General features: G+C 36.9%; 1 protein-coding gene and 1 non-coding gene across 3 annotated transcripts; one reads left to right on the top strand and one right to left on the bottom strand.

Moving 5' to 3' along the window:
* Positions 1-29,868: 29,868 nt before the first annotated feature.
* On the top strand, positions 29,869-29,976 carry LOC144579108 (U6 spliceosomal RNA). Its single transcript, XR_013525993.1, has one exon. It is a non-coding gene; the product is annotated as a U6 spliceosomal RNA (small nuclear RNA).
* Positions 29,977-43,303: 13,327 nt separating this feature from the next.
* Positions 43,304-93,580, bottom strand: DSC3 (desmocollin 3). 2 transcript variants are annotated; one of them, XM_008979651.5, is made up of 17 exons: positions 93,358-93,580; positions 83,406-83,490; positions 82,174-82,382; positions 79,763-79,882; positions 75,805-75,960; positions 74,399-74,543; positions 72,425-72,591; positions 69,016-69,150; positions 68,434-68,619; positions 59,020-59,276; positions 58,765-58,907; positions 57,637-57,861; positions 54,895-55,119; positions 52,660-52,781; positions 48,923-49,180; positions 46,627-46,669; positions 43,304-46,544 (listed from the first exon to the last, which is right to left on the bottom strand). In XM_008979651.5, exons 1-16 carry the CDS (start codon positions 93,424-93,426, stop codon positions 46,643-46,645), a joined length of 2,529 nt encoding a protein of 842 aa, XP_008977899.1. In that variant the 5' UTR covers positions 93,427-93,580; the 3' UTR covers positions 43,304-46,544; positions 46,627-46,642. The 2 variants fall into 2 exon arrangements, with proteins under 2 accessions (XP_008977899.1, XP_008977898.1); XM_008979650.5 differs by lacking the exon at positions 46,627-46,669 and having other exon boundaries at positions 46,217-46,544.
* Positions 93,581-112,847: the final 19,267 nt, after the last annotated feature.

A 112,847-nucleotide genomic window follows, 5' to 3' on the forward strand; every position in this document is an offset into this window, starting at 1 on the left:
ATATGTATTATTTTTAAAGATAGCAATAGATTGGGTATATTATGTTTATTTTTAGGTAACACGAACAAAATCCTTAAGTTAATATTTTTTCAATTCTGTAAGTGTCTTCTAATACTCGAAATGTCTTCACAACATTCTAAATACCTTCTAATTCTAAGAAGCATAAAAAATAGATATAAATCCAATTCTCTCTTGTCTTCTTACCTTAAATGACATTTTTTTCAGAATGACTATAATTTGATAATAAAGTACATGGTCTTTACACTTGGGGTGTTTTGTACAGCAAATTTTAAATGTGTGAGAGAACTCTAACATATGATTATAAAACAAGTTCTCCCAGTGAATGCAAACTGATAGAGAGTTGCCCCACACAGATGGTGCTTGGATGAAGGCATTTTTCTCCTAGCAGGAGCCTTGCATAGTAAAGCTCTAAATTCCTGCTGGACAAAATATGCAAACCACAGAACCAAAGAGTATAGTGATCATATTGACTCAGGTTTTCCTCATTAAAAATACCAGTTGAATTGTCTCACTCCAAATAGGATACTGTAGTGCCACACATGGAGTCAGCAGCCATTCTTCCAAAACTAAAATGCATTTTTATTTCAATGTGAGTGTGGTAGACAAAATAGTGTCCCCCCCACCCAACAGATGTCAATCCACAGAACCTGTGGATATGTTACTTTATATGGCAAAAGGGACTTTGCAGTTTCAATTAAATGAAAGAATTTGAGATAAGGAGATTTTACTGGATTATGTGTGGACATAATGTAATCTCAAGAGTCCTTTTATGAAGGAGGCGAGAGGGTTGGGTCAGAGAAGAAGTAACACAGAAGCAGAGGAATTTGGTTACTTCTAGAGGATAGAAAGGGCAAAGAACGGATGCTCTCTGCACCCTCTAGGAGGAACTCAGCCTCTGATTTCAACCTCATAGGACCAATTTTAGATTTCTGACCTGCAGACTCTAAGATAATAAATTTGTGTTGTTTTAATCCACTAAACCTGCAGGGGTTTGTTATAGCAGCATTAATGCAGTGGGTCATATTACTTGGTAGAAGATAATCAATAAAGCACAATATTGAAGAGCTTAGGCTCTGAGTGCAGACAGACCTGTTAGACTATGCTGCTCCAACTCTTGTGTAATACTGGGCTGTGTAAATGAATGCCTCATGAATACTAAATGTTTCTTATTTGTAGGACAGATATTAAAAATAGAGTTTTCTTAATAATCAAAGGTGGTATTTGCAAAGCACTTTAAAAGGTGTCTATAAAATGATTTGGGAAGGATTGTCTCTTTTTGTATTGTTTGGAATAGTTTCAGAAGGAGTGGTACCGGCTCCTCTTTGTACATCTGATAGAATTCAGCTGTGAACCCATTTGGACCTGGATTTTTTGGTTGGTCGGCTATTAATTGTGGCCTCAACTTCAGCTCTTATTATTGGTCTGTTCAAGGGTTCAACTTCTTCCTGGTTTAGGCTTGGAAGGGTGCAAGTGTCCAGGAATTTATCCATTTCTTCCAGATTTACTGTTTTATGTGTATAGAGTTGTTTGTAGTAATCTCTGATTATAATTTGTATTTCTGTGGAGTCAGGCAGAAACTGGACCCCTCCCTGACACCTTACACTAAAATTAACTCCAGATGGATTAAAGACTTAAACATAAGACCTAACACCATAAAAACCCTAGAAGAAAACCTAGGCAAAACCATTCAGGACATAGACATAGGCAAGGAATTCATGACTAAAACACCAAAAGCATTGGCAACAAAAGCCAAAATAGACAAATGGGACCTAATTAAACTCCAGAGCTTCTGTACAGCAAAAGAAACAATCATTAGAGTGAACCAGCAATTAACAGAATAGGAAAAAATTTTTGCAACCTACCCATCTGACAAAGGACTAATATCCAGAATCTACAGAAAACTGAAACAGATTTACAAGATAAAAACAAACAAACCCATGCAAAAGTGGGCAAAGGATATAAACAGACACTTTTCAAAAGAAGACATATATGAGGCCAACAAACATATGAAAAAATGCTTATTACAGATTATTACAGAAATGAAAATCGAAACCACATTGAGACACCACCAGTTAGAATGGCAGTTAGAATGGCAATCATTAAAAAATCTGTAGACAACAGATGCTGGAGTGGATGTGGAGAAACAGGAACACTTTCACACTTTTGGTGGGAGTGTAAACTAGTGCAAACATTGTGGAAGACAGTGTGGCGATTCCTCAAGGACCTAGAAATAGAAATTCCATTTGACCCAGCAATCCTATTGCTATATATGTATCCAAAGGATTATAAATCATTCTATTGTAAAGACATATGCACATGTATATTCATATCGGCACTGTTTACAATATCAAAGACCTTAAACTAACCCAAATGTCCATTGACGATAGACTGGACAAAGAATATGTGGTACATATACCATGGAATACTATGCAGCCATAAAAAGTGATTAGTTTGTGTCCTTTGTAGGGACATTGATGAATCTGGAAACCATCATTCTCAGCAAACTGACACAAGAACAGATAATCAAACACCACATGTTCTCATTCATAGGCAGGTGTTGAACAATGAGAGCACATGGACATAAGGAGGGGACACTGGGGTCTGTTGGGGGGTGCCAAGGGAGGGACAGTTGGGGAGTGGGGAAGTCGGGGAGGGATAACATGGGGAGAAATGCCAGATGTAGGTGATGGGGGGATGGAGGCAGCAAACCATATTGCCATGTGTGTACCTATTCAACAATCCTGCATGACCTGCACATGTACCCCAGAACCTAAAGTACAATTAAAAAGAAAAAGGTGTCTATTTCTTGTTACAAATATTAGCTACTATTATCACATATTAGCACATATCTTTACTGAAAATTCAAAAGTTTTTTTTATTATAATGTTATGAGAGGAACACTGGAACCACCCTGTCTTAGGTAGATATTATCCCCTCATTTCTGCCAGGAAAATGAAACTTGGACAGTTGAATTGAGCAAAGTTATCTGGAGCCACGCTCAGAATTTTATTGTTGAATATGAAGCTGAATATAGAAGTGCTGAATCTGGGAAATATGATCTATCTATAACTTCACAAAATGGAAGAAAGAACAGAAGATTAGATTGTAACTTGGATCACATTTTTAAAAAATATTCTCTTTTGGAAACAAAAGCATAATCAGGCAATTTGCAGTCAGCTTTCTAATATAGATACCAAATCATACTCTTGGAAAACTTGAAAGTAATTGACTTTTTATTTATTTTTAAATACCTGGGGGCCATAACTTTAACCTACCTTATAAAACAAATGTTGCTTTTTATTTTCACATCAGGATATTTTTAAAAGGTTAGTGTGAAGTGGCTATAAATATATGAAGATTTCAACGGCTAAGACAAACATCTCAGTAAATAACTTAATTGAGCTGTGAATATTTAGTGATTGAAATCCGATTACTTTGTGGCTTAATTTGTGTACTGCTTGACTGTTCTGCAGTTTCAGGCAATTTAACAATGTAGGCAGCACATGAAGATGGAATGTTAAATAGTGACTGAGGCTCTCGAAGTAAAAACGTCTGAGTTGTGTTCATTTTTCTAAGTATGCCATTGGGTGAGATGCAGCCTGGATTCAAAGACTCCAAATGGGAAGAATATATAAAAGTCACTGAAAGCACAGATTATTTCCCCCCACATCTTTGGATAATTAGTTTTACTCTCTTGTTGAATTTTGATGCTCATTTGGCTCATAAAGATTAATAGCATAACATGAAAAATCGCCTTCACCTCTGTAAAATATAGTTCTCTCTAAGATAGTAATTGACTAAGGCCAATGAGTTCTTGCGATGGACTTTTGCTTTTAGGAGACACTTAGGTAGAGGCTATTCTGATGGATGATTTTGATATTCTGAAATCCAACTAATGAATTTCTGATATTTTACAAAGCTGCATACTTAGAGACACTGAGCTTTAAGAGATTCGTAATAAGCTAGGTCAATAGAGAGAGCAAATTTGGACATTGCATGCTGAACAAACTGTTTTCATTGGTATATCTTTTTATAAGCATGTTTCAGATATGTGCTTATACAAGGATTCTCCAGAGAAACAGAAGCAATAGGATGTTTATATGTGTTTGTGTGTGTATAAAATGTATTTTATGTAAGGAATTGGCTCACATGACTAGGGAAGCCAGAAAGTCCCAAGGTCTGCAGTGTGAATTGGCAAGCTGGAGACCCAGAAAATCAATGGGTTAGTTTCAATCCACAGGTTAGCAGGCCCAAGGCCCAGGGAGAATTGATGTTAAGTCTAAATGCAGGAAAAAGCTGGTGTCCTAGTTCAAAGGTTGTCCAGCAGGAAGAATTCTCTCCTACCTGGGAAAGGTCAGCCTTCTGGTTCTATTCAAGCCTTCAGCTTATTGGATAAAGCCTACCCAACATTAAGGAAGGCAATCTGTGTTACTCAGTCCTCCAATTCAAATATAAATCTTATCCAAAACACCCTCACAGACACACCCAAAATCATGTGTGACCACTTATCTGGGAACTCCGTGGACCAGTCAAGCTGACACATAAAATTCACCAGCATATTGCTTCTGTCATTAGTTCCTTTTATCCCACCTCCAAAATAAAGCTGTAAGTTCTATTCATGTCCATCCCTAGCACTCAGCCCCGGACTAACATAGCAGTCTCAATTTTCTACATTGATATCACCCCTCCCCGCCTCCATTCTTCTCACAGAAATCAGATGCCTTCCTTAGAAACTGGTCCTGTTACTATCTTCTCAAAACCTGTCAATGTCTTCTTAGTTAAGAAAACATTTACCTGCCATGGTGTCTCATGCCTGTAATCCCAGAATTTAGGGAGGCCAAAGTGGGAGAATCACTTGGACTCAGAAGTTGGAGACTAGTCTTGGGTAATACACAGTGAGATCTCACCTCTACCAAAAATCAAAGAAAGTAGCTGGGTGTGGTTATATACGCCTGTAGTCCCAGCTACTTGGAGGCTGAGGCAGGAGGACCACTTGAGTCCGTGAAGTCCAGACTGCAGTGAGCTGTGATGGTGCCACTGCACTCCAACCTTGACAAAAGGGTAAGACCTTATCTCAAAATATAAAAAACTTGAAAATCCTCCCTGTGGATCTCAGGTTCTGGTTCTGACTGCTGCCCACCTCTGCAGGTTTTTTTCATCTTTATTTACATAAATATATCAACATATTATTATTTCAACATATAATCAACGTAGTGATAAGAATAAGATACTTTACCTCCCTTTTGCCATACTGTCTTCAAAACAACCTGGATCAGCATTTCTTGATTTGGACCGGCCACATGCTGAGCACTCAAATCCACATGTGGCATTAGTGGTGGTCAGGGCAGTTGTAGAGAATTGATTAGTTACTGTTAATGGGAATATCATATCAAGAGAAACACAGGTCATTTAACACAGGCGTCCCCAAACCCCAGCAAGTGGTCCATGGCCTGTTAAGAACCTGGTTACACAGCAGGAGGTAAGACAAAGGTGAGCAAGCAAAGCTTCATCTGTATTTACAGCCACCCCTCATTGCTCACATTATCACCTGAGCTCTGCCTCCTGTCAGAACAGTGGAAGCATTAGATTCTCATAGGAGCACAAACCCTAGTGTGAACCATGTATGTGCAAGATCTAGTTTGCATGCTCCTTATAAGAATCTAATTCCTGATGATCTGTCACTGTATCCCATCACCCATAGATGGGACCCTCTAGTTGCAAGAAACAAGCTCAGGGCTCCCACTGATTCTACACTATGATGAGTTGTATAATTATTTCATTATAGATTACCATGTAATAATAGAAATAAAGTGCACAATAAATGTAATGCACTCGAATCATCCTGAAACCATTCTCCCTCACTGGTCGGTGGAAAAATTGTCTTTCATAAAACTGGTCCCTGGTACCAAAAATGTTGGGGACTGCTGATATAATACATTATTTCCTCACAAACAAAAAAGCATTTTTTCTCAAGTAAAAAAACAATACTGGAGAAGTAAAATATTTTCTCCAAATGAATAAGTAGCCATTTCTAACCTAACTTATTTTATGTCAATATAAATTATAATTATCCATCTAATAAATTCTAATAACTTAGATTTAACTGTTGTTCATTTTCTTAGTATTAACATTTCACTTTTATAGTGATTATATATTAATGTTGTGACATATTATGATGTTTCAATATACTCGTAATAAATATTTCCTTGCCAACAATGAAGTATTTCATAAAACCATTTTTGACATTTATAATTAAATTAATACAACAGTAAACCCAATAGCATGTTCATTATTACTGTGATAAATGTGATGTAATTGTTAGAGCTACTAACATCTATCCTTGATACATTGTAATATTATTAAGGAAACAAAATATATTTTAAATACTTTCTAATTTTTAATTTCAATAGTGTTAAAAGACTGAAAACTACTAAAATTGATTGTAATGTGAGCAAAACTGCACTCCATTAGTTCTGCCCTGAATTAACTTTTTTTCAGTTGATTATACTTTTTCAGATTATATGTCACTGAGAACTAAGCAATTGTTCAGTCATGAAAGACCATTTAGGTTTGGCGGTTTCAAATAGTCATTTGTACCTACTAAATACAATTCTGAGTGTCTGTGTTTAAATTGCAGTGATCATTTAGCAGCTGATTGGTGGGTCATCTTTGCCCATAGTACAAAAACTCTTCAAATTCATCAATGCTTACAAACACAGCCAGAAATAGAAGTTTAAACATAACTTCACTTAAACCATCTACATCTTAAACATAAAATTAATATGAATCATTACATCCTGAAGTAAGAAGCTGTCATTCATATCCAAGAACCTTAAAGGTTGTCTATAAAATAAAAAAATTGGATATTCCAAAATCTTCGAAACAATGGTTCTTCCTAGTCTGTAGATGATGCCATGATTATCCAAAGAAATATAGCAACTCTATTTAGTTTCACCCTGGAATTAAGCTTAGTATTTCAACATTTCCCATTACTCTTTCATTAGGAACAACCAACCACGAGGAGTGGAAGAGTTACCTTTGTCAGTGAAGTAGGCATTCAGGGTATAAATGAGATACACATTGGTAAATTGTTAGAAAAGAACCAGGTGATAAGGGTTTGAAAAACCTTGCTTTCTCCTTCCTAACATGGTTTAGCTCCAGCCTGAATAGGTTATTTCCTGAGTTCTTGATGAAAGCAAGATTATATCAATCTGTGATTCAGATATAATTTTATGTTTGAAGGAGAGACTTGTTTTCTAACAGCCACCTGAAACTCTAAGCTAACCTGTTTCTCCCTATGATAAATATGGAATTCTACAAAATCATCTGTCTCTCCTGGACCATATCCTAGGTACAGTTTCATTGTCACTCTCCCAGCTCCTTCTGGTTTGATACTAGTATCTTTCCAAGCTTCTGTTTAGTCTATTCAATCTTCAGACATTGTTTCCAGACGTTTCCCTCATTTCTGCCTCCTGTCTTAATTCACACTTCCTTCCCAGGAATTATCTTAGCCATACACTTTCTGCTTATAATCATTCTGTCTTCCTTCAATAAGTTTTTGTGACATTATAAAAATAACATTCCTAAGATCAATATGTTCATCTAGATATAGATGAAGAAATCTGTTAACTTGTTAAAATGGGTATTTTGGTTTTCTTCAAATTGTGCAGCAGAAACAACATTCCACTGCCTATAAAGCAGCGCTTCTCAAACATGACTGTGTAGAGAACAGATTTCTTTCTCACTCATCATAAGGCTCATGGCTGACTCCTTATGACAAAAGGCAGTTGTTCATGTCATGGGAGCCTTCAAAAATGAAGACAGAAAGACCCAGGGGAAACCATGTATTGTTATGGACAGTCATGCAGAAGTATGACTGGAGGACAAAAGGGTATGATCTCATGGTAAGAAATTGAAGGGAACTTGACAAGGTTTGTTTGTCCAGATTCTTCTTGGTGTTTCTGTATGACATGCCTTTCCCTGGGTTTTAGGACAGGACATCTTTCAAATGAGGGTATTCAGAGGAGAAGCAGGAAAATAGATGGGAGAGGATCTCTAGGTCTTATGACCTGCTTCAGGGGATAACAGGAGGAACAGTGAGAGTGGCCTTCCTGCTTCTGCTGGTTCCTCAAATGCCAAAGAGCCCATTTAGGGGTAGCATTTTCTGCACCACATCAGACACACATATAAATTACATGCTGGGGCCCAAAGCCCACCTCAAAGGCTCTGATTTAAATGACTTGTAGGGGAGGGACAGTGGGGGGTGGGGAGTTGGAGAGAGATATGCCAGATACAGGTGATGGGGAGGAAGGCAGCAAATCACACTGCCATGTGTGTACCTATACAACAATCTTGCGTGTTCTTCACATGTACCCCAAAACCTAAAATGCAATTAAAAAAATAAAATAAATAAATAAACAAATAAATGACTTGAAGCCCAGTCATCTGTATTTTTAACAGTGATTCTGATGTATAATCAAGTATAAAAATCTGTTCTAATGTATTAGATTATAGAACTCTGGGTAAAAAGAGCAGTCCTGATTAAGGAAATTAATACCAGCTCAGGTTCAGCAGAGACGAAGAAAATACTGAGAACAGAGGTTGTGAGGTGGACACGTGTGAGAAGAGGAAGCAAAAAGTCAGGGAAGCTGGGAAGCAGGGAATGAGGTAGACTGTCAATGTTAAAAGAATTTAAAGGCCACTTGTGAACATCTTATACTTGGCACCAAGGACAGAATTAGTAACAGATGTTAAGGATTTACCTAATGACTTAAACTAGGATAATGAGTCAAGCCAAAATCAAATAAAAATGTATTTTTTCATATGTTAAGAAGAGATAATAAACCTACTCTTAGAGAGATGATCAAAATTAATGCCAAATCTAGTTAATAAAAGAAGAAAACAAGGAAACAAAAAGAAACCTTTCCTAGCCCCCTCTACCACCTATCTCTTCCTCTTCCCTCCACAGCCCAGGCAGCATGGCTAAGAAGTATTGTTCCATTTTTGATACTTTTTTGCCTCCAGGTGCTCATCCACTTGTCCACTCACTGCGGTCGGCTTTCCATTACAAGACTCCAAAGCCACTCTCACCAGGTTTGTCTGTGACCTCTTTATTGAGATATGGCATGGGCCTCTTTCAGTAATCTTATGGGGACTGTCAAGCAGATTTTGACAGAGTTGATTGCTCTCTTGAATTTTTCTCTTTCCTAGGCTTCTAGGACATATTACCCCTACTGGTTATCCTCCTATATCCCAGAAAAATCTTACCTTTTTTTTAATCTTAGTGTTCTCTTGCTTTTCTCAGGATCTGTCTTAAGCCCACTTCACATTCCACACTATACCCAGGTGTTTTTATCAACTCCTGTGATTCAACTATTCTAAGAAGGCTGATGATGCACATGTCTTTCTCCTGTACAGACACCTCCTCCAAGCTCTAGAACTTGCATGTTCTCTCATATTTTTCATGGACATATTTACACTCAATATGTTCAACACTGAATTCATGATCTTTCACCAAATTCTTCCCTTAGTCATGAAAGTCATAATTAATAAATCATTCTTAATGTTATTTCTCCCTCTCTCCCCTATTCAAAATGCATAATCTTCCTCCACAAGGTATGGCCTAAGGACCAGAAGCTTTGACATCACCTGGGAGCTTGTTAGAAATGCAGAATCTCAGGCCTGACTCCAGACCTACTGACTCAGAAACAGCAGTTTTCAACATCTTCTGGGCATTCATATATGCAGTAAAGTATAAACACTGCTCTGAAATTCACACTTTAAAAATGCCTCAAATTCAACTCCCACTCTTTATCTCTACTGTAACTATCATAAGCCGAGCCGTGGGTTCTCAAAACTTGCTGCATATTACAATCCCTTGAATTTTTTTCATAAATACCAATGCCCCTATAGATTCTGATTTAATTCATCCAGAGGGGAGCCTAGGAATCAGTAATTTTAAAAAGATCCCTGAGATGTTTCACTATGTCGCCACAACCAAGAACCATTCCTCTACACCAAAATCACCCTTTCACTACATTATTACAATAGTCCTTAAACTAGTTTCTCTGTCTTCAGTCATTCCAATCCTTCTTATTTCCAATAGAGTGATCATTCTTAAAATCTGTATGTAAGAACTTTCATTGGCTAATGTTGGCTCCCACACTGAGTCCACACAGCTTAACATCTGTCCCCTGCCAATTTATCCAAGGCCATTTCTTGCCATAGTCTCTCTTCCACTTGTACTCTTCTGTGTCACAGTCAACTAGGTTATTGTAGTTCATCAAATAGACAGTGGGGTTTTGTGCCTTTGTCTTTGCTTTTAATGCTCCATCTCAATGCAATGGCCTTCTTGGTTCTGATACTGAAGATCTACTCTTTGCATATTCAATTCAAGCATCACCTGCTCTGTTATGCCTGTCCAGACCTTCCCCTTACCTCCCCCTATGGTAGACCTGATCACTCCATCTCTTTGCTGTTTTTATACTTAGTGAATATCTACAATACCACATTACAATTATATTCTAATTATTTGTTTTTATGCCTGCCTCTTTCTGTCAGTCTGCAAATCAGCAGCAAGAAGTATGTAATTTCTATCTACAGCTCCAGAGCTTCAGAGACCATAAGAACATATGGAATGCATACATAAAGGAATAAAGTAAAATTCATACACATTTTTCTTAAACTTGATTAAAAAGATATATTCTATATTGTAAAAGATGTGCCTTTACCATATAATGTGATAATATCTAAATATCCAAATTTTCATCAGACTGGCCAAAGTTTTACCTCAAGATAATTAGTTTCCTGCCTGACTGTAAGATTGAAGAATTATTATCCAATTAATCATGTGTCACTAGGATGACATTTCACCATCACTTCTTGATTGTGGGGTATTAATAGAGGACAGGAGCTAAAGTAGACCCCTTGGGAGTTAGGCAATACCTAGTTCACATCCCACTCCTATTTGTTATGTTGGCAACTTTCAGCAAATTTCTAAACTTTCCATCGATAGTGGAAAGACTTTTAACCACAGAAACAGAAAGTAAAATGAACTATTTTCACATTGTTTTTAATTTTGATAGTAAAAAATTTTGAGCTTTTTCAACTAATTTTCTAAGCAATGTTTCTGCTGTGACTTTCTTACCTAAAGAAGACACCACTAATTAGTTTATGGAAGCTCTCAAAGATGGCGCTTAGAGGGCTTAAAAACCTAATCTATATTAAAAGGAGTAACTGATGTAACGTAGCATTTTGTTATACTTATTTATCAAATATTTACTGAGTACTTTCTGCATATTAGACACTGTGGAAGATAGTAAATTAGTACCTGCCATTAAAAACATTAATATATGTGGATACTAAAGCATGCATTCACTCTTGGGTGCAACGTACACTATTTCAGTGACGGATATGCTAAAAAACCAAACATCGCCACTATGAAATCTATCCGTGTAACAGCTACACTCATACCCATAAGTCTATAAAAATTAAAAAGTCAATGCATACAATAGTTATACATCCTACTTAACACTTTATGCCAGATGATGCCTATATTGTATTACTCTCATATCCATTCTAGAAAGTATCCATGATTAAATTCTTTGTCCTGTAGATTTTTCATAATTTGAAGAGTGAAGTTTCATAATAACAGGTGAGAGGAACAGGATTCAAGCCAGGTGTTGCCTGTCTCCCAAAGCCCCACTCTTAGTGGCTCTCTGCTAACTCTTTACAATCAAGGGATGATGGCTAAAAGTCATCTGAGAGATGCACACCATTGACAGTGTAATAATCCTCCAGTCTAACAGGCGAGAAGCTAATTAGCTTCAGATAAAAACTGTCACTCTTTTGATGCTGCAAATTCAGATATTTGGACACAGCTGGTTAATTCACAGAACTTCTACTTTTCATCCAGATGGCTTGTCATTATAAATGTCATAATATAAACACAACCAAACTTGAACTGCTCAAGCTTTCCTAAATGAACCTCAAAGCACTCATTGCTCTTTCAGAAGAGTATAATGTTGATTTTGACACACTATCAACTTTTGTGTGGTGCCCCATAATTAAAAACTTTTGATGCTTCATTTCAGGACTACAAAACTGGAAAATAAAAAGTTGTATGGATGAGAAATGTGGAAGTTTCTTTCTAAAAAATGTAGACAGGTGAGAAATATCACTGGTGTCGTAGTCACCTCTGTAGAATAAGGAGCTTCTGTTGATTTAAAGAATGCTGGTCTGCTCTAAGGAGAGTAAGATGGAAAGACAGTCAGACCGCAGTGATGGCAAAGTGTAACCTTCATAGGAGTAGTAGCAATGAACACCGTCCAGTAGGTAAATCACAAGACAGGGAAGCTACAAGATATTTCTAGCTGTTTTAGTGCCTGTGCCTTTCCATAAAAATCTTAGTATTAATATAAGTTTGTCTATGTCAACACACACACACACACACACACACACACACACACACCATTCATACATATGCATATGTGAGAGCTGGAATTTTGATAAGAATTGCATTACATCTATTGATTTTATTTGAAAACAACCAAGTAAAGCGACTTCAGTTATCAGTAAATACTGGTACTTAAGCAGCACCTACCCACAAACAAATACAGGCATCTGGAGAATGGGTTCCTGTTCAGATATTGCACAGATTATATAAGGGTGTGTTCACGCTTTGTGTCAGGAGTGAGAGTACAGATCATAATGTCATGTGTCAAGTAAACCAGTATTTTTTGTTTCCAGGTAGACAGCAATGATATGTAAACAAAATGTGTTTTGTCACTTTTTCTCAGATACCTATTTTTTTTCTATATGGAGTCTCACTCTGTTGCCCAGGCTGGAGTACAGTGGCATGATCTCAGTTCACTGCAATCTCTGCTTTCCAGGTTCAAGCAATTCTCCTGCCTCAGCCTCCCAAGTAGAGTAGCTGGAACTACAGATGTGTATCACCACACCTGGCTATTTTTTTTTTATTTTTGGTAGAGACAGGGTTTCACTACGTTGACCAGGCTGGTCTCAAACTCCCAACATCAGTGATCTTCCTGCCTTGGCCTCCCAAAATGCTGGAATTACAGGCATGAGCCACTGCAGGTGGCCTCAGACACCCTTTTAAAATTTGTCAGCCGTACATCTCTTGGAAATTAATGGTAATACCTGCCTATGTTCATACTCTTGTAAAACTAAGACTAGCATGACATTTTCTGTCCTCTTCTTTGGAGAGGAAACTGACATCTCAGCTAATAGTCATTTATTTTACACTGATGAATTTTAAGCTTTTATCCAAATTCATCATTATTAGAATCAGATAATAGAGTTCTGTGTGAGGCACGAGTAGCATCCTTTAGAAAATCAAACGGATTGTAATTAAGAATTGATGGGATACTTGGCAGAACCACAGAGTCTTCTGGGTCACTTTCCGCATGTTCTCTGTGAAGAGCCATTCACAGGAAGCAGCTGGAGTTCCAAAAGGACATTTGACTGGTAAATTGACTTGATTGATTTAAATTTGATTACATACTGGAAACACATTTAGTTCAAGTTAAGCACATTAATATATATCAGTTAGAATAAAGACCCAATTCCTTCTTTGTTATTCATTAATAAAACTTAATTACTTCAACAAAACACTAATGAAGAAAAAATATTGGCTTGCATACTTCATTTGGAAAAATTAATTAATTGTTTTATTAAGGGCAGCCGGTGCCACAGAGTAATTACTGGGGCTTTGATGGAGAACTGCTTTATGCTATTTACTTAGCAAGTAGTTGTTTACCTCTTTCATTTGTTATGTATATAACTTTTACCTCCTAGAGAAGAAAATTAAATATAACTTGAAGTCATGATTGTAACCATGTACTTATAATTGATAAGGTGACTGCATTTTAATATGATGTTTACTAAATTCAGCCTGTATTCCAAAGATAGAAGGCTTACTTAGAGGCAATATTCTTCCCAGTTAGATTTTTCAACATAATAGTATTTGACAAATAATGTCCTCATTTAGTAAGTAACTAGAAGGCATAAATGAGGGAAAATAAACTTTAGCAAGTTTGTATGACAGCTTTGCTTTCAATCAGGCAAAGCCATGGTTTGTTAGTGTTTTATCATGAAAGTGCCAGGAATAAATACTTAATATGAAAATTGCAATAATTAATGTTTTCTGAAATGTAATATCCAGAGCCGTATGAATGAGTAATTAAATACAAAACTGAATCAATAGTTCAGGATCCTACCTTTCTTTCAACTTATTTCCTTTGTGACTTTGAGCTACATACTAAACCTTATCATAGCTATGTAAAATTGAACTAGAGACAGAAAAATTCCTGGTATGTACTAATGACTTTAATTGGTTGAACAATTAATACAATAGCAAATATTAAGATTTTTAAGTTAATTCTTAACATAGTGTTTCAAAATTACTTTTTCATTAAATGCAGCTGTGAAAGAGTGAGTCATTTATTTTAAATTATAAATAGATGATGAGAAGCTATCCTTCTTTTAGAAGATAATTCATTGTCTGCTGTGAATAAGTGAAAGTATTTCTACACTGAATTGCCTAAAAGAGACTTTCATTCCATTACAGGGTAGATTATTCTGCAGGTAATAGCAAGAACTCTTGCATAATAGCAACATGTTTCATTAGGATTAAAAAAAGATAAAACCTGCAGTAGTGGTATTCCAAAATAAATCAGCCCAGCTCTGTGCCGATCAGCTTTCGCTTTTTCATTACTATGTGGATATGATGGATATTTTTCAAAGCTTAGTTTAGACAAACTGTTCAGAAAGGAATGAATTCTCCTGATCAAATGAAAATTAAGGTGAAAATAAATGTCCTTCCTCCCTCCCCCCATGGAAATATTTAAGAATAAGAGACAATTATTTCTCAGAACTGTTAAGTCCTCTCAGAATTTTTCTCCTTCATACATTATGCAGCAACTATTTCAAACTAAGCCTATCTCTGAGGGGCGGAAGATAGAGAAAAATAAATGAAGGAATGCCACTGAATATCATTCTTTCTAGAGACAGAAGGCACGTGTCTGCTTGGGTCTCCTTTTTCCATTACGCTGCAGAAGCAGATGGCTCCAACCATTTTTTTTAAAACATTGGATTCCTCCACTTTATTCATTTCTCAGGTAACCACAGGATGGCAGCATAGGACGATAAATCAAAACTGATTGCTTAATTCAAGAACATCCACCAGTGGTTATTAATCAGACTTCAGTCCTTTCCTGCCTAACACATGGAAGTGGTAGCAAATTCATTCATGGGGAAAGTGTGTGTGATATTTAGTTCTACCAATGTGTGTGGTTGCAGTGACATCTCACCAAGAAATTTCTCAATTTAGTCCAGTAAAACGGGCATCACAAAATCTGTCTTTCATGCTGGAGTATCCTGTAGCGTCACAGTTTTATCAATCTGAACATGATTTGTAGTGAGAAATATTATAGCTTTAGAGAAGATGTAAAAGAACTATCCATGACAGCCTTAGAGCTTCTTTTTTTAGAAAGCAATACCTAGTTTCTCGTCTCTGCTCTCATTTCCCTCATTCATAAGGATAAAATTTAAATGTGCAAAAACCAATTCTGATTATATCAAGTTATTTTGGCTCATTAATGGAGGATTTTTTATTACCCATTATTCACTGCAGTACAGAATATAATTTATTTCAAAGTTGGATGAACTATCCAATTAATTGTAGGTACTCTTCAAAGTTTAAAAATTACCATCTTTTCAAAAATTACTTTGGATTTGAAATATCCATATTCTATATACTTTAACTTTATATGTATTTCCTGTTTTCAGGAACCTACTCATGTGCCTACGAACACTTCAAATGATATTATTTGTCACGCTTAGAAATCCTCACTTAGAGCAGCACTTGTCATAAGAAATGTTCCATACGGAAATGTTTTATAGAGTTCCATCTGGGAAGTTCTATACACTCTTCCTTTTGAAGAGAAGGGATATAGACATTAACGTTAGCCTTTTAAACCCTGCTATTGATATACACTAATAAATGCTAATTTAGAACATATAAGCTAAAACATTACTATTATTTTTCAACATCTGTAATATCTCACATACAAGAGACATGTTGACATCACAAATACTGAATTTTCAATCTACTTTGTTGTCAACTCAGAATATTTGTTAACCAAAAACCCATCAAATTCCAAAATTCCTGAGAGAATTTTTAACTCTATTTTTAAAGCTTCTCATATGTTTTAACTGACTTGAGTCATTCTACTTTTAAACAATTTTTGTGAAAATTGTGCACCATGCAACTTTGACCTAACCATGAAAATGATTGAATTTATCAATATATATTGCCATCTAGTGGCCATTTCTTAAATCATATTTTGGATCTGAAAATGGAATGGACATTTGCCTCAAAAGTGCCACACGGCAGTGATTACATCCAGAAAGATAATTTTGGAGTAATCTCTGAACTCAGACTAACTTATTATAATTCCATTATGATAACAGTTCAATTTGCAAGAACCACTTTATTTAGAAAATCTATTTGATATTCATTTCCCTTATCCGTCTTTTCAAAATTTACTGCATACATCTTAAGGGTAAATAATTAACCACTACTTCTAAAAAGTCTAATGTTAGACGACTTTTGAACAACGCACCCATACATATTTCCACTTGGTTGTTTACATGCAACTTAATTTATAAATTTCCTAGTCATATCAAGTTGATGGTAGTCATACTCCCTTTTACAAGAAATAATAGTTGTAGTATCAGCTAATTGCAACTAACTAGAATTAAGCTTGTGGTCAGTTCCAAAAGTGATAAAACATTCCTACTTTAAGCCTTAAATGTAGTTACTATTTCATTAATTTAAAGATTTTTGAGACAGAATCTCGCTCTGTGGCCAGCTGGAATGCAGTGGCACAATCTCGGCTCACTGCAACCTCCGCCTCCCAGGTTCAAGTGATTCTCCTGCTTCAGCTTCCCAAGTAGCTGGGATAAACAGGCATGTACCATAGGCCCAGCTAGTTTTTGTATTTTTAGTAGAGACGGGGTTTCACCATGTTGGCCAGGATGATCTCAATACCTTGAGCTCGTGGTCCGCCCACCTCAAACTCCCAAAGTGCTAGGATTACAGGCATGAGCCACAGCGCCCAGCAGAACAAATATTTAAGAAAAAAAAAAACAGCTATTTGATGTCTTGTATGCTAGTAAGTAGAAATATATAATAAACTAGATACGTCTAGCTTCTGCTTCATGGAGCATTATGGGAAAAAATAAATGGTAAACACATAATTGTACGCAAAAAATACTTCACTGGAGTATGAAAATCAGTTCTATTCATTCAAAAACTACCCTCCTTTAACATACTGGGGAAGAGAGGCTTTCACGTGTCTACCCACTTGTTCACCAGCAGCTGCTTCTCCAACTCTATTCCCTGCTGGTCACTGCATGAATCACCCACCACCACCCAATATGCCCAATATGGCATTGCTGCTCCTTGAAGAACTCAGTAAATGTGAGATGACCCACTTTACCAGCTTCCACCTTTGTGTCTCAAAATTCCAAACCAAAAGACTATTAGGGCATGTAGGATAGTACTAAGTATTTGGGGATAAAGAAAAAGGAGTTACTAACTAGAGGAGAAAACTGTGTATTAAGCATGATCATTACCATACTAATAAAAAAATTGCCAAGAGTTACATCCTTCAGAGCACACACCTCTGGATGCACCCTGATTCCTAGCAGTGCCTCCCTGTCCTGGGTTCATGTTTCTCTAAGGAAACTCTTGACTTTTCAAACCTTCCCATAGCAGTCAAGACTGTCTGCCTGGGAGGTATTCAAAGATGCTTCCTTCTTTCTAGTCATCCAGCTGGTAACTATTGAACCCAACAAGCAGGCACATCACACACATATACACAGACACGCACACTATTTTCAAGGGCATAAAGTTTAAATTCACAATAAAGACATATTTTCCTAAAACATGCCCTTCTGTTGCTCATAGAGGCAGTATCCTTTGTCTCCCAAAGAACAGTGGTCATTCTCATTTGTTAGTTTTCCTTTTTCTTTCTTTCTTTTTTTTTTTTTTTTTTTTTTTTTGAGATGTAGTCTCACCCTGTCTCCCAGGCTGGAGTGCAATGATATGATCTCAGCTCACTGCAACCTCTGCCTCCCGGGTTCAAATTATTCTCCTGCCTTAAAGTCCCAAGTAGCTGGGATTACAGGCACCCACCGCCATGCCCAGATACTTTTTATATTTTTAGTAGAGATGGAGTTTTGCCATGTTGGCCAGGCTGGTCTCAAACTCCTGACCTCATGATCTGCATGCCTCAGCCTTCCAAAGTGCTAAAATTACAGGCATGAGCCACCGCACCAGCCTCTTTTTCTTTACTTTTTAAAACAGGGTCTTGCTCTGTTGCCCAGGCCGAAGTGAAGTGGCATGATCACAGGTCACTCAGCTTGTACCTTCTGGGCTCAAGTGATCCTCCCATGTCAACCTCCCAAGTAGCTGGGACTACAGGTGCTCACCACTACACCCAACTGGTTTCTATTTTTTATTTTTATTTTTGTAGAAACAGGGACCTGCTATGTTGTCCAAGCTACTCTCAAACCCCAGGCCTCAAGAAATCCTCCTGTCACAGCCTCCCAAAGTGTTGGGATTACAGGTATGAGCTTCCATGCCGGGCCACCTTTTCCTTTCTCTAAGCCTGTGTTCCAAGGCTTCCTGATACATGTAAAACAAATAATGAACTGGGCACATTACAGGACCGTACACCCTTTGACGACTCTCTCAGCTACATAAAGACACAGCAGACATTCTGAAATTAAAATTACTGGGAGGTCTTCCCTTTGGATATGAAGTTAGGATTATGAACAAGGAATTTTTTTTCTTATGTAAAAGGGAGACAGAGTAAGTCTTTTATTCTTCTACTTATTCTTCTAATCAACAACATACTTGTTAGTAAGCGATGAGTAGTGATGGTGATGGTGTTGAAGGAAACAGTGGTGAATTTTCTCCAGCTACACAGTTTGAGTCACTGCTCACAGGAAAATAAAATCCAGTATTAAAGGTTTGGAAGACCATAAAGTTAAGATGATTCTTCAATAATTAATATAAATTAGCTTGAATAAAAGGCTGGTAAAGAGAATGGGAAGAAATCCAAGTAGAAGAAAAAGCATATGCAAAGCCCTCTGTGCAGAAAGGAGCTTGATCTCATAGGGCTCGGTTAGCAGAACACCAATATCATCATTCCTTAGCAGTCCTCTGGGACTATTTCAATGAGAACACTTTGGGATAGGTATTTCCTTTCCATGAACTGTGTTAACTATGTTATAGCTTATCATGGAATTCAGGCATGGTTAAGTGGTATCTACTTTCCTTTTTCCCTAGGCTGAGGATGTTAAACTACCCAGTTCAACTGCAAAAGTACAGCTGAGAGTCTATTTTCAACCACATACCCACTTCACCAGGTGTCCAGGAATCTTCTAAGAGATTCAGATGTTGGGACCATTATGGAGCAGAAATCCTCATAAAAAAACCACTGTCATGAAAACTGAAGATATCTATAGCTCCCACTTACAGTTGGAACTGAGTGTGGGTGCTCTTGGGGCAAGCAATGTGACATTTCCTCTTAAATGGAAACTAGACAGCAGACAGCTGGGGACTCTGGTTATCATTATATGACCTCCACATGCTGACACTATGCACAGCTGGCACCCGGATATCTCTCCTCTTAAATCCCCAAACACCTGAGGTCAGCTCTTGAATCTGACAATGGTGCCACTCAAATTGATGCTGGCCTGCTACAGATGCTTTTATCCTGGCTTAGAGTGACTCTCCCTTCAAAGACTAAGATATCTTCTTTCCTTGCATCCAGAGATAGGGGAGAAATAGGTACAGAGTACAAAAGCCAGAAAGAATGAGGCAGAAAGAAGGGGTGTGGGGGTAGAAAAGTAGAGTTATATCTTGTGGCCTTGGAAAGAAATTCAAAAAGCAACCGAGGAAATAGAAGATCAGTTATCATTTGAAAGCAGAAAAGATGTTTCAGAAAATGATGATAAAAAATAATGCTAACATCCCATTGACAACTTTGAGATCATTGGCCGGGGAGACCAGTGGAAATGAGAAAGAGAATGATCTTTTTCAAAGTGAATATTCTTAACCGATCCCTAACCAACAGAGCTTCCAATTTTCAAATGCTTTGCTAAAATGACAGCAGTGTCTCCGTCTTGTTTCAGATACTTTTAATCTTTGCAATTTTAAAGTAAGATAGTTGGAGCAGAGACATCAGGTGCTTCTTCAATGAACAAACTACCAATTTAGTACCACTAAATAAAACTAAGCAACAAGTATCTGTTACTGGGTAACAAATTATGACAAAGCTTAAAAGAACACGTATTTATTATCTCACAGTTCCTTTCGGTTGGAAATCTGTTCGGTTTCAGGGTCTCTCGCAGGCTATCATCATTGTGCCAGTGGCCTATAATCATTGCAAGGGTCAACCAGGTAAGGATCTGCTCCCAAGTTAGCATGGTTGTGGTCAGGACTCAGTTCTTCATGGGCTCCTGGGGTGATGGCCTCAGTTCCTCTCTAACTTGTTGGCTGGAGGGGCCCTCAGATTTTTTATGTACAGGCATACTCAACATGGAAACTTGCTTCATCAATAGTAGAAGCTGAAACAGCAATAGAGTCAACAAACAAGATGGACATTGCAATATTTTGTAACTAAATTACAGAAGTGATACCTCCTTAATTTTGCATGCTCCGTTGGTTGGAATAGAGTCCCAATCTCCAGCCTGCATTCAAAGGGAGATTACATAAGACTATGAATCACTGAAGACCATCTGAGCGGTCTTCCTGCCACAAAAGGAATAGGCTTCTTGATGAGACTTGTAGCCATCCTAAACACCTGTTTTAAGTGCTTACTGCATGCATTCACACACACAAGAGAGCTTGCAATCTACCATCTGAACTGCAATGACACATCAACCATGTCTTTGAGACCTGGGAAATTGTCCTATGTCTCAGTCCAAAGCAATAGCAGGGAAGTGGTTTAGCACTGGGTACTATTACCTCGCTGCCAGACGCGCACACTAGTAATATCTATCAAGGTACACATTTCAGCATCCAGCTTTTCAGTGCCATGAACATTTTAGCCAATATTTAATATCATCAATATTAACTGCACTGTTTGGACCAGTATTAGATAATTGAACTCACTAATGAATTGGAGACAGTATGGGTTGAGGTTCAAGGAGAACAGACCACATTTCAGGTAGTTTTAGAAAAAATATTGGTTAAGAGTATTAATTGCTTACAGACTTGTTGAGAAGCCTGAGGAAACACATTCTAAGTTGAATATGTAGGAATTAATATAGAGCCACACTGCAGAACAATGTCACCAAGGGAGCTACTTCTACAGCAAGTGGCTCCAGGAGTAAACCACCACTACCACACTTACAAAGCTACCACCATCAGGACAAAGCTACAACCAAGAAGCATCAATGATCAGGACATGATGGCAGAAAAATAAGGCACCTCCAAAACATTTCTTTTCAGAAGAAAAGCACATGACAAACACAAGCCAGGCCTCTACCTCACTTCTGATTTCTAGGGCATGTACAAAGGTACCTGATGGATGGAACCGAAAATGTGGACAAATTTGTAAATGCAAGTCAGGCTGAAAAATTTAGCTATTACATTTCTGGCTTATAAACTACAGGGAGATATATGAGAAGGAATAGGAAATTGATGTTTTGAGTGCTGGATCAATTTGAGTGATAGTTTTTCAGGCCTGTGAGTTTGTCTCAAAGTAACTCTTGGCATGACCAGATGAAAAACTGTGTGGCCACATGCCCGTCCACCATCACTGTACCAGCTTCTCACTTCATTTTTCTAATTGCTTTCCTAGAGCAGATGCTGGATCATTAATTTCCGTATAGCAAATAGCAAGACAGAGGAGTATAATACGGGACTGTGATGCCACACAGATCCATTCATGCTAACTTTAGGTTAAGAGTTGGTTTTTGTTTTTTAAATGTCACATTTTGATTAAATTACAGGTGGTTGCAATTGTTACTTTTGCCTTCAGCAGACTTATAAGAAAAGAAAATCAATATGACCTGGAGAAGAGGTAATTGGTCAAATATAAAGATACATATCTTGTCCTTCAGCAGCTGAGACACAAATGGAAGAAGAATTTGCAATCAGTATCACAGATAGGATGCAGCATCCTCATGTGATTTGTCAACTGGATTAATTTGTTTCCTTTTCTTATTCAGGACTGAATAAGGTCTTGCCACTGCATTCCATATTTTTTCCATACTTTGATTTTATGAGAGCTGCACCTGTTCCTCCTTACCTTGTTTGCTGGTTCAAGTAGACAACCACATCAACACATGAGCACAACACTTATTGTTTCAAGTTTCCAGACTGTCATCCTATTTTAAATTACAATCTGGTATTTACCTCTTGTTTTCTCATATTTGTGTCTTTTTGTCTCTCTTGATAAAAATTTTTTCCATGGTATCTCAGTAAAACCTTCCTTTTCTCCAATAAATTCCACCATGATATAAAATAATCTGAATCCTCAGTTTGAATGCTGTTCCCTTGAATGCTTTTGCTTCCAGAGTTCTGGTTTCTCTTTACTTTCTCCAAACTCTGACATAGAGTCTTTTCTTTCTAGATGAGAATTTTGCCTAGTCTATTTGTATTTCCATCTGTATTCTGTTATTTAATACCTTTCTGACTACAGTTTGGCTTTACATGGTTGTTTTTCAGGATCTCTGTCTACCATTCCCCTTGCCTTCAGGTATGATGCTTTTTTTTCTGAAGATCTTGGCCACATTCTCTCATCAAAAAAAAAAATCCAAGTCTTACTATGATTCACTACTCCTTAATATGAAGTTCTCTTCACTATTGTCACACAGAAATTAAAAATCCACACTTTGTAGAAAAGAAAACTTCTGCATTACACAAAGAATCTTAAGTACAGTTTTAAAATATTTATAATTATTTATATGAATGTACCATTTTCTTAGTACTCTCTAATGGAAACAAACCATGTCTAAAATCTCAATTATTTTTGGAAGAAAATATTTATTATACAGAAATGTTGTAACATCAAGATTTTTGTCATTATTTTCTTTAGCTGGAACATCTGTATATAAATTGAAGAGACAATAAGTAAGAAGAAAAATAAAAAAAGACTGAGTAGGTGCTGATGTATTCAAATAAGCATAGAATTCATCCTTGATATATTTTTAAAACTGACTGTGGTAATATTATTTCAACACTACCATTGTTTTCATGAACTGAAGACAGATAATCCTTAATGTCCAGTATTGAAAACATCTGGATTCTTGGCATGATATGAATACAATGTATGTGGTTAAGGTAAGAAGTAAGAGGTAGCTTTTACTTTTATCACCCAGATTTTTGATGTTGATACACAAAGCCGGACTATGACAGCCTAATATGTTTGCATCTAGATAAATCTATAATGGTTTTATCTCAAGCTGAATTCATCATAAGGTAGAATAAAACCAGTTAAAATAAATTTACCAGTTGTAATCAAGCAAGAAATGTAGCTTAATCATATGCACCCCACCAAACTCTGAAAAGAAACAAACACCAAAATATATAAACAAAAGTCTTGCGGTTTTATATGTAGCACAGCTTCTGACCTCCATCCTACCTCAAAGAGAGAGTACTGAGAAGAGAATAGAAATTATTTTTTAAATCCTGAATATTTCTACCAAGAGCCTTCAATTCTGAGATAAGCTGACAGCTGCTGTGAGGAAAATTACAAAGATAAAACCACTGAGAGTAGAAAACTGCTGGGAGCAGACGTTTTCGAGGTTCACCTTGAGACTTCAGCTGAGGCAGGAAGATCACACACAGCTTTTCATCTTTCAGGGCACTAGGCAGAGTGGAGGAGGAAGCTCTGCTACCACAAGAATGGAAGAGATCCCCAACTGGGATAGTTCAGATGGGTGGAACTTAGAGATGACATGTATTTTGTTATTTATATTTGTTTTCAGTGTTTACATTTTTAAAAATAAGCATAGATCATTTTTATTATAATAATATCATTTTTAAAAGAAAACAGGAACATAATGATTATCTCATACCTTTTTCATTATACCTTTTAAAAAATAGGAACATTTTGACTATCTCATCATACCTTTTTATGTTCCTGTTTTTTAAAAAAGATACATGCAAGAAGATGTATCATGATTTTAAGTGGTTATTGACTCAGTTGGGCATTGGTATTCTACCATACTCTTATGGGCAGTCAACACCACCGAGCAGCTCACCGATCTCTAATGTTAACCCTTGCATCATTATTAAAATAATACTTTAAAAGTACTTGGTTGACATTCTCTAAAATGCCCCCTTTATTCTCAAAGGTCTTATTTGGACAAAATTTTATCCATAAGGCACTTCTTAGTTAATTGAAAAGGCAATTGGAAGCAAAAACCAACTTTAAAGCCTACTCGTGAGGATATTTCATAATTACAGCATTAATTGGGTTAAGTCAACATGATTTTGAAAATTACCTTCACAAAGACAGCTCCTATGTCCACACATTGTAGTTTCTCAGAAAAAGAGTGTCATTTCTTCTAAAAGAAAAAAATACAAGAAATCCTTAAAAACATGAAAAACCTTTTTAAACATAAAGTCAACACTACTAGGTATTTTAAAATGTATTTTTAAAAGAGCCAACAGGTATATATATTCGTAAATGAGAGCAAATAATCTTATGACTTGAAATAAATGTAAGCGATACTTGAAGTATATATGAAGTATTTGAAGTATATTTACCAGCTCTGCAGGGAAATTAAGCACAGCATCATAAACTATTTTACATAAATATTACCAAAATCAGGATATATTTCATAAATAATTTCTATGGACAAATGCTATCATTGAGCCTGAGTCATTAGGATTTAACATTTCACTCATGGCTCAGTGGGGAATAAAGCTAAACTTCTAGACATTGAGCAATGCATTCTTTGATCATTTTATTTCCAGCACATCTTTGCACACATAAAATATCAGAAGAAGCAATGTAAACATAAAAACAAATGGAATCATTTGGAAAGTTAAGAATTCTGTAGAATCCAACATCAGCAGAATGGCAGACTAAAAAGGACCAAACTCTTTTCCTCCAAAGAAACATCAAAAAAGAACAATAACAACCACACAACACCCTGAAACAGTCTAAACCAACTTTGAACTCTGAAAACGAAGGTTTATAGCAACCAAGCAAACGCCAAATTAAGAAGAAGACATCTCCAAAATAGTAGGAAACTTTTTGTGATGTTTTCACTTTCCCCACTCCCTCCCTGGCCAGGTGGCAGTCTTGGTATTAAAAAAACAACTCAGTTTCAAGTTCCTCTCATCTTCAAATTGAACGGAACAGAATATACCTTATTTTCAAATTATTGTGTATATCTGTTCTAGACTGGTTGGAGGTTATTTTAAGAACCGATGTGCTAGTCTCTGTCTGGCATAATTTGAACCACAGGCAAATAAAGAGATCCTCATAAAAGCTGTAAGGAACTGCAAACCCAAATACACTTGGGATAAGAGACCACTCACAATAGACCATCTAAGGCCCAGAGGAGAAGCTGAGGTAAGACTCTGGGAAATTCAGACATTAAAAAGCAACTGCTTACATACATAGGGGATTGTAGAAAAGTCACAAGTGCATGTCCACCAAGATTCATGCTCAGAAATGTCCTGAGAAGATCTTAAGCTTTGATTTCAGGGTAAGGCCTAGGCTCAGAGCAAGCCTAGCTAACAGGTGAATGGCGGCTCCTGCATGAAGCAAGTTTGCGCAGACTGGGAGAGGTAGTTGTTCCTTCTTTTCAGTCTTTTTTTTTCTGGAGGGGCGGGGTGTTATTATTCATGTCTCAGCTCCTGGCATTCAAGGAAATCTCTTCCAAAGCATTTGCTTAACATGAGCTAAAGGAACAGAGACTTCAATGGGTACTCATAACTGTCTTGCATGCTCTGCTCATGTACCCCAAAACCTAAAATCCAATAAAAAAGTTAAAAAAAAAAAAAAAAGAATAATTGCTGCCTAGTTTAAAAATGTCTCAAAACAGATGGACTACTGAAGCTTTTAACAATTAAAAAAATAGAAAATCTTGAAGAACGGGGAAAATCTGATTTTTAGAATTACTGCATTATAATAATGAAATGCCCAATTAGTAACAACAACAAAATAATCACAAGGTATATAAGGATAAGGAAAACATGATTCATTCAAAGAAACGAAATAAATTGACAACAACTGCCTGGGAGGAACCTAGACGTCACACTAACCAGACAAAAAAATTTAAAACAACTGCCTTAAATGTGCTTAAAGAGCTAAGGGAAGATTACAAATCTGTTTTAAAAACTGGAAGTGAAAAGGAGAAATAGGAGAAAATAAAACATGCATTCCAATTCCCTTACCTATAGTTGCTGACACTCAAAAATATTTATCATGTAAACAGGGCAATTCAAGTAGCAGAAGTGTCAGCATACTTAAAAGTACGGAGGTAAACACTATGAAAGACAGTAATATTGACTAAAATTATGTAGTGAAGAGATATAAAACGAGAGAGAGAAAAGGTAATAGGCTAATTTTACCGCCACCTAACATTACTTTAATATCCACAAGTGAAAAATATACTTAATATTAATAAAGCATTAATACATCTATCTTTTAAAAAAAATCCTCCGGATTAGAAAAGCAAGATAAAATTATCTATTTTAAGAGCATACAAGCATACAAGAAGAGAAACCTCAAACAAATTGATACAAAGAATACAAGACCAGTATATACAAAACGATTGTATTTTTATATACCTGCAATAAATAATCTGACCATGACTTGCATCTTTAAAAAATACTTAGAGGCCAGGAGCAGTGGCTCACACCTGTAATGCCAGCACTTTGGGAAGCTAAAGCGGGTGGATCACCTGAGGTTAGGAGTTCGAGACCAACCTGGCGAACATGGAGAAACCTCGTCTCTACTAAAAATACAAAACTAACCTGGCATAGTGATGCGTGCCTGTAATCACAGCTACTTGGGAGACTGAGGCAAGGAGAATGCTTGAACTCGGGAGGCAGAGGTTGTGGTGAGCCAAGATCGCACCATTGTACTCCAGCCTGGACAACAAGAGGGAACTCCATCTAAAAAAACAAAACACAAAAAACAAAAAACTTAGGAATAAATTTAACAAAATAATTGCAAATTTATATTCTGAAAACTAAAACTTTTTTGAAAGAGATCAAAGTTAATAATGAATGGAAAAATATCCCATATTCGTGAAACAGAAGACTTAATATTGTTAAAATGGCAAGAAGCCTTAGATTGATTGCAGATTCAACACAATTCCTATCAGAATCCTAGCTGGCCTCTGTGTAAAATAGTCTTTCCAGCAAATGGTTTTTAAACAACCGGATCCAGCAAAAGAAAAGAAAAATGAATCCACACCTTGTATCCTAAACAAAAATTAACTCAAAATGAATAAAACACTTAAATGTAGTGTTGAAACTAAGGCTATTAGTGGAAACTATAGGTGTAAATCTTTGTGAGCTCAGATTTGGCACTGGTGTCTTAGATATGACATCAAAGCACAATCAACAACAACAACAAAATTCGATAAAACAGACTTCACCAAAATTTAAAAAAAAAATGTGGGCCTCAAAAACACTATGAAGGAGTGAAAAAACAATCCACAAAATGGGAGAAAATACTTGCAAATCACATCTCATGAAGGATGTATACCCTAAGCATATGAGGAACGCTTATGACTCGGTATTTATTTTTTAAATCCCACTTTAAAATGGGAAAAGACGTCTCCACAAAAGATGTACCAATAGCCAATAAGCACATGAATAAATGTTTAACAGTATTAGTCATCAGCTAATTGCAAATTAAAAACACAGTGAGATACCACTTCACACCCACTAAAATGGCTGTAGCCAAAAAAGAGAGAAAATAAACACTAGCAAGGGTGTGACAAAATCAGAACCCTCATTACTGTGGGAATATAAAATGGTACATTTGCTTTGGAAAACATTTTAACAGGTGCTCAAAAATTAAACGTGATCTAGCAATTATAGTCTCAGGTCTTCTCACCAAAAGAAATATCAATACTCTTGCTATTACCACATTGTCTTTACTACCTTGCTTTATAATAAGTCTTGCAATCAGAGTGTATGATGTTCCAACTTTGTTTTTCTTTTTTGTTTGGTTTGGCTATTGTAGGTCACTTGAGTTTCCTTAACAATTTTAGTATCAGTTTGTCGAATTCTACAAAGAAATGAGCTAGAATCCTGATACGAATTGTGTGGAATCTGAAATCAATCTAGCGTTTATTGCCATTTTAACATCATTATGTATTTTCCAAAAAGTCACTTAGACCCCTCTGTATTCTGAAGTCTTCATCAATTTTACAGAATTGATGATGAAAACCTCACCAATTTTACAGAATTTTTAACAGAATTTAAAAGAAACTATGCCATAATCCCAAACTGGGGTTTTTCACCTAATGTTGACAAGGTATGGAAAATAAATAAATTTTATCATGGAAATTATCTCAAGTACATTTATTTATTTATTTAAAGATGGTGTCTTGCTCTGTCGCCCAGGCAGTAGTGCCATGGCATAATCTTGGCTCACTGCAACCTCCACCTCCCAGATTCAAGCCATTCTCCTACATCAGCCTCCCAGGTAGCTGGGACTACAGGCATGCATCACTACGCCCAGCTAATGTTTATGTATTTTTAGTAGAGACGGGAGTTCCACCATGCTGGTCAGGTTGGTCTTGAACTCCTGACTTCAAGTGATCCACCCACCTTGGCCTTCCAAAGTGCTGGGATTACAGATGTGAGCCATCATGCCTGACCAAGTACATTGATTTAATTTGTGTAGAAACAGCAGGAAGAAAGCACTTAGAAATATCTGCCCACCACACCTGAATTGCATTGAGCTTTTATGGTATGTAAAATAAAGCTTCTGGTTTTAAACAGAGAAGGGAAACGCAAAGCAAATAAACAGCCTATTAACCGTTAATTAACGTACAGCGGAAGTAATTAACAATAAAGCAAATGGATCAATCATTACCATATCATACATTACTCATGTTTGACACCTCCAAAAAGTATCTAAAACATGTTATTTGGATACATGCATTAACCCAGGGGTAGAATTAACTCCATAGTTAATTAATAATTAACTCCATAGTTAAACAATTTGATGAGTGTCCTTACCTGTATTTATAGTAAATCTCATCTTTTATCTTTCTTACCAGCATGTAAATTGTAGAACTGTTGATGCAAAAATGAAAAGATAACCTAGACTGAGAAATATAAACAGACCAATACATAGCATAAGGTTCGTAAGGACATGCAGACTCTGTGTGAAGGGGATGTTTTCCAAGCATTGTAACAAGAGTGGACTGACTTGAGGTGGAGACAAAACAAAGGTGATGTAAGCTGGCTAAAGGGGAAACATCAGATCTGAAATGAGATCAGGCTCATTACTGTGAAGATGTTAGAAGGCAAGTTAGAGTCTCATTGTTAGAAGAACAAGATGCCAAATGTTGATCCTGGCAGCTTAGGTTCTCAAGAACACTTGCCGGTTCATGCCTTTTTATATATTTCCTGTGATATGCCAGAGTCATTCACATGGGGCCACCACTATGACATGCAAATAAGGCATCTGGCAAGTGACAAACCAGGATGCAAACTCACTTCTAACTCTGGGTTAGAGCAAATAAGTAGAAAAAAATAACACTAAAGGAGGAAGGAGGAGAAGGGGGAGGCGGAAGACTGGGGAGAAAAAAATAAAACGAGTGTTTGCTTCTGCAACACATTTACTAAAATTGTACATTAATGTACAGAGATTAGCCTGACCCCAGCACAAGGATAGCACATAAATTTGTGCAGTGTTTCTTATAAATTTAAGAGTGGGCTGAGCATGGTGGCTCGGCCTGTAATCTTAACACTTTAGGAGGCCGAGGAGGCTGGATCACTTGAGGTCAGAAGTTTTAGACCATCGTGGCCAACATGGTGAAACTCTATCTCTACTAAAAATACAAAAATTAGCTGGCCATGGTAGTGTGCATCTGTAATCTCACCTGCTTGGGAAGCTGCGGCAAGAGAATCACCTGAACCTGGGAGGCAGAGGTTGCAATGAGCTGAGATCACACCATTGCACTCCAGTCTGGGAGACAGAGAGAGACTCGGTCTCAAAAAAAAAAAAAAAGTTTTAAAAAGAAGACAAGTCAAAGAAAGAAGATGAAAAGGAACAGAAAGAAGAAAATACATGTACTAACATTTAACCTATGGTGCAGAAGCTATTATATCTCATGTCTCTCTGCTCAAAATCATTCAGTTGATCTTATTCGAAGTGAGATTCCATATCATTATTACTTTTTAAATTGTATTTGTGTGTTTGTATTGAGACAAGATCTCACTCTGTCACCCAGGCTGGAGTGCAGTGGCACAATCATAGCTCACTGTAGCCTCCAACTACTGGGCTCAAGTGATCCTCCTGCCTCAACCTTCCAAATAACTGGACCTGCAGGCATGTGCCACCACACCAGCTAATTTATTTTTTGTTGACATGAGGTCTTGCTATGTTTTGCAGACTGGTCTTGAACTCCTGGTCTCAAGCAATCCTCTCACCTCAGTCTTCCAAAGTGGTAGAATTACAGACATGAGCCACCATGCCTGGCCTCCTATTTGCTATCACAGTCAATGACCCTACGGACCCTGCTTCCCACTGTTGCCTCCTCTTCATCTCCTCCTATTCTTCCTCGCTCTCAATCAAGTTCAGCTGCATGACTTTATTAAACATATCAAATAAAATACCACCTCAGAGCCTTTGAGTTAGCTGTTTCCTTTCCCCAGAAGTTCTCTCCCCATTTTTACCCCATGCCCACATGGCTTTCTCCCTCACTTCCGTTCACTTCCTTCACGTCTCTACTCAAATACTGTCCTTTCGTAAAGTCCTCCTTCGACCACTCTAAATGAAATAAACACCTGCCATCATTCTCTATGCTCCTTACTCTGCTTTATTTTTCTTCGTATTATTTATTGCCACATGAAGTATTTCACATGTATTTGTACATTTGTTTATTACCTGTCTCCCCTCCGTTTCTGGAATGTAATTGACAGGAGAACACAGATTTTGACTATTTTATTCACTGCTGCATCTTTAGCGTCTGGAACTGTGTGTGCTTGGCATGTGGTAGTTCACCAGGAAATATTTGTCAAAGTTTGAATGACTGAATAAGCGAACAATTGAATGAGGAGCCCTGTTTTAGACAATGAACTGAAACACAGAGAAACTAAGTAGCTTACCCAGGTCCCTTGGAAAGTTAAACATTTTTCCCATGGTGAGTTAAACAAGTATTGTACCTGTTTAGAACACAAGTTGCATTCAAACTTAAAAATTATATTTTGTCTTTGTGTGTATGTATGTGTGTGTATGTCTGTGCCTGTGTGTGTGTGCGCATGTCTGTGTGCCTGTGTGTACATATGTGTGCCTGTGTATGCGTGTGTGCATGTGTGTGAATATGTACTGTGTGTGTGTCTGTATCTGTGTGTCTGTGTGTACATGTCTGTCAGTGTGTGTCATGCATGTGTGTCTGTGTGTGTGTGCGTGTGTGTGTGTATGTGTGTGTGTTTATGTGCTGTCCTTCTCTTTGGATCATTGTTCATTGCCTAATCCTCAGCTATCAAGACATAATCTGATTCTATTGTTACAAGTTTGGTATGCATGTTGATGTATAGATTGGAGATAGGAAATTAGCTTGCTGACATCATTTGTTTAATTGGATTACCAAGAAAATCTGATTAGAAAGACTGGTTAGATTCAATAATTACAACCTTTTGAAGTACTACTATAAAATACTGTATTTAAAAAAAAATTTGAGAGGTTCCCGATCTGAAGATCTGAAGAGCAGAAATCCTTCACTCTGATTTCCAATTAATTGAAGGGGCATATAATCCTTGAAATTCAGACACAATCTAGGAATAGAAGAATGAGGACTCTAGTTTTAATCTAATAAAATTATGTTTTTACTTCACTCTTGCTACCTGCCTAAATGGGGAGGATGTTAAGATAAAGGAAAAAGTTATGAAAAAAATTAAAGCATATTGTCTACATCTGAATTTGTGAATGATGATGCAATTTGTAACCTAAGTTAACACATAAATAAAATCTAATTCCTTCTAAATGATATGTGATCTTTCTGGATCAAAAGGATAAGGTGACTGGCATTCTTTTGAAGAATTTTAAGTTTAGACTGAGAAAGGTATTCATGTTACACTCCTCGAGACATCACTCTCTTTGTGGATCAGCAATACCGCGCTTCACCAAGGTAGAACCACAGAACGAAAATGTGACTAAACCAAAATTCTAAGAAAATTTCTGTCACTTCTTTCTTCTCTTTTTCTCTTCCTATGCCTTAGATGCTTGACCTTTTTTTATATTTCCCCAAATAAAATTGTATTATTTTATATCTGCTTTAAAGTGTCTGTGATGATTCACATTAAGAAAAAGAAACTGAGAAACCTCAGTGTATTAGAAATTTCTGTGAAATTGCTCTTTAGCTTGGAACCCATCATATCATGTCACAGAAACCTGAAAAGTCTGTGAGCCATAATTTTAATGTCACGGCACGATTTTATAACCAATAATGCAGTGTAGGCAGAATCAGATTACATATGTACAGGAATTGAATCTATTAAGGTTAAAACTAAAATCTATCTTTTAATAAAATAAATTATACATTTGCATTGCACAGCACATATTTACCTTAAGGCATTTGGAAAATAACACAATAGAATCAATATAAATTACATGAGAATTCAGTAGCAAAATATTCAGATTCCTTGTGGAATCATATTGCATCTATTAGTTTGAACCAATAAAAACACTGGTTTATAGTGTTCATAGTGCGCATTTTCCTCCCACTGTGGTTGCATTGTCCATGGCAGGTAGAGAAATATTCTTGAATGGGTAAGTTGCAACTGTGGGACCCCTTCCTGACACCTTACACTAAAATTAACTCCAGATGGATTAAAGACTTACACGTAAGACCTGGCACGATAAAAACCCTAGAAGGAAATCTAGGCAAAACTATCCAGGACATAGGAGTAGGCAAGGACTTCATGAACAAAACACCAAAAGCATTGGCAACAAAAGCCAAAATAGACAAATGGGACCTAATGAAACTCCACAGCTTCTGCACGGCAAAAGAAACAGTCACTAGAGTGAATTGGCAACCAACAGAATGGGAAAAAATTTTTGCAGTTTACCCATCTGACAAAGGGCTGATATCCAGAATTTACAAAGAACTCAAACAGATTTACAGGAAAAAAACAAACAAGCCCATTCAAAAGTGGGCAAAGGATATGAACAGACACTTTACGAAAGAAGACATATATGAGGCCAACAATCATATGAAAAAATGCTTATCGTCACTGGTCATCAGAGAGATGCAAATCAAAACCACATTGAGATACCATCTCACGCCTGTTAGAATGGCGATCATTAAAAATCTGGAGACAACAGATGCTGGAGAGGATGTGGAGAAAAAGGAACACTTTTACACTGTTGGTGGGAGTGTAAATTAGTTCAACCATTGTGGAAGACAGTGTGGCGATTCCTCAAGGCCTTAGAAATAGAAATTCCATTTGACCCAGCAATCCCATTACTGGGTATATATCCAAAGGACTATAAATCGTTCTACTATAAGGACACATGCACACGAATGTTCATTGCAGCACTGCTTTCTTCAAATTGGTTTCTGAAGATCCTTTTCTCTTTGAAGTTGCATGTAGTAACAACAGTCCTGACACTGTCAACGTGTCTGTCCATCCCCACGTGTCTATTCCTGTTTGTTCATGGGCATGGGAGAGGTCTGAGTCACTGAAGGGTGTGTTCCCCACTTTCTTGTAGATACTTGAAAGGGAACCATGAACACTGGTGCCCAGAGGCACAGGCAGAACACCAAGGTTCTCCCACCTTGAGGACTCACTTGGAACTTACATAAGCTACCCCCCTCAAAAAAAAAAAAAAAAAAAAAAAAACGAAAAAGGCAAACCAGTTTATCTCAAAAGGAAATGTCTCTTGCTTCTCTTTCATTAATTTCCAGTTGTTCCTTTGTTTGACTAGTAGGTAAGAATCTCAGTTCACTTCTCTTATGTTCCAGAAATTTAACTTCTTTCACTTTTCTATCAGTCAATTTCTATTTCAAGTCCTAATTGAGCAAAAATAGTAGAAGACAAATTTCAGTCTTTTGGGATTTTATCTTCAGCCTGAGGTTTCTGAGGTTGAGTGTAGATTTTGCCTACTTCTATAGGGTAATAAGAGTTCTGGGTAAGGACAGCATCTGGCATTTGGATATAAACTTACACAGGTGGTCACTGAGGCAGCTCTTACTCTGGTCATGGTCACCTGGGAGCTTCAGACCAGGAATTTCCATGTTAATTTTATGATTTACCTAGATAGCATCTAACAAACAAAGACACATAGTTGCTTGAATGGGATGGGAGTTGGGTAATAAGAACAAGTTGAACTACCAGAAAAGAAGAAAAAGTGTTACAGAATTTCTATGTGTATTATAATCTCATACTTTTGCAGAAAAATAGCTAATTTCTTCCCCATCTTCCCAGGTCTCCCCCATTGCCCAAACTAAATCCTGTTGTCTCTCTGTTCTCTGGAAGGTAAAATGTTGGGCAGCCAACAGACAGGGGCAGAAGCTCCTGGGGGATCTCTTGAAACTCAATAAACAAAGTCTGGGAGAAAGAGAATCTTATATAGAGGCAAATGTGATAATTTTTAAATAGATTTGATGCTGCTATGTTTTTGGTGAATTAATTTTAGAGCAGAGGCTAGTATTTCACTGAAAGCCACTCTCAATATGAATGTATAAAGTCTAGGCAAGGACTCCCTAAAGATGTTCAATGGTGTTACACAGAACGTGTTCTGGCATAGCAATGTAGCATGTTGTTCTCAGCAGACATTACCCTCCAGAATTGATTCTATTTTAGACAACGTGCTGACTAATGTACAGAGCAGCTTGACAGAAAGATGGATCCATTTGGATAGTTCAGATCTGAACAACAGCAGATTTTCAAGCAAGTTTCAACTTTTTAGAAGGTTTTACAGTTTTAAGTATAGATACTATAATTAGAATTATGTCTGGATTGAGAAATGTTTATCCAGAAGATATTTTTCAGCTTAAATAAAATTAAACAATTTTAATTTGTCCAAAGCAAAGTTAAACTAATTGTTTTAATTATTTCATTAAAATTATTGTAATAAGAATAAATTTCTGCTTATATTTCACAATACAAAATTGAATCATTTGGTTAATTGGTTGCTTATTTAAAGTTAAATCATTGACAGTATTTGCATTGTCAGTTTTCTTTGTGACTGCTTACATTAGCCAATTTTTATAGCTGTAAATTTTTGCCAAAAAGATATGATGCTTCCACAAATAACAAGTATTTATATATACTGTTATACTCTTTATCAGATTGATTTTTGCTTTATCTCATTTGATTTTCCTTTTAAAAATACTCATTTTGAATTTGATGGAAGACCAATAGTCATATTTGTTTCTGAGAAAAGTCTGAACAAGTCCTTTCAGATATCCTAGGATTTCATTCCAACTAAAGGGATGCATGAAACTTCCTCATTTCAGTGAAAGAAGCCAGACACAGAAGGCTACATATGTGTGATTTCATTTACATGAATGTTCAGAGTAGGAAAATCCATAGAGACAGAAAAGATACTAGTGGTGGCCAGAAGACAATGCAGTGAGGGAAGAGGGGGATGATTGCTTAAAAGCTTTCCTCTTGGAGTGATGAAAATATTCAAGAACTAGATACTGGTAACAGCGCACAACATCTTGAATGTACTAATGTCACTGAAAATATACACTTTACAATGGTGGAAATGATGAATTTTAACCACTCATAATCATGTTTTATGAATTTTACTACTTTTTTAAGAAAAGGGAAAAGAAGGTTCTGAGATGCAAACCTGTGCAATCAAAATAAACTGTCAAATAGAGAAGCCTGTAAACATATTATGAATATGATTTAATTTTTCTGCCTGTGAAACCAAGTCTAACTCTAAATAATGTAAGAGCCAAAAGAAACTGTCTAGGCTGGAGAAGATGGCACTATAGGAGCAACTCAGGATTGCAGCTCCCAGTGAAAGTGCAAAGGGTGAGTGGATGCTGCATTTCCAGACGGATCTTTATTGCCCACAGACCAAGACATTCCCAGATGTAGGAGCCACACGGGCCACCAGCACGGCTGTTTGGACCGGTGCAGCTGTTTTGGGCGGCGCTGCAGCACAGCAGCACTCCGTACAAAATGCACTCGTCTGGTTGCCCTGTTAAACCAGCAATTTGAGATTTGGGAAGGCAGATTAGCACATTCATCTGATTAAATGGGACTTAAACAGTAAGCCAGGCCAGGAGATTCCCAGGCAGCGACATTGTTTCAGCTGGCACAGTGGGTCACCGCACGGGAAATCACACAGATCCCTGTGCCCTTTCAGCAGGCGACTGGAACACCTGGGAGAGAGTCAACCATTCAACTTAAAAAAAAAAGGGCTCTGAGGCAGGGAGCCAGGTGATCAGGCTCAGCGGGTCCCACCCTCACAAAAACAAACAAAACAGCAACTGGAAACGCTCAGGATTGAGAGATTCAAGGCAAGCACAGCTGAACCCAGGATGGTGCAGCTCAGTGGGGGAGGGGCGTCCACCATTACCGAGGCACTCCACCCCTATGGAGATACTCTGCCATTGCTGACACAGCCTGGGATTGCCAAGGCAACCCACCACTGCCAAGGCAACCCATCATAACAGAAAGAGTCCACCATTACAGAGGTGGGCCACCATCGCCACAGCAGTTCTAACCACACCCATATAAACAGGAATACAGGGAATTACACAATGCAGCAGGGCTGATGCTACGGCAGCAGGGCGGAGCCCAGAGCAGCTCAGCATAGCCTCTGCAGCAGGCAGTGACTAGACTGCCTCCTTGCTGGGCAGGACAGTGCAACGGATACTCATAAATAAAGCCCTAACTCCCCTGGACAGAGCACCTGAGGAAAAAAGGGGGCTTTATGAGTTCTGCTGCAGCAGACTTAAACATACCTGCCTAGCAGCCCTGAATGAACAACAGAGCTCACAGCTCAGCACTTGAGCTCCTATAAAGTAGACTGTCTCCTCAAGCAGCTCCCTGATCCCTCTATATCCAAAAGACTGAGAAACTTCTGTGAGCTAAAAGAACATGTTCTAAATCAATGCAAAAAAACTAAGAACATTGAAAAAAGATTTGAGGAAATGATAACAAGAATGGACAACTTAGTGAGGAATATGAGTGATTTGAAGGAGCTGAAAAACACAACATGAGAACTTCATGAAGCATGCATAAGTTTCAACAGCCAAATTGACCAAGCAGAAGAAAGGATATCAGAAGTTGAAGATCAACTCAATGAAAAAAAACGAGAAGCTAAGATTAGAGAAAAAAAGTGCAAAAAGGAATGAACAAAGTCTCCAAGAAATGTGGGACTATGTGGAGAGATCTAATCTACATTTGATAGGTGTACCTGAATGTGACAAAGAGAATGAATCCAAGCTGGAAAATACTCCTCAGGATATTATCCAGGAAAATTTCCCCAACCTAGCAAGGCAGGCCAATATTCAAGTCCAGGAAATACAGAGAACACCACAAAGATATTCCACAAGAAGAGCAACTCCAAGGCACATAATCAACAGATTCACCAGCGTTGAAGTGGAGAAAATGCTAAGGGCAGCCAGAGAGAAAGGTTGGGTTACCCACAAAGGGAAGCCCATCAGCAGATCTCTCGGCAGAAACCTTACAAGCCAGAAGAGAGTGGGGGCAAATATTCAACATCCTAAAGAAAAGAACTCTCAACCCAGAAATTCATATCCAGCCAAACTGAGCTTCATAAGTGAAGGAAAAATAAAATCCTTTGCAAACAAGCAAGTACTCAGAGATTTTGTCACCACCAGTCCTGCTTTACAAGAGCTCCTGAAACAGGCACTACATATAGAAAGGAACAACCAGTACCAGCCATTCCAAAAACACACCAAATGCTAAAGAGCATCAACAAAATGAAAAACCTGCATCAACTAACTGGCAAAACAGCCAGCTAGCATCAAAATGGCAGTATCAAATTCACACATAACAATACTAATCCTAAATGTAAATGGGCTAAATGCACCAATCAAAAGAAACAGACTGGCAAATTGGATAAAAAGCCAAAACCCATCTGTGTGCTGTATCCAGGAAACCCATCTCACATGCAAGGATACACAAAGGCTCAAAATAAAGGGATGGAGGAAGATTTACCAAGCAAATGGAGAGCAAAAAAAAAAAAAAAGCAGGAGTTGCAATTCTCGTCTCTGATAAAATAGACTTTAAAGCAACAAAGATCAATAGAGACAAAGAAGGACATTACATAATGGTAAAAGGATCAATACAACAAGAAGAGCTAACGATCCTAAATATATATGGACCCAATACAGGAGCACCCAGATATATAAGGCAAGTTCTTAATGACTTACAAAGAGACATAGACTCCCACACAATAATAGTGGGAGACTGACACTCCACTGTCAATATTAGACAGATCAACTAGACAGAAAATTAACAAGGATATCCAGGACTTGAACTCAGACCTGGAGCAAGCAAACCTGGTAGACATTTACAGAACTCTCCACCCCAAATCCACAGAATATATATTTTTCTCAGCACCACATCACACGTACTTGAAAACTGACCACATAATTGGAAGTAAATCACTGCTCAACAAACGCAAAACAACTGAAATCATAACAAACAGTCTCTCAGACCATAGTGCAATCAAGTTAGAACTCAGAATTCAGAAACTACCTCAGAACTGCACAGCTTCATGGAAACTGAACAACTGGCTCTTGAATGTTGACTGGATAAACAATGAAATGAAGGCAGAAATAAAGAAGTTCTTTGAAACCAACAAGAACGAAGATACAACATACCAGAATATCTGGGACACATTTAAAGCAGTCTCTAGAGGAAAATACATAGCAATAAGTGCCCACATGAGAAGAGTGGAGAGATCCAAATTTGAGAGAGCTAGAGGAGCAAGATCAAAAAACTCAAAACCTAGCAGAAGACAAGAAATAACTAAGATCAGAGAAGAACTGAAGGAGATAGAGGCACAAAAAACCCTTCAAAAAATTAATAAATCCAAGAGCTGTTTTTTTTAAAAGATCAACAAAATAGACCACTAGCCTGACTGATAAAAAAGAAAAGAGAGAATAACCAAATAGATGCAATAAAAAATGATGAAGGGGAAATCACCACAGATTCCACAGAAATTCAAACCATCATCAGAGAACATTACAAACAACTCTATGCACATAAACTAGTAAACCTGGAAGAAATGAATAAATTCCTGGACACTTGTGTCCTCCCAAGCCTAAACCAGGAGGAAGCCAAAACTATGAATAGACCAATAACAAGGTCTGAAGCTGAGGCAGCAATTAAGAGCCTACCACACAAAAAAAGCCCAGGTCCACAGGGTTTCACAGCTGAATTCTACCAGTGACACAAAGAGGAACTGTTACCATTCCTTCTGAAACTATTCCAAATAATCCAAAAAGAGGGAATCCTTCCCAAATTATTTTATGAGACCAACATCATCCTGATACCAAAACCCGGCAGAGACTCAACAAGAAAAGAAAACTTCAGGCCAATATCCATGATGAACATAGATGCAAAAATCTTCAATAAAATATTGGCAAGCCGATTGCAACAGGACATCAAAAAGCTTATCCACCATGATCAAGTAGGATTCATCCCGGGGATGCAAGGCTGGTTCAACATACGCAAGTCTATCAATGTAATTCACCACATAAACAGAACCAAAAACAAAAACCACATGATTATCTCAATTGACACAGAGAAGGCCTTTGACAAAATTCAACAGCCCTTTATGCTAAAAACCCTCAATAAACTCGGTATAGATGGAAAATATCTCAAAATAATAAAAGCTATTTATGACAAACCAACAGCCAATATCATACTTAATGGGCAAAAACTGGAAGCATTCCCTTTGAAATCTGGTACTAGACAAGGATGCCCTCTCTCACCACTCCTACTCAATACAGTACTGGAAGTTCTAGCCAGAGCAATCAGGCAAGAAAAAGAAATAAAGGGTATTCAAATAGGAAAGGTGGAAGCCAAATTGTCTCTATTTGCAGACGACATGATAGTATATCTAGAAGACCCCATCATCTCAGCCCAAAAACTCCTGAAACTGATAAGCAACTTCAGCAAAGTCTCAAGATACAAAATCAATGTGCAAAAATCACAAGCATTCCTATACACCAATAACAGACTTAAAGAGAGCCAAATCAAGAACAAACTGCCATTCACAATTGCTACAAAGAGAATAAAATACCCAGGAATACAACTAACAAGAAATGTAAGGGACCTCTTCAAGGAGAACTACAAACCACTGCTCAACGAAATCAGAGAGGACACAAACAGATGGAGAAACATTCCATGTTCATGGTTAGGAAGAATCAATATAGTGAAAATGGTCATACTGCCCAAAGTAATTTACAGACTCAATGCTATCCCCATCAAGCTACCAATGACCTTCTTCACAGAACTGGAAAAAACCACCTTAAACTTCATATGGAACCAAAAGAGAGCCCGCATAGCCAAGTCAATTCTAAGCAAAAAAGAACACAGTAAGAGGTATCACACTACCAGATCTCAAACCATACTACAAGGCTAAAGTAAACAAAACAGCATGGTACTGGTACCAAAACAGAGATATAGACCAATGGAACAGAACAGAGGCATCACAGGCAACACAACATATCTACTACCATACAATCTTTGATAAACCTGACCAAAAATATAAAAAATAAGCAATGGGGAAAGGATTCCCTGTTTAATAATTGTTGTTGGGAAAACTGGCTAGCCATGTGCAGAAAGCAGAAACTGGACCCCTTCCTGACACCTTACACTAAAATTAACTCCAGATGGATTAAAGATTTAAACATAAGACCTGGCACCAGAAAAACCCTAGAGGAAAATCTAGACAAAACCATTCAGGACATAGGAGTAGGCAAGGACTTCATGAACAAAACACCAAAAGTATTGGCAACAAAAGCCAAAATAGACAAATGGGACCTAATCAATCTCCACAGCTTCTGCACGGCAAAAGAAACAGGCACTAGAGTGAATCAGCAACCAACAGAATGGGGAAAAAATTTTGCAGTTTACCTATCTGACAAAGGGTTGATATCCAAAATTTACAAAGAACTCAAAAAGATTTAAGAGAAAAAAACAAGCCCATTCAAAAATGGGCAAAGGATATGAACAGACACTTTACAAAAGAAGACATACATGAGGCCAAAAAACATATGAAAAAATGCTCATTATCACTGGTCATTAGAGAAATGCAAATCAAAACCACATTGAGATATCATCTCACGCCAGTTAGAATGACGATCATTAAAAAATCTGGAGACAACAGATGCTGGAGAGGATGTGGAGAAATAGGAACACTTTTACACTGCCGGTGGTAGTGTAAATTAGTTCAACCATTGTGGAAGACAGTGTGGCGATTCCTCAAGGACCTAGAAATAGAAATTCCATTTGACCCAGCAATCCCATTATTGGGTATATATCCAAAGGACTATAAATCGTTTTACTATAAGGACACATGCACACAAATGTTCATTGCAGCACTGTTTCCATAGCAAAGACCTGGAACCAACCCAAATGCTCATTGATGATAGACTGGACAGGGGAAAATGTGGCACATACACACCATGGAATATTATGCAGCAATCAAAAACGTTGAGTTCATGTCCTTTGTAGGGACATGGATGAATCTGGAGACCATCATTCTCAGCAAACTGACACAATAACAGAAAATGGAATACCGCATGTCCTCACTCATAGGTGGGTGATGAACAATGAGAACACATGGACACAGGGAAAAGAGCACTACACACTGGGGTCTAGTGGGGGGAATAGGGGAGGGACAGCAGGGGGGAGCTGGGGAGGGATAGCATGGGGAGAAATGCCAGATGTGGGTAAAGGGGAGGAAGGCAGCAAATCACACTGCCACATGTGTACCTGTGCAACTATCTTGCATGTTCTGCACATGTACCCCAAAACATAAAATGCAATTAAAAAAAAAAAGAAAGAAGCTGTCTAGGCTGGTATTAACCTTTTTCTTAAATTAAAAATGTTAATTATAAATTTAAGAAAATTGGGTTGATAGGTGCAGCAAACCACCATGGCACACATTTACCTATGCATCAAACTTGCACATCCTGCACATGTATTCTGAAACTTAAAATAAAATTAATGTTATCAATGTTCATTGTGAAAAATCACTATAGAAAGCATAAATTATCAATTCCATTATCTGGAAGTTATGTTTTTGTATTTTATATGTATATGCACAAATTTCATTCCCCTAAAAAGAGATTAGATATTGTTTGATAATATATCCACCTACATAATTTTACCACCTACCTCACGCTTACAATTCTTTCACTATGTGGAGGCAGAGTTCTATGTACTTTAAGTATATTAACTAACTTAATCATCAAACAACCCCATGAGGTTGGCATTGTTCATTGATTTCAGCAATGAGAAAGCTAAGAGAGGGAAGCAGCAGCCTTTCAAAGGTCACACAGAAAGTAATGACAGATCTAGGATTCATATCCAAGCATTCTGGCTCTAGGGTCCATGCTTCCCAACCATTATGACCCAATATTCAGCCAAATCAATACTGAGGGGCACGTGAAATTTATCCAGTACTTTTCTATTACAAACAAAAATCCAATGAACATTCTTGAAGCCATACACAAAAATAATGGTTACAATAGAAGTTACTGGAATTGAACATTTTGGTTCAACTTACACTAAAATTTAAGGCTTTTGATATAATGAATACATTTTTGAAATGATGAGTCTTACGTTTGTAGGGGAGCACACTCATGCGGGGGGAAAAGATTCATTGTGAAGCACACAGCACCTTATTTGGTTGGATCATCTCGTGATTAAAGTTCAGGCGTTATCTGCCCTGTAAGTGGCAGAATCAAGACGGCAATGTTGCCTGCTTTTCTTTTTAACTGATGCTTTCCCTTGACTACACTGCTCCTCAAAGCAAAACTCCTGTGTCAGTGTACTATTCATGGAACCACCTTCTAATATGTTTAATAATCAATCAAAATTTATTATACATATGTATACATAGATACTCATTTGCAAAGTTGTGCTTCAAAATAGTGATCTCTTCCCAACATTATATGTTAATGATATTGACAATTTGATAATGACCCATTGTACAAAATATTCCCCATTAATACAACAAAGACATAACTGAGCATTTCTATTTCCAGGCCAGCCATAAGCACAATTTTGCAATGTGATCATCTTAGAATTAATCTCTCAATACAGCAAAAACAAGAAACCAAGTTGATCTTCTTCCATTACATCCCCCATATCTGTAAATATTACTTTACACATCCAATTTCTGCTTATTTTAACCAGCCAAGTTTCTTTAAAAACAAAGTAAATTCTTTTAATAGCAATATTAAAGCTCTGTTTAAAACATCGTATAACAAACCCCACTGCATTTTAGATGGCTGTACATTTACATTAAAAATTCAAAAGCATTCACTGGGGGGAAAAAAGAAAGCTTTAAAAATATACTTTCTTGCACATTCAAATACCACCAATTTCCCCTTACACATATAAGGAAATAATACTACATATGTGAAAGTCAAATAAAATATAAAAATGAATCCCTAAAATTAAATTTTTATTTGGGAGAAAAGTATGGCAAATTAGGGCATACATGCAGACCAGGTGGTTTTCAGCATGTCCAAAGAACAAAGAGATGGTTAGAGGTTTTACAAAAAGGGAAGTCATACTGGTTGCTCCTTGAGAAAGTTTATCGGCACTAGTGAGGTCTTGGGGAAGTGGTAGGTTTTGAGTGGCGAGTGAGGGAGTGTGCAAAACACAGGGGTTGTTTCAATAGCCATTAGATAAAACTGGCTTCTGATTACAGCAGGCAATTTCAGCAACTAGGCTTGCAGAGAATTCCGTTCTCAGAGCAATATTTTGTGCCTTGAGCTCTTTCTCCCCCTGGCTTCTTGACTGTCTTTTAGTTGAGTATTTCAAGATTGATCCAGTTTGTATAATCAACTTTCACACAAGCTCAAAATGGTGACATTAAAATAAGAAGACTTAAAAGGAAAATAAATAGTCTAAGTCTAAAACACACAGATTTTAAGGTCAAATTAGAAAACAGAAAATGTAGAAATTATCCAATTTTTAGATACACATTTAATGGACAGAGTTTCTTAGCATCCAGAGGGCTACAGAAGGAATACAGCATTTCCCATGAATGCCTTGTGCATTTTACAGATCCAATTCAGGCTCATCCTGCAAATGCCTTCAGATTCATCATGCAGTCAGCTCTGTCTCCTTGATTTCTCACTCCAAATAAGGTGAGCCAAAAAGAGGTTGACTCATCCCTCACCAGACTCAAATGGCAGTTGCCATTGGCCTGAGAAAAAAAGGAAAAGGCAGTGTGCCAAGCCTAGGAAAAAGTATGAAGCAGACAATGTCGCCTTTCCTACCACCCACATTGCCTATGGCCTCCCCTTGCTCCTGAAGGCCTGTGTCTGCATGTTGCCCTCTGACTGTCCAAACACCCTACTTGGGCTGCCTTCTCCCAACGTTCCCTCTGTTCTAAAATGACAACTTGATCTTTTTCTTTCATACATTCGAAATTTCTGTTTCTTCTATTATTTCAAAATTTCTCTGGAGAAAGCAAACTGATTAAAAATTAATTAATTAATTAATTAATTAATTAAAGGATGATGGAAAGCCTGGAGTACTTGTTACTTAAGAGGGTCTCCACTGGAAGTGTTGCTGACAATGTTAGCCGAAACCTGAAAGAAGGGGGCTCACAAGGCCTAGCTTTTCTTGATTCCTGCCAACGCCACTCAGAAGAAGGGCAGTGAGGAGGGTAATGACATTTTGTAGCTCCCAGGCCTTGATCAGGTGTCAAGTCTGTGGGGTTTAGGTCTAAGGACAGTCAATCTCCCCTGGGTGAGTAAGATCCACCCGCTCAGCTCCATCTAACCTCTAAATTCTAGGAAGACATGTTATTTGGTTCTAAATTAAAAAGATGTTGGTCAGTATAAGTGAGAACAGAAACAGCAATAAAGGATTTAACTTCAGTAAAGGTAAGTTTTAAAATGTTTTTGTTATTAGCGCCCCCCCCGAAAAAACACTCCATCTCTGGACTCTTGCTACCAAAAAGCAGGGAACTCTAGCTACAGTGAATATTCCCCAGTTTGCTAGATTGTGGATACAGAAATCTTTGCACAGACTGCAAGCAAACCTCCTGTTCCATCGGGTTCCCTCTTTTCTTCCCACAGAAACCAGAAAAGTTTAATTCATTTACAATTTTAAACAAATTACACAAATGGACAGGAACTATATCCTGATAGATTCAGTTATAATGCAGCATTTGAGAGCTAGACCGAGCTCTCTCTTTTTTCTATTATAAGACAAACTATACCCATCTCATTTCAAATTATTACCATTTTCCTTTTTGTTTTCATTTCATTTTAAATGTTGCATTGATTAATAATAATATACATACACACATTTATTTCCAATTATATTTCTATAGAAAATTGCTACTTCATGGGTCACTTTAACAAATTTTGCCTCCAAAGTCAAATGAATTTGGTAGTGCAGTAGGGGTGAGTCCCAACCCTTGGTGAGCTGCAAAATTTTTAATTTAATTCAGTCTTCATCCCATTGTTTCTTTTTTAAAACTTTCTTCACATAGTGATACCTGATATTTCTTGTTTATTTTTTAAACTATCACTCTAAGTGAATATATCATGTGATATTAGCATGATTTAGCTATTGTTGGACTAATTTTTATCCAACATATTTATTAGGAAAACATCTGTAACAAAGAGCAGATGCTTTAGAGACCTGAAATCCAATGCTGCAGCCTGAGATTTACCAGTGGTCTGTTTTAACATTTTTCACTTCTTGAAAAAGATAATCAACAACTTGCTTTAAAAATAAAAATTGGTGAGTAGCATAATTGAAAACTGAGAAAAAAATTATCATAGTCATGCATGCTGAAATTGAACTTTACAATATTATTTCTGGAAACCTCCAGAATGTCTGGCAAAGACCTAATTGTAGCACTGTGACATTATCTCTTTGTGCATGCTTCTGCTAATGTAATAAATTTGGGTTCCAAATTGTTTAAAAAGTCAAGGCCGTCTTCTTCCTGTTTTTCACTGCAACAGCCCACAGAACCAGCTGGAGATCCTCTTCCTTCATAGTTATACGCGAGGACATAATCTTGAGATGGCATTTGGTCTTCATTCTGATTACATCGATGCAATTTCTGTGAATTTTTTAAAAAAAACAAATTGTACTATAGTTTTAAACAACTTAAATATATGAACTTAAAATGTATTTTTATTTACCTTTTATGTTTAATTTTTAACCAGTGTGTCCTCTAATGGATTCCTACACACAAAAAATGCACATGATTGGTCTATATCATAACCATACCATAAAGTCAGTATATTTTACATTTCTATTAATCCATATAAATAAAAAAGTACATTTAAGTACATTCAAGTTAGCATTAATGCTTATCCCTAATTTTATATACAAAGGTCAGGCTAGTCCAAAAACAGAGACAACAGGCATACTGGTTCGGAGTTTGAGATTGGTGGTCAAACAGTCTTGGTTGTGAGTCAAAACTCTGGCTTTATCATCTAGCTCTATGGCTTTGGGCAAGTGGCCAAGTATCTTTCATTTCAGTAACCCACCTAACAAGATTATTTTAGAAATTAATGACAAAACAATAATGCATAATACATGTATTATGTCCAGCATATATTAAATGTACAATAAATGTTAACTAGAATACTATTATATGCAGTTATAAGGTAGGTAGGATTTACTGCATTAACTTCAAAATCAAGTTTCCAAGATAGCCAAAATATGGCAAAATATGTAGATGCACCAAAAAGTTCAATGGAATTCAAAATAATGAACATAATCACATTGCAAAAACTGGGCTTTTATAATGAAAAGGCCGTGCATTCATCCACATCTTCCCTGTCTGCCACACCACTGGCCTGTCTGCCAACTTGTCAACTGCTGTGCCTCCTCCCTTTCCCCACCCATGTGCCCACTCCTTGCCTGTGTGGAGCTCACTGGCATGGCTTATGTTGTGTCTTTCCTCATGACGTTGTTAGCCATTACCCATTACCTCGTGTGCAATAGAGGAACCCTCCTAAGACTGTATCTTAAGCTTCACTCCATCTCAACCTGATCTTACATGAATACTGACTGTCTAGAAGTAGAAAAAGAATTAACACTTGAATTTGACCCTCCAACATGCTATGGATACATAACATACAACCCTATACCAGAATATCACCCATTTGTATTCCATCCAAGGATTAAAGGCCCAGTGTTTGTGCTGCAATGGCACAGATATCCTCTGATAAAAGAGGTGAAAATTTAGTACCAGAAGAATCAAGCAGCTTTCTACCTAGCAGCACATTTGAATCATCTCAGAAACGTAAAACAAAAACAAAGCAAACAAAAAAGCCCAAATTCATTGAATTAGAATCTTTTAGACATTAGTATGTTTTAAACTTCATAGGTGATTTTGCCAGGCCCAGTGGCTCACGCCTATAATCCTAGGACTTTAGGAGGCCAAGGTGGTGGATCCCTTGAGCCTAGGAATTGGAGACCAACCTCGGCAACATGGCAAAACCCCCTCTCCACAAAAAACATAAAATTAGCCAAGCATGGTGGTGCACACCTGTAGTCCAAGCTACTCAGGAGGCTGACGTAGGAAGATCACCTGAGCCCCTGAGGTCAAGGCTGCAGTGAGCAGAGATTGCAGCACTGCACTCCAGCCTCAGCAACAAAGCAAGACCCTGTCTTAAAAAAAGAAAAAAGAAAAAAAGAAAAAAGCTTCAAATTCATAGGGGATTTTGATGTGACCAGATAATGCCTTATTTTAATTCCTTCTTTTATATTATTGCTTTCCTTAGAGTAAAATCACTTATATTTGCATGGTGCTTTGTATGTTTAAATCATGCAGTGGTAACTATAGTTAATAATACTATATTGTACATTTCAAAATTGCAAAGAAAGTACATTTCAAATGTTCTCACCATAAAAAAATTATTTGAGGTGATGCATATGTTAAGTGTGATTTAATCATCCTAGCTTGCAGACATAAATAATAATTTCACTTTGTGCCCCATAAACATATACAATTATAATTTGTCAATTTGCAATAAGATGCAATAGATAAAAAATATATAAATCATGCTATTTAATCTTTATCCTAAAACTGCATACGAATGTTTGTGTTTTCACAGAGAAATACAGATTTAATTTGAAAAGTTTTTAATTGTGAGGAACTAGAATTGCTTTCACATTCTTCTATATCAAAAAGGTTCACAAGGTAAATGCACCACTAAAAATGAGACATTAGTGAAGAATAATAAAAACTTCCAATATTTATGGGATTTATAAATTAAGGGAAATACGACAAACTAAATAAAATTTCTTTTAAATTAAATAACGTAACAAAATCAAAGAGCACAGGAAAATGAACAAAGCGAGCAAAAGAGGGCCCACAGAATAGTGTGGAAAAGCAGTTTCTGAAAATTTATGTTAATTTGGATTTTCTATTTTTCTGCATTTGGAGATTTAAATTTTAGAGTCAAAACACCTAAGGAAACTCACTTCACCAAGACGGGGTTGAGTAAAACTGTGCCACTCCGAGTAAGTGTATCTGCAGTTGTCCACCTCCGTGTGTCCTCCCCTGCAGGAATCCAGGGTGTGATGGTGCCCAGCCCCCTGGCAGGATTCCAAGGTCTGGTTTCCTCCTTTCATCATTTCAATGGTTTCTTGCCCTCCGTTTTTCATTCCTGATCCCACAGTACCACAAAAACCTTGGCTAGAGTTGTTGACAGTCTGCGTCATAAATCCATTGGCAGAACACTGAAATAATAAAATAAAATAAAAAATTAATGTCTAGAGGAAATGGGTTCTAAGTTGTCATGAGAATGCAAAAAAGAGAGAACATTTATCCAACCTTTTATTCATTCATTCATTCATTCATTCATTCAACAGACATTTATCAGTTTCTAATTATGTGCACAGATGCCGTCTTTATTCAGCCTGACCAACATGAAGAAACCCTGTCTCTACTAAAAATACAAAAAATTAGCCAGGCGTGGTGGCACATGCCTGTAATTCCAGCTAATCAGGAGGCTGAGGCCGGAGAGTTGCTTGAACCTGGGAGGCAGAGGTTGCAGTGAGCGGAGATCACGCCATTGCACCCGAGCTGGGCAACAAGAACAAAACTCAGTCTCAAAAAAGAAAGAAAAAGAAAAAACAAAAACACGTGGGATGCCCAAGATGAATATATGAATATGCAGACTTGGAGCTCTGATGAGAGATCTGAGCTGAAGATATAATTCTGGGAGTCACTCCCAATAGGTGATAGTTGAAGCCATGGGAAGAGATGACCTATCCAGAGAAAATTGTCAACTGAAAGAGAAAGGGCTAAGTCTAGAACAACAAGAAAAATCACATTTTAAGGGATGGATAAGAGAAGCATGGCTGTGACAGGAGAGATGTGAGTAGCCACTGAGATAACAGAAAACCAAAGAGGCAGGACTCAAGCCACGAAGAGAGAATATGGTAAAGAGTGGGAGCAGTCAGTGATGTTAACAGCAGAAATATCAGAGCAAGGTAAGAATGGGTCCAATTAAAGTATAAATGCCCATTGGATTTAAGTGAAAGAGTGGCCATTAATAACCTTGGTCAAAATGATATCCAAGGAGTACTGAGTAAGCAGGAAGTAGTATTATAGAGAAATCATATATAATGTTGTCTTCACAAAAGTTCAGTTTGAAAGAAAAAGACAGATGTGGAGAAAACTAGAGGATGACAAAGAGTCAAAGAAATACTTCAAAATGAAAAAGGCTTGATGAAACATTAACTTAATACTGGAACTTCACCCAACCCTCTGAGCCATAGGACACACATTTGGTTACAGTGGCACCTCAACATGTCAGTTTTCATTACAAACAGTTACATTCCTTTCAGGACGAGAACCCCCATTGCCTTCAGGTTCTATTGTGCCACCTTTCTATCAATTTAAATTTTTTCCTACTTAAAATGAAGACTTTCACTAAACTGGAAGAGTCTCAAGTCCGGAAGATTCTCAAGTACGGATGATTTGCTGAACCTGAAATATACCTACAAAATCATACTATCTTGTTGCCTTAGAAAAAAAAATGCCAGAAAAGAAGAACTGAAAAATAGCCATGTGGTGGCAGTGCTACCCTACATTGTTTTACTTAGGTTGCTGTTACAATAAAATTGAATTACAAGAAAAAAAAACAACTCCTGACTATTAAATCTTTTTATGGTATAATTTTGTTGCAATAAACACAAATTCAAAGATCATATTTCCAAGTGAATAAAAGAGGAATTTAAAATAAACTGAAAGCAATTTTGAGCCTACAGGGCTAGCTTTCATACTTTCTATTCTCTGCTCCTTCCCGTCCTCCATCTGTGTTTCCCAGAGTTCCTTCTCACAGGGTATCAATAACTCCTTATCCATGTCAATAATTTCCAGGTGTGCTTTTCCAGTACTGATTGTTCACCCTACTAGTAACCCATATGCATGCCTTCAAATGAAATTCAGATCCAAAGCTAAAATTATAACTTTTCCTCATTGTATTAAGCTAAGTTTATAGATTCAATATAAACTTTTATGTTCTTATATAAATTAATAATTCCAGGCCTTTTACAGAAGTGTTTCTAACACAGAACAGGTAAGTATTGTGAAGTGGCCACTCGATATCATCACCTTGGCATTAAATGGCAAAGGACAAATATTAAGTAGAAGCCATCCATGCCAGTCTTAAATATAAAATAAGAACTTATTATTATGAGTCAAGGACTATTAAGGGATTAAATCTACTTTCTCACTGGAGAGATAATCACAGGGTTCTACATGAAGGCATGTCAAGCATAGATGGGCTATGATTTTGTATGGTGGTGGGAAGGATTGAAAGAGAGAAATAGTGAATAAGAAAGGCATCTTCACCCTGAGACATAGAAAAGGCCAGATATGTAGCTGTGGTCCCTGGCTATAGCCTCTGCCACTTTGACTCTGATCTTTACTTTGTTCCTTAAGTTCAGTCAGTCAACAACCTTATCACTTATACCTTTGAAATATATCTTATTCATCCCTGTCTTAAGACAACAATTACCATCATCCTGGTAGAATTATCTCATGCTTAAACTAAGCTTTCCTCTTCCCCGACCCTGATATCTTCCCAGTCTCACTGATCCCCCTACTGACTCAGCCTCACGCCACTTGCATTATAATTTTCATATAGAAAAGCCTTGGCAGGCTTTCCCTTACCAAGAGTATAAATCCAAAATCCTTAGTGCAGCATTTAAAAGTCCTATCTCCCACTTCTCTCTTAATATTCTCTTCCCTAACACCTCACTTGTTTCGAGCCACTATTCCAACACATGATTTCTTCTATTCTAAATCAATTTATTTATTATTTGCTGAATAGTCCCTAAACTTTATCATCTCCTGTCTTATAGGCAACGCTGTTTTCCTCTTCTTTAGCTATTCTTACCATCTCTTCATTTTCAAACCTTCTTATTCTTTAAGCTACCAAGTAAGCTGTACCTCTTGTCACCAGACTTTCTGGTTGATCCAAACCAAATGAGTACATTTAGGTATCATAGGTATTTTTGAACCTCAACAGTGCTTTATCACATTGGTTTATTGTCATGTTTCTATTTTGCTTTTCCATCAAAGTAGGATCTATTTCTCATAAATAAGTGGACATCTTTTTTGAGGCGAGAACATGCATTGTAAGTACTTTTGTGTGTGTGTGTGTGTGTGTATGTGCGTGTGTGTGCATGTGTGTATGCATATATTTTACACAAAACAAGAAGCATAAAAGCACCTCAGAAGTTCCAAAATATATATAAGGAAAGAGAGTGGTAGTAATCTTCTAGACCCCTCTTCCTTTCTTTTAGATATCTCATTGATATTTTCCTAGTTATCTTGAGAACTTTCAGCAAGCTTTTCCCCCCTATTGTAAGTGGTCAAAAAGTTAGATAAACAAATTATATCTGGAAATATACATTGTAGAGTGCAGCCAAAACAAATTATTGTTATAATAAATTCTCAACATCAAAGAACAAGTTTATAACACTAGAGTGAAAAAAAGATAACTAAAACAATACATCTGGATTAAGAAGTTTAATAAATTATCACTATATAAACATTAGAATATTGACAGACAAAATAATTATGCCTACTAAATGTGATTCAATTAAAAATAAAAATTAACTCCTACATTTTGAAATGAGTTTATAAGGATGAATTAAAGAAATTATGGGAGATACAAACACATATTCATTTAAAAAATACTTACCACTCTGTCATCTCCAGGTGCTTCTGTGTTTGATATAATTAAGTTTTGCTGTGCTAAATCTTCAGGAAAGCGTTTCCCTTTAGTTACACCAAAAACTCCACATACTAAAGTTAGCAATACAGCTGAATTTAAAAATAAAAAGAACTTACTTCAGCATACATAGAATAAAATATTCATAATTCACTTCTTATGACCTAATGATCAAAGTGGAAAATGAAGACACTAAACATGGTTTCCCATGAATTATCTTGGCTGTTCTAAATTAACATGTTACCATGTAGCTTAGATTTTAGAATCTGAAGCAATCATCTGTATTTTTTCATTATATCTCTCTAATTGTTTGAATTCTGCCCATCAAGATAAAGTACTTAGAATCATGAGTTAAGCAGTATATTAAAAAATCACTGACATTTAAGACAAAGACTTTGAAAAAAATTTAGTTATTCCCCCCCAAAAAAATTTTCCTACATGAAAATGTGAAAAGAGAATGGTTTGTATATATAAAAACATGAAAATACAGACTGTTTTCCTAGAAAATATTTATCTTAATTGAACCTACTTTGTATTCTGCCTATTCAGAATTCTTATTCTAAACTGTAATTCTGGGAGACTGAAAATATATGATAATTAAACTAAGAATAATAACAACAACAATTCTTCCTGTCTAAAAGACCAGATACTGCACTGGCAAAATCCCCAAACCCAGACCACTACATATTTTTGTATGGCCTGTGAACTAAGACCTCTTATTTTCAAATGGTTGAAAATTTTCAGAAGAATAAGAGTTTATAATGTGAAAATGACATGAAATTGGATACAATGGAGAACACAGGATCTGCAAAGCTTGAAATATATACTATCTGGTTCTTTACAGAAAAAGTGTGCCAACTGTTGTCTACTCTATGTGGTCCCACCCTACCTTTCTGGCTCCACTACTCTCTCACCACAGTGGTTTCCCTACCACTCCTTGGTTTCTCCAGACATAATCACAAATTAGGGCCTTGGCATTTGACTTCCCTCTCTGACTGAAAGTTCTTCCCCCAGGCATTCCACCTAGCTAACTCACCTCTTCCAGAAATGATTAAAAAATAATCTTCTCAGGGAGGCTGAGGTGGGTGGATCACCTGAGGTCAGGAGTTCAAGATCAGCCTGGCCGCTGTGGTGAAACCCCATCTCATTAAAATAATAATAATAATCTTCTCAGGCCTGATCTAACTCTTTATTGAAAATTGCAACCACTGGGACCAACACCCTCACAAATGCATTCCATGGCACTACAGATCCTATTTGGGTCTCTTTTTTTTTTCTTTCATAGCATTTAATTTATTCATTAACTATCACAAGGCAGACTGATTATTTTTGTTTGTTTGTTTGCCTTTTCCTATTTTTCACAAGCACCTAGAACAGTTTCTTGCCTACAGTAGGAGTTTGATATATGCTTATTTTTTGGCTTGATGAAAAATAATGAACACATGAGAAATTTACTATGTACTGTTCTAAGCACTTCACATGCATTATCTCATTTAATCCTCAGTACTACACCGTACGGTAGGCTACTACAATTTCCCCTTTTACACACGAGGAAACTGAAGCACAGCTAAGTAATTTCCCTAGGTCACATGGCTTACAAGTGATGAAGCTGGAGTACAAACTCAGGCAGTCTGATTCCTGAGTCCTTGCACTTCACTTCTACTCCTATCACAAAACAAAGCTAATCTAGACTGGAGGACTGAATGGAACTAAAAAGAGAAGAAAAAGTATAGCACCATCAGGAGATACCTCTGGTAAGAAAGAGGTTAACAAAATTTAAAATTGTCAAGATATACCCAAGAAGAGACATTGCTGAGAACAGAACATCTCCTGTAACTCTGTGGCTAAATGGTAAGAAGACATGGAATGAAAGTGGCTTGTAGTGGACATTCATAAGGCAGAAATTTTAGGTTGTTCTATTTAGCCCTAAAAGGACTCTCACTGAAAACAAGAAACAAAGGCTGTTTGTCAGATTCAGTGAAATCTACGGAATTTCAAAACCTCTGTCTAAGCATAAAATCTTATCTCAAGAAGGATCATGTCCCCTTCACAAAAAATATTCAAACAAAACTCAGGTAATAACACAAAAAGAACTTGGAAAGAGCTTCACACCTGGTGGATGTTTGGACAAGATTATTTTTTAAAGATCTTTTCCAGTACCTGCATTTTTTATTACATGTTTTAACTTGAAGTGAAAATACTTACAAAAGAGCAGTGCTATACCCAGTAATATCGCAAGGATTGCCCATTTTCCAAGTATTACTCCTGCACTCCTTGAAGTCTCATGACACTGACTTGGATGAGGACAATCACACAGATTAACTCTCAACATTTTTGTTGCAGATTGGCCTGCCCTGTCTTTTACAGTAATAGGAATGATATATTCTTGAAATCCAGCATTTTTCCGATATGAAAGACGGGCAGCTGTATCTGAAAGAAAATAAAAGAAGTTAATTTTTTAATGATCATTTAGTCTTCCCTTAGCATTTGTTTCATCATGCTTGTTTTTGAAGGCAACATTCTCAAGGAACTGCCTGCCACATGAAAATAAATAAAAATGGAGGACTATCTTCAATCTTTTCAAACTCTAGTATTACCTTGTATGTGTTGTCCCTTGTAATTCCATAGAAGGGAGTCTTAAAGAAATGATTTGGCATTGGAGTGGCCTATTAGCATTCTAGTATTATTTATCTATACAAACTAGTAATGTTATGTTGACTGTTAACATACACTTCAAGCATTTTTCTTTAGTACCAGTGTATCTATTCATAAAGAATTAGTAACTACACGTACACACAAATAGTGTCTGAAGTTCACATTCTCTTATCCGTTGACCTTCTAGTATTTGCCCATTATTCATATGGATAAGGGAATTTTTCAAAGCACAATAGATTGTTTATGATTAATGCCTTGCATCTATAAGTAATCTTAGTACCAGAAGCTAATTAATGCACTCAGGCTACTTATAAGACTTACACAAACAGAAATATCTATATAACAATTTGTTTTTATCAACTGTGATAGTCTATTTTCCCCAATAGTCTTGGTCTCTTATTTTGATGACCATATTTCCAACTAACTAAAAGCTCCACAGAATTTCAGTGCAATTACAACCTCCCTGAGTTTTTATAATAGACTAAGTAAAATGACAAAGTAGCACAATACATACCCTGGAAGTCATCTGGAATTCCTAAGCCTTGATTAAATGCTCTGCTGTGGCTGTAAGAATTTCAGAGATTTTGGCTGCACCTCATACCTGAAGGCTCCCCAGAGGAATATGAATTACCACTTGGGTTTATGTAGGACCCTTCAACACCACACCATGTCTAAGGGAAGATCCCTGAAATCTCTCCCCGCCCTCAAGACAACATGTGGAGCCATATTCGTATCTTAGTTATTCACAGTAGTGCATTGGCCTCTGATTTTCCTTTACTCAACTCTGCCCCCTTCATTTTGTCCTCCTGTTACCAGTGTCACCTTTAAAAGACATAAATCTGGGAATGGTATTGCCTTACTTGCACATTTCCAATGCATAACTGCTGTCACCTACTGTACCAAGGGCAGTCCCCTCAGCCTGGCACACATGCCTTTCACCACCAGATTCCATCCTTCCTTCCACCCAACCTCTTGGCATTCTAAGTAAAACCTTCTAAATTCTAATGACATGATGCACTTATTCTCCTAGTATGTTTCTTCTTTTATCCACACAAGTAATTATTGAATAAGCAAACATTTATTAAGCAGTTAGTATCTACTAAGTATTAGGCTAGGTGCTGGAAGCACAAAGATGGATTGTAAATGTTCTAGGAAACTCATGTATTGGAAGGGAGAGGTAATCAGATGTAAATGCAACAGGAAACGTATTGCAATGCAGGTAGCAAAGGGTCATGGTGCCATTCCTTCCAATTGAAGCGTCTCAGCTGGGATTGTGCCTGTCTTGTTCATCTCTATATAAATCCTCAGGACCTGGACTAGCACCTAATAGATAGTAGGTGCTCATAAATTTCATGGAAAGAAATCATGCTCATAAATATCAAGCTAAGAAATGGAAAAAGAGGTATTCTAAGTAGATGGGGCCATACACACAAAAGCCCAGTTGCATGAAAGAACATGGCAGTAACAACAGAGTGATGAAGTACAGAACATGACACCCCCAGAAACTGCTACAATAGACGGCAACCCCTGAACACTCCTTTCCATATCCCTTCCCATAACCCACCAAGTTCACTTCCAAGATACCCCAGAGTGCTTGGTCTATAAACCCGGGTTTCTCACTTCCAGAGTCAGCTTACAATACACTTTAAACTACACATCTGCTCTCTCCTCACCTCACTGGTATCATTGTTATTATTATTATTACTATTTGGAGACGGAGGCTCACTCTGTCTCCCAGGCTGGGGTGCAGTGGTGCGATCTCGGCTTACTGCAACTTCTGCCTCCTGGGTTTAAGTGATTCTCCTGCCTCAGCCTCCCAAGTAGCTGGGATTACAGGCATGTGCCACTATGCCGGGCTAATTTTTGTATTTTTAGTAGAGATGGAGTTTCACCATGTTGGCCAGGCTGGTCTTGAACTCCTGATCTCAAGTGATCCACCTGCCTCAGCCTCAATGAGTGCTGGGATTACAGGCATGAGCCACCATGCCCAGCCACTGGCTTTATTTTTTAAAACATACACACACAAAAAATGTTTGTCTTAATGATAAGCTGCTTAACAAAGGTTTTCTTTGTTGTAAATGTAAATTTTGCCTTCCTGAAAATTATAATTTCCTTTACTTTATCTATAATATTGCCCCCATACAATATTTAAAAAACGTTAGTTTAGCCTTCTAAAATATATTAATGAGAATCAGTTTTACTTCATGCATTGTGTAAGTAAATAAGTAAATCCACCCTCCAGTTAGTCTCAGTTATTTCAGAGTTTATAAAACATTATTTTTGATTAAATACCATTAACTTTGGTGAGGGTCCACAGTCTATTGACTTCTGGAGAAGTGTTTGGCAAACTGAAATAAAATGGAGCTCCATGGACAGCTTCATCGGGATCAATAGCTGAAATGTCAGTGTACTCCATTTTTGGTTTGCAGATTACTACATAGTCTTGAAGTATATCTGGCGGATTATCATTTACATCTTCAATATCCACAGCAAGTGTTCCAGTACATGATCTGTTATCTAAGAAGAGAAGAATAACGTTTAGTGTTATTTTAAAATTCTTTTATAATTTCTTAAAGAATAAAAAGTCCATTATATTCTATATATGATGTGTTTTAAGTAAACTAATTATTAAAGGAAATGGTAAATAAATAATAATAGATGAATAAATAGAATTTGCAGATTATCTGAAATGACCATTGCTAGTGATAGTATCAGATGCCACTGCCAATAAATCTTTTACCAGAATTACAACCAAATAAAAATAAAAGTCTGAATTCCAATCTCTATTTCTGGGGATTCCAAGTGCAGATGTTAATAAGTAGTAAAGTAGTTACAGACAAGATTTCTAATCCCAGTAGATATTCATACCACTAGGAAGATTTTTTTCTTAAATATAAGTTTCCCAGGCTCCACAACCAGAGATTCTGATTCAGTTAGTCTAACAAAGTATCTACAGATTAATATTCTTATTTTAATATGAAGACAGGGTTGAAAAATTCTGGGTTATTTTAAGGAACAGAATTTAAGAAAAGGATTATTTTGACCTAATATTCAGCGGAACTACATAAAAGCTCAATTTGAAGTGATGCAAACTAATGTGGAAGAGTCTGGTGAGGCCATTTTATTTAGTTTTAGATGTAAGCTTTACCTTTGTCCTCTAGCACAGAAATATATAAGAATTTAAGGTCTTACCCTACTGGGAATATAGAGATAAATAAAACATGGCCTCTTGTCACCAAACAGTTTCACCTTGTTAGGTAATTAAGAGAGACACAAAGAGTCTTTAAAGTAACTTCAAAGAATTCCATATGCTTACCACCAAAACAAAAAACAACAACAAAAATCTGCATAAGAATAGCTGCATTTTATTCTCTAATTCCTTCATAAAATACCAGATTAAAATCTTTTTTTTTTTTTTACCTTGGTCTATTGCCAGGACTGTAATATTATACAACTCATTTTTGGGAGTTTCGACCTCCCTGTCCAGGGTTTTGGAAGTTATGATTGACCCTGAAATTTCATCAATGGTGATCCAACCTTTAGGGTCATGCAGTTTTTTGTATCTGTTAATAAAAAATAAAAATAGTCTTTAGCATTAGAAAATGTTTTCAAATAAGCTACTATCTCAATGATTACAAATACATTATTAGTATGTGATTATAGATTTCTTTTTACCTTAAACCATTGCTACTTCTAGAGTCAGGGTCATATGCCTTATAGCCATTGATCTTTGACCCCACTGCTAAGTTTTCTTTAATCCGCACAAATTGGGCTGCAGGGCTGCATTCAGGCCCCTCATCCACATCCCTCACATGAACTGTAACCAAGGCTCTGTTCAAGGCTGTCATTCTGGGTATATCTCTCATAAATGGCACTTCATTGCTTACTCCAATTTCCAGGTTCACTTGACGGTTTTCTTCATAATTCAGTGGCTTTAAAGTAAAGTCCATGTATATTAGTATCAGTGTAAAATACATTTGGTATTTCAAATAGCAAATGGAAATTTGTCATTCTGACCAGTGCTGCATAAATTCTATGTTCACATTTTGTTAATACTGACTCTTATCCCTTGCTAAAAAGAGAGTGGATCGGGGGCTAAACCTTTAGCAAGAATGGTCCCAAAGCTTCCGCAGGTGGTTTTATAGAGTTGGACAAAAGAAATTCCTGAAATATTTTTATATTTTGCTCTTATTAAGGAAAATTATTCTGATTCAAAAAATAATGCAAACAGATGACAGTATTCTCATGGCCCTACTTGGAGCGTTGTCTAAAAGGCTGGGCTAAGGGTCATCTGAGTCAGGGAAGGTGCCTTCCTTTGGCTTATTAGTTACTACTGACTATGGTCCAGGCATTTTATCACTCTTGTAAAGTTAGATGTTGACTTTCAGAAAATCAAAAAAGGTGCAATGATTTTATTTTCTGTCTGATAGAAAAGATATTCCAAATGTCTTGGTGTTTTATTTATTTATTGAGATGGAGTCTCACCTTGCTCTGTCACCTAGGCTGGAGTGCAGTGGCGTGATCTTGGCTCACCGCAACCTTTGCCTCTCAGGTTCAAACGATTCTCCTGCCTCACTCAGCCTCCCATGTAGCTGGGACTACAGTCACATGCTACCACCCCCAGCTGATTTTTGTACTTTTTTCTTTAGTAGAGATGGGGTTCTGCTATCTTGGCTAGGCTGTTCTCGAACTCCTGAACTCAGATGATCCACCTGCCTCAGCATCCCAAAAATGTTGAGATTATAGGCATGAGCCACCACTCCTAGCCCCAAATGTCTGTTTTAATTGCCCTCTAAGGTATCTAACTGAGCCATCTAATTTCTGATTTTACTTTTTTCAAAATCCATCCGGAGGCTAATTTCTTCTTAGGAATCAACTTGTCTTTTTGCTGGTTCCTTCATGAGTGAGTTAAAACCTTTATCCATCCATGCCCACTATCTATTTTCATGAAAATTACATTTTTGAAAAGTTGAGAATTATACTTTGTCTTTATCTATAATTCATCCAATGAAACGTTCACAGTGGATACACAGAGGAGTAAGGGAAATACAATGTGCTTCATTTAATTATTATTGCATAGAAGGCATTACTCGAAGCAGTGAAAATAAACTCACTAAATCCTCATGTCATTATTGAACAAGTTTTATTAGCCTCATCCTCATTTTACACAGCAGAAAACAGGTAAAGGAGATAAACTGATTTTGTGTAAGGCCGAAAGATTATCATTTGTGCTTGACTTTGAAGCTAAGTAGTCCAACCTGAGTCCCTTTCCTTAGCCACGCTATAATCCCTCTGCTACACTGTGCTGCTTGATTGGCTTACCAGCTTCTAAAACATTTTCAAATCAGTCTTTGACTAAAATTCAGTTTTAGATAATAAATCAAGTAAAACCCATAAAACATTATTTTACACTGTACCACAAAGTTGAAGCACTTTTTCTTCAATTTCTCGTCCTGCTTATCAAAACAGTCACTGACTAAATATTGAACAAAATCAAAATTGGTGAGTAAAGTTATTTTAAATCTTTCTCCACACCTAGGTATTAATGGAGTAAAACACTAGCATCACAAGTCCACTAAAAAGTCAAGAAAATTTCTGAATCTTAGAATCTACAAAATGTATGGAAAACCTTTTTTATTTTGTATGAATATTCCAGAACTGGAGAGCCAAGGAAAAGCAATATTAATATCTGTTCATTTGATGCTGATGAACACTGCTTCACAAATTTCATGTGTTGGTGTGATCACATGGAGAGTAAGAGCAGCTGTTGGCAATGAGAAATGGATGGAAATTTAGAGAACAGCTGCTGCACTGGAGGAGGCACAACTATTCAATCCAGAACCACTTGCTAAAGCCTTAGAGTTTCTTTGCCCAATTTTTCAAGGCTTATGATGGATATTGCCCTAGTAGCTTAAACTCTTCGACATTAAAAATCTGGTGAGATGAAATCCCAAAGATTAATGGGATTAACTAATTAAAAGGAAAGCATGTAAATTCTCTTCCACTCAGGGTACATTTTTGTTTCACCACTTAAAAAAGTATTCATATATATCCCATATTGCACTGAGATGTTAACGACTCCCTAGAAAATGTATAGTTATGGAAATGGATGTTGAGAAAGATCAAGAATAATATCCTCACTCAAGCCCATATGCACCACTGCTGCTGCTCAAATGAACAGAAGACACTGAGATGGAATAAGTTTACCCAGGACTCAGCGAAAGGCAGTGTCACTCATGCTTTGTGGTTATAGAAACGTTATCTATCACATAACACTAGTCTCAAGAACATAATATAACTTTTAAAATAAAATAATAATATCCTACAGTTTACCAAGTGCTTTTATGTTCAATATTATATTTGAAGAGCTATTAGGGAGGCAGAGAGAAATAATTGTTCCCATTTTCAGATAATACAGAGGATAGCTTTCCAAGGTCACACAGCTGTGGAAAACAATTTAACATAGTGCTTGACAGCATATACTTAGAATCAAAGAGCCAGGTTCAAATTCTATCTATACTACATCCCATCTGTGTGGCTTTGGGAATGTTTTTTAGTCTCTTTAACTTTTCTCTTCTGTGAAATTGTTGTAAGAATGACATTAAACACTACAGCATAAAATAAGTGCTTTCTACTAAATTCTGAGTAATCACTTAAGCTGCCACAGAGGCAAATGAAGGGAATAAATGATGTATTTTTTGTTAACAGCCAATATAATGCAACAATAAGAGAAGTTAACAAGACAATGTTTACAAGCTTTTTTCAGCTAAAGGAAGTATACCAGAGCAATTCTTGATTTGGCCTACTGATTACTTAATTCTTTGAGGTATAAAGGAAGGACTAACATGGACTCTTTTCCTGAATATAATTCTGACTATCATGAGTTAACAACAATGATGTAATTCTTTAATCAGTATGCAAAAGGTTAGTCATCATTAGGTACATAGTCTGTGACAGAAAGATAGATTTTGAACACCCTGATTTTACAGTGTTTGATTTTGAAATAAAAGATAACTCACTAACATTAAAAAGTACTTAAAGATATGATTTAACCACAAAATCATAACTCTTTCTTAAGAAAACGAATAAGATACTTTCAAAGACTAGCGTGGCTATCAAAGGAGCCCTGTGATAAATTCAGGTTTTCTAAGGGTTTGTATAAAATATGAAAAGGAAAACATAACATGGCAGAAGCAAATTTTATTAATCAAAATGTTAGCAAATAGTATGAATGACTCAAAGGAAAAGAGAAGGCATGATTAGCAAAGGAACTAGTAATATCAGAAGAAGATATCATTTAAAAAGTAAACTCCCAAATGTAGAAATAAATTAAGGTTCCAAAAAGAGAAGATCCTCTTGTGCAAATGAAGTAATGGCTTTGTCAAGTTAAGTTACCCAAGTACGGAAAACATAAGGACACATAAGGGAAGCAAGGATACCAAGCCAGAAGGAGAACAGCCCAGAGATTATGAGTAAGAGCTCCACATCAGACAGATCTGGGTTTGTATCTCCGCTGTAAGAACAGTTATCGCTCCTAAATAGTCTGGACATTCAACACCTGACTGTGGGGTACAAATCACCTACCCAAGCTGTATGGACTGCTGCATGTTACTTCTCTTTGTTCAATCTACTCATTTGGAAATGAGAAGAATGAGAGTAACAACCACATAGAGTTGTTTTGAAAGGATGAATAAATTATTTAATTCAATGTGGTTTGGTTTTATCTTTTTTTTTTTTTGGACACTGTTTCAGAATGTGGAAAAAAAGAAGGAAAATAAATTATTTTTGTGAAGCAAGCATAAAATTAATAGTAAAAACAATAGCGATTATACAAAAGGAAAAATTATGGATAAATCCCTTTTGTGAATATGGATGTAAATCCTATTCAGAAATTAGACACAATAGCTGAAAAAATTGAAATTACTATCTCAGGTATAACTTATGAGAAAAACGCTAATTCTCCCCAACTTTTTCTACAAAATTAACATAATTGTAAAGACATCAAAAGAGATATTTTTAAACTTAGGAGACAATTTGAAAGTTCACTTGGAAGAAGAAGCAAGATATTCATAAGAAAAAAATCCACAAAGGAGAGCACTATGTAAGAGTGGCATGGAACACTGCAAATATATTCTTACATAGCTAGCAATAATACAGCAGCATATATATACAAATTAATAAACAATAAATTAATGGTACAAAAGAGGATGTCAAAAACAAACTCAAATGTGCATCTATCTTATTTTATGACAAAGAAAATATATCAAAACCTGGAGGGTGAATGTATTATTCAAAGAATTGTGTTGGAACAGATAGGAAAACTAAAAATGGATTCATATTACATTTTGTTCTGGGATAAATTCCATGCAGATAAAAAGTTTAAATGGATAGATAGATAATTAAACAATAAGAAGAATTTCAGATAAAATACTTTCATAATGTTAACATTGTGATAATGACACAAATCTCACAACCATCTGATAAATTGTGACCTAGAATAAATTGTGATAAATTATGAGCCTCTGATCAATTGCAAGCCCTGCCAACAAAACAAATCCTGGAGGTCAAAAACCAACAAAAGCAAACTTATGAAACAATAAAAATAGGTAAAAATATTTGCAAAACTATTTTCTACTATAAAACCCTTACAAATAAATAGTTAATAGATGAGAAGAGCAAAACATAGAAAGTTGCTAAAAGGACTAGTGAGCTTGAAGATATAAAATATATTCAATAGTTTCTTCATATAAGGGGAATGTTCAGCCACACTGAAACACCATTTTCTTGCCATTCAACTGATAAATATCAAAACTTGATAATATCATTAGCAATTATTTTACAACAGACACGTGTGTACATTTCTAGTGAGCAAGTCAGCATGCACCACCTTTCTGGGCGTATTTATTTATCAGGCAATAAATCCACCACAGAAAAAAATAGCCATGTTTTTGGCTAAGGATTTCCATTTCTAGAAATTTATTCTACATTTAAATTATAGTTTATTCACTGTCATATATTTCGAAATAATGAAAAAATTAGAAAATCCATTGATATGATTTAAATTTCCATTTATAATGAACAAGTTAAATAATAATTTACATTCATATGATGGATATTTTACTGTAATTACTAAGATAGGTAGCTGTAAAAAATGACAAAACTATTTACCTACTGACATGTAATGATTTCAGAGAAAAGTTGCTGAATGAAGAATAGCACAGAATAAGGAATACAGAATATCCATGAGTGTGGTCTAAACTTCCACAGATATGGAACCGGTTAAAAACATATGGTATGCCTGTACTGTGAAATATTACTGATGTATATGTAATGAACTCAAGAGATATGTTAATTGAAGTAAATGCATTTGTTTTTAAAACAGAAATATGATAAGATTACTGAAACATGTTTGTGTATTTATAAAATACCTTTTGAATAATATACAGAAAACAGGTGACATGTATTAATTCTTCCAAGCAGAACTGAGTGGCTGACTTTTTAAGTGAGATGTTTTACACCATGGTTTTTCTTTCTTTTGAACTTTGTACTTTTGTTTCTTTTGAACTTTAAACTAATGAACTGCTTACTGAAAAATTTAAAATTACTGGTTTTATTACTAAATAAATGTAATAATTTGTTGACATTTAAAACAATTAAATGAGATACTATAGGCTAAGCACTTGGCATAATGTCTGGCATTCAGAAAATAATAAATATCAGCCATTGATGTTAATTTGCATTTAATATTAAGTATGAATTTGAGAATATAATTGAATTTCATTATAAGGGCTGCAGATAGAATAGATTCTGTGACATTGAATACAAACTGCCATGTGGGCTTAATGAAGCATGGCACACAGTAATGGAAAGATAATTAATTTTGGAACAAAACAGACCAGGTTTGTATTCCAGGGTGGACAGTTAATATATGCTTGACTTTGAGGAAGTTATTTACCTTCATCAGCCTTAGATAGTGGTTGTGTTTTGGGAGTTTGCTTTTTTTTTTAATCAATGTAAAATAGGGATAATAACATCTTATTATGCAGGGATATGACAACTATGTAACTTAAATATGCAACTTAAAAGTGCCCAGCATTTTCTGTGACATAAAAGGAATTTGATTCATGGTAACTACTTTTAAAATTCTAAAAATATTAAAAGTATTTCCTTGATGTAGAAACTAGGATATAATATCAAACATAAGGGCAACTATCTTATGTTTTAAAATATGAAAATAAATGTATACAAAATATATTGGGGAAATTTTTGATATCCTCCAGATGTGAAAGTAGGTTAGTCTGAACCAAAAACAAACCAGTAAAGTATTATTATGTAACTGTTCCCCATTCTGGAGAATCCTGGAGTGCTATGCAGAAATGAAGCAAATGTGTATCAGCCACATGGAATGAGAAATATTCCAGGATATAGCTTATAACTTCCAATCACCTTTGGACATTTTTACCTTACTATATCTATGGTCAGAACTCCTTGGTCAAAAAAACATACAAAAGAACCCTCAGTACAAATACTCATTGATTAGATCTTTTTAAAAATTGGAGGATGTTCTTTTGAAGAAGTTTACTAGAGATCATTTTGTATTGGTCAAAAAAACTTGCGAATAGAAATTTAATTCCTAGTGCTATTTAAATTTTATCTCCTCTAAGTGAGTCAAAACCATTGATATTAAATAATAATGATAATGATAGAGTTTCCCCATACAGATCTTGAGTAAAGGTCTTGAAAGAGACTGGAGGAGATGCCGTCTGACCAAGGAGCAGATAGACAGCACACCAAAAGGTCTGAGCTTGGGTCTCTGACAGAACCTAATGGAGTTAGTTAGCATTGTCTACCCTCCCCAAATCTTAAACTATTCTTTCACTTATTTATAGGAGAAGCCAAGGTTTGGTGAAGGAGAGATAGGAGATCATCAAGATTTGTTTTCTAAGCATCAATCATGACCCTGCTGATTAGAACAGGATGCAGTCAAAAACCAGCCACAATTAGTTAAAACCACGAAGCTGATGAGAGAGACCTCTAGTTGGCCTCAATCCTCATTATATGCTAATTGTAATGCATTAGCATGCTAAAATACATTCCCACAAGCTCTGTGATGGTTTACAAACGCCATGGTAATGCCCAGTTTATCTTATATGATCTAAAAGGGGAGAAACCTTCAGTTCCAGAAACTCCTTCCCCTTTTCTAGAAAATTCATGAATAACCCAGCCCTTATTTAGCATGTAATTAAGGAGTAGCTATAAATACAGCTAGCCAGCAATCCACAATTGCTACTCTGCCTAGGGAGTAACACTTCTCTGTCTGTAGAGGAACCATTTCCCTGTGCTATGTTGCTCTAATAAACTTGCTTTGTTTTCACTTTACTCTGTTGTCTTGCTCTTGAATTCTTATCTGGGTGAAGCCAGGAACCCTCTGGGTTGAGCCCCAATTTTGGGATTCTCCTACATCAGGAGGAAGAGGGGTGAAGGGTGTCCAGGAGAACCTTCAACAAAACATCTGTTATAATCACATCAATTTGAAAAAAATGCCAGTAGTAGGTAAGTGTTCAGCCTTGGAAACTGCATAAGATAATACAGTAGCCCTTTTCAGAACAATTATACACCACAGACCCTCAGCCAGTTCCCATGCGTGCTGAGAGATTCACATCTCAAGCACTCAAAGATTTGGCTCTTCAGATTTGGGGTTCCCACCTAAAACCAGAGGCCTCCCTCAGCAGGCAGCAGGCACAGCCCAGTCCAGAAGTGAGGTGAATTTAAGGCTCTCTGGGGGAAACCTTCAACATGTGGGGTCTGGTTACCGAGAAGGGATGTGAAGGGTAAATGCCCCAGGTATCCATCTTTGAGGAGATAAATATGAGGTAAGTTATACATGGTTTCTTGAATGGATGGACACCAAAGATGACCAGCTCAATAACGCAGAATGGATTGGCTTTTCCTCCTTCCCTGTCTTATTTCCCTATCTTAACATTGGCTTCCTGGGACCCACTTCCTAAATATCTACCCATGTTCAGGTCTTTGTCTTGCATTCTGCTTTCTGGAGAGTCCAGATAAAGACTAGATCGATTTGTACTAACAAAAAATAAAAGCAATCAGTATCATTTCCTTATTTCCTTTCCTATTATTCTCAACTATAAAGCATAGTGTGTTTTTTAAGTACTTGGTTTTTAGTATTCAATTTGAGCAGATCACATAGAAAAATAAAATAAGGAGGCTTGATGTCAAGAGTCTATACTTGACTCTTCACATATGGACAGAAGTTGCCAAGTCTTAATATATGATCCTTGGAAATTTTTACTGAGGTAATAACTCCAAATAGAGGTTTTTATGTACCAAAGCTGCCACTGTACTATTTTTGGTGGATAAGCCTCTTTCACTCAATGAATGACCCCTATTCTTGTCCACAAGACAATATTTTATTGTTATTGTTCTGAGCTAGAAGTATAAAACCAATGATCCTTTTCAAACATATCCCTTCCTATCCTCATAACCTGGAGCCTAGAATGTACCAGGACAATCAAATATACAACATATTGAATAAAAAGTAAGTTTGTTCAGTGCTGTCTGAGGTAACACTAAATTTCATTGTCAATGTTACCTTTACAAGGATGAGATACAACCAGGCATATATTAAACAGAAAATGAGAAGAATATGAGCTTCTATGTCACATCATGTAAGAATTAAGAAATTGAGAATATTTATCCTACAAAAGGTAAGTCTCAAATGAACATAGCAGACTTTTCAAAAGAATTATACCTGTTCTGAATAGCATTAGAGAAAGAATCAGAACCAAACACCTGAGTTATAAGGAGAATAAATTTCTGAGAACCAAAGCGTTTTATAAGTGGAATAAATGGCCAGTGGAGCCATGGAGATCGTTAAAAATGTTCAAGCAGAAGCTGGGTGACTAGCAACTGGCGATAAAATTAGATTGGCATGAGATTGGAATACTGGTTTAAACAGATTTTAAATTCTCTTCCAACTTGTAGAGTCTATGATCTGAAACTATTTAGTTGATTAAATTATTAGTTAACTAAAACCAGTTAATTTGGAAGTTATCAGTTACACTACTGTACCTTTACAACACAAAGAACACCTTCGTTAGTTCCTTTGTCTGTGCTGATTTTGAAATGTTCGTTTTCATTTCCCTTTAAAATGGTGAAATTGGCTCTCCAATTGGCAGTATTAATTAAATCCTTATCTTCAACAGATATTCGTAAGATTTCCACGTTAAATACATTCTCCTCTACAAATGCCTCATACTGAAACAGAAAGAAGTCATTGATAATTAATATGTTACTTTATAGACAACTTTTACCAAGACAAAGTGATTCCAAAAATACTTACCATTATAATTTCACATAGATTATTTTAAAACTGTCAATCAAAAACATTATTGTTTCATTAAGGGTTATCCTTTAAATAAAAGAAGAGTTTCATTACGAATGAAGACTAGTTACTGGTCTTTAACAAAAGGGACATAATAGAAGCACTAATATGAATAAATAAAATAGATTCACTTATTTGTTTAAACTTTAATTTTATTCATAAAATATGCCTCAAAGTATGATATTTTATGAAATATTAATTTTATTAATTCAATTTAAATAAAAAATGACATTAGATAAGACAGGCATATTTTGATATTCCATACTTACAGATTTTTGTCTGAAAGTAGGTGCATTATCATTTGAATCTGTTACTGTTATGATACAAGTTGATGTGCCTATCAATCCAAAAAACTGGCCATCCATGTCTTGTGCTTTCATTATCAATGAGTACTTGTCTACAACCTGAAGACAAAGCAAATATTTAACTAGCCTTGAAAAATTGTTGTTAGATTTATGAATGAAACTTCAATTGCACACTCACTCACTCACTCACTCATATACACACAATCTGTGAGTGTCTGTGCTTTTACATGATTTCTATATTTGCACAGACTCTAGGAATTTGGTAGACAAGGATAAAGCTGAAAAGGTAGGGAGAGATGAAATTACCAAGACCCATCTCAAAAATTATACTTAAGCTCTAAGTAACAGGTAGTAGCAAAAAGGTTTTTAGAAGTCATAAAGGCAGCACAAAATAAGAATCTTGGAGTTTTAGAAAAAAATATTCTTAAAAAAGTTTTGGCTTAATTTGAAGTAAACTGAGGAATCAAAGCAATTCATTAAAAAAAAACCTGCAGCGATCATCTAAAACAGGTGGCCCAGGCCATTGCAGTGACTCACGCCTGTAGTCCCAGCACTTTGGGAGGCCAAGGTGGAAGGATCACTGGAGGCCAAGAGTTTGAGACTAGCAATATAGCAATACCTCATCTCTCTAAAAAAATAAAAATTTAGCTGGGCATGTTGATGTGTGTCTGTACTCCCAAGCTACTTGAGAGGATGAGGCAGGGAGACCCTAAAGTGGGAGTTCGAGGTAACAGTGAGCTATGATCATGCCACTGCCCTCCAGCCTGAGCCACAGAGCAAAATCTCTTCTCTAAAAAACAAATTAATAAATGGGGCAAGGTGTCCCAAATCTGAGGCAGTCGCAATCACGACAAAGAGAAAAGACAACAGGAAAGTTCCTTGGGAGTTAGAATGCAGTAGGACTTAATAATAAATTCTATATTAAAATTAGGAAGAAGGGGTTGAGAATGATGTACAGGTGTCTCACTTGGAGAGATAGGAAGATAGGGACATCACCAAACAATACAGGAATGTAGGAGAACAGTTCTTGGAGGAAGTAAATACTACTGAGGTTGACAAAGGAGTAGAAATACTGAGTATTGTTTTGCATATGTTGAATCTTATGTGCCTGAAGTAAATCTAAGGAGTAAAGTCCAAAAGGCACCTGGATATATGGCCTCATATATGTGGAAGAGATCATGCCCAGAAATGTCTGTCCAGAAGTCATCAGTATGTAGATGGGGGTTGAGATTACAGCAGGAAGCAGATTATTAAATTGAGGAGAGGCTGCAGGATGAGAAAAGCCTAGGATACAAGGAACTACAGCATTTCTAGCATGAGGGAATAAGAAGACTATGCAAAGCCCACTAAAAAGGAAAGATCGGAGAAGCAGGAGGAAGACCAGAAATCTAAGGGGAAAGAGAGTTTTAAGAAGTGTCAGCAGTAGACAGGGACTTAAGGTTGCTGCTGGATTTGGCAATGAAATTTGGCAGTTGGTGTGATGATGGCGAATTGAAGTCATTAATTTGTTGTCCAATCGTCTTTGTGGCCTTTCTCTTTTATCTTACTATTCTTTCGTCACACTTTTCTTATTTTGGTTTTTTTTTTTTTTTCATTGTTTGCTTCCCTCTATCTCTTCCCTCAGACTTTATTTTACTTGATCTCCCTTCAACACTGAAACCCAATACTCTGGCCAGGCGCCATGTGGCTCACGCCTGTAAATTCCAACACTTTGGGAGGCTGAGGCAGGCTTATTGCTTGAGCGCAGGAGTTGAGACCAGACTGGGCAGCGTGACAAAATCCTGTCTCTACAAACAATAAAAAAATCAGCCAGGCATGGCGGTGTGTCCTGTAATCTCAGCTACTCAGGAGGCTGAGGTGAGAAGATTGTTTGAGCCCAGGAGGTAGAGGATGGAGTGCACCATGATTGTGCCATCACACTTCAGCCTGGGCAACAGAGCTAGACTCCATCCCAAACAAAAAGAAAGAAAGAAAGAGAAAGAAAAAAAAAAATACAAAGAAAGTAACCAATATTCCCACCTTAAAATGCTCTTCCCATATGTTTTAAGAATCCCTGATATTCTGTTTTTCTTCCTCCAAATTCATTGCTTTTTATCTCCCACGATTTTTACTTCTTATGTTTTTCCCCTCAACACTCCATGGTTGTTGCCCACAAAATCCTGGTAGATTTTTTCTTCTTCAGGAAAGTAGCAGACCTGGGCTTGACCCTAAAACTGTATCTTACAAGTTGTGAGCCTCTAAATTTAATTTTTCCAAACCTCATTTTGAAAAATGTGATAACTAAAACCTGTTAACTTGCAGTTTTAATTATTCACTTGATTACCATATCATCTCTACAAACTCCACAGATATGAAACCACATTCAGATTGTCTCCTTAAAACTTTCCCACTTATGATTATCCTCATGTATTTTATCTATAACACAAAATGCCCTGGCCCCACAAAAAATAAAAATAGCGATAATTAAAACATTTGTACTACTTCTGAGTCTTTTTTTTTTTAGATTCCCACCATCCCTCTTTGTTTCTTTGGCATCAAATCCCATTGATTGCTTATTTATAATGTATTTTCTATTCTTATATACTCTTCTGTATATGGTATTCTAGTTGTAGTGGGAAACACTGAACTAATCCAAAAAAGCTATTTTGTGCATATAAAATTGATTCATCTGTTTTAGTCAATAATGCATGATTCTGAGTTAAATGGAGGCTGACAAAATAAAACAATAAAAACTAAATATAAGAAGATTCAGTGCAATAATTTGACTTGAGCAAGTCAATCAATTATTCTGTCACATTTCTCCTTTACAGATTGAATATAACACCTATCTAGTCAAACAAAAATATTCTAAATGGCAAATACAGTTATGCATAAAGAAGGTCAATATAAAGTACCATATACATGACAATATGCTGTTACTATCATCCAAAAAGTGTTACATATTTTTAATAATCCATCAATTTTATTTCAATTAATATTTTACCCACTAAAAGTACATCTATAATAATTAAAATAGAAAGCAGGGCATGATCTGCACCCATAGAACAAGTGAAACTTATTTTCCTACACGGAAATTTAAACCTTTGCTGAACTGGAACCAAATAGGCACATGTAAGAAAAAAACATTTTATAACAATTTTTTCCTTTCCACATCCTTTCTAAATCCCAGTTGATCTGTATTTCTTATTCCTTATAGCTACTCTAAAATAAGGAAATGCAAATAATATTAAAAGCAGAAAAAAATTAGGAATTCTTATTGTGTTATGCCTAAAACAAAATTAAACTCTTAATCCACAGGATAGCAAGTTACAACAAATGGGAGAGGGAAGCTTAATCCTCAGAGAAATGATATTCTATGGAGTGTGTGAGATACCTCTCTGTCCAAATAATGAGAGACTATGGTGATTACACCTGTGCTGGGATGCACAGAAAAGAGCCCAGGAGATCTTGGTGTCTGCTCCAAAATGCTGTATTTCAGACGCGTGTGCATTGTGTCCGGCTCATCTCTGTCTGTGGCACTAACCACCCCCACTGTAGTACCTGCACATTAAAAAATAAAAGAGCCTTTAATTGCCAGCATTGCTAAATATATTAAAAAGTATATACATTCTTAAATTGTTAACAATGATGGTGAAAACCTAATTTAAAATGTATTTATTGCCAGCACTATTATTTCAGTGTTAGATAGGACTGGTGAAGATAACTTCAAATTTATCACACAAAACACTCTGATGCTGAAAATTAAGATATACTTTTGTTCTGCTCACAGTTTAAAATATTTGTTCATAAATTACTAAAGAAATTATTTAAATGGCAATCAAAAATAATTTGAATTCATATTTGCACGTATTTCAATAACAAACCTAGTTGGAGGAATAAACCATGTCTCCTTAATAATCACATTCTTATGGGTATGCAGTAATAATATAGATGATCAAGTTGACCTTTAGTAGTCCAGCCTCTCCTTTCTACGATCTTTTTGCTGCTTCCTGATTTGATCTGTTCTATTAAACTAGTTTAGTATCACAGCCTTAACTTGTCTGAACCTTCTGATAAAATGTGCTTAAAGCACCTTGGGTTAAGCTGGGCATTGAAGTGTTTGTCCTTTATCTTTCTCTGTTACTACAGAAGAGAAGAGAATCCTTAACAAAGCCTGAAACCAATTACCTCTTTTTGAAAAAGGAAAAGCATACCCCATTGCTAATTATTAAAGACAATGTAATGTCAGAATTGTGAAGCTAAAAGTATTACAGGTCATCTAATGGAACGAACTCCTTTTACAAGTAAGAAAACTCAAAGAGACTTCCATGAGTTTCCACAATGAATTAGTAACATGCCCCACATCAAAAACTATGTTTCCTATGCTATAGTGGCTATTTTATCATCTATGTGTGTTTCATAACATCATGTTGTAAACCTCCACTATACACAATACAATTTATTTTAAAAAAACCAAACTAGGTTTCTTATACTGCAAACCAATAATTTCTTAAATTTTTTAACTGTGTCATGTGAGTAATAAAGAGGTTAACATCTATGACATCAAATTAACAAAGGAAAACATAAAGGGAAAATGCAGATATAATATTGCAGTGAAGATCTAAGCAACTACTGGAAACTTGAATAAGCAAATTAGCAAAGTCATCCTTTATGACTGAGTCCTCCTTCTTTTAACTTTATCGTGAGTAGTTATTCTCCACATTGCAAATCTCAGAAGTTCTCAGAAGCCATCATGAGTGCTACATTTTAAGGGCCAGATAAACTAAAATACTCTGGTTTTCCACACGTAAGAGCAAGTGTTTAGAATGGAGAACATTTGTGGTAAGTTTCTCTGAAGTTATTCCAGTATTCATTCTAAATTGGAAGTAGCAATATAGTAGTTTTAAGAAAAGAGAATATAAATAGGAGCATAAAAAAATGGAACCCTCAGTGGAAGCCATTTAACACCTTCCTAAATAAAACCTCAAAAAAAAAAAAAAAACTATACTGATTTCAGTTTTGTTGTTCATTCCACCCTGCATGTCCTCTCCTGGAGTTGAGGATAATGAAACACCCACATAATGAGAAAATGAAATAAAATATATAAACAAAATATTATACAAAGCTTGACTAACTGTTAGCTGCCTTCAGTTAATTTGTATTGTATTGGCAACAACAAAAACTTCTGTACTGTATGCATAAGGCACATATGATTGAAACTGATGGGATTAAGTGTTTTGTAGTAAGTAGACACTAGTTCAACGTTATCTCAGGCTGATCTGGCCTTGAGTATAAAAAGCTCAATGTCTTTTAAAATGTACACAGACATGTTGAAAATGATTCTTTTTATTATTCAAAACAGACTTACCAAGTCTACTACTTTCTGAAACTTCAAAATTATAAATTGCCTCTGTGAAAACAGGGTGGTTGTCATTTTCATCCTCTACTCTGATGGGCAGTGGGAGAGGCTGATCTGCTAAATATCCGTCTGCAGTTGACGCATAAGCAATCAACTGCAAAACAGCAAAAAGACAGTTCCGTTAATATCAGATTCTGGCAAGACAGAATAAGATGGTTTATTTACTACCTGCTTTGCAGATCTTTTCAATAATAAACAATTTTGACGTTTTTTTCTATTCACTGTGTTTTTAATTATCAAAGCACCAAATGTAGAAACCTTTACTGCAAAGAGCATCCAGTATGTGAAGGAAATCACTACTGCAAATAAAACCTAGGTCAGAGTACAGTGAAGTCAGGGCTGACTCTGTCCATTAGACTGAGGAATTAAATGTGAATATAAATTTTCTCTATAATCAGAAAATTATGTTGGGGAGAACAATTAAATTCACTGCAATGGAAAAAATTCCTACTACATCATCTAAATAAAGCAGCAATTCCCAATTTGTCACTACCAAGCCCTGTTATTATTTTATCTAGTAGACCACATATTTGTAAGAATTTTTCTGACAAAATGTACTAATATTCCCATTGTTGATTAAAGGTAATGCAATGTAAATTGAATATATTTCTATTCAGCATGTGATTACAATACTGAATTGAACATTTTCTAACCAAATGCAACGCATGTCACATGGGGGACAGCAGTCATGTTTGCTTACATGGCCTCTTTTCCCTCGTTTTCTAGGAACAGAAGCTCTCTTTCCAGTAATTATTCCATCAGAATCACAGGAATGACACATGGCCTCACAGCATTTACCATATTATACTAAAAATTATCTGAATTCTTTCCCATTGACTATATGCTCATCCATATCAGAATACTGGCTTATTAACCCTTATTTGAGTTTTGTCTCCCACTTTCACTTTCTTATGTAGTTCTCAGATGTGATCCAATAATCATCTGTGAGGAAGAAAGACAGAAATGGAAGTAACAGCAGTATAGAAAGAGGACTCTTCCAGTCAACTACAGACGTGTCTTGAAGTGAAGAAAAGGTACCAGTAACCAGTGAGAAAGGGAGTGAGATTATCTCATAAGCAAAACTAACTGTTTGGAAATTACTGACATTTACATTGAAATACATTGAAATTTACGTTCATATATTAAACCTCTTTGCTTCACTTCAGGCTTACCTAACAGCAGTTGAGACAAAGAGCTGACCAAGTATTCCAAAACATTTCACATTCTGTTTTCCATTGACTCTAAGATACCCTCTAAGGAGAGAGTGCAAGAAGACAGGAAAGAGTAGATGGAGTAAGCATCAGAAGGAACATAGTTTAATAATTTAAAGCCAGGCATATCAATAAAGCTCCTACATCAAAAACATCATATTCTTCACGATCCACACGCTGAGTGCAAAACAGATTTCCAGTGTCTCTTTCTATATAAAACAAATTTAAAGGTTCTTGATCAACTCCACGTCCGGTTATTGAGTAGAAGACAGTATAGTTCTGTGCTGCATCAGATTCAACCTAAAAGTGGAAAAAAGTATGAATAAAATTAAATTCAGTTAAAATATCATTTTTTAAATGCAGCTGATGTATCTTTTTATTTTAAAGAGATGATTTCAATAGAAAAGGTAGAAAATAACAATAATAGCTATTGTTGGCAAGGGTCAGGCAAACTGGGACTCTCATATGAAGAAGAGAATGCCAATTGGAATGTACCTTAGAAAGAAAACTGACAAAAAATTAAAAGAATAAGCCATGAAAATAAACAGGAAAGGATCTTTCTGGCAGAGGAAGTAGAAAGTGCAAGAGAACAGGCCGGGGTTTTGCCTAGAATATTCAAGAAGTAGCAAGAAGGCCACTGCGATTGGAGTAGAAAGAGCATAGAAGTGAAACCCCGTCTCTACTAAAAATACAAAAAATTAGCTGGGCATGGTGGCGCGTGCCTGTAATCCCAGCTACTCAGGAGGCTGAGGCAGGAGAATTGCCTGAACCCAGGAGGCAGAGGTTGCGCTGAGCCAAGATCGTGCCATTGCACTCCAGCCTGGGTAACAAAAGCGAAACTCCGTCTCAAAAAAAAGCACGGAAAAGAAGTAGGGGATGAGGAGGTAATGAGGTAGTAGGGCCACATCACACTGGAGAATTTGAGGATGCTGGCTTTTCCTTGGAGTTAAATGGAAAACCACTGGAGAATTTAGACGAAAGCAATATCATCTGATTTCTATCCTTAAAGGTAATACTTGCTGTTTTGTGAAGCACAACTAGATGTGTTTGGATGGGTAAAAGAAAAAGTAGGTAGACTACTGAGGAAGTTACTGCAAAAACCCAGAGAAGAGACTGTAGTTAGTTAGACTAACATGGTAGCCACCGAGGTGGTGAGAAGTGGTTAGATTCTGGATATAATTTAAAGGTACAGCCATCAGAATTTGCTGATGGGTTGGAGGTGTGGTATAAAGATGAAAGTCAAGGATGCTATGTCAGAGGGTGCTAGTATCTCCTAATATCTATTCTGCCCATCTTCCTTAGTATTAGAATTTGTAGTGATCACAAGGTTGCCCAGAAGAAAGGCTTTGTCAGTCACTCTTGCAATTTGGTAGAGCCACATGAAAAGGTCAGGTCAAGGGAATATGAACAAAAATGATATGTGCAAATCCCAGCTGTGCTGTAGAAAGTGAGCAAGTATCTTCTCCCTGTTGGACACAGAGATGAGCCATCTGGAACTTGCAGGGACAGCCAAGCTAAAAATAGAAAGAAACCTGGGTCCCTGATATTTTCTCAGATTAGAACCTTTTTACCAGATCAAACTTTTACAAGAAAGGAATAAACCTCCATCTTGCTTAAGCCACTGTTATTTGGGATCTCAGTAAAATGCCACTCTGCCAATAATATATAATAAATTCAGAAATCAAAAGTTTAGCTATGAGAAGAATAGGCAGATAGGCTAAATTGAAGCTCAATATCTATTTTATTTTCCTTCTACAGTGTCCTCTCATAGTGTAGATTCTAGAAACATTCAAACAAAAAAACCCAAAACCCCCAAATTTTGCAGAACCTCTTAAAACCAGAGTTCTGGATTTAAACATGGATGATTACATGTGCTTGAACAAGACTGGAAAGCCAAAAGTGAGGTAGGCAGATGTCTTATTTTTGCTGTGTCTGCTACTTTCGCTGGCATCATAGTTTATCTTTCTTTCTTTCTTTCTTTTTTTCTAGTGGGCATGTGTCCCATTTTTGCTACTTCTGCTATTTTTGCTGACATCACAGTTCAGATTATTTGTTTTCCTTCCTTCCTTCCTTTTTTCCTTCTTTCTTTCCTTCCTTCCTTCCTTCCTTTGTTCCTTCCTTCTTTCCTTACTTCCTTCTTTGCTGAAACAGCATATGTACTACTACATATTTGACAATTTTGTAAGCATTACAAAATAAGATACAGATCAATCTTTTTACAGATGCTGGTTGGCACAGTTCAGAGACTGTTTTGAAGTTGCATGAGGAAAAACATGGCTCTGATGTTTTCCTGACTCTGTCAGTGGCACTTGGGTTCTAGAAATAATGTCTTCTCTATCATGGAGAAAGCAATATGTCCCTTGGTTGTAGAGTCTGTGGTGTAGCTAGCTTGGGGATTTGTTTCTGAAAGTGTAACCTAAAGTTTGTTTCTTCAGCTCTCCATGCAATTCTGCAAACTCTTTAATAAATGGTAATAAATCCCTATCTGTTAAGTACTTAAAGGAAACTATGTTTTCTTCAGCTTAAACCTTATGAGACAGATTCCAATGCCCAGAGAGTTAGAAGGATTGAACTTTGCTAATTGAGATGGGAGGCTGCTTTTAGGAGAAATAACAAGCATTTTATTTCTAAGTTTAGTTTGAAACCCTATTAAACTTCTAAGTTTAATATCAATTAGATAGTTTGGGCTGGAAATACAAAGTTTTAAGTATTCAGTGTATAAATCATACTTAGAATTGTGAGATCTGATGAGATCACTGAGAGAGTAAATATCAAGAAACAAGAGACAAGATTAATTGACTGAGCCCTGGAGCTCTCCAAAGTTTAGAGACCAGGACCGCAGGCTGGGGGGATGGATGAGGAAGCTCCAGCCAAACATACTAAGGAGTGATCAACCAGTAAGTGGAAAATTAGATGAATGGTGTCCTAGGAGCCAAATGAAGAAATATTTCAAAAAGGAGGGGAAGGTCATCTATGTCAAATGTAAATATGTCAAGGAAATGAGTACTAAGATGGTGACTGGTTTTGCAATGCAAGGGCTAAAACTAGCTATAATTGGTACAACTTTGGCAATTAGAAATCTTTTCTTAATAAGCCTCATCAGTGTTCAAGTTCCAATATTCACAGAAAACAAACAAATGTCTAGCACTAGGGTAGAATAAAAAATAAGTGTGAGAGACTGTGGAAGGATAGTTAGAAAGCAAAACAACTAGTACACAGGTTACACCATTAGTATTAAATAGCAAGCACACTATTTTAGAAATTTAAGGGGAAAAGGCAAGCAAAAGCCCATAGCCCTACTTCAGTAATGGTTTCAATTGTACATGTTCCATTTAGATCTTAATGAGAAAAGTAAACCTGATTATGTCAGTAATCTGCTTAAGAATTTCTCCTTGTTATTAAGATAAATTCACACTGACTAGCAGAATGCACATAGCCCATAGTGGTTTGACCCCTACCTCCCTCTTCAGCCTCATCTCCCTGCTCCATTCCATCACACCTTGAAAGACTAAGCCACCCAAAGCTCCTCTAAGGAGCTCTCACTTCTGCACTTCCCTCTTCTTCCACAGTAATTCACCTGCAGAAAAATTTTCCATTTTTCGAGACTCGACTCACTTGTCTCCTTCTCTAAGCCTTCTCTTGTTTTTTACCACCTTATCTCAGGGCTTAATGTTCATCTCATGTGTTAATAAATCACCCAACAACATCTCTATACTAGAATCGCAGCATTCATCACTAAGAATTATAACCATTATCCAACTTCTGTCTCCTTCACAAGGCCAATAAACCACACGAAAACAAGTGCCGTGCTAAATTTAGTTGTCTTTAGGACCTAGAGTGGTACTTCCCACAAGAACTGAGGAAGTTCTCAGTAACTTCCTGCTAAATGAATGAATAAACAAAGATCATTGAATGGCTTTAGAGCCTTTTTCATACTATTAGGTTTTTAGTGATTTTTCTTTCTCTTTTTACTTTTGTTACATACACCTCATGAACATCTTTAATCAGATCTGTCTAATTTTATGTTTAAAGAGGTATTAAATCTGAATGAAACAGACTCTTCGAATTGAAGCAATCCCCACCAGAAAAGAAGTAAACTTACTTGTTGAAGGAACAAAGGGAAAGGGCCCAAGGAATTCTCTTGCATAGAGCAGGGGATAGGTGCCCATCTCCTCTTGGCACGCCTGAGAACAGTTTCTCTAGTGTGTCTTTTCTTCAATACCTGAATTTAGAGAAAAGTAAATACATAAATAAACAAAGGCATTACAGTCTACTTCGTGTAAAACAGTGGACAGCCCATAAACCTAAGGGTTCTTTGGATGCTCAGTGTCAGACATTTCCATGCTGAAGCTAAACCAGTTAATAAAGTGTTTCTGCATTAGAAGGGTAAGAAAGAATATATCCAGATTTTAAAGATTTCAGGAAACAGAGAATTTCTTTTTGTATACCATTCTAACACTGACTATACTTTCATGTCAGGAAAATCATCACTATATTCTTAGTTCTTCTTGCTTTGTCCCACATAGAGAAGGAGAACACATTCCCTCTACAACCATTTCCGGATGGCACTTACCTGTTCTTTTAGTTAAAAGCTCATGCCCTCAGATCAATCAAAGGAAAAAAAATGCATGTTCTTCACTGTCACACTGTTCGATCTGCACTGTCCAATATGGCAGCCCCTGGCCACCGTAAGTCATGTATTTAAATTTAAATTAACTGGAATTTAATAACACAAGAAGCTCTATCCTTCAGTTGCACTAGCCACATGCCAAGTGCAGAGCAGCCATTAATATTGAGCTACGATATCAGACAGTGCAGATAGTGCATGTGTCTGTCATGAGAGAAAGTTGTATTGGACTTTTTAGTGATGTCCATCTCATTTCATGATGCAGCCAGGGAGATGTTTTATTTCATGAGAATTAATAAATAATTGCATTAAACATTTAGCAAAGTGCAAAGCTGTAACTTAAATTAGCTTTATTATTAATACAGTTAACCCAGATTAACTCTAATCCAGTCTCACCCTTTCATCACTTTGTGACTACTTTCATAGCCGCATTCCTTACTGTAAAGGTTTTGCATTAAAAAAATTATGAATGCTATAATAGAGGGATAACCAAACTGACATCAGTGCACAGAAGACATGATTAGAAATTATTTCTCCTCTCACTGAGGAGAAATAATTAAGTGTTAAGAAAGAGAGGGAGAGACAAAAAGAGCAAGAATAAGAGCAGAGGATAGAAGAAAGGGAGAGAGGGAAAGTAACAGAGGGAAAAAAGAGAAGGGGAAAAAGAAGGGGAGGGAAAGGAGAAAGAAAAGGGAAGGAATACAAAGGATGGTAGGCTGGGTGCGGTGGCTCCTGCCTGTAATCCCAGCACTTTGCGAGACCGAGGTGGGTGGATCACGAAGTCAAGAGTTTGAGACCAGCCTGACCAACGTGGTGAAACCCCGTCTCTACTAAAAATACAAAAATTAGCCGGGCGTGGCGGTGCGTGCCTGTAATCCCAGCTTCTCAGGAGGCTGACGCAGGAGAATGGTTTGAACCCTGTAGGCGAGAGGTTGCAGTGAGATGAGATAGCGCCACTGCTCTCCAGCCTGGGGGACAGAGCGACACAGCGAGACTCCGGTAAGAAAATGGAAGGGGAAGCTTTCAGAACCTGACAGGCCACTCCTCTCCCCTGCGCCTGAGAGTAAATTAGTTCAACCATTGTGGAAGACAGTGTGGTGATTCCTCAAGGCCTTAGAAATAGAAATTCCATTTGACCCAGCAATCCCATTACTGGGTATATATCCAAAAGACTATAAATCGTTCTACTATAAGGACACATGTACACGAATGTTCATTGCAGCACTGTTTACAATAGCAAAGACCTGGAATCAACCCAAATGCCCACTGATAATAGACTGGATTGGGAAAATGTGGCACATATACACCATGGAATATTATGCAGCAATCAGAAATGATAAGTTCATGTCGTTTGTAGGGACATGGATGAATCTGGAGAACATCATCCTCAGCAAACTGACACAAGAACAGAAATTGAAACACCGCATATTCTCACTCATAGGCGGGTGATGAACAATGAGAACACATGGACACAGAAAGGGGAGTACTAAACACTGGGGTCTATAGGGAAGAAAAGGGGAGGGCCAGTGGGAGGGGGAGGTGAGGAGGGATGGCCTGGGGAGAAATGCCAAACGTGGGTGAAGGGGAAAAGGAAAGCAAAGCACACTGCCATGTTTGTACCTACGCAACTGTCTTGCATGCTCTGCTCATGTACTCCAAAACCTAAAATCCAATAAAAAATTAAAAAAAAAAAAAAAAAGAAAATGGAAGGGGAAAGGTAAGAAAATGGAAGGGAAGGAAAAGGGTAAGAAAATAGAAGCGAAGTGAAAGGAAAGGAAACAAAATGAAAACAAAAGGGGAAAATGCCCTATTTATACTTTGTCTCGCTTTGCAATTTTTAATGAGAGTATTTTAATGAAAAAAATGCCTGAAAATATTTAACGTACTTTAAATACCGTCTTCTGATGTTCTAGCAGCACAGTAACCTCTTTCTGTGTCCGTTTCCTTCTGTCAGAAAGCAGTATGGTGAATGATCTTTTCTCATCAGACAACACAACAGCCCTGGCTGTGTACACTGACCCATCATTTAGAACCCTGAAATCAGGATCACTTGACTGGATGTGGTCTGCGGAGCTTAAGCACTCTTCCAAATTAACTGCAAGTAAAAATTTCCAAGTTGTAGGGTAGAAACACATAGAAGAAAAAATGTGTTAAAATAATTTATATAATCTTCTTACAGACCATGAAGTGGAATGAAATAAGCCAATCACTTTGCATAACAGATACCTCAACCTGTTTTTTTTACATTACTTAAAGAAAGATCATTTTCTTTCCTTTAAAAAATAATTATTGAGTGTATATTTCTATTGAATAAGGTGTTTTAAACCTTTATATCCTTCTAATAGATTTATGAAAACGACCTTCCAATTAAAGATGTGGGATGTTATAACCATGACAAAACTGAGCTACAAGCCTAGCCCCCCAACACACCTGAATAAACACATAGAATAATTTCCTTAATAATACAGTCTGAGTGTTTAAGATACACCTATGTTCAGTGAGAAGTCATGAGCCCAAGAGTGATGGAGTGTATGAGTTTGGAAAAGAGTCACGAAAGAAAACTCTGATCTTTGAATTGTTCTTCTCACTGGCACTCTTCTGTACACATTTCCCCTGCAGGCCCACAATATTCTGTGTGTTCCAAGCTTTCCAGGGTCCCACACTGAAAGTCTACATGGAGTCTGTCTTCCCTGGGATTTCTGGCCTCCAGTAACAGGTAATAAAATACATATAAATATCAAAATGTACCTGTCATCCATCCCATTCTTCAACTATTTGTCTTAACAGAAAGTAAACTAATAAATTACTACTCAATTAAGTAACAACTTCTCAAAGGATTCATGTGTTGTCCATGTGTTGTGTTTTCACTTTAATTTAAATTTGTCACAGGTGGAAATATTTAGCAAAAAAAAAATGAAAATAAACATCTTTAGATCTGATGACATATTTATCTCATCTTCACATTTTTATCATAATGATAACTTCTGGTCTACTCCCTGGAGGAACATCCCTTATTAGTAGATTTGGGCTAACTCCAAAAGGCAAAGATATTATATAATTCTCTTCCCAGCCTATGTAAACTAAATTTCTGTTTTAAAAGACTTTTAAAATTTCTCACCTCTGCCAATTATTTTGTCTGCCTCTAGTTTAGAAGGTACATTAAGTATCACCTCTTTACAGGCTTCAGCGGCAAGACTGAAGATCTGGAATTTAAAAGGTCACATTAATATAGTAGAAAATAAAGGTTTAAAAAACTGTGTTCATCTCCATAGATGTAAAACAAGCAACTGACAAAATCCAACACCCATTTATAATAAACCCTCAGCAAACCAGGAATAGAAAGAAATTTGCTCAATGATAAAGCTCATTTATGAAAAACAACTAACTTCATATTTAAAGGGGAAAGACAATTATATCATCTAACATCAGGAACAAGACAATGATGTCTGCTCTAACTGCTTCTTCTTTTTTTTGAGACTGAGTCTTGCTATATTGCCCCAGTTGGAGTGCAATGCTGTGATCTTGACTCACTGCACCATCCACAGCCCAGCTTCAAGCAATTCTGGAGTCTCATCCTCCCAAGTAGCTGGGATTACAGGTGCCCACCACCATGCTCAGCTAATTTTTCTATTTTTGGTAGAGACGGGGTTTTACCATGCTTCTATTTAACATTATACTGGAACTTCTAGCTAGAAAAATTACACAAGATAATAAAATCAAAGGCATCCAAATTGGGGGAAAAAAAGTAAATTTTTTTCTATTCACAGATGACATAAATTTGTAGATAGAAAATTCCAGGAATCCACTAAAAAACTCAGAATGAATAAATGAGTTCAACAAGGCTACAGGATACAAGATGAACATGTGACTGCATTCCTATACACTAGCAATGAAAAATCTGAAAACTAAGCGAACAAAAATGATTTGTAGAGTATCAAGAAGAATAAAATACTTAGGAATAAATGTCATCAAAGAAGTATAATAGTAATCACTGAAAACCATAAAACATTGCTGAAGGAAATTTTTAAAGACATAGATAAATGAAGTGATGACCCATCTTCATGGATCAGAGTACATATTCCCAAAATTCATCTACAGATTTAATACAATCTCTATAAAAATCTCAGATAACTTTTTCGAAGAAATTGAAAATTAATATTTCTAGAAATACAAGGTGCCCAAATAAAATTCAAAAAGGAAATAAATTGGAAGACATATTTACCAGTTTCAAAACTTACAACAAAGCTACAGTAATCAAAACAGGGTGGTAGTGGCAATAGGATAAATATTAGATGAATGGAATATAACTTAAATCCCAGAAATCAGGCCTTACATTTATGGGTACAGAAATTCAAGAGAAATAAATAGTCATCTCAACAAATGGTGTTGGGATGATTTGATATCTTCATGAAAAAAGGTAAATTTCAACTCCTACCTCACAACATACACAAAAAATTAACTCAAAATGAACCACAGACACAAATGTTTTAACTAAATTATTTAGAGGAAAACTTGAGAACAAATCTATATGATATTGGATTAGGCAGTGATTTCTTATATATAACACCAAAAATGCAGTGATAAAGAAAAATTGTTAAATAAGACATAATCAAAATAAAAACTTCTGCTCTCCAGAAAATACCACTTAATTTATGAAAGTGAAAACACAACTCATAAAATAGAAGAAAATAGTTTCAAACTAATAAAGGACTTGTATCAAAAATAAATGCAGAATTTCTGAAGCTCAATAGGCAAAAAGTGAAAACAATCTACATGTCCATCAATTGGTGACTAGATCAACAAAATGTCGTATATCCATACAATGAAATGTTATTCAGCTCTAAAACGTACTTTCTTAAGTACTATGCATGCTACAACATGGATAAACCTACTAAACATACTCAGTGAAAGAACTAAATAGAAAACAACACATACTATGTGATTTCATTTACATAAAACATCCAAAATAAGTAAATATATAGGAACAAAGTAAATTTCCATGGGAAGTGGTTGTAAATGGGAATGAGGCTTATTTTTAAGGTAATGAAAAAGTTCTAAAATTAGATTGTAGTGATGATTGCACATTCTTCAAATTTACTAAAATTCATGGAAATGTACACTTAAGAGTGAATTTTAAGAGATGTAAATTATATCTCAATAATGCAGTTTAAAAACAAAAAGGACACACTGTCATTGATAGAAAAATGACTCCATAGTCACGTCTACAAATTGGCAGTGAAAGGCCTTGTCAAATTTATAAATTTACAGAAGTAATTTCAGCACAATAAAATGGCATAGTAACCACAAAGAAGTATTTCATTTCTGATATAAACAAATATAAAACAGATTCCTGCACAAAGTTAAAAGATTTTCACTTATGGTAACATAAATATAAATATGTGTATATACAAATATATACATTATCAAAATTCATCTAATCTGTGATCTAAAATTATTGTACTTCTCAAAGATTCACCTTACCTTCGCTTGTTAGAATAAATGAAAATATCTCAAAAATATGGACAAATACAGCCAACATGTAACAGGGTTGTTTAATTTAGATACAGTAAGCCAAGAAGTCATTTTCAGAAAATTATAAGCAGATTGTAAACAGGGGCAATGAAGTAATAAGTTGTCTGCCCTTTTAAAAAACCATATCATACATATGCTCAAGTTAATATTTTCCTTAAACATATAGTTGTAACCTTGGAATGAAAAATGCTTTCCTTCAGCAAACCACTCATTGGTAGAAATATATTGTAACTCTGTGGTCAGTATTTTAAATCCCTAATAAAAGCCATGCCCATATATTTAGTCACATCTCTTTTCAAAATATTCAAGTTAACTATGAAATATTTAAATTAATTCAAACATAATAAATGCTCAGTGCCCATCTAGGTCTTTTAAAAAAGAGCATTTTGCTATTTTTGCTCCATTTTTAAATTAAAATTTACAGATGTGACTAAAGTCTTATGCTCTATTGTATTTCCAACTCTTCTCCAGGGAACAGTTTCTTCTGAAGTTAGAATTTATACTTCCTCAATAGGATTTTACACTTTTATTATATAGTGTATGCTTGTGCTTATAAAATATAAGCTGGTATTGGGTAGTATGTGTTTTTATGCAACCTTTTGCAATTTGCTTTTTTCACTCATCAGTATGTTTGAGAGTTTTCCAGAAATATACCACAGTTTATTTTTAGTCATTCTCCTCTTGATGGTTATTTATACTGTTTTTCATTTCTTCTATTACAAATGATACTCTGTGAGTAGCTCTGCCTGGAATGGAAATTACTGTGCCATATACGAACACCTTCAATTTCATTAGCTATTGTCAAGTTGCTCTCCAAAGTACTAATATCAATTTCTATTAATGCCCCCAGAATATTAAATCTCTCTATTTCCCATATCCTCCCTTACAAATAATTTTATGACTTTTTCTATTTTGCCAACCTAATGGCTGTTTGAATTTGCATTTTATTAATTTTTAGTGCAATTGACCGAATTTTCTTGTGTCTATTTGCCATTTATCTTCTGTAAGTTGTCTATTCTTCTTTAATCACCAATCTATTGTTTGTACCTTTAAATTTTCTTTTCTTGTAGGTTTATGTAGTTCGCTTTTTAACTTTCATTATGAAATCTTTTAATAAACAGAGTGCTTCAATTTTATTTTTTTCATTTGACACATTTTTATTACAAATTTAATATATACCAGATACTCAAAAACTTCAAATTGCTTTTGTTCTTTTAAAGTAGTTACATTTATTCATAATTCTATTTGGCTTCTGAGTCAGTTTTGTTAATCATTTCTGCTGGCTGTGCTTCTGTGTATTATTTAAGAACTCCTACCCTATCCTATCTTAAACATCGATATTTTCCTCTAAAAACTATAAAGTTACCTCTAACTTTTCAGTCTTTTACCCATCTGGAATGTATTTGTGCATGATTCACGTTAGTCATATAATCTTACCTTTTGCCATTTGAACAGCCATTTGACCCAGAATCAACTTTTTTTTTTTTTTTTTTTTTTTTTTTTTTTTTTTTTGAGATAGAGTCTTGCTCTGTCGCCCAGGCAGGAGTGTAATGGCACAATCTTGGCTCATTGCAACCTCTGCCTCCTGGGTTCAAGCAATTCTCCTGCCTCAGCCTCCTGAGTAGCTGGGATTACAGGCATGTGCCACCACACCCAGATAATTTTTGTGTTTTCAGTAGAGCCGAAGTTTCACCATGTTGGACAGGCTGGTCTAAAACTCCTGATTTCAGGTGATCTGCTTGCCTCTGCCTCCCAAAGTGCTGAGATTACAGGCATGAGCCACCAAGCCCTGCCAGAATCACCTTTCTTAACTCTTAGCTCTTCCTTTCTTAGCTCTTCCTTTCCTTCTTAACTGGCACCTTTCTTAGCTCTTCCTTTCTTTCTTAACTGATGCCTTCTTTAGCTATTTCTTTCTTAACTGACAATGCCACACCCCAAAATACACATGGTGCTGCAAATACAGAATCTATTTCTGAGCTTCCTGCACTATTTCATCAGAATATGAGTGTATCTCTACATGAATACTATATACTTTTGGTTAATACAGCTTTAAGATAAATATTGGTATTTATTAGAGTGACTCCAATCCCTATCATCTTTTTTTTAAGTAGTATATCTTTGCTCTTTTTAGACTTTGACTCTCAAAACAATTGTTTGATCAGGTGACCAAGTTCTGTAAAAATTTATCTTAGGATTTGATGAAATTCCATTTCCTTTAAATATTAATTTAAAGAGGATTTGGCATTTAGGGCTCTTGAGTCCATCCATGAACATGATTCATTCTCAATTACTTATGAGTTAGATTTGCTTTTCAATACAGCTTTGTAATTTTTGCTAGAAAAGTCTTTCACACTTTTTGTTACATTTATCTTAGATGCATTGATTTGTTGCTGTCGTGAATGGGATTATTCTTAACATATTTTTGAGTTGTCTCTTGATAATATATAGAAATCATTTAAAAATATTAAGCTTATATCCATGAAACTTGCTTACTTTTATTAGTTCTAGTGTCTGTCAATACATAGTGTTGGATTTTCTATGTAGCAAGTCCTGTAGCTGGCAAAATGACAATTAGGTTTCTTTTCTTTTAATCCTGCAAGTCTTTCATTATTGCTAATTTTTGTCTGATGTGCCCGTTAGGACCTCTTGTGAAATGCTGAATAGAAACAGCAATATTGACCATTGTGGATTTGTTTCTAACTTAAAGGGAATGTTTTTACCATTTTGCCATTAATTATGAGTCTTTTTCTTTTTTCCTTATAACGTTCATTCATTCATTCATTTTTGTTAGATATGTTTCATTACATTAATAAAGTTAATTCTCTATATTCTATATTCTTAGTGTGCTATGAATTTTTTTAAAACAAAATTTTTCCACTTATTTTGAAATCATTAGTTTTTCTTTGTTAATACATTACTACGTTAAAATACAATAATAGATGTCCTAATGTGAAACCATGTTTCCTTTCCTGAGATAACCCTTACATGAACATGATATATTTATATCTTATATTTATGTCTTAGAAATGTATTGCTTGATTTTCCATTTATCTCAATATTTCACATATATGTCTGTAAGTGAGATCATGCTACTATTTTTCAACTTCCTACAATCCTCATAAAATGAGTTAAGAAGATTTCCATATTTTTCTGTTCTTAGAAACAACTTATATAAAGCAGAGACTATTCCACATAATTTCGAAAGAATTAACTTGCCATAAACCTGGGTCTGGTGGATCTAAAGAAGTGTGTGTGGAGCTATCTGGTTTCTAATTCGATTTCTTTAATGGTTAGAAGTCTATTTAGATTTTGTATACCTCCTCAAATCAATGTTGGTTTTGTGTATTTTGTAAGAAGTTGTCTGTTTTGATTGTATTTTCTAATTAATTGGAATTATGTATTAATACTATCTTACTTTTTAACATCTGTTCTCTCCAAAACTGTACTTCCTTTCATCGCTGATAGTGTTTTATCTATGCCTTTTCTCTTTTATACTTGCTCAATTACAGCCAGGTTTGTCCCTACTCAAGAGATTTGGTTTAGTGGATACCCTCCATTCTTTATTTCTTTCCTTTTTAAAAATATGTTCTTCATAAAATATATTATAAATACCGAAGATTACATATAGCATATGTGTATGCTTTAATAAATAATAAAATGAACACCAGAGTACTCACGTTCAAGGTTAAGAAATGAAGCATTACTAATATTTTCAATGTTCCTAACTACAGTTCATTCATTTTCATTGCTGCATAGGATATTATTAGAAAGAATGTACAGTTAATTCATTATACAATTTTTGAAGGGGATAATATTCAATATAGATTTCAGTTATTTTATGTATCTTGAAACTATGAAATCATTTGATACTATATTCTTGTGAGATTTGGATGCAGTATTAAAAATAAAATAAAGTAAACAAATGTAAAGACACTAGTGTATTAATGATGATGATGAAATAATGACCTTTAAAGATATTTTGTAATGAAAATAACTTCTGTATACAAGACTGCCCATATTTCAAATTAAAATATAATTAAGTTTAAAAATGATAATATAAAGTATTACCTACTGCAGCCTAAGCAAAATAAACTGCTTCGTGGCATTTTATAGTACTAAGCAAATTGTATTAATTGCATGATAGAAAGCTTATTAGACAAATGATTCAATCCTGATTGAAAAATCTAATGCCAAAGAGAGAGCTAAGATTAAAGGTTTTATCTGCAGTTATTTCACTTTTATGCTATTATTTAGTTTTATAGTGAGCACACAAAGTAAGCTTTCTAAAATGGCACCTTACTTCAATACAGAAAGAAGAAACAGAATGAAAATTTATGGAATGTCTTAAATGTGAAGGGGATCTTCTAGATTGAGCACAATCATTATAGAATTTTAAACTCTTCATCTCTCCTGTAGCCATAAGTCTTCTGTAAATGGAAATATTATCTTTCAAATTCTCACCACTTCAAAGGTAAATTGCAAGATTTACTGCTCTGTGTTCTCAGTACTTAGATGTAGATGAGTCTAATAAATTTGTTTCTACCCAAACTCATCGTAAGATGGAAATTCTGGCTCTCATACTTTCAATGGAAAGTATGACTAACTAACAGGCCACCACAGATACCATATATGGAATCGGACTGCCATGGGAATTACAACAGGACCAAAAAATGTATATGAGCTTACATTTATTTATTCAGTACGTGCTTCAGTATCTAGCTGTGTCTTAACAGGAACATAAATAATCTCCTTTTAATACGGTGACTGATAATGCATAAACCTAAATGTATTTATACTAAAACTTCGACTTCTTTAAGCTTGCAGTTTTAAAATAAACTAATTTTTATCTACTTCCTTTATTTGCCTTAATCTTCTTTTCAAGAATGTAAAAGTCTTTAGAAATTACTATACTCCCTTTTATTTTAAAATGAATACGTCAAATATTATCAAGAGCAAAAAAAAAAAAAAAAACCACACAAGTCTTTCTGGTAAGGACTCACATTATTCACATTACCCCTATAAAATATGAAAATATAGGATGCCTATTTATCAACATAGGTTGCAGGCAGAGTTCATATACTCCAAGGAGGAAAGTACAGATTAGAGGGGAGTTATTTCAAATGTTTCAGCTATTTTAGTTCCTTTAAAAGAGGAGCCCTTTTAACAAAATGACTGATTAGCTGTGTCCAAGTACGTGCCATTTGTAATGTATAATAGGTAACATAATTCTTAAAGTGGCTTTGATAAAAAGAACAGTATTAACATGTATTTTTTAAAAGAATCTTATTATTTGCAATAGGCAGAAGACAACTGATCTCATGTAAATTAGTGCTCAGCATCCCTAACAATTCTGGTTACATTAAGAGGAAAAAACACTTTCTGAGGCATTCAAAAGCTTACGATAGTGAGATTCCCTGATTTACCTCTTTTTTAGTATCCCGCTCTTATTTTTTTCTTTGTACGTGTGATTATTAGAAGCTGTATTTACACTTCAGAGTGTGGTGGGGCACAGTGTGGGAAGGAGATAAGGAAAACTGAAGAATGGGAAGATCCCTCAACCTGTTGGGCTGTTACTGGGAAGACTAAAACTTAACAAGTCTCAGATTCTTGTTAAAAGACTTGCTTTGAAAAGCTCTCCCCTTAGAACAAGTAATGTTTTAAAGATATTCATAAAGTCTATATAAAATGAAAAGTGTTTCTAAACTGCTATGTTATTAATATTATACTGAAAAGTAAAGAGTGGTATGAGTCAAAAGGAAGGAAATACAGGCATGAGATGGGCAAGAGAATGTTAATTTATCCATCTGGTCCGAAATAGCAAGTGGTTTGTAAACTGACAACTCCAGATGAAAGAAATTATCATTCGATGTACACTTTCCTTTTACTTAAGTCTCCAGATAGAGCATTTAATCTGAACTCAATGGAATCATTTTTAAAAATAATCTTAAGCAAGTATGTCCTAGATCAGAGCTGTAGCTTCCTCCATTTAGATTTGCGCTCACCTTCTTCCCTGCCACAGCCCGACACCCAACCCAGGCCACGCCGGGACAACTCCTGGTCTCCGTGTCCTCCAGGAGCCTCCAGCGAATGCGAGAAATTCTCAGAGCAGCACCCACAGTTTCGTTCCCCTATCCCCAATCCCTTGGTAAAGGAAACACAAAACCCCAAATGCATGCTAGTAAATTCACCAAAAGCTGAAAACGCTTTTAAATATATTACAAAAGAACACATTTTGCAAGCACTTCCCATTTGTAGTCATTTCATAAGCTCAGATACTTTGTTGGAACAGTTCCTGGGAAAATTAATGCGCTTATTTGCCCAATTCCTTCTCTATAAACATAATGTACATCATAACTACCAATCTCATATTCATACCTCTCTGATTTAAAGGGAGGACAACTTTTGGACCCATTCACCAGGGTGGAAGACCAGGAAGCAGTAAGAATCCGCGAGGCCAGTTTTGACTCACTGCCGACGCGGTTATTAGACCTCGCTCCCATCGGACCCCATGCTCATCCACAGGTGCTGGGAAGTCGCGGGTCCGAGGCTCCTTTCTGGGCGTGTGGAATGAATCTCTGCTGGAAGTCTGAAGCTTCGCGAGTAACCGCTTCGCCAGAGTTCCGAAAACCTCAAGTCTCCCGCGTTCTCAGAGCATTATTCCTCTCCAGGAAGATTTCGTCCTGGTTGGCAGGTTTTCGGAGACTCGAAACCCCAGGCTGTCTTGGTCGTGCATTCCTCCCCGGAGCCAGAATAAGTAGGACCCAACCCCGTTGTATCCCTCGTCTCCGCCCCACCCCAACCCGCCACTGTCACCCTCTATCCTCCTCCCCACCTTGGCCGCATCCCCCAAGCACACCACGACCCCAACCACCATTCTTGCCCGACCTTCCCACACCTTCGCGCCCGGTGCACGTCCCGCCCCCACTGGGTGGCTGGCGGGGTGGATCACTTGGGTGAGTTCCTGACCACCCCTTGGAGGAGATACCGAGAAACCCGCTTCTCAGAGGCAGCCCCCACCAAGGAACCGAGGGACACGGCCCCGCTCCACTCACTAACGAACCCATCCGCGCCAACTGGGACCCGGAGCGGGGGAGGAGGCAGCCCCTAAATCCCATTTCAAGTTTGTGCTTTGCGCTCTCAGGGATCCTAAAAAACTGACCAACAAGCACTTTTCCTCCCTCTCCACCTAAAGGCGCCCTAAAACCACCATAACCACCAGCTCTACCACTTGGGGAGGGGCGCGAATCCCAGCCCCCTGCCTAACACGCCAGAGCGCAGCGAAGCCTGAGCGCGACTCAGAATTCCACCGGTCGAACGCGGTGTCTCAAAACAGAAAGCTGAGTCCAGAGTCGACCCGCAAGCACACATTTTCTCTCCTCACCCCTGCAGGCCCGAACTTGGGGCTGGTACCAGCCTTGCTCATTGATCGGAGCCGCAGTTATCACATTTCGGCTTACTTTGTACCCCGCCCCGCGCAGCGTCCAGGGCGGATCCACCCTCGTTCCCATCCCGGCCCTATCCAGTGGGGTCAAGCTCACCACGAGGGTCAGCAGCAGCTGCCTGCAGACCGCTCCACGCAGGGAGCGCCGGGGCCCAGCGGCGGCCATCGGGACGCGGGGCAGGACCAGGAGAACGCGGTGACCAGGAGGGTGCCTAGAGCCAGAGCTGCGACGGTGCGGGGCGCCGGAGGTGCTTTTCTCGCCGCTGCTTGTCTTTAAGTGGCTTTGGCCTCTCTCAGGCTTGCCTGCCCGGGAGCATTTCACTCCTGAAACCGGATTGGACCCAGAGGACGCGGAGAGGCCACTCCTTGTTATTTCTCAAGTTTTATCATCGCCGGCGCCGCAGAGGAGCTGCCTGAGCCTGCCCCTCTGCTCCCCAGCAGCCGCCGGGGCGTTCGCGCTCAGGAAAGCGGTCCCAGGCGCACCCTTTGCCAGCTCTCCCACGCCCCTCGTCTGCCCCGGGGCGCTGCCGCCCCGCCCGGCCCGCAGAGAGGCCCTGGCAGCCCAGAACGTCCCAGGGCCTTCCCAACGCCGGAGCTGCGCGGTGCATCTCAATGCAGAACCCAAAGCCGCCCGCAGGGATCCCTGCCTCAACACGGGCCCTTCTGGATACCAGGAACACCCTTGTCATTGGATCAGCGGATCTGCCCTTCGACGTCTGAACAAATTCTGCCAATGTTTTCAGATTCAAACAAAATACATGTACTGTATTCTCTCCGGAGTTGACTAACGACAAAGTACAAGACAGAAGGAATTTATCCCAAATGGCATGAATGAATGGGTAACTGGCATGTCAGAAATTAAAATTAAATATAAGAAATTCTGTTGTGACCATTTTTGCGCACCCAAAATACGAATGATTACACTCACGGTTCTTTTTTTTTTTTTTTTTTTTTTGAGGCGGAATCTCACTCTGCAGCCCAGGCTGGAGTGCAATGGCGCGATCTCAGCTCACAGCATGTGCCATCCGCTCGGCTAATTTTTTGTGTGCTTAGTAGAAACGGGGTTTCTCCCTGCTAGTCAGGCTGGTCTCGAATTTCCTACCTCAGGTGATTTGCCTGCCTCGGCCTCCCAAAGTGCTGGCATTACAGCCATGAGTCACCGCCCCCAGCCTCAAAGCTCTATTAATTGACAGTTTGGGGGACTTATATGAGCCTTCTAAAAACGATTTTGTTCTTTGATGTAAATTATTGGTTTACTACTTACTGGTACCAAAATGAATTTTTTCAGGTGATCACAGGAATATCTACCACACAAAACCTTCTAAAACGAGGCTTACAGATTCTAAATTATGCAACTACTATTTATCAGGCCCCAAAGTCTACCAAGCTTTATGTGAGGGGATGTAAGAAAGGAAATGCATAAAATCCAGTTGTTCTCAGAAACAATTCAAAGTCAGGAGGGGACGAAAGGCAATCATTCCTAGCCCACTAGGCTAAACTTTTTAATAGAGATGTAGTTTATAACACCAGGGACACATTCTCTTATTTCTCTAGAAACTGAATTTTATGTTCCCTAAGACCCCACCTACTGGATTCAGGAGGAAATGCCTCTCAGACATGTGTTGCTACTCCTTGAAGTCCATTCAAAAGTTTCAAGGTCAGGACTTTCAGACAGTCAATTAATCATGAAAGGGTGTTATGACTTTCATTTGTCTCACTCTGGCTCACGTCTAATAAACTCCTTGTCATATAAGACCTGTGTTTCCTGAAGTCTGGGGCTTCCCTGAAATTCATGAGGCTCAGCTTCAAGGGCTCAGACATTCTAAGTTGAGCTTCCTAGTGCAAATCTCCCAGGCACCCATCAGGGGAGGTCTCTGTTTCGAGGAGCACTTCTAGTCTCAGAGGAAGTTCTCCAAATTTTTCTCCACTTCGGCGTTTTCACCTCCCTTCCTCCAAACCATTGTCTCCACCATGACCTCAGAGAAGACTTCTCAAAGTCTCTTCCAGCCCCAGCCAGCCTTCAGAAACCCAAGTAGAATGGCTGTCTTGAAACTTACGTGAGTGAAGGAGATTCCTTCCCACTTTGCATTCACTGTTAGAGTGAAGGGTTGAGGTGTTAAGGCATTTTAAAGGAGAGGATCTAACTCAGATGAAGAAGCTTTGAAGAAGCAAGTATAAAAGAATGCTCTGGGACCAAAGAAGCTCTGGGGAGACTTGTGAGAGTGCCAAGCAGAAAGGGGGTGTTTCAGAATGGTTGGATGGAAGAACTTCTGGTTGGGAATTAGGTTAGAAAGATGGCTCATGACAAACCATGCTGAGGAATTGAATTTCATCCTGACAGAAATGGAGAACCAGCCCTTAAATGTGTGAAAAGGGTTAACAATGTGTGAACGACTGTTACAGAATTGTCACTTTTGGTGAGTTCATGTGAAACCATTTGTGCTGTAATATGGCTTTCTTTAATACCTAGGGAATAAAAGACTTTCAAGCGTTTTTCTTTATTCTAACTATTCTTAGTTTTTCTATGATTTCAAATTTACTTTCAGATTTACAAGAGTCTGGCCTGATTATGACTGTCCTCTGAAAGACTCAAACTCTAAAATTGCTATCCTCTGGTTGTTTTGACTGTGCTGTGTAATAGAGGATATTGCTACGCTTACTGACTATGTGACAATTGCTGTGAGCTTCCATTTTTAGCTTCTACAAAATAAAAGTTGTAAGAATCTACTTTAGAAATACTGTAAGAAAACATATTATGGATATTTTTAACTTGTATTGCAAATTCTAGGTGCAATATGAACAGTAATAACTGAATGTAGGATTAGTAATGATTTTGGAATTTCCTGTTTTGTTATAAAAGGTACTTGTCCATCATGAGTATATTAATCTAAGTCCTAATAAAAACCAATGCATTTTTATAATTAAATGAAGAATCTTTACCAATCACAACATAAATATGACTTGAGGATAAATTAAATTGCTTATATTTTTCCCACATAAATTATGATATAAAGTGGTTTGTTGAGGCTTTTTAAAATATGAGCTTCAGTTCAGATATAGTTAGAAGTGAATACTTTTCTATTGTAAAATTAATTTTAAATCATTATGAGATATCACAAAGCATGAAGAGTTTTTGAACTGTCTTTATCTTAATACCCTATCCCTCAAACTTCAAAGTCAGTTGGAAGTCACTGCTAAAAGGGTAATGACCCAAAATGGAATTTTCCCTTGTTGTATTCTTAGTTTGAAGGGTAAGAGCAGCGATAACAAAGGATCAAAAATGGGAAGTGAGTTTAGACTAAAGAACAAAACTTTAGGAATTCAGGTGAATTGCAACATGTTCAGGAGAAAGCGAAAAAGATAATTAAGAAGAGTACTCTTATTCTGTACCTATGAGAAGTCTCTGGCCTGGAACAGCTAACTAATCTTGAGAGGTGGGACCTGACCTCTGGCTCACAAACCAGGCTGCCTTGTGCAACGCAGCACCAACAGGTGTTAGTCTAACAAACCTGCTCATCTCAGTGGCTTACCTGGACAGTGACATGGCAAGTGTAGGTTTCCTCAAACACTCCTAGAAAATACAGACAGGACAACTGTATGATGTTTGAGACACATTTATGAGAAAAAGTAGAGTAATTTATGAAAGTTTGGAGTGAAAACAAGTAAAAGATTTGTTTAAATGGACCTTGTGGCACAAAAATAAATTCTGCCATGAGACATGAACTCAGAAGCATGTTTAAAATATTATCTAGGATAAATAGCCACAGTGTGACTAGAGGCTCTGCAGCACTACTGAGAAAGCCATGACTTGTCATTTCAAAAGACTGCTGGGTCTTTGAGGATAATAGAAAGTTTAAGTCAAGAGTCAATTATAAACATTGCATTGCCGTCCACTACAAAAGCCATCCTCAAATCTCCATGTGCCTCCTTCTCTCCTATCTACCTGTGGCAAGCACCTAATTAGCATTCAGTGCTAACTCCTCCACACAGCAATGAGAACCTTAACTCTAGACCAAAATGACCCTTGGCCTCCAAGGAAGGAGACATTTGCCCTCCCCGCTATTATCCGGTGGATGTCCTCATGTCCTCGCTTCTCATCCTAGAATTCATATCTCCCCAGAATGATTGACAGGAGGACTCTCTCTTTCTCTCAGGAGAAAGCTCACTCCCATCCACAGAAGTGTGACCTTTCACTATAACCTTGGCAAATATCATTCAAAAGTCGAACATTTGTACATTTCTCAAATTCAGCATTATCCAGTCTAAATAACACTATTACAACAGTTCAATCTGGATAGGGGGTGCCAAGCTCAGAAAGATTTCCTTCCAGTCTCTCCTTGTTAATTAATGAGTCAAGATCTATTACAGTGGACTTACTCTTCGTCCACTAAAATCTTCAGACTCCTTTACAAATATCCTCTTCTTCAACCAGTCCTTTTAAGGAGGGAGGAGCAATCTTCCAGTAACTTTGCACTGGCTGGAAGGAATGGTAGTTTCCACACAAAAAAACAAAACCCTATTGTGTGAGTGATAACTTCTTATAGCAACTAAACTACTAAAGCCATATTATAAAACTCTGATACAGGGTGAATTTTTGTCCACCTCATCTCAGAATCATCACATAATTCTTCACTTTGATTTCCTCTAGAGTGAAAAATCTCCCAATAGGGAGAGACTGCAGTTTCTCCTGCCTGTTCACATGTCTCCAGGAGCTCACTGTATGCATCTGTCTGTTCAAACGGCATTGCTCAAGAGTGAAGCTTACAGGTGTGAGTGGGCTGACTTTCAGGCTTCATGTGGCATTGATCCCAGGGTCATTCCCTGGTTCATGCCCCATCAGTCTTCTTTTTTCCCAGAAGTTCAGGATGACCATTCCTCAACATCAGCCTGGAAAAATGGTGTATTCCCCAGCTTAGACGTCTATTAACCAGCTCAGGAGCAGAGAGGCAGCTTTTGCCACCAGCTTCCCATGGGCTAGCAAATTATTTAATTCAACAGTTATTTATTATTTTAATAGTTCATAATTGCATATGAATTAATGCTATTTACCTCCAGATTTTTTCATCTTGATTAGTCTTTTCAACTTGCCCAGCTTCCCAAGCCTTTTTGTCACTAGATGAGGGGTAGCTGTCTACCAATTAGCTATTTAGTGTTCACTGAGCAGGCTTAATCCCACAACAATAACCAGTTCTTTCCCTGCATTGCTTTCAAGGTTCATACCTGCATCTGCCTTTCAGTGTTTAAGCTGCACCCCTCCCTGACTGAAGCACTAGTCTTGACTTGCGCACATCTATGACGGGTTTTACAAGATCTCTGTTTCTCTAAATAACTCAGATACAGAGGTCCTGCCTGAACATTTAAAAAGTGAGGAACTAGTAATATTCCTAGTAGGGGAATAGGCATGTATCAAAAAGACTATTTTGTACCCGCTCCTAGTAAGATTGCAGTGCTCTTGACAAGTTCGTAAAATTGGTTATTTCTCTCTGCTTCCAAGATCTGTTTAGACAATGGCCAAGGAAAGCCCTGAACTTACTATAATCCTTCACTTTTTAAATGAGACTCTCTGACAAAAATTGTCCTGCAAGGTCCCTGAAGTAATAATTTTTTGTGAGCCTCAGAATACATATATTGGAGAAAAGACATCTGCCAGAAGAACTTCTTTATTTTCTGTTCAAGACAATATTAAGTAGTGATCAGATTACTATCTAGACCCTCTAATAATGATTTGTCTGCTCAATTGATGTACTGCCCCAAAGATCTAAGCATAAATTAGAGACCTTCATCTCCCCCAACTCCTCATATCCTAGGATGGGTGGAAGAAAAGAAGTTACAAACAAACAGGCACTGTGAATATGATCGTGACATTTTTTCCTTGTTATGATGAACTGCCTTCCTGTGATATTCCCCAGAAGATTGACACCAATTTTGGCCAGTCTTAACGCCTCCTTGCTCTACACTGAGAGTTGGGCTTTTATTCTGTAGAGAGAGAGATTGGAAAGTGATTAGCACTCACATGTTCTCAAGACATAAGATAAATAATATCTTATTTTCTACCACATTGCTTATTACAACATATAAAGTATTCTTACAGTAAGGTGGTCTGAGCCTTGCTCTGCCAGGATCTCCCAGTGACAGTTTTCCAGACTCATCAATTCACAGAAGTGAGCACTGTACTATGGCCATTGGCCAGAAATAGGCCAGATTTTTTTCTCCTAAGATTGTCTAAGGGCCTCTAGCCTATTCCTCCCTTGGACTCCTTGTTTAAATTTTGACCAAATGAGGATAATGATCTTTAATTCATAATAAATATTTGTATTGGCTATTATCAAGTCAAAAAAATGAAATTATTTCAGCAGCAACATAATACTATTAAAATGGTGAGATTTGTTCCAAAAATCACAAGGACCCAAGCTGGCCCAATCTAGGAACTCTAACCCCTCCTTCTTAGAGACCGACTGAAGTTTTGGATTATTTGTTGACTTGTTTGATGTAGTTGCCTTGTTTGAAAGGTCCATGTATCTTTCAAATCTCTGGCCTCTTAATCTTGTAAAACTGGGTAATTTTGAAAATTATTTTTCCTTCTCCATTTGATCCAATTATGGTGATCCATACACCTATTCTTAGCCGGTTGACCAAAGAATAGTATTCTTCACTTTTCTTTCTTTCTTGCATTATAATTTATATATAGAAAAATTCATAGGCCATAAATGTACAGTTCAATGAGTTTTGACAGACATATCATCTGTCAAATTAAAAGTTATCATCATTCAAATTAAAATATACTACATTTCTTTCACCCCCAGTTCATGTTCATCCCTACCCTGGGGCAACTGGTGTTCTGCTTCCTATCACTAAAGAATAGTTTTGGCTTCTCTAGAATTTCACATTATTTCACATTGCATTAGTCATCTATTGCTGTTTCAGTTTTAATCTCCGAGACTACACTTGTGCATTACTACAGAATTTAGTGGCTCAGAGAAATGACTTATCTCACAGTTTCTGTGGAATCCAGGCATGGCTTAGCTAACCATATCTGGCTCAAAGACTATCATACAGGCTGCAATTAATGTGGCTAGCTGTGACTGCACTCAACTCAAGGCTGGATCTGTTTCTAAGCTCACTATTGGGGCAGTTGGAAGACCTCCAGTTCTTGATGATCACTGACCAGAGACATCAATTGCTTGTCACAAGGGCCTCTCGAGGGGTTCAAACAACATGGATACCTGGCTTCCCTCAGAACATGTGAGAAAAATAGAGTTCCGAAAATGGAAGTCATAGTCTTTTTGTAACTAAGAATCAGAAGTGACACCCTGTCACCTCTGCTGAATTCTATTGGTAGAAGTAAGTCACCAGGAAGAGTCCATAGTCAAGGAAAGGGCATTACACAGGGTGTGACAACCAGGAGGCAGAGATCACTGGACATAATCTTCAAGGCTGACTGCCACATGGTCGATGCTTTTGTGGCTGGTTTCTTTCATTCAACATGTTTTAAATGCATACAATATGTTTGAACATATCAGTAAGATATCAGTTTTCATTTATTTTGTATTTATATCTACTTGTAGAGTTACCTGGTCATAGGTTAGATGTATACTCAACTTTATTAGAAACTAGCAGACCAATTGCTTACTTCTTCCTTAGTGATACATGTGAATTTCAGTTGTACATACTTGCCAACACATTTTTGTCAGTCTCATAGTTTTAGCCATTGTGGGTATCTCATTGTGGTTTAAATTTACATTTCCCTGATGATGTTATCTTCATTGTGTTTTGAATTTTCTCTGTTGGTTCTTGACGTTGAGTAATTTTTTCTATGCTTATTTGCCATAATAAGTAGTACAATTGGGTTGTTTGTTCTTTATTGTTTTGTAACAATAATATTTGTTAAATGTTAATGAAAATTTACTTATTATGCATAATATACACATTATTTAAATGTTCATTAAAAGAAATTTCAGTCTGGCCAACATGATGAAACCCCATCTCTACTAAAAGTACAAAAAATTAGCAGGGCATGGTGGTGGGTGCCTATAATCCCAGCTACTTTGAAGGCTGAGGCAGGAGAATCGCACATTGGGGGCAGGCAGTGGAGGTTACATTGAGCCCATTGCACTCCAGCCTGGGCAAAAAGAGCAAAACTCCATCTCAACAAAAAATAAAATAAAATACAATCAAATAAAATATAATAAAGAAATTTAAATTTTGTGCATTTTGAATGGAATTATCTTTTATTTGTTAAAAACATAACTTGAATTCTTCATTCTATTCTTCCTTTTCATAAGAGCTATGAAAGTCTTTGTTTCACAGACCGAATATATAGGTAAAAACAAGGTGGTAAAATTATCTTCTCTAGAGCATTAATATCTAAACTTTTAAACCAAAGGATGCTTTAAAGTTTTGTTGTGGATGCCAAGGTAAAATTTATTGTCATAAAAGACAAAGGGCCAGCTCTGCAAATGACTCAAAGGTGTGGGAAGTTTCGGCTGCACCTGAGCCACAACTGACTAAGGTCTGTTACCTCCACAAATGAAGCTACACATCTCGAAGCATTATCATCAAGAGGAATAGTTTTGAACTCTGGCTGCATGTTGGTGTCTCTTGGGGAGCTTTTAATAAACACCAGCCACCAAGCCCCATCTCAGAATCCACCTCAAACCAATTACATCAGAATCTTTGGGGATGGGGGTTCTATATTGTATGTTTTATGTTATTTAAAAGCTTCCCTGGATACTCTAATATGCAGGTCAGGGAGAAAATTCTTGCTCTAGATAAATGATTCTCAAAATATGTTTCCATAACCATTAGCATGTGCTCCACTGGAAACTTGAAGGCTCTTTACTCCTCTGAAATATGATGACAGAGATACAAAACCAATGAAATGATAAAACCTATTTTGGAAGAATTCCGGTCTCTGGGTTTTTGCAAGAAGGAAGTTCTTAAATAACCCTTCTAAAAAAATGTTTTCTTTCAATTTAGAAGTAACATCTCCATTCACCATTTCTTAGCCTTTTTTGTAACAAGTAACCTGTCTAATCTGTGTAACAAGAAAGGCATAGATCTACTTTTGTATATTTCATGAGGTCCTTGCATAGTGGGCATGACAAAATGTACTGTATTTCTACCCCTTGTATTGCCGGGACTGTTGTTATCTGTACTCCATTATTCTTATTTGCAACATTTCTCCCTTGATTCAGGCAAGTTTCAGTAGAAACCTACATTAAGAAAGTATTGCCAGGCACGGTGGCTCAAGCCTGTAATCCCAGCACTTTGGGAGTTCCGAGGCGGGTGGATCACAAAGTCCAGAGATCGAGACCATCCTGGTCAACATGGTGAAACCCCGTCTCTACTAAAAATACAAAAAATTAGCTGGGCATGGTGCCATGTGCCTGTAATCCCAGTTACTCAAGAGGCTGAGGCAGGAGAATTGCCTGAACCCAGGAGACAGAGGTTGAGGTGAGCCGAGATCGCGCCAGTGCACTCCAGCCTGGGTAACAAGAGCGAAACTCTGTCTCAAAAAAAAAAAAAAAAAAGAAAGTATTTCTCCCACATATGCATTCATGTCCAGATGTTTCTTATTTTTGGTGAAATGGTTATGGCTAGCAAGCATCTAGTGGTTCTCTTTCCCATGTGAAGGCAGAGTATTTATTCTAACCCCTGGATCTTAATGTTTTATTTGGCTTCCAGATAGACTATACTTGCCATTAAGATTTTCCCCTGCTTGCAATAGACAAAGCTCTCACAATTTACTTTGACATCCATAGTCATTGGCAACAACAAAAAATCCCCACATTATGTTGGTATTCTTTTCTTACTCGGAAAGCCAAAATGGTCGTGTAAGGCTTGAGTAAACATGGCACAAAGATAGGTGTTTTGACTGTCTTCATACTAAATGGGACAACACAGTACCTTATTAGTCAAGGATTTCTGCCAGTCTTGAAATCAAACCCTACTTCTCTTTGAAATAGTTATATTCATCTCTGCTTAGAGGTTATGGGGTTTTGTTTTGTCCTAATCTGTTTCTTTAGCTCACACTTTGCTTACTTTTTTGCCTTTCTATACCGCACTCCCAACTGGAACATTAACAATGTTCTCAGGCCACACGTAATTAGCAAGGATGACTGCATAATGCCTGAAACCACAATTTCCTAACACACCTCTTTTAGGAAGACCAAGCAGCCCTGTCAACTGAGCTACTTTAAATAACCTGAGAAATGGGAATTTTAGAAAGGTTTCCAGAGAAAGATTGACTGAGATGTGAACTTTCGCTGGAGACTTGAATGATAGAAGAGATTGAGGATCTGCAGTTAAAAGCATTCTAGCCTGAAAGAGGTGCAAGTGAAAGCCCTGTCCAAATAACTGGGTGTGTTCAGATAACATAGAGAAGCCTACGGGTGCTGGAGCAGAGTGAGGGAAGGAGGGGTACCAGAACAAGAAGTCATTAAAAAAAAAAGATAAAAAACAACTCAATGGCCTAGTTAAAGAGGTTAGGTTTTGTTTTCATCTCATCTGTTCTTAAGAAGCCACTAAAGGATTTTGAGGGTGGCATGATCTGATTTATACATTTTAAAAAATCATTTCTGGTTGTTGCAAGGAAACAGGTTGTAGAGGGAAACAAATGGCAGATGAAGTAGAACTTGGATTTGTAATAAAATGTGAAGTTATACCCCACAGCACTGGGTTATAGATTGGAGATGGATTGTGAAAAAAAGAGAAGACTAAGACTAAGTGCCTACCGAGGGTTTGGGACTAATAGTGTGAATAGAATGAATAAATGGGGAATGTTGGGGGGGGATGATTTGGGCTGAGAATCAAGGGGTTTTATTTGAACATGTGAAATTTAAGATGCCAGTTATAGATTCCAGTTGGGATGTGTTATTTAAAACTTTGGGAGTGAAAGAGAAAAGTTAGGGAGTGAATGCAGATAGAGGCCTTGGGTACTCCAACTCCTAGAGTCGGGAGGAAAAGAGAAACCAGCTTCCCCCAGACTAAGAAGGAGCAGCCAATAATTGAGGAGGAGCATCCTGTGAACGTGTTGTCCCATAAGCCAGAGGACTGTGGTTCAACAAGAAGGAAGTAATTAACTCTGGCACAGTGTTTTGAGAAGTCAAGTGAGATTAGGGTTAAACACTGACCATTCGATTTGACATGAATAAAGTCATTGGCAGTAATAAGTAATTAAGTTTTACTGGAGTGATGATGAGGAAAACATGATTGCAGAGAGCCAAAGATAGAGTAGGTGAAAGAATGAGGAAACGAGATGGAGGCAGATGTTTCTCAGATCCTCGTTCCCTCACGCCTGTCACATCTTGGTTCTCCTGAAAGCAGAACCTGAAACACAGATGTGAGTGATACTAGTCTATTGGAGATAAACCCAAAGGCAGAGGCAAAGAATGGGAAAATACAAAAATCAATAAAAGATGTGTTATTGAACTGATTTATACAGCAGGTACAATCCTGCTGGTTATACCCTCTAAGATATGATGTAGAATGTACCTGAGAGTTGTATTCTGAAATAAAAATGTATTACTAAGTAACACTAAGCTGCCACAAACTTACTGGTTTCAAACAGCACATATTTACTGGTCACAGTTTTTTTTGTAGCAGAGTCTAGTCATGGTGGAGCTAGGTCTCCTGTTTGAGAATATCACCAGTCATTGGCTGGGGTGTGTTTTCATCAAGAGGCTCAACTGGGGAAGGACTCACTTTCAAGCTCAGTCATATTCTTAGTCGCTTTCCTCATGCTGTACAACCAAGGGCCTGCTTTTTGCTGGCTGTTGACTGGAAGCTACTGTCAGGCCCTGTAGGCCACCTGGAGTTTCTAGAGGATTTTGCCACATGAACTTCCTTAACACGGCTGTTAATTCCAAGCTGGCAAGGAAAACTTCTTTCTCCAGTCTTCTAAAACAGAGTCTTATAAAACATAGTCACAGGAATGACATCCCATTACCATTGCCATAGTCTATTGATTAGAAGCAACTCGTAAGTTCTACTCATGTTCCAGAGAAAGAAAATTACACAAAAGCATGGATACTAGAAAACAGAAAATCTCTGAGGGGTCTGCTCAACAAATGGGCACCTAGGACATATAGTCATTGACTCCTGTTCCCTTTTGTTTGAGAGTGGGCCCTGAGGAACCATAACTATTCTGACCTCCTGGGCCATACACACACACAGACTGAGAGACACTTCACAGGTGCTACGGGTGGGTATTGGCAGCATAAAAGGAACCATCAGCCTCAGCTATGCCATAACCCAGTGAAGAGGGGTTGTGGTGTGCAACATAAAAGGCATTTGCTACAGTGTCATTAAGGGGACTGGAGAACATGAAAATACAGCTGAAGGACAACTTAGTCAAGAAGTTTGACTCACAGAAAGAAAGCAATTGCATAGTGGTTAAGAATTCAGACTCAGGAGCCAAACTTCCTAGTTCAAATATTGATTCTGTCACATCAGAGTACTATCACTCTGAGCTAGTTATCTAACCCTCTATGCCTCAGTCCATAAAATAGTAAGAAAAAGAAATCCTAATTCGAGTAAGAATAAGAATAATGTGAAATTTTACAACAGGATATGGCACATAATAATTACTATGTACATGATAGCTATTATTTTTATTAGGCATTTCTGTTATCAACAAGAATCATCCTGGCAAAAGTGAATAACGATGTAGGAGACTGAGGTTTCATTTCAGGAACAGAGGTCTTGAGGAGGTAAAAGTCTGTAGGAACCCATGTGGTAAGAGAGTGGATGCCTAAAATAGGAACAAGGAAAGTTCATCCAGTAAGGATATAAATTAGTGCATATGGTACAGATGTTAGCAGTCTAGTACTGGTGCTGGAAAGTTAAGTTGGTGGAGTTTTCTTCTGCTTCATTTTGTATGTGTAATCAGGAGTGAAGTGAGGAGGGCAGGTTAGAGATTTGAAAAAAGGGTAGGTATAACATAGAAAACTGACTAGGTCAGTGTTTTGAATTATTGACTCTAATCCACTATAAGAAATATTTCCAGTGTTGTGAACTGTTGTGCAATTCATATATACAATGTGGAACAAATGTTTTGTGTACAGTACTTACTATTCATATATCTACTATACTCTGACAATTTCTGTTCTTGTCTTCTAATTCATTGATAATGCATGTTGTCACCTCTGAAATTAATCTTATGCCCCTCCTCTGGGTTGTCCCATTGTTTGCAAAATCCCAGAACTTAGGTTAACAGGGCACAATGGTGAGTCGGGACTGAGAGTTCCAGGGCCCCATGTTCCAGGGCTCAAGTAAAAAATCACGAAGTAGGTAGAAAATGGTGTTTATTGAGTAATGGAGTCTTGTCAAGTGATCACAAGGGAAGGGAAAGGGGGAAGGGAATTGAGAGTTATAGGACATTGGATGAAAGCAACGAATAACTAAATTTCAGCTGAGAAAGGAAGAAAATGAAATCAATGAGTCTATGAGGTGGTAGAGCTTTCTAGTTTTACTAAATATATGGAATAGGAGTGCTAGAGTAAGGCAACTAGAAAGCTAATAGGAAGTTTCTAGAAATTATGATGTTTGAAATTTAAATTTGGGATGTGCTACAGTTGGAGGTTATTGGAAAATCAAAAATACAGCCATGAGAACAGATAAATGAAGGAATATGGTACAAAAAAGTCTTTGCAGTTGAACTATCAGAGGATTTGGATGGTTACATTTTGAAGAAAAACAGAGTGAATTGGTGAGTTAAATAAAAAATAGTGTACTACATGCTGAAATATTTAATGAATGAGGAGGATTGTCTAAATGTCTGTTAATTTCTAGATACCAGTAGGTTCCTGCAAGAAGGATGATGGTGTTGGGGTCTAGCAGCACTCACACCAAAGAATATGAGACTTTTTTTTTTGGAGAGAAGGGAGGAGAAATTGTCCTCATTGCCAGTGACAATGATGAGGGAGAAAGACATCTAGCTTTCCCAGGAGTGTGAGAGAAAAAAATTGGCCACCACTTGATAGGTCTCTAGGGAGAAGAATACCCAGAGGGTGGCCTGAGGGATTTTTCACTCAAGAGTAAGAGTAACAAGGTGAAGAAAATGGTCAGAAAAGAGATTAAGGGTCTAGGATGATTTTTTTGGGTTCAGACTATGAATTTCAGAAGGCAGAAAGAAGTGTATGAGGGCAGAGAAATGGATGAAAGATTAGATCATAAATCTCAGCATAGTCGTGGCTTACTGATGTCATTCCAAGGTATCTGTTTCTTTTTCTTTCCTTTTTTTTTTTTGAGATCGAATCTCCCTCTATTAGCCAGGCTGGAGTGCAGTGGCACAATGTTGGCTCACTGCAACCTCTGCCTCTTGGGTTCAAGCAACTGTCCTGCCTCAGCCTCCTATCTAGGACTACAGCCACGCATCACCACGCCTGGCTGGTTCTTTGTATTTGTAGTAGAGATGGGTTTCACCATATTGGCCGGCTTGCTCTCAAACTCCTGACCTCGTAATCCACCCACCTCCAACTCCCAAAGTGCTGGGACTACTTACATGAGCCACTGTGCCCAGCCCAAGATATCTGTTTCTTAGTAGCACCTTGTTTCATTCTAAAAAGTGTTCTACCTTGGAAGATAAATTGTGTAATCACCCTACCTGAAAGACTAAGAATTTCAGAGACAATGAATAACCTGAGTTTAGATTTTTGGTGGTACAAGTCATGACATGAGTAATTCTGAAAAGCTCTTAGGAAGTGTGAGGGTAATGTGTTCTAATCCCAGCCCTTTTCCTGGGATTGGTCTCTTAGGCAGCTGTAAAATGATGATGGGAGATATGTGCTCCCTGATCCTGGTCTTTGCTCGTTGACATTAACATAATAAAAGAAAGTAGATAGCATTTTGTGTATTTAATCAATGTTTATGCCCTGCCTACTTTTGAAAAAGAAGTTTTAGAAAATTAAAAAATATAAAGTAGATAAAAATGATAAGATATCAGTAAGGCAACTGAGATACATTAATTACCACCATTGAGTCTTGAATTTTACTTATCATGTCTTGGCTACTCAGGCAAAGTAACATACTGTTAGTTTTAGAGTAATGTCATCTCCGTTGTTCAATAAAAAAAAAATATGAAAGTCCATCTGTAGTGTCAAACTTTGTCTTAGCATTGTATTAGCATGCTAAGAGGACAGCTAGGTGAAGCATAATGAATCTAGTTTTCCAGTCTGCTTTTTCAAAAGCTTTAGAACATTAATTAAATGTGCTGTTCCAAGATGACACATATTTTAATGCAGAGGGCACAAATGCAGAATCCATAATCCCTTTCTCTTTAAGAAAATATTTAGAAATGTTAATGTTTTAATCAAAACAAAATGATTAAAACTGAAAGTATTGCCTTTTTTTTTTTTTCCTTTTCTGCTTAAACCGAAAATGTATTGGCAGGGTTTAAATTATTAACGTTATTCTTGGAAGAAATAGCATATCTAATTATAATTGTAGAAAATGAAACTATATCTGCAAGTTAAATCCTGCTATGGTCTCCAGGAAAGCATCCAAATTATTTCATTTTCCTAGACCTCATTGTTTACAGCCTTGTGATACTATGAATCAATCAACCATATAGAGGGTTTCAGGATTCTTTTTATTATGTAGCAGTATTTTTATAATGATATTTATCCTCATAAGGTTTCTATGTGTTAGGCAACAAAGAGGAGTTTAAATTAACTGATGATTATATAAAATTTTTATGTGAGATAAGAATTGCATTAACATGACTGAAAATGACTGGTATTCAGGATTTTGATTTCTTTTATTTTTGCAAAAAAACTTTAATCACCATAATGAGGACAACTAAAATAGGAGAATATCTGTATTGCCCTCCTTGTAAGACAGTATCTCTTGTTTCTGTTCCCTATTTCACTGCACACCTATAAAATCTGTGAACTTCTGATATCCTTCCAATACATTCTCTCACACCCCTGAGGTAGCCAAAGTTGCCTTCTGTTGCCTTTCAGAAGCTTTGCTGTGACATAGGTATATTAACTCTTGTGTTTTACTGCTAGAAACACATTATTCACTCTGTTTATCTACTAGTTTAGAAGACATCTGGTAAATGCATTGTGTTTTTAAAACTTTTGGGTTTAGATTTGTATTTCTTTCAGATATTACACCACACTGAGATTGACCTTCAAACTGGAAGAAGTAGGACTTTGAGCTCCACTAAACCTGAATCAGCTTTTCTGATAAGAAATTTCTACAGAAAGGGGGAGTTATAGTGGGAAAAACCACTGTATTGTCTTTAAAATGCTAATTTCATCTGTTACAGTATTAATAGGATGGTAAAGATGGTTATTAATGACTAGAAGTATGGCCTGTGGTTCCATTCCCAAGTGCCCACTTGTGCTAATCCTATAATTCAGATTCAAATGAGTCCCATTCCTTGTGTAAAGGGATAAGAGTGATCCTGGATTGTCTAGGTATTCTAGTTTTCTGCCTACATCCCCGGCTGATCTCTTCCTTCCTCTTGATTAGCTCGATTTTATGTTACATATTCCTAGAGACCTCCATCCTGTCCCCCACTGCGTCACTCCAGCTGTGAAACAGAGCTTCCATTTCTTGTTTTCCAGAGATATGCCATGCACATAGGCATCTCAGTGAGTAGCAAACTGATTGAAGTTTGAGGAGGTGGAAAGGAAAGATTTTCCTCTGAAAACTTGGGAAATTTGGTGGCGTCACACCTCAGCAAAGGACTTAGGTTAGCCCTAAAGTCTCCACCAAACCTACCCTAAGAAAATCCAAGAAGCCTCAAAAGGACTCAATTTATGTATTTAATCAGTAACTTAAACTGCCTGCCAGAACAATATTCAACAAGAAATGAGACGGATTGTGTTTATTATAATAAGGTAAAATTCACATTGTCCAGCACCAACCTGTTTAAAATTTTAAAATGAGCAAGCTTTTGACAGCTTCCTTTCCTCAACGATAACAGAAACTCAGAGTACACCTGTCTCTCCACAGGAGGACACTTGCTGTTAATTCCAAAAAAGTTCTGTAGTGATCTAAATGTGAAGGGACTTCTCTTGCTAAAAAAATCACACACACTCACACACACACATGTGTGTGCACACTTCATATTTGTAAGACAGTTCACTACAGATTTCTTGTGGCATATCCTGTGAAAATTTTATATCATTTCTGGGACTACGTATTTTTGAGAGCAGGGGCCGTAACTTACATGTACTGGACACCAAATAAATTTTAACACCTAACATTTACATAGAGCTATGTTCTAGCCCTTTTTTAAGCAGATGAAAAAAACTGAAGACTAGGGAAGTTCAGGTTACACAGATGGTTTGTGGTAAAGCCCAGAGATGAACCTTGCCTGTTGTCCCCAAGGATCCAAAGTTCAGGCTCTATCACAGACTGCTGTGTTACATTGCATAGAGAATGTGATTCACTGTGTAAAAATGAACTCTGATTGTGTCTATGACAAGAGAAATAGGGAGCAGCTTAGTTTGTCAAAAAGTGAATACATTTGGCCGGGCATGGTGGCTCATGCCTGTAATCCCAGCACTTCCAGCACTTTGGGAGGCTGAGGCAGGCGGATCACCTGAGGTCAGGAGTTCAAGACAAGCCTGGCCAACATGGTGAAACCCTGTCTCTACTAAAACTACAAAAATTAGCCAGGTGTGGTGGTGTGCACCTGTAATCCCAGCTACCCAGGAGGCTGAGGCAGGAGAATCACTGGAGATGGAGTGAGGCTACAGTGAGCTGAGATTGCACCGCTGCACTCCAGCCTGGGGGACAGCAAGACTCCGTCTCAAAAACAAAAAAAAAGTGAACACATTTAATTGGTTTAAAGTTGCATTCGTTATGCAAACTTTGCTTGAAATATTTCATTTGACACTTCTAGTAAACTAATACTTATTCTTATTCTTAGTCTAGAGAGTACATAACAGATTACTGATAACAAATACTAAGTGTGTTAAAGTAAAATTTTAAGACCAGAAACACATGACTGCACTCAATTATGATAATGTGAGATGACACAGTATTTTCTTTTTTTTCAATGTAATCATTTACTGTGAATATATGTTGAGTGTAAACTTTACTTATTAAAGCTAAGATGAAAATGCCTTTCTTCACAGATTTGTAAGCTCCCCAAATCCTAAAGCCTATGAGTTTTTCTTTCTCTATATTTCATTTATATGAATTTCCCCTCAATTTTATAAATAATAAATGTTCATGATAAAATAAAAACATGGAAACACACAATGAAAAAATATTTCCTTCACCGAGGACGTATCACTCAATATCTTAGTGTATTACAGAGAGTCTCATGTTTACTTGAATGTGAGATTATAATAATTTGCAAACCTATCCTAGTTTTAAAATACTACTCTATGTCTTTTCTCATTTAATTAAAGTGTTAAGAATAAAATGATTGCATGATACTCCATCATCATATCCCAATAGTGACAGCTGCTGGTTATTGCTCTACTGATGAACCAAGCTGTAAGCTAAGATCTTTATGTGAATTATATAATTTATTCCTAATTTGCCTTTATTTTGTATGCTAGAAATTTAAGGCTTCTATGATTTCCCAAGGTTACACAGCAAGAACAAAGCTGAGATTTGGACCCACATCTTTCTGAGTACAAGGTCTGTGTGTGATCACTGTTTCCACTGTCCTCAATTATGGTACACTGTATCACAGTAGTGTGTTGTACATCATTTAAGTACTTTCCTGTCATAGAACATTCAGTTTATTTTTAATTATTCACATATTTAATGCCACTGAGACCAACATCCTTGCATGTGAGTAGAATGTTTATACTATTCTCTTACGTTGTAAAATCGTTATACTATTCTCTTACTTCTTTTGGATAAATCCCTTTCACCTGATTTCACTGGTACTTTTGCATCACAGCTTGTGTATATTGACACCCTCTGCTCCTTTCACCTCTGGCTTTCTGAGCCTCTCTTTCCCTATGAGTTTCTGTCATGTCCTTGGTGACTGGGAGTTTTTCAATTGGTCCCCTTCCCAGGGGAACACTCCTTAAGCTAAAAAATTTTGGCTCTACCCTCACCCCCCATCCCTGATTTATAGGGCCCTCTGAACCTCCTGGCCACTGCAGTCAGTGAGTGTTACCTGTTACCCCACCCAACATAGCTCCCACACAACAGCACAGGGAGGCCAGATAGCTACTGCCTTCTGGACAGTCACCTGTTCCACCTGCTGTTGACCTTTCTATTTCTATTTATCTCTGGAGATTTGGCAATTCTGATTTTTAAAAATATATGCAACTTACTTTTCATACATCTTATTGACTAGCAGCATTCATGTGGCAAAATTTGTTAATTTTTATTAAATGTTTTCTACGTGGTTTGGTGCTGCATTCTATCTTAAGACTATTTTTCTAGTTCACATCAATGTAGAAAGTAGAAACCACGGGGAACAATGTACATTCTGAAATGCTTAATTTACAGACACTTAGGAATTGTACTAATCAATGTGTTTCAACTCTTTGGTACATTTCGAGCATTTTGCTTAATATGTTTTATATGAAAAAGCAAACATAATACTTAAGTTTCATAAACCCCCAAATAATCAATAAACCCAGTTACTAAATTGAAAGG

Source organism: Callithrix jacchus, chromosome 13 (genome assembly GCF_049354715.1).
Source record: "Callithrix jacchus isolate 240 chromosome 13, calJac240_pri, whole genome shotgun sequence".
NCBI classification, from domain to species: domain Eukaryota; kingdom Metazoa; phylum Chordata; class Mammalia; order Primates; family Cebidae; genus Callithrix; species Callithrix jacchus.

Coding starts and splice junctions, on each gene's coding strand:
- DSC3 (XM_008979650.5), bottom strand. CDS start 93,426: ATGGCCGCCGCTGGGCCCCGGCGCTCCCTGCGTGGAGCGGTCTGCAGG. Junction 59,277..68,433: donor GTGTTCTTTGTGTTGTAAAG/GTACAGTAGTGT, acceptor TTTACTTTAAAG/CCACTGAATTATGAAGAAAA. Junction 46,545..48,922: donor CTCAACCCCGTCTTGGTGAA/GTGAGTTTCCTT, acceptor AAAAATTCACAG/AAATTGCATCGATGTAATCA.